A 144179-nucleotide genomic window follows, 5' to 3' on the forward strand; every position below is an offset into this window, starting at 1 on the left:
GGCACAATAATTTTACTAGGTGGAGACACTAAAAATCTTCTAGAAGTTGCTCATTTGACACCTACCTCTCTGAATTCGCCCAAGGATGAGTAGGAGATCATGAAATCTCCAAGTGGAACCAAGAACTATCAGAGAGATAACACTAATCAAAATCCCAGAAGCTGACTCACCCCCCTGCAAACATCTATATATGGATCCCTCATCCCAGAGATCCAAAGGCCGGAATTTTGTAATTTGCAAGGAAGTGTTGTTGGTTTCTCTTTGAAGACATTGTTGGGTGATCTTGCTTTATATGAGGTGAAGAGGGCTTTCATGCTAGGAGGATGGCGCTGGGTCAGACCAAGTGGTTTTAATCCTCTCTTCTACTACTTCTATCAATAAAGCTATTTGAGTTTTCTTCCATATTCTTGTATATATCTGAATCTTGTATTGATATATGCATTTGTATGGTCAATATATATCTGATCCTATATTTTTTATGGTGATAGATCTCTATGCTTTGATGGTATTATGTTGCTTTGACTCTACAGGTGCTCTTTGAAGTGGGACAAGTAAGGAAGGAGTGGTGAGATTCAGTCAAAGGGGAAAGGAAATGAGCAAGGAGCTAAGCGAAAGACTGAAGTTGGTGTTGGGTTGTGTTATATTCTTTCCATGACTAACCCACGTAGTGAACTGGGGGGTTAAAGGGGGGGTGGAGCCCCCCCTTCATTGTGTCGATTGCATAGCGGGGGGGTTATAGGGGGAGCGACAACCCCACTTGTTTGGGGGGTTTGAGGAGAGTGGGTAGCCCCTCTCTATGGGGTCCGGGGCAGCGCCCCGGGAAAAATTTTTTTGGACCCTATATTAGGTTGGGCGAACCTACCTATGGTTTTTTGGTCCATGGTTTTGGACGTGATGGTTTTTGGTCCATGGTATTGGATGCTTCGGCATGTATAAATATGTATTGTAACATTGAAAGGAATATTACGAAAAATCAAGCTGGTAGTCCTGGTTTTGGGATCCAGGGGAAAATCTCTGTGTATATGTGTTTTATGTGTTATGCTCTGGCATTGTTTATTTTCTGTGTTTTAGAATTCGTATGCAGGTAATTTCTATACGGGGTTAAAACCTACATTTGGTATCAGAGTTGTTTTGGCTTCAAGGGGATGCCTTTGTTGCCGAGGGGTTTCGCTCGGGCCTGTGGTAGACCCTGTTTAGTGGGAGATCTGCGAGATCGATTCTGGTGGTGAAAGAAGATGGCGAGCAGTGGAAAGATAGAGATTGAGAAGTTCAATGGTCAGAGTTTTGAGTTGTGGAAACTCAAGATGGAGGATCTGTTGGTTGATAAAGATCAGTGGATTGTGGTAGATCTGGGTACTAAACCAATGGGAGTGACCGATGAAGAATGGAAGAAGTTGGATCGGAAGGCAAAGAGCACAATACGATTGTGTGTCTCAGATTCAGTATTGCTTAATGTATTAGGGGAAGCTATGACGAAGGCTTTGTGGGACAAGTTAGGGACTTTGTACCAATCTAAGTCTCTGGTGAATAAAATGTTCCTGCAGAAAAAGCTGTATAGCCTGAGGATGAAAGATGGAGACTCGGTGACAGAGAATCTGAATGCGTATAATACTATGGTAAGTCAGTTATCATCTGTTGATATGAAAATTTCAGATGAAGATAAGTGCATCAGTTTGTTGTGTTCTCTACCATATTCATGGGATAGTCTGGTTATTGCAATAGGTAGCAATGCAACTGCTTTGCAGTTTGATGAAATAGTCTCAGCCTTGCTGACGGAGGAGATGAGACGTAAAAATATGGAGATCCAAAATGGTGATGCCTTGTCTGTACGAGGACGGTCCCTGAATAGAAACAAAAATAAGTCATCGAGTGGGAGATCTAAATCTCTAGGAAAACCTGTAAAGGTAGTGTGCTGGAAATGTGGAAAGGAAGGGCACTTCAAAAGGGACTGTAAATCTAAAGCTCCTGATAAAGGAAAGGGATCTGATGATGCTCCTTCTATAGAAGCGAAAACCACCTCAGATGAAGGTGGGAATGTGTACTTGGCTTCTTCAAGTACACATGTAGATCATGAGGCATGGTTGATTGACTCAGGTGCATCCTTTCACTTCACTCCCCATAGAGAGTGGTACTGCGAGTATGAGAAATACAATGGTGGTGATGTCTTCTTAGGAGATGATAGGAAGGCTAGAATCATTGGTCACGGAAAAGTAAAGTTGAAGTTGCAAGGTGGAAGGGTTAGAACACTTCCGGGTGTTCTGCATATTCTTGCATTGGCCAGAAATCAGATTTCTATAAGCAAGTTGGATGATGCAGGTGTAAAAACAGTGTTCGAGAAGGATACCTGCAAGATGATTTGGGGAGCACTAGTATTGATGCGGGGAGTTCGGACTGGAACTTTGTACAAGCTACAAGGTAGTACTGTTGTTGATGGGTGCAATAGTTCTATGGTTCCTGAAAATGGAGCAGAAAATCTAGTGGTCTCTGGAGAGAAGACCATGCAGTGGCATCAAAGGCTTGGACATATTGGAGAGAAGGGCCTTAGAATACTTCATGGTAAAGGTATGCTAGAAGGTATGAGTAATAGCTCTCTGGATTTTGATTTCTGTGAAAATTGTGTATATGGGAAGCAAAATCGGGTGAGTTTCCCCTCTGGTGGTAAGAGGACGAAACAGATATTAGAGCTTGTGCACAGTGATGTGTTTGGACCTGTGATGGTTCCATCACTGGGTAAGTTTGTGTACTATGTATCATTTGTAGATGAATTCTCAAGGAATACAAGGAGATTTTCCTTAAGAAGAAATCTGAAGTCTTTGACAGGTTTAAAGAATTTAAGGCTCTGGTGGAAAGTTAGACAGAGAAGAAGATAAAGGTGCTGAGGACAGATAATGGTGGAGAGTTTTGCAGCAAGGAATTTGAAAAATTTTGTAAGAAGTGTGGTATAGCACAACAGAAGACTACTCCATATACACCTCAGCAAAATGGAGTCACAGAAAGAATGAACAAGACGTTGATGGAAAGGGAAAGAAGCATGCTCAGTGGTGCCGAGTTAGGACAGGAATTCTGGGCAGAGGCGGTGGATACTACATGTTACCTGGTCAACAGGTCACCTTCATCAGCGTTGGAGGATAAGACTCCACAGGAAGTATGGACTGGTAAGAAACCCTCTCTTTCACATCTGAGGGTATTTGGATGTGATGCATATGTACATGTTCCAAAGGAGAAACGAACCAAGTTGGATAATAAATCTGAAAAGTGCATCTTTATTGGGTATAAGGATGGTTTAAAGGGTTATAAGCTTTGGAACCGAGTCACACGGAAGGTTGTGCACAGCCAAGATGTGGTGTTTAGAGAGGTAAAATATGTTATTAAACAAGAAGTTCAACCAAAGGAACCTGAGAAGATAGAGTTTTAGCTAAAGGAGGAAGAATCAGATTCTGCAGCAGAGGAGGAATCAGAAGATGAAGAGCCACAAACTCTGGCTGTGAGAAGATTAGTTCGAGAAAGAAGGCAGCCAGAAAGGTATATTCCATCTGCTTTCTGTTCAAATTTTGCTTTGTCTGTTACTGATGATGATCCCAGTACTGTGAAGGAAGCTGTGGATTCAGAGGATGGAAAACTCTGGAAAGAGGCCATGGTTGACGAAATGGCATCTTTGCACAAAAATGAGGCTTGGGATCTGGTGGAGTTGTTGGCTGGAAGGAAACCCATTGGCAGCAAAATGGGTGTTTAAAAGGAAGACAAATGCAGAAGGGAAGGTGGATAAATACAAAGCTCGATTGGTAGAAAAAGGTTATTCCCAGGTGCTGGGAATTGATTTTGGTGATATTTTTTCTCCTGTTGCCAAGGTAACTTCTATTAGATTACTTTTATCTGTTGCTACTACTTTTGATTTTGAGGTAGAATAGATGGATGTGAAGAAAGCATTTCTTCACGGGGATTTTGAAGAGGAAATCTACATGAAGCAACCTGAAGGCTTTGCGGTGAAGGGTAAGAAAGAGCTGGTATGCAAGTTAAAGAAGTCTTTGTATGGGTTAAAATAGTCACCAAGGATGTGGTATCAGAAATTTGATACATTTATACGGGGACTTGGCTTCACCAGAAGAAAAGTAGATCACTGGGTGTATTTTAAATTAATTGGTGACCGTGTTATTTATCTGGTCTTATATGTGGATGATATGTTGCTGGTTGGAAATGACAAAGAAATTATCCCGGATTTGAAGACCCAATTGTCCTCCAAATTCGACATGAAAGATCTTGGTGCTGCAAACTATATTTTGGGCATGGAAATTAAAAGAGATCGGGTAAAGAGGAAGCTTTGGTTAAACCAAAGGAAGTATGTCGAGACAATACTGCAGAGGTTTAATATGCAGGATAGTAAACCGGTGAAGGTTCCTATTCCTGTAGGTGTGAGGTTATCTGCTGAACAGTGTCCCAAGACACAAGAAGAGGAAGAGGACATGTCCCGTGTTCCATATGCAAGTGTAGTCAGTAGCCTGATGTATGCAATGGTCTGTACTAGACCAGACATTGCACATGTAGTGGGAGTATTCAGCAGGTTTATGTCAAAACCAGTGAAGGAGCACTGGACAACAGTGAAGTGGGTTTTCAGGTATTTGCATGGCACTAGTGATTATGGTTTGTGCTACCAAGGAAGACCAGGATTGGACAGAGTGTTGGATATTCGTGGCGTTGTTGATGCAGACTGGGCTGGAGATTTGGACTAGAGAAGATCTACAAGTGGGTATGTGTTTAACCTATTTGGAGGTGCAGTTAGTTGGATGAGTAAGAAACAATCTGTAGTGGCACTATCAACTACAGAGGCAGAATACATGGCAGCCACTCATGCAAGCAAGGAAGTAGTTTGGTTACAGAGACTGTGTTCAAATATGGGGTTGGTACAGGGAGCTATAAGGATAGACTGTGACAGCCAAAGTGAATTTTTCTTGGCAAAGAACCATGCTTACCATTCAAAGACAAAGCACATTGATGTTCAATATCACTTTGTGAGGGATATGATAGAAGAAAAAAAGGTGTTGCTGGTAAAGGTGGACACTTTGAAGAATACTGCAGATGCATTGACAAAATCTGTGAGCTCTGAGAAGTTCTATTGGTGTAGAGAAACTATGGGCGTTTCAGGGCTAGAAAAATGACTAAGCTCTCATGTGGCCCCCTATGGAAAGAAAACAACAAGTGGGAGATTGTTGGGTTGTGTTATTGTGTTATATGCATTTGTATGGTCAATATATATCTGATCCTATATTGTTTATGGTGATAGATCTCTATGCTTTGAAGGTATTATGTTGCTTTGAATCTACAGGTGCTCTTTGAAGTGGGACAAGTAAGGAAGGAGTGGCGAGATTCAGTCAAAGGGGAAAGGAAATGAGCAAGGAGCCAAGCGAAAGACTGAGGTTGGTGTTGGGTTGTGTTATACTCTTTCCACGACTAACCCATGTAGTGAACCGGGGGGTTAGAGGGGGGGTGGAGCCCCCCCTTAGTTGTGCCGATTGTGCAGCGGGGGTGTCACAAGGGGGGCGGCAGGCCCCCCTGTCCAGGGGGTTTGACGGGGGCGGGTAGCCGCCCTCTACGGGGTCCAGGGCAGTGCCCGGGATAAAAAAATTTGGACCCTATATTAGGTTCGGCGAACCTACCTATGGGTTTTTGGTCCATGGTTTTGGACGCGATGGTTTTTGGTCCATGGTATTGGATGCTTCGGCATGTATAAATATGTATTGTAACATTGAAAGGAATATTATGGAAAATCAAGTTGGTATTCCCAGTTTTGGGATCCAGGGGAAAATCTCTGTGTATATGTGTTTTATGTGTTATGCTCTCGCATTGTTTATTTCCTATGTTTTAGAATTCGTATGCAGGTAATTTTTGTACGGGGTTAAAACCTACAGTTGGTACTCTCTGCTTCTTTCTCATCTATCTCTCGTAAAGGAAAACATAAGTGACTTTAGTTTGTTTGTTTCTAAGATAGCTACCTATCTTAGTGGGACTAGCAGCTCTAAATAGACACTAGTTTTCTCGATAACACCTAGTACTATCATATTTTCCAAAAAGATGAGATTGTCAACAAAGTGATGTTATGACTCAATCAAGGAATACTCCATTTGTTTCTTTGTTGACTAGTATCAAAAACAAAATGTACAAGGAATTATGTATAGATATAAGATGTTTCAATGTCTTCCATAAAATTCTTCGAAGAGTACTTACTACATCAACCTAGGAAAATAAACAATATTCAATTAAATATTCCATCACCATGTCAAATGTATGTATGTGCTAATGCTTCACATCACATCATATGTTATACTTTAATTACCTAAGTTGTAAACTATCTTATATTCTTGTAAGAAAATAGTAAACATAAGTTTTGACTCCAGATCGATTTTAGGTCTATTCTTAAATTGATTAAAGGAGTTTTGGACTTTTTTGTCATCTTAGAATGTGCATCACAAAAATTTCACGGTCTTGTTTGAAAGCAGGCCTAATCAAATCCACTTTAATCTATAAATTCAGTCTTTCTTCCAACCAATCCTCAAGAAATAAAATTCATTAATATATTATAATGATATATGTGTCTCATTCATAGTATCTGTAGATTTTCCATAGGCCTAAGGCAACTTTGGATTGATTGAGGTACTTCAGACTAAGGCATATCGGATAGAGGCATTTCAGACTCTTCTATGGCCTAGTCCTAAGGCCTTTCGACCCTTTAAGGAATGGAATGAGGCCTCCCATTCCTTTCTAGGTCTAACACCTATCCTCTTAATAGATCATGGAATTCCTTCTTGTTATCTTGGTTGCTTCAAAACAAGCTAACTTGGCAAGACTATTGTTTCACCCATCCTCTGATACCATGTTGATTTTTAGGATCTTCTAATATGGTAATTACTTCTTGATTTCTTCACTAATTCATCTTGTTTCACATTCATCATTAGGAAATCATATATAGAAATTCTTTAGAAATAAATAAATAATGATAGTAGGATCATGAAGAGAAAATCGAACACAAGAAAAAAAAATTACATTGGGAAAACCCTCCTCTAGGGAAAAACCCAACAACCTTTTCTTAGAGAAATTGTGCAATTCAACAAGAGATGTAATCTAATTTTTCTATCCAAATAAATTCAAACTTCCTAGCAAACAAGCCTAGGTCAAACCTAGTAAAACTTAGACATTTCAACCTCCTACAATTTCATCCTCCTAAAATTTCAGGTTGCTTAAGAGAACTTGGTCTTCCTCAGAGAAATTTGATCTACCTTAAAAGAAAATTTGGTCTTCCCATAAACTTAGTGTGTAATATCTCTATTTCCTTCAAATAAACATAAGAATATGTATATGATATGAGTGACCTGAATTGGTGTCAAAAGAAGAATATAAGTTTCCTTTATATAATAAATCAATGAGCCCAAATATGTTTGTTAAATGGTTAGGCCGACTTAAACCTTTGGGACTAGCCAACTTTCTCTTAGAGGCAAGAATAATTTGAACTTCAAAAATTCAATTTTCCTCTTTTTAAAGAGAACTTGAAGTGTACACTTATATTTATTTTTCATTCATAGTTTGAGGGATAAATCATTTATGAAGACCAACAATAACTATAGAAAAAAATCAGCAACAAACACTTATTTCACCATGGTCTCAACAATTGGGACTACACACATTAGATATGAAATGTAAAAGATAGATCGATCCACCCAAATCCACAATCACATCAACATAGAGTAATATCACAATACAACTTAATCTCATATACCTTTTCAAGAACAAAATAAACAATTCAAACTATAATTACACCATTATCCTGATTAGTCAAGTCCCTTTCTTCAAGAAATTGTCACCTTGTACTAGAACAAACAACAACAAAAAATCAAGCAATGGATAACTAGCACATAGTCACTCAGTTGGATGCCCTTTTCATGTGTGATGGGGTTATTTATATATACCCTTTATTTCCTATATTAAACAAACCCAATGATTTACCACATGAGAAAAACAAAGTAAAATTTGATGATATTATGAGCCAACACAGAACCATTGAGAGGAGGACAAAATAAAAAAAATATTAATTGAATTCCATTATGTTCTTGAATGCCAAATAAATTTCTTCGTTGCTACCAATTACCCCAGGAAATTTCCATGGGAAGGCACATTATTTTCTTTTTGCATGTTACGAGATGTGGGCGTGAACTACCCTTGGTCATCTGGGCTGAAAATCTTTATTTCCCATTGGAAATTTTGGCTATGAAATCTTATTACTAGTGAGAAACCAAAGTATATTAACTAACTTTTGGAAAACTCAAAATTTTTCCTCCCATATCAACAACAATTGCTTCAAACCATCTACAAACATCCTTCCAAGCACCTTTAGCACCAAAAACACCTCGGTCATACATCAAAATCATGTACAAGAATCCACAACTATTGACATCAATTTCCATCACACAACTAACTCAACTATTGACATCAATTCCAACACCATGCTTCCAAAATTAACTAAGTGCCAAAGCGCACCTATAAATATATGGCTTCCGAAAATAAATTTTAGAGAGACCAAAACACACTACTATTGATCCAATCCAAAATTGACACTTTTCTAGGTGCATTTGGGCAGCCAAAACTTAGTATAATCACTTAGAACACTTGAGAAAACTTTCCACACATGCATAACAACATTTAACTCATGAATTTTCTACCCTGGGAACTCTTGCACCTCAAATCCGTCTGTGTATTACTAAATTATCTCCTTAGATGTTTGATACACATGCTTTCCTCCATTTTCCTAGACCATTTGTGGGTCAAATCTCAAATTGTAAGATGGATGCTTTCCCATGATACACATTGAAGTCTAAAAGCACTCCAAAACCACCACTCAACCCCCATAAATTTTATACGTGCTTACTTCAGGAGCCTAATCCTTCATTCAATCATCGATGTCGATATTCGTGGCCACCTGCCCATTCTACATGGAACCCTGACACTATCTCTTTCACTTTTTCAATTTCCTTAATTGTAGCACAATTTACTATTTTGTTAGTTTTTTGGGTCCTAAACTTTCGGAGCCATTTTGAGGCAATAAATGGATTTTTTAGGGAAAGCAGAGAGACCATATGATATGAATATGGGCTTGTTGATTTTCTTTTGTCCTCCTCTTTGAGATCTTCAACATGAGGTATTATGATAGGAAAACAGAGATCGCATGCCAAAGTTACAACTCTGGGAAGTTGATGTACCAATTTACCCAAAAGGGGCCCACAATTTTTGTGCTTCATCTCCTAGGGTTAGGTTTTTGGAGTTTTAGGGTTTTCCATTGTTTCCCAATAATAAATAGGCCTTTGAGCCTCATTACAACACAATTCAGAGGCATGTAGCCACCACATCTCTTCTCAGAGGTAAGCTACCATCACTGAAGCTAATTTATTCCATTATGTTTGTAAGCATATTTTAGTATTTTGATAATAATGAAATGAAGTGTTATTTATGTTGCATCTCTATATTTATGGTTATATCTGTAATTTGTTGCATTCCTATTTAAGTTCGGATAATTCAATGATCCGTGGGTTGGTTGAAAAAGCAAAGAAAATTTCAAAATGAAAGTTTGGAATAAAATTTTGAGTGATGTTCTTCTAATTCAATAGCAAGGAAGATTAATTTCATGTAACCTCCTCACTAGTTCCCACTCATGGTATCATAGTTTGTAATGGTGTTCACATTCCCAAGCAATTGTCTAGCATTTCTAATTATCATGGAAATATTTACATACACATCATTTATAAATTTTTCAATTTGGTCCATCATAACAATGAAATTTAAATGTCAGTATAATAAATGACTACATAATTTTTTATAATACTCCTAGGTTCATAATAGGTTTGTTACAAGTTGTTATAATAAAAATTAATATAATATTCAGAATATTAGATCTTTTGGAGTAGAAAGTGAAATAATAAAGGAGATAATGAAATTTAGGATAGTGAATATGATTGAAGTGAAAAAAGTGAGTATGATATTGACAGTGAAATTATGTGGCATGCCTTATAAGAAGGAGAGTTTTTGGAGGATGTTCCATGGGAAATAAATATTTTATTTGATAATTTGTTTGATAATGAAGAATTTGTATGCAAAGATGTTGGTGAAGAGGATATTTTTAAAATGATATTATTTTAGATTTAAGGAAAGGAGATTGAAGGATATCAACACAACATCAGGAACAACAAGTTGAAGGAACATTCTATGTGGAAGGCAAGGAAATATATATTGAGGAAGTCGATATGAGAACAAATGAAGAACAACACTCGGGAACATCATCTTCCTTGGATTATAATGATGATATTGTGAAGCCTTATGAAAATTTGAAGGATGAACAACATATGCTTGAGTTCTCGCAATGGTAAGTAAGACATGGTGATGAAATTCTGATGTTAAAAAGGGAGATGCCTTGGAGGACCTACCCATGAGGGTGCCAGAGTTGTAGAAATATTCAATAATATAACACTTATTCACAGAGATTATCCTGATTATACACTATTTGCAGAATTCATGCATAATACATAACCTCCTCTATGTTGATCATCAATTTTGCAGAATTAAGAAACAATCGCATGCGCACATTGAAACATCAATCACACATATCAACACAGTATGTAACGGGGAAAGCATACAGCTGAAAACCCCCAATTATTTGTATATTATAATGATAGAGAACATGTAACAATACATAGTACAATACTCCTCACAAGTACTCAATACTATCTCCACCTGCTACACACAAACTAGCTCAGATCTGAACAAGTCACAGGTTCAAATCTCCTCCACTGTTTGCCTGCCTCTATTGCGCAATCCAAAGTTGAGAATAGATCTAATCCAAGCTCATTTTCCCTTGGTTTGTACTGTGCAATCCTCATTGGCAATCTCAATCAATGATTGTGCAAATCTCATGCATAGCTATAGTCACAACTGATAGTAGTCTCTCTTTCACCCACCTCTAACACTTGTCTCCACTGAAATGTCCATGCACTGAGTTAACTGATGTATTCTTTAGTTGATTTATGAGTTAATAATTAGTGAATTAATTAATAATTAATTCACATCACTAATCACTAGTGTATTTGGCAGTTAGACTAAATACAACTAGTTCAACTAAGTCAAACTGAACACAACTCCATCAACTCCTTAATCGACTCCACCAAACTCAATCACTTCAGTTCTAATTGAAGTCCATCATGCAATAGATCAACTAACCCATAGCAAAAGCATATTTCCTTCTGGCAGTTGCATGTGCCACATCCGTAGCTCGAACTGAAGTGCTGCAAGAGGATAAGATAATGTTTATAGTCCAAATATTATTAAGAGCTAATAATATTCGACTGTTCTATTTTTAGACTTGCAGTCTAAAAATAGACTCCGCCCATATGTCTACAAATAAAAGTCCATCTATTTTCACCAACATGACCAATCATCTATAAATGGCATCTTGAAACTCATAGACCATGATCCATATGTCTAAAAATAGACTCTGCGCCAAAAATAGCCTGTGGGCCCACTTAGTGAAGGCAACTTCTTTCCACTAAGCTCCATCATCTTGTTGCATTTTCAACACTCCCTCTCAACAAGATATGGATTATCTGCAACCCCTATCTTGCCTCTGTGGTATTTGAATTTTCTCCTGGTGAGCGCCTTCGTCAAGATATCAGCATCCTGATCCTCCGTGGGAATGTATGAAAGTAACATGATTCTCCGCTGCACACAATCTCTGATATGATGGTACCTGATGTCGATGTGCTTGGATCTATCATGAAATACTGGATTATCCGAGAGTTTAATGCAACTCTGGTTATCACAATAAATCACAGTAGGCTCCAAGTGTGACCCGAACAACCCGACCAGGATCTTCCTCATCCATATAGCCTCACATGCAGCCAAACTTGCTGCCATATACTCGGCCTCTGCTGAACTGAGTGCCATGGATCTCTGCTTCCTGCTGTACCAAGAAACTACTATCGACCCAATACTGAAGATCCCTCCAGATGTGCTCTTTCTATCCGTTGGGCTCCCTGCCCAATCTACATCCGTGAAGCCACATAGCTTCACCTCATCCTCCTATCTGTACAACAATCCATATCTTGATGTGCCTCTGAGATAACGCAATACATGCTTTCCTGCCTTCCAGAAGAGCTTGGTTGGCTTAACCATAGCTTGTGAAAGCTGGTTAATAGCATAGCATATATCGGGTCATGTATTGACCAAATACATAAGAGACCCCTCCAATTGTCGATAAACAGTGGCATCCACTACCTCCATTGAAGTAGCATCCTCCTTCCTCCAACCTCCAGGAAGAGGAGTATCAACAGGCTTGCAACCATACATGTTGAACTTCTCCAGTATCTCCTGGGCATACTTACCCTGAGAAACAAATAGTCCATCACTGCGCTGCCAAATTTCCAATTCCAGAAAATAATGAAGGAGGCCCAAGTCCTTCATCTCAAACTCTCTAGCAAGATCCTCCTTGCACGAAAGTATCAACAACTCATCTCCCATCAAAATCAAATCATCTACATAAAGTACAATGATCAGCAACTTACCCTCCACCACAATCTGGTATAGGTTAGGATCTGCCTCACTCTTGGAGAATCCAAGTCTGGTGAAATAACTGTCTATCCATGTGTACCAAGCACAAGGTGCTTGTTTCAACCCATACAGCGCTCTCTTGAGCCTACACACATGTGACTCGCTGTTGAAGATATCGAAACCTTCGGGCTGCTCTATGTACACCTCCTCCTCAATGACTCCGTTGAGGAACGCAGTCTTCACATCCATCTGATGGATGTGCCACCCCATCTGCGCTGAGAGAGCAAGAATCGTCTGTATGGAAGAAAACCTTGCGACAGGTGCAAAAGTCTCCTCATAATTGATCCCCTCTATCTGTGAGAAGCCTTAGGCAACAAATATTTCCTTGTACTTCTCCCATCAGCTGCCTGCTTCACTTTGTAGATCCATCTCGAACTCACCACTGATTTCCCCTCCGATATTGGGACAATCTCCCATGCACTATTTCTGACAATCGAATCATACTCTTCCACCATGGCATCTACGCATGCGGGATCCTCCACAGCTTCCTCGAAAGAGGATGGCTCAGTCACGACACATTTGCTCACAAGAGCCATGTATCCAGTGTACCGATCAAGTGATTGTCTCTGTCTGCATTGTGCTGTAGGTGGTCCTACAACCTTCTCTGGATCTTGAGCCAGTCACTCAGCTTCTGTAGTGCGCTTTCGCCCTCTGATGGTTGGCGCTGCATGAGTGGTCTCTTCCACTACATGAACTTCATCTTGTGGTTGATCCATGTCCTGAAGCTCATCCTTAGGAACTAATAGCTCCTCATCTGCATGCAAGTGTGGCTCCCTCTCAAGCGAACACTTCATGGCTTTTTCCTCCTGAAATTTGATATCCCGTTGCACAACAGTCTTGCGACTGTCTGGAAAATACACACGATAGTTGTGGGGTGTATCAGTGTACCCCACAAATACCCCAACCTCTGCGGTCGGCTCCTACTTCTTCCCGGCATCCTTCATCACATGCATGTAACAGGGAGAACCAAAAATCCTCAAATGGGAAATATCAGGCCTCTTACCAGAATAAGCCTCCTCGGGTGTACTCATGCCAAGTATCTTGTGATGACAACGGTTCTGCACATATACTGCAGTATTGCATGCCTCTGCCCACAAGTGAAGGGGTAGGCCCTGATCATGCAACATCGCCCGTGCAGCACCCACGATCGTTCTGTTCTTCTGCTCAGTAACCCCGTTCTGTTGTGGGTTATGGGGAGCTATGAGCTCTCTTCGAATTCCTTCTATGTTGCAGAAGTTCTTGAACTCGCCAGAGATGAATTCAACACCATTGTCACTCCTAAGAGCCTTCACCTTCTTGACCAGTGCTTTGAACTCACAGAACTTTGAGTATGTCTTGCTCTTCTTCTGCATGAAGAAGATCCAGCACTTTCGAGAGAAATCATCAACAAAGATCACATAGTACTTGTGCTTTGTTGTCGAAGCTACTGAGAAAGGTCCACACACGTCTTTGTGAATTCTCTCAAGGATCATCATGGCACGACTATCCTTCTTGTGAAAGGTGGCTTTCACAAATTTTCCCAAAGTACACCCCTTGCACTGATCTGACTGCGCAAGAGTGCCTTTAGGAAGCCCAGTAGAAATCTGCTACAGTATCTTCAAGGCTCCATGGTGAAGGTGGCCCAATCTCCAGTGCCACAGCTTGCCATCATCCCGGCTCACCAATCCTTCTGCCTTGCATGCCATTGCTGCGCAACCATCTACATGCAATTGATAAAGGTTCTTGACTCAAACCCCTATCTTCCGAGTTTCTCTAGTTGTCTTACTGCACAGGAAAGCCTTTCCCTCGCTGAAGACAAGATCATATCCCTTGTCTTCTAACATCGCGACAGAGATAAGATTCTTCTTCAATCCTGGAACATGCATCACTTCCTTCAATACAAAGGGTATACCAGACTCCATCTCAAAGGAAATGGTACCGATACCGGTCGCACTGTATCTACCATCATTGCCCATCTCGATGTGCACTCCAAGATCTTTCTCATCCAGATCAGAAAACAAATCTCGATCTCTTGTCATGTGAAAAGATGCACCACTATCCAAGAAACATACCGATCCCATCACACTTGATACCAAGCATGTGATCAGCGAAAAATCCAGCTCAAACTGCGAGGCTAAGGCCTCTCCCGCTGCAGATCTAGCATCTTGCTTATTTTTCTTCTTTTGCGGACAATTTGTGGCATAATGTCCGTGCTGGTGACAGTGAAAGCACTTCACCTTGAACATGTCCTGCTTCTTGCCTTTCACACCGGAATGAGAAGCTTTCTTGTTCTTCCCCTTCTTTTCTTTGGCAGCCAAAGCACAATTTTCTTCATCAGATGCCTTTGATGAAGATCCCTCCCTGGTATTTCGTGTGATCTTCTGTTGCACAAGATCAGACCAAAGTCTCTCCCATCCTGGCAATTTCTCCCGACCATTAACAGAGTCCTAATAGGAATGCCAACTCTTTAGAAGACCAAGGAGAGCCAAGATCACCAAGTCCTCATCATCGACAGTCACCCCCACACTTCCCAACTCATCCCGACATTGGGTGAACTTCGTGAGATACTTGGGCATACTGTCTCCTTTCTCACACTTAATGTTTCTGAGTTTATCCTTGAGCGCCAACTTCCTCTGGTCACTCTTGCTTTGGAATAAATCTATCAATGCTTTCCACATCAAGTATGGAGAATCCTTTCCATACAGGCTGGATACAATGTGATCCTTCACGCCCGTCAACAGAATCCTTCAACACTTTGTTGTCTTCTTTTGCCAAGCCCCAACGTGAGCAGCATCAGTAGGCTTTGGGACCTCAGCCTCTATGAACTCCTTCAACCCATTGTCATCTAACACCGCCTCCATCCTGTCTTTCCATGCAATATAATTCGAGCTACCTTCAAGGGCATACTCCAATCGCAATCCGTTGAAAGACATTTCAACTTCGACACCAAGAAAACACTGCTGCAAATTTGAATTCCACCAGCTCAAAACTCAACCGCTTCTGATCTAAAATTTGTGAGAACAAAGTATTTCTCGTACAGAGATTGACTGTATGGGCATTTATCGGATATCTCACCTTCCAAAATAAGGATGGATCCAAAGGCTACCTGGCATGATTACAGACTCTGCCTGAAGAAATAAAATGTAATCACTTTCTGAATAATAGATTTGATGATCAACCTCACTCTGATACCATCTAGAAATTTTGAATAATATAACACTTATTCACAGAGATTATCTTGATTATACACTATTTGCAGAATGCATGCATAATACATAACCTCCTCTACGTTGATCATCAATTTTGCAGAATTAAGAAACAATCGCATCTGCACATTGAAACATCAATCACACATATCAACACAATATGTAACGGGGAAAGCATACAGCTGAAAACCCCCAACTATCTATATATTATAATGATAGAGAACATGTAACAATACATAGTACAATACTCCTCACAAATACTCAGTACTATCTCCACCTGCTACACACAAACTAGCTTAGATATGAACAAGTCACAGGTTCAAATCCCCTCCACTGTTTGCTTGCCTCTACTATGCAATCCAAAGTTGAGAATAGATCTGATCCAAGCTCATTTTCCCTTGTCTTGTACTGCACAATCCTCATTGGAAATCTCAATCAATGATTGTGCAAATCTCATGCACAACTATAGTCACAACTGATAGTAGTCTCACTCTTTCACCCACCTCTAACACTTGTCTCCACTGAACTGTCCATGCATTGAGTTAACTGATGTATTCTTTAATTGATTTATGAGTTAATAATTAGTGAATTAATTAATAATTAATTCACATCACTCATCACTAGTGTATTTGGCAGTTAGACTAAATGCAACTAGTTCAACTATGTCAAACTGAACACAACTCCATCAACTCCTCAATCAACTCCACCAAACTCAATCACTTGAGTTCTAACTGAAGTCCATCATGCAATAGCTCAAATAACCCATAGGAAAAGCGTATTTCCTTCTTGCAGTTGCATGTGCCACATCTGTAGCTCGAACTGAAGTGCTGCAAGAGGATAAGATAATGTTTATAGTCCAAATATTATTAAGAGCTAATAATATTCCACTGTTCTATTTTTAGACTGGCAGTCTAAAAATAGACTCTGCCCATATGTCTGAAAATAGAAGTCTATCTATTTTTACAAACATGACCAATCATCCATAAATAGCATCCTGCAACTCATAGACCATGATCCATATGTCTAAAAATAGACATAGTCTAAAAATAGACTTTGCGCCAAAAATAGCCTGTGGGCCCAATTAGTGAAGGTGACTTCTTTCCACTAAGCTCCATCATCTTGTTGCATTTTCAACAAGAATTAAATTACCATGTTTATCTCAATACATGTTTTGATATGACAGATGAAGGATGTAGCATTGTTTATGATACAAATGAAGAAAAGGATATCCGTCATTTAGTTATAAAAATGAGAAGACTTCAAAGAATAAGGCACCGTCTCTAATATATTACAATACACATTTCCACAGTTCAAATTCATGTTGGAGACAATTTTTTCTGCAAAAAATGTGTGTGGAGAAATTACATTTTTTTACATTTTAAGTGAAAACCTCACCCATTTTTAGGGGCTGTAAGCTTGAAATTTTTTGTCTATAGTGTTTGACTTGAAATAAGTATTTTAGAGAAGTTGTGGAAGATGAAGAAATGGAATATATTATGATCTATATGGATGTTTTTAAAAATGGAATGGATGAAGCAATTATGAAATGTGTAGGAATTAAAGATACATATGGATGAAAAAAAAAGGAGAAGGAAACTATACATGCTATTGCAAAATAAATTAACGACATAAATAAAGAAATGGTTTAGCACATAGAATACTTTGTTAGAGTTGAAATAGAATATGATGAAGAAGAGCTTGTCGAGGAATAAATGCTCCAAGTTGACAATGGAATGAAGCTTACTAAAAGGATGAGGACTAGAGAAAATGAACACCTAATTGTGTGCATGAGGAATGTAAAGTCAACACGCAACATGCCAAAATAAGAGGAAAATGGAGCCTAATGCTCAAATGATTTGTTGACTAATGATAATGTGTGTATTTGTGTACAAAATGAGCATAAAGCAGTCAAGTTTCCCATATCGATAAACTAAAATGAAACTAAGGGATGTCATTCTCATCCATTTAATATTGAAGAAAGTATGTTTTCTCAATTTTATAATGGAAATAGAGGGTCATAGGAAAGTAGGAAAACCTCTAATGTTGATACATGATCATGAACTTTCCCAAGAAGAAAAGTTTATGAGTGAAAATGAATTTGAGGAGAACACTGCTATTACAATAATCACAATGGTGGAAGAAAATAAATGCTATGGAAAAAGAGTAGAGAAAGAGGAGGGCATGAAGGAAACCTTTTTTTTATTTAATAATTTATTTTTTTGTGAATATCTAAGAATTTACAACATTATTGAATTTACAAAAGCTAAGAAGAGCATTATGATGATGTGTCAAAATCATTGAGTAGCAAAAGTAAAAGGAAAATAATTGAAGACAAAAGTAAATTAAGATTTGAATTAGTATAAATAAATAATATGGAGAAGAAATTATGTGTTAATAGAAAGACCCTTGAGGAGGATGGAAAGTATGGGGATTACATATTTAAATAAAGGAAATTAATAATGGTAAGGATTATAAATAAGGCAGAGAGGATAAAAGTGATGGTGAGGGAGATGGCAGAGATAGAAATAATGGTGATGCAAGTGTCAATCATACATTGAAATTTTCTGATAAGAAGACGTTTATGACGAGTATTATAAGGATCATACATTGAAATTTTCTGATATGAAGATGTTTATGACGAGTATTATAAGGAAATTCAAAGGCTATAGAGAATCAGAAGCACAAATAAGGAAACATGAGAAGATGATGAAAGTAAGAGAACTATAAAATTTTCAAAATAAAGCTAAAATTTTATATAAATATTTAATTTATCACAGAAAATAATGAATAAATTATTAAGTACATTCCAAAAAGAAAGGAGGAGGAGGAGGAGGAGAATGAAATGGACAAATATTTTCTCATGCCTTTGAGCAAGGGGATTTTAGAGAAATGTATATTAAATGGAATCTTGTGCTATGGAGGACTCTAGAAACAAAGTATTATTAACGGTTAATGAGATTACATAAATCCATCGGTTAGATCAATGAACAATGAGGAGGATAACGAAGATATTTGGTGGGATCTTATTATGCCCACACAACAATAAGGAGGAATGGTGATAGTTGAGATAGCAACCTATGAAGTAATTAACATTGCATTTTTGACTGATAGTGTGATAAAGGAAGAATAACTTATTATTAGTGATGATTGCAGCCAACCTAAGAGGCTTAATTCAATATTGAGACTTATGAATAGGTTGAAGATGAAGGAATGAAAGTATGCATGGTTCAAAGTATAGAGTTAAAGGAAGAAGAAGAAGGGGCTTGAATTTTCCTTCATTCCTGATGAAAGGGCATATACATCATGGGAATGATCACATATTTTAGTATAAACATTTGTTTTCATCACAAAAACATGCTTTTTAATTACCAAGAGAAACTAATGTGGGAGCATCCAATCAAGTTCTAAAATCTATGGCATGGAGAATAAATGTGATTGAATGTAAGATGTTATATCAACCTTTAATCAATGGACCTTATTGCATTATGGAATTTTAATGATGAAAAGGATTTCAATAACGAAATTTGTTTCAATCACAAAGAAATGATTTTTAACTACATGGAGAGTTTGATGTTGGAGCATCCAATCAATTGCTAAAATGGAGTTATGCCACTGGAATAAAGGGAAATATTTTTCAATCATTCGATCAACATTCAATTAATGAACCTTGTTGCATAATTACATTTTAAAGATGGAGAGGAGGAGAGAGATCAAAATAATATTTTAACCATCCCTTAATTCATTATGAATGATCAATACTACATCACACATGCTGAATTTGGGAGCAAAGTGGGCATAAGAGATGGTTGATATCCAAGCATAAGCAATGGTGTTATGGCCCTAAGGGGGTCCTATATTGGGTTAAATGTATATAGTATAACCCAAATGTGGGGCTTATATTTGGTAAATGTACATGTAACATATAAATGTATATGTAATAAGGTCATACCAATAATGAAGGAATAACATGTGCAAGGTGTGGATAGTTACATATAGAGATAATGTATTTAGTATATAGGACATGGACATATGATTCAAATATATGAAATACTTAGATATTTGGAAGAGTTTATTATTATTTGTATTAGATTTGTGCTCCATGCTCATATTGATGTACATAGTGTGTATTCATGATTTTTATATCCATGGATAATAACATTTGGTAATAGAGCCTATGATACAAGGGTTTTACTACTTCAAATAATTTATCTTGGAATTTCATTATAATAGTTTTTCTCAAGTGATTCAAATGGTGAAATATCTAGCATATTGAGGAGAAATATTGCAGAACATATGGTTAAAATTTTAGATAATTTTAACTATACTTTCAAAGATATGCTCTAAGGAATTTATGGTTTTTAATGTTCCTGAAATCACTTTCAAACATGACATTTTGGAATTTTTGCTATAAATATTTTCAAGGATGTTTGAGACTATGAAATTTGGATAATATTAAGAAGAAACATTTAGGAACAGGTAATTAAAATTTTAGAATTCTATTCACTATACTTTCTGAGATATATTCTATGGAAATTATGATTTGTGAAGGGTCCCGAAACCAATTCTAAACAGGTCATCTTGGAATTTTCGTTATAATTTTTTTTGGGAATTTTTAGATGGTAAAATTTGGACCATATTCATGCGATATTGGGGACATCTAGTTAAAATTTCAGATTTTGGATCACTATACTTTTCGAGATATGCATTCTAGAAGTTAGGGTTTGTGAAGGGTCATGAAATTAGATTTGTAGCAAGTGAGATTGTTATTTTGTCTTTAACCTTTTTCTCTTATACCTCAATCTATGAAATTTTTACCTTAGGTACAATTTTTAGAATTATATTTGAAGAATTAGACATGTGACAAGCTATGCACGTTTTCTCATAGGAAGAGGCCAAAAATTATCAAGTTTTTGGAAAGTCATTAGAGAAATTTTGAGGTTTAAGATGGGAATCCTAAGGAATATTATAAAATAATAGTGGAAATAATGAAATGAGAATAGATTACATCATCAAATTTTAGAGGGGAAAAAAGTGTTTTTTCAACTTATCTCCCAACGATTTTACTCAAATTTCGCGTGGGAGCACTCATTGAATGCATAATTCAATTGTTGTATATTTTTTATGGGCCATGCTATAGAAAAAATGAAAAATGCATAATAACATGTGATTGCAATCACAGTTTTCTTGTATTAGGGACCATTGAAAGTATGCAATGTCGGTACTCCTTGGATGAAGAATTACATTTTGCATGAAACGAGTTCACTCTGTTGAAATTTGAGTAAAATTTTAGGGATTTAAATTGAAAAGGTGATTTTCTTATTTTTTAATTTTGTAATCTTTTTACCTTTTTTCTCCAAAAATGGTGAATCATCCCCCATGGTTGACATCATCATCTTGAATCCTATTGGTTCTTATAAGTTGGATTTTGGTTGTACATTTTTGTTTTGAGACCCAGTTTAGACCTAAAAAGTTCTCTAATGTTACCATAACTTTCACTGAGTACATCACGTTTTTGGTCATACATATGGAATTGCAAATAATACATATCAGAGTATTATATGATGAAATTTAATACTCATAATAGTTCAAATTTCATAAATACACTAGAATCAAGGTCATACAAACTAGAAAACACTCCAAATTAGTGTTTTAAAATATATGTTAACTTCAAACTACAAAAACTTTTGACTCAGATGTTGATTGAGGTGATTCAAAAACAATTGGAAAGAGAAAAAATAGAAGAATATATGTGATGAGGGATGATAATTGTTTTATGTCATTATTGTTAAGATATTAAAGTTAAAAAGGACTGCAGAGATTGAGGGTGGTGAAGAATGCTCTGCAACTAGGGTTTGAGCAAACCCCGTGATGGCACAGAGTCTTCTGTCTCAGTGGCACTACAACAGTAGTTTAGCGCAGACCCACAACACTCTTCTGGTATAGTGAGGACGAGAATGGGTAAATCTCAGGGGGGGCCTCAAAGCCCTCCCCAGAAGTTGAAAAAGAGACGTCGGCGCAAACAGGGTCGATGCACTTAGGATCGGTACATGAGGAAGGGGTTAACAGAGAACCCCCTTAGCAAGACAAAACAAACACGCCCCTCAACTAGGTAGGAAGAAATAATGAGTTACCAGAAAGAGATACAATGCACACAGAGGTACCAAAGGTAACCTCGAACACGTGCAAACCCATAGAAACTGAAAGGCCTAGAATAGAACTACCCAGTCACAGAATCAATGGGAGAATCCAGTATATGAGGGATCATGCACTCATTGGAAAACTTATCAGATTTTGGCCAACAGAAAGAGCATTGCAGGGATGGATCTCGGCCAAATGGAAACCCAAGGGCCATGTCACTCTACAGCTAGGGCCAAAAGGGTTCTTTACGATGACTTTTTTCTGCATCGAGGATAGGAACCAAGTAATGGATGAAGGGCCATATTTTTTCAACTCAGATGGCCTCTATCTAAGGGAATGGGCGGCAAGATTCAACCCGGACAACGAGGATCTCAGCTGGGCACCAGTATGGATTAGAATGTACTCACTGCCAGAGGAATATCGGGATGAAGAATCGCTAAGAGACATAGGAAATGTGCTGGGGGAATACATAAAAGCAGCAGAAGAAATGAAACTGTGCAAATACACATCCTACGCTCGCATCTGCGTCTTCATGTGCTTGGACAAGGCCTTACCAGACTCAGTAAGTCTCTCTCACGATGATTATGAATGGACTCAACCATTGGATTATGAACATGTCCCCTTTCGTTGTCACAAATGTCATGCGCTTGGACATCTCTTCAGGGATTGCCCTCTGAATGCCAAACCCCAATCCCCCAATCCCTCTGACTTGCAAAACCAAGATGGGTTCACCAAGGTTACCAATCGTAAAAGATCGCATAGAAAACCCTCGAATGGGAAGAAACCCCAGCCAGAAGCTTCATCCCTCCCTTCAACTAGCAACAGCTTCGAGATCTTGGCCAATTCCACTGAAGATCCCCTGCATACAATCTCAAAGCTCCAGCCTCTCTCAGCCTCTGCTATCCCTCCTCCCCCTAGATCCTCTTCCCCTCCCAGTCAACCGAAAAAAAAACCTTGGGCCTCCTAAAGAAATCAAAAAGTTCTTGAGTGGAAAGACAAAGGACATGGAGGTGGATGCCCCCTCCATCCATACTATGAGTACAGCCACTGCCCCAGAAGATATGGATCAGCCACAAGTGATGGATGAAGAGCTGGAACGTTTCGACCTAGGAGGACTCGATATCCTGGAGCTCAAAGCAGCATGTAAAAGGAAGGAGTTTGACAGGATAGGGGAGCACCAACTCAACACGCTGGATGTCATCCTAGCCAGGGTGTACCAGCAACATCAGTTAGGCATCCAACCGAGCAGCCACTGGGACGGGAGCCTCACTCCAAAAGATTCCAAGAAAAGAGGGAGAAGAACCGACCTTCAATGAACAATTGCATTAGTGAAAATCCTGGTTGACTAAGGAAGATATGCGAAGCTGACCAAGTATTACAAACCCACCATTAATAGTGAAAGATGAAGCTCACATCATGGAATGTAAGGGGGCTCAATAGCCCAGGAAAACACAGAATGATTAAGAACATGATAAAGCAGGAAAGGCCACTAATTTGTTTCCTTTAGGAAACGAAATGTAACAGTGATACTCTGGGAAACATACTCTCCAGAGCATGGGTAGGTAGCAGATCAATGGTAGTGGATGCCTCTGGGGCTTCTGGCGGGCTTGTTCTAGCATGGAACTCGCAAGTGATAGCGCTCTCAGATATACACGCATCCCACCACATCATCCAAGCAAGCTTTCATATTCTAGGTACCAACATTCACAGGCATCTTACGAATGTCTACTTCCCTCAAGAAGCGGGCAGTAAAATGGCTTTATTGGACACGATAGAAGCACTGAGTCTACACAGAGTTCACCCCCTGTGGATTATTGGAGGAGACTTCAACATGATAACTAAATTAGAGGAAAAGCAAGGAGGTCGAACAAGGATGGAGCAAGAAAATGAGCACTTCAAGGAGTTCATTCAAAACAATGCGCTTATCGATACCCAGTTTTGTAATGGAATGCACACATGGAGCAATCGAAGGATTGGAAGGCATCAAATTTCCTCCAAGCTAGACCGATTCCTTCTGACTGACAACGCAGTCCACTTAGGAGGGGACATAATAGCAGCAATTCTCCCTTACGCAGGCTCTGACCACTGGCCCATCCCCCTTCAGTGGTAAAGACCGGTTAATGCCAATAAGAGACCATTCCAGTTTGAGGCGTTCTGGCTCACTCATCCCGCAATCAAAGACTTCATCAAAAATACCTGGAATATTTTTCAGCCGCCTGAAGGCTCCAAAATGTATCAGTTTCAACAAAAACTCAAGTATCTCAAAACTCATATCAAGCTCTGGAATCAAGAAACCTTTGGAAACATTTTTCAAGCGCAACAGAATCTAAATAAGGAAATGGAACAGCTCCAATAGAAAATAATCATAGAATGACACAATGAAGAAACTTTGGAACAAGAGAAACGCATTCATTACCAACTGGAGGAGAGGAGAAAGCAGGAGGAAATATTATGGAAGCAAAAAATCAAGGATAAGATGGCTGAAGGACGGGGAGAGAAACACCAAGTTCTTCCACAGAACAACTGTACAGTGAATATGCACAACTCTATCCCTTTCATACAGAAGCAGGGGGGGAAAGAGTAGAAGTGCATGATGCGATTGAGCAAGAATTCATAAGGCATTTTCGGCAGGTTCCCCAAGAGCCCCAAAAAGACAGAAGGCCGGCCATTGAGAAAATCACTCAAAACGTGCCAAAAATCATCACCGAAGATCACAACAAGCTCCTTCTTCGCCCTGTTCAACAACAGGAAGTAGACATAGCAATGCATCAGCTCAAGGAAGGAAAAGCCCTCGGCCCGGATGGATTAACAACCACCTTCCTCCATGCCTTCTAGGAATTAATCAGAGATGAGGTTTGGCAAGTAGTTGAGGAGTCGCGCACCTTGAACTAGCTTCTAGCCTCTCTCAATTCTACTTTTATTCCGCTCAATCCAAAGGAAGAAGGCAGTTTCACCCCAGACAAGTTCTGGCCAATTTCTCTATGCAATGTAATCTACAAGGTGATTTCAAAGGTCATAGCCAATATATTAAAGCCGCTACTGCCCCTGCTCATCTCACCTGAACAATCAGGCTACGTGGAAGGATGACAGATCCTGGACAGAATCATCCTCTCGCACAAAGTTATACACTCTCTCAAGCACACCAGGAAAGCAGGTATGATACTCAAGTTGGACTTGTGAAAAGCTCTTGATAAGTTAAATTGGATGTACATACAAAAAATGTTGTTAGCTTTTGGTTTCTCTCCTATATGGGTTCGATGGATTCATAGTCTCATTTCCTCGACTTTCTTCTCCATCCTTGTCAATGGCATTCCATCCCGCCCCTTTAGTCCCTCAAGAGGTATCCGGCAGGGCGATCCTCTGTCGCCTTTCCTCTTTGTTCTCATGGCTGAAGGATTAGGTCGCCACATTACTCAAGATCGCCTTGACCAGCATATGAAAGGACTTTCCATCCACAACTCTCCTGCTATTACCCATCAGCAGTTTGTCGATGACCACATTTTGTTCAGGTACCCCTCTGTCCAAGAAGCTTCTATGTACAAATCCCTGCTGAATGATTTCTCTGAGGCCTCAGGAACCAGTATTAATAACTCCAAATCTCATATCTTTTTCTTTCACACCCCTCCTGTCGTTCAAAGGGCCATCGCTTGTATTCTGGGCTTCTCCATTGACTCCCTCCCTTCCAAATACCTTGGAGCCCCTCTCATTGACTCCGCTATCAAGCATTCCTCTTGGCGCTTGCTTCTTGAGAAAATTGACCATCGGCTCAATTCATGGACCCATAGATCTCTGAATATCACCAGCAGACTAGTACTAATCAAGGTTGTTCTATAGGCAATGCCGCTTTACCTTTTTTCAATCCTTGCAGCTCCTAAATGGGTAATAAAAAGAATAAGAAATATACAATGCAACTTTCTCTGGGGAGTGATGGGCACAAACCGCAAATGGGCTTTGGTTAAATGGATCTCCGTATGCAAGCCTAAGGAGCAAGGAGGCATTGGTCTGAGAGACCCCAGCCACAGTAATGCTATAATGTGCGCAAAGATCTGGTGGCAATGGTTAACCATCCCCAACAAACCATGGGCGGCCATCTGGACAACTAAATACGCCAATCACAGGCCACAGGAGGAGCTCATCAGGCTAACACCCAATGCAAAAGGCTCACTCATCTGGAACGCAACCAAACAACACTTTCAAATGATTCAACAACACAGCTTTTGGGAGGTTTGAAGTGGCAGGACAACACGTTTCTAGATGGATGCCTAGAACCAATTGCCAAAACTCAGTAGTCTCCTCAGTCGACATTCAAGCCACTCAAAGGATGAGTGACATCAAGAAGAAATATCGCAGCATTGGACTCAGGAAACTGATCAAGGATACAGGAAATGGAAGCAAAGCGAATTGATAATCAATAGAGCTGATCAAAGGAAAATTAAGGAACTGGAAGGGGAACTCCAAAAGCACCAAGTGAGATACTCTGAGGACAAATACATCGTTCGTTGGGGCTACCGGCCAAAAGGAACCTTCACCACTGCAGAAGCCCACAAGATCATAAGTGCGACCACATCACCTCTAGATCCAATATGGGGGAGAATTTGGTTAGCTGGTAACTGGCCCAAAGTATCACTTTTCCTATGGTTGGTGGGGCATCGAAGAATATTGACATGGGACAAACTCAGGTGTAGAAATTACCATGGGCCATCAATATGTGTTAATTGTAAATCGCAGGAGGAAACTCTTCAGCACCTTCTGGACTCTTGTCCCCTGGCAAACCAAATGTGGGAAAAAGCTAGTTTTCGTTGCCAAAGAAAATGCAGAGTATCAGAAGATATCATCGATTCAATTCGCCAATGGCATCAGAGTCCATACAAAAGTGAAGTACTCAATCACCTTTGGAGATTAATACCAGGGCTCCTCACTTGGTGCATTTGGAAGGAAAGGAATAAGCGTATATTCAAAGATCAAACAACCCCCATAGAGATCATCTGGAGCAACTTTTGCTTGAACCTTAAGGAGACATTAGCGCTTCGCACTTGGACGCGAGATGATTTTCCTACTTTGGCAAATGAGAAGGCCATTTGGACAAATTGGAATTTACCACTCCAACAAGAAAACCCACCTCAAGCCCACTCAGAAAGCAACAAAGGAAAAAAGGATACCTGGACTCTACCACCAAAGCAAACTATCAAGCTCAATTTTGATGGAACATCAAAAGGCAATCCCGAAAATGCTGGATATGGGGGAATATTCAGAAATCATGCAGGCTCTCCCCTCCGCATCTATCATGGCAACATAGGATGGGACACCAATAACTCAGCAGAACTGGAGGGACTATGGCAAGGACTCCTCCTCTCCAGAATCCACAACATTCAATCCCTGGAAGTTGAAGGCGACTCCCTTGTCCTCATCAACATGGCCAAGCAAATTCTCAATGGGACTCATGCCAGGAAAATTGCCAAGAGCTCGAGACTTGAAGCTAGATTGGAGGCCTTAGAACAATGGCTTCACAATAATCGAGCTATCATCTTCACTCATGTAAAACGGGAAGGAAATAAGGTAGCAGACCTCTTAGCCAACTTGGGAGTGGATTTTAAGCACACACTCACTACAGGGACGCTTGACATAATCCAAAACCATGATCATGCACAGGAATGCAAACTTCAGATCCAAAAGGAAGCTGCTCCCTCGGATGCGGGTGTTAGCGTTGAGAGTTAACATGATAAGACAGTGGATGGGCAGGGAGGAATGCCACTTGCCCTACCTGCAGAGGATACGTGGAAGGGAAATATTACCAAGCACGTGGCACACCTGCATGATCGTCACTCAGGGTACATTATATCACTGGTTCGGCTAGAACGCCAGGCTCACAGCAATGGAATTAAGTTTCACACACATTAGCGTGCAGTGGAGGGCTCAAGCCATCAAGGGAGAAGTAATGGGAGGTGACTCCCAAGACAAGGCCTGTAACCCTAAAACCGGAGAAGGGTCGAGGGAGATGGTAAATTAGTTGGCTCTGCTGCTCGGCTGACACTCCTCTGCGTATGATAAGAAACTCAGAGAGAAGGCAAGGAATTGGACCCAGGTGTTGATTATCTTGGTCCTCTCTGCGAGGCTGGTCATTCCCCTCCCCGGATATTGCTCAGGTATCGCAAGTTTCCCCTCCCGCTCCTTTCTCTTAGCAACTGATATCTGTGTTTGTTTTTGGTTAGTGCACAAGCGTAGGGATTAGACAAACCCAAAGAACACGTTCATTCAAGGCAGAGGAGGCTCAATTGGGAGGCATCACCGCATCCAAGCTATTGCCCCACAACAAAATCTCTGGATCTGGGCCACTATCATCCGCAGGATGCCTTGATTGAGACCTAGAGTAGGCAGTCGTAGAGGGCAGCCGAGAAGAGCCCCAACGGATTCGTCATACAACGACTTGAACCATCCTCCAAGGAGAGGGCTTTCCTCTCGCAATAGAAGAGCAAGGTCTCGAGCCTCTGACTCTCGACCCGATCCGATTCCTGCCACAGGCTCCGCCATTTTCACCTTTGATAGTTCTCTCAACAGGCCCAGGATCACAGCCTATTTTACAGTGGTGTTTCAGGAGGAAGGTTTAGTTGTTGATTTAAAGACACAAGCCGAAAATTCGAGGGCTATCCAGGACCCCTCTTCATCTTTTCAGCAGGCTACGGATAACACGCCTCAGCGGGAAATAAATGAGCAAAGAAGCAGCGCGCGGGAGCAGATGATGGTAGATCTAGGCACTGATGCTCAGAATGTGACACAGTTAGAGGAACCACCTGATATGGGCTGGTGTCGAATTACTGAAGAGCCCATTGATGAATAGGAAGGCCATCCATGCCTCTCTTTTTGTAGAATGCCCCTGTCCACAGAGCAAGGTTGTAAGGCAGCTCAGTCATCGGTTTCTGGTATTGTCTTGTGTTTCAGTGATCATTCTCCTCTGGTCTTTTTTTGAGTTTTTGTTTTGTCTCATGCTTCAGAGATTACTCCCCTACGTGGGAAACAATATCAGACATTTTTCAAACATGCATGTTTTGGATAGAACTACCTCCCGCAGGAGCAGGGTGCTTAACTACGGTCATGATGTAAATTTACCACCTCGTTGTTAATATAATAGATTTAGCATTACGTAGAAAAAAAAATAAGATATTAAAGTTGTGATATAAATGTTTGGGATAGACCTCAATCAAGAAGCAATGGTGATAGATAAATTTAGTGGAGATGAAGATAGAGATGCAATCAAGTCGTAAAATGGTTGAGGATGGTAAATGAATATGTTAATTATCCTTTACGGGAAAGTCAATAATTTATGAATGAAGTGCATGAGTGGTGGTGGCGTTTTGACATGGATACTTGATGGAACATAACATGAGAAACATTTAAAAATATATATAAATTCCAATAAATGGATAAAGGATAAAAAAGTGACTCATTGTATAAAATGCAAGATGAATTAAAAGAAGACAAAGTAGAAATGAAGAAGAAAGGTGATAAGCTAACTATAATAATGAATCACTTATTTATGAGCTTGAACAATTAAAATAGGGAAGGGGTAACAAGGGGAATTAAAAAAAAAAAGGATGAATCAAGGAAAGAATTGAAAAAGAAAGATGAAGAAATATATAAATTACAAAATCATAATAGAAAACTACTAGATGATGTTAAGAGATTGAAAGAAGAAACAAAGCATTATCAAAGTGAAGATGAGACAAATATCATAGATGAAGAGACTACTGGAAGGCTTCAAGAGGAAATTTGTAAGAATATTAAAGAATCCCTAGACACAAATATGGTAAAATGTGAAATTCATTCTAAAATTGAACAAGGACACCAAAATTCGATAGATGTTGTGACATTGAAACTTCAAAGAGAGAAAGAATATTATAAGATTCAAGAGGGTCTCTAGAATATAGTTGAAGATGTTGAAATCTACCTAGAGGATATGCATGTTAAATATAATGGTATTATCTCGAGGGTTAGAGTAATCAAGATCATGAACATGGGATATAAGAGGTCATTATGTTTGAAAACGGGATAGAGAAAATGGGTATATTGTTGGGTAAAGGAAAATCATGACATGTGAAACCATATTGACATCCTCATTACTAGGAAAACATTCAAGGTAGACAAGAAGATCAATATCAACATTATTAAGGAAGAAAAAAAAATGATATCATCCTTCAGAGGGAAGAGGATGAAATACTCATCAATATTCATGGAATAGGGCATCACCAAATCATTATTCAATAGGATGTTATCGAGCACCAACAACTACTACGAATTGTGGAAGCCACAACAATAAGACATGGAATCAAACGAAAGAAAATTATTCAACACTCAACCATCAAGGATTAATAATGGAAAGAATTGAGTCTGGATGGATGGATGATCATCAATAGCAAAAATAATGTAAGATTCTTAATAAATCCTATTATTTGGTTTCATCACACGTAACAGCCTTAACAACAAATCTTTGAGGACAAAGCGTTTCGAAGGAGGATACTATGTTATAACCTAAAGGGGGGTTGTATTGGGTTAAATATATGTGGCATAACTGAAAATGGGGGTATATATGGGGTAAATGTGCATGTATTATGCAAATGTATATGTAATAAGATCATCCCAGTAATGAAGGGACCACAAATGCAAGGTATGGATAGATATATATAAAGGCAAGTATTCCTTACAGAGGACATCAACATATGATTTGGATGTATGAATGTATTTGGATATTTGGAGGTCCTTCTCCTATAATTATGTGTATTATAGTTGTCCTCTATACTCACATTATTATACGTTGTATATGTTTCTAATTTGTATGTTTCCAGATCATAACAATTCAGTTATCTTAACATCTCATAATTAAAAGTTTTATAAAATTTAATTGTGTTGTTGATTGTTGATTTAATACTCTATCATTTAATCTCAATCGTGTGATGCTATGGTCTACAATTTTGGGGTCATGCATCAAAGATATTAAACTTAATTTTTGATGGCCTATGTTCTTATTGAATGAATTTTACTAGATACACTTATCAATTTGACTACTCTCAAAATGTATGCATGGTAATGAGTAAATGAGTAAGGAATGAAAAATTTTCTCAAACAGCCACCTTATTTTATTAATGAAAAATTACTTTTTATGTGAGGTGGGAAGTACTAAGAGACTATGGTATTATCTTTTAGGGTAGAATAGGTTTAAAAAAGAAAAGATGAGCTCATGTTGAAGGGGGATGGAGTAGCTCAGCACATGTAATCATGACAAGATCATGACAAGAGGAATAAGAATAGAGATGAGGAAGAGATACTTGGATTGGACGGAGAAAGAAACATAAAAAGAAAAGGAGGAATATAAAGAGGAAGATAAAATAGAGGAGAAGGATAATGTAGAGGGAGGAGAAGGATAATGTAGAGGGTGGAATAAGAAGATTGATGAGTAAGAGATAATAGGGTTGGATTGAGAAAAACCATAATAAAGAAGAGTAATATAGAAAATAAAAGAACATAGAGGAGAATGATAATATAGAGGGTAGAAAGAGGAATAGAACCAGGAGAAGAATAAAACTAGATGAAAAGAAGGTAAATTTATCTATGTAGATTTGAAGAAAAGATGGATAATAGAGGTTTAGTGAAGAAGATGAAATTCTAGTAATCTTAGTTGGGTAAATTGAGAAAAGAACAAACTTGAACAACAAAATAGTGTGTAAAATAGTATGTATTAAGTTGTTTAATTTTCGTAAAAAATGTCAGCGTAGCTAAGGCTTATACCAACCAGCTTTGTAAATAAAAAAAATGAGTAGAATTTGAACTCATTTCTATATTCCAAAAGTTGCCATATAGGATTATAAATGATGATTTCATGAAAATATTATGTTGTTTAGTAGAAAGGCATATGGACCTAATTCTATGAAGGAAATTTCTCATTTTATGTGTATTTGATGTTTAATTTTACGAGATAATATAAGTTTGGTCGTGCGAAAGAGAGGCAAAAACTGCAGATTCTACCTTCGTTCCGCCGACGGGTTACTCGCCTCTCCGAGATGGATAATTTCAATTTCCTCCACTTGGCAAACAAACACACCATGAACGCTGGAAGCACGCCACCGGCAATCCAGATATCATGGGTCATGTTTTGGAAGAGGAACCTTCTGTAGAATAAGATCATGGAATACATGATATTATTATATACAACAGTTGAAATTACAAACAAATTGTATAATCTGGAAATCATAAAATTGAATGCAGCAGCGACAGATTACTTGCTTGGTGGGTGAAGTGCCATTCGCCAGAGGGAGATGTGGGAGGGTTTGTGCCCGAGGAGATGGGGGATGCAGGTGGACTAGTATTAGTGGCAAAAAAGGGATATACAGTGAGCAGCTCAACCTCATGCAACCGTAAAACTGATAGCAGCCGCAGTGCAGTTTACCTCGCCCGCAACAATGGGATCAATTCAGACGAAAGAAGGACTGGGCCTTTTGCCTTCAGATCTACCACAAACCATTCTGCTTGTGAGGCTTCGTTGGTAGAATATAACATATATTTCTGACTCTGACTATGTTTTTATTGTCTCTCCATGCATTTGTGTCGGTTTTTGGGTTTTCGTGGCTTCTTTCTGTTATGGATTTTGGCTGAGTCATGCTACTATTTCTCATGGGTTCTCCTGCCTGAGAATCTGTGCCACCAGTGAATATGGATATAAAGGGTCGTTGTGCTTAGGTGAACTATTTATCTATTGTAATGGTATTCATGAATACTGGATTCATTTGCAACTAAGATTGCAAAAGTTTGGAATAATTTCATATTTTATATAGATGTTGCCTTGCATTCGCCTTTGAAAGAAAATGGGAAAGCTTTGTATCAATTAGTTGGGTTTCGGATTTTCTATGTTACTATAAATGGAGCTCGACAGTAGTAGCCATATTTTTTCAGGTTGTGTCTTTGTTTGAAAATGGCAGGATTGAAGTCAAGCGCCAACCATTCCGAAATGCAACAAGGAATTTAAAGCATTTAATGTATTTTGGTAAATAGATATGGGAAAGTATTTATTGCAATAATATTGAGCACAGTACACAAATGCTCAATTTCACACTCAATAACAACATTATATTAATTATTTTTTCTATGTCATCAATTAAATGTAAAATTGTATGTTGAGTTAAATATGAATGTAAAATTCATTTTGACATGTTAGAGAGTAAGAGGGTAAGAGAGAAAAATAGCCAAAGTCTCTGGGGAGAAAATGGTGGAGCAAATTTTGGTGAGCCCCTCAAAACAACAGTTACTATGTTTTACGTGTGTGTTATTCCTGAATGTAAATCAATATAAACCTTAGTTTTTTACTTAGGTGAATGTATTTGCAAGATTTAAAAATCAATATTAAGTTTTATTTGTGATGCTCCAAGCTTTTACTTTGTTTCTTTAATAGCTCCGTGAAATTCAAGTCAGTTCCGCAGTGCGCGAAACTAACTGCGTGAGAGTCATAGACCTCTACCCCTCAGTGAAAATTCTCTCCCCGTAAATTTTGTAAATTTTCTAATATTGTTAGTGTAAAAACAAGTGTTTTTACTAACAGTAAAAATTGTTTTGAAGGCAAATATTATTAGTGTAAAAACAAGTGTTTTTACTAACAGTAAGAATTGTTTTGAGGGTAGATTGTTTTTAGCATATTTACCAGTAGGTAGAGAGTTTTCTTTTTACGCTCAGAAATGGCAACATCAAGCACAAGCTTACAGTAAGAATTGTTTTGAGGGCAGATTGTTTTTATCATATTTACCAATAAGTAGAGAGTTTTTTTTTTATGGGACCAGCCCTATTGTACCGCGTCAAGTAGCCGAGCGTTCTAGTTATCTGTTAGCTCTGGTTGTAGTCCTCTGTTTGTCGGTTCTCTCAGGGGTTTTGAAGCTTGGCTCTATGGATGCCAAGTCTCAGGGTTCTGTAAGTTGCTTTCTCCATTCGGATGGTGGCGTTGGCTACCTCTTTGATGGCTCTGTGGGCATTGTTTCACTTCATGGTCACTTTGATTTTAACATTGTGCTTGTGGTTATAGTTCTATTGAAGCTTTCGATTTTCTGTGCAATTCTTTCACTGTATAACTATCAATTTGTCAATTGTTTCAGGCCACGGTCACGGGGTGACCCAGCGCTCAGCTTCTGCTCGATAAGTTTGCACAGGTAAGCCCTCTATCTTTGATTCACGACACTGCTCTAATTTTCTATTAGTACTAAGGTTTTTCGCTCCTTGTAAGCAGGGTACACTCTGGTGGCTGTGACCAGGTCGAAAGCTCTCCTTCTCCTATACGAGCTTGGCTCTTATAGTAAGTTCTAACTCTGTAAACCCTTCCCCCTATCTTTCTGTTTTAGTTTCGGAATGTAACTTCTGTCTGCTGATGGTTGGCTCTTGGTGGTTGCAGGTGGACATTTAGCTGTCTTGGTTGCTGGTCTTAGTTCTTGTTGCCCACACGTTGGAACGGGTAGGGTCATTTCATGTTGCTTTGTTTGTTTTCTTGTCTCGGGACTCTTGCTTCCTGTTGGTTGTCTTTGGTCTGTGGTCGAGGGCTATGGCCTCTTTGTTACTGGCTTTATGTCTGAATTCATTCGGGCCTTAAAGAATGTTGTAACTTATGTCCGAACACTGTTTAAGTTGTTAGTTGGGGTTTTGAACCACGGTCTCACTGTTTGGTCTTTACAGTTTACAATCTCATCCTTAACTTGGACTGTAAATATTTTTGATACTTCTGTGTATATGTTTATGCAAAGATTTTGAAAGAAAAAGAAAATATATTTATATATTGTGGTACCTATAGATGTATGTGGCGTCCTTGCTGTGACTGTGTTTATTAGTTCTATTAAACCCTCCGTCGATATGTGACTGTATTCTTTGCCAGGTTCTTTGTATACTCAGGAACTGTAAATGTTGGTTGTAACTGTATTTGATTCCTCCGCTGGTTATTTCACCCTCGTATTTGTGGTTGATTCTTCCTTGAGGCCCTCTGTTGTTTCACTGAATTTGACTTTCTTGGTGGCTGTTAAGAAAAACTAAATTGCTAGTTCTCTATGGTTATTATGGAACACACTCAGTTCTTAATTAGGAAGAAATTAATCTGTTGCTGCAATGGAAAAGGATTGAGATTCTCTCTTAAAAAATGCTTGTATGTTTCTATTCTTTTCAGCTATGTTGGAATCGTTACAGTTTTTTATTTTTTCCTTTTCTAAAGGATTATTGTACAGTTACTTAAAACTGTCAACAATTACATATGCTAATTCATGATAACTGTTCATTTAATTTTATCTAGATTCTGAAATTAACCTACAACAATAAATTTAAAAGAAAACGTAATGAAAATAAAAATAGTAGGCTGAGACAGCCTTAAACTTGCCACAACATCCTAAATGCTATTAACTAAAAGAATTAAATGAGACTTAGAAAACTAGCTGTGAACCTTTCGAGTCTTCTAAGACAAATACTCCAACCTTGATCTCCCTTAGCTGGATGCTCCTGCATCCGGGTCCTGGGGTAATAAAAATTCATGGCTCCGGTCCATGAGTTCCTCGACTGAATACCCTGCATGTTGTATCTGTCTTGCGTCAAGCCATGAACTGTCCTCAATGGGATGGTTCTTCCACTTGACAAGGTACTGTAGGTACTCTTTTCTTCGAGTCTTCCTGGCCACCTATGTATCGAGGATTCTCTCGATCTCAAGGCGCTGAGCCGAAGGAATTTGCCTCATCCAAGAACAACTTCCTTTCTAGGTATCCTGATTTGGCTATGCTGAACTATCATCTTCAGGACTGGCAGTGTATGGAAATAGATCTGCCACATTAAAGATAGGCGATATGCCTATTCCTGGAGGTAGTGGTAATTCATAGGAATTTGCAGAAAATTTACATAAAATTCTGCAAGGTCTAATTTTCTTAAATTTGAATTTATTGTATTCACCCTTAGGGAACCTTTCCATGCACAAATGTGTTAGAACTTGGTCCCCTACATTAAATTTTACTTCCCATCATTTCAGATCTACCTGCTGTTTATACCTCTGACTGTTGTCCTGTAACTTTGAGTTTACCTTTTCATGCAGGTCATTAATTGCTCTTGCGAAATCTTTCCCATCAGCTCTCCTTCTTTCGAACTGTCCCAAATCTCATAACTCATGCACTCCTCGAGGATGCATTCCATACAATATCTGGAAAGGACTACTTCATGTGCTTCGACTTAGTGAATTGTTGTAAGAAAATTCTTCTTGAGCAAGTACATGATCCCACATTCGTGTATTTTCTCCAACCAGACTCCGTAGTAGGTTTCCTGAGCTCCTGTTCACTACCTCCGTCTGCCCATCAGTCTCTGGGTGATAAGCGAAGCTGAAATTTAACTTGTGTCCAACTTTTTCCACAAGGTACACCAGAAATGTCCTGTGAATTTCACATCCCTATCGGAAATAATGGACTTGGGTAAGCCATGCAGTCTGACGACTTCAGTGAAAAACAAGTGTGCTACATGGGTGGTGTCACTAGTTTTCCTGTAAGGGATGAAATGTGCCGTCTTCGAGAAATGGTCCACCACCACCATGATGGAATCAAAACCCCGTTGTGTTTTTGGCAGACCCAGGACAACGTCTAGACTGACTGAATCCCACGGTCTGTTTGGAATAGGCAAGGGTGTATACAACCCCGTGTTCTGACTGTGCCCTTTCGCCAGCTAACATATCTTACACCTGCTCACATATCTGACTGAACTGATCCAAGGTCTTATCAATGCCAAAATGTCCAGCTAGTCCTCCATTATGTTTTTCCCGGATAATGTTCTCCCTCATTGAACACTTTGGAATACATAGTTGTCCTCCTTTAAATAGTAGTTCCTCTTGTAAGTTATAGTCCAGCCATGGACTATTATTCCTAAACAAGGGATTTTGGCAAGCTTCATAAGCCTCCTTGAAATCTGCATCTATCTGATACAAGTCCTTAAGATGTTTGAAACCCAACACTTGTATCGTGCTCTCCTGTAAGAGTAAAACTCTTCTTCTTAACGCATCTGCTACCTTGTTGGCCTGTCCACTGATATGCTTCAATACAAACGTAAAACTCTACAAGTACTCAACCCATTTCGCATGTTTGTGGTTCAGCTTATGCTGCTGCATAACATACTGCAATGCAAAATTATCAGAAAACAAGACAAACTCATTACCCAACAATTAGTGTCTCCAATTCTTCAATTCTTGGACGACAACATAAAACTCCTTGTCGTAAGACGTGTATTTCTGCCTACTTTCATTTAATTTTTCACTAAAGTAAGCCACTGGTTTGTCTTCCTGGCTGAGTACGACTCCAATGGCTGTACCACTGGCATCACAACGAACTTGGAAAAGTTTGTTAAAATCAGGCAATCTCAAGATTGGCCTTTCAGTGATCTTCTTCTTCAATATCTGGAAGCTTTTCTCTGTCGCTTTAGTCGAATGGAAAGGCTGACTTGCCTTTTTAATGGTGTCCAACATAAGTGCATAGATCCCACTAAAATTCTTTGTAAACTTACAATAGAAACTCGCCAATTCATGAAAACTCTGAACTTCGAACAGACTCTTAGGGGATGGCCAGTTGATTATAGCTGCAACTTTTTCTGGGTCCATTTTTAGGTCATTTTCTGAAATCACAAAACCCAAATAGACTAATTCCTTCTAAAAAAAAGAACATTTTTTCAAATTTATCAGCAACTTATTTTTCTGTAATTTCTCCAGCACATATCTAACATGTCGAAAATGTTCTTCTCTGGTCTTACTAAAAATCAGTATATCATCAAGATATACAATCATGAATTTCCCAATGAACTCTTTCAACATCTCGTTCATTAGGCACATGAAAGTGTTAGGGGCATTACTTAACCCAAATGGCATCACCAGCCACTTATACAGACCTTCATTACTTTCAAAAGTTGTTTTCCATTCATCCCCTTCTTTTATTCTGATCTGGTGGTATCCACTTTTTAGATCTATTTTCGAAAAATATGCTGCTCCACTCAAGGATTCCATCATGTCATCCATTCGTGGCAATGGGAACTTGTACCTGATGGTAATCTTATTGATGGCCCTTGAATCAATGCACATTCGCCACTCTCCTCCTTTCTTGGGAGCTAAAACTGTCGGAATTGCACAGGGACTTAAACTTTCCCGTGTCAATCCTTTGTTCAGCAATTCCTATACCTGCTTCCTGATCTCTTTTTTGTCCCTAGGACTCATCCAGTAAGCAGCTTTGTTTGGTAAACTAGATCCAGGGATGAAATCTAAGTGGTGACTGATACTTTGCTTAGGTGGTAATTTATCCAGTAAATCATCCACCACAATGTTGCTGAATTCCTGCAACAAATCCTGGATTTCTTCAGGTAAGTCAGAAATTTCAGTATGTAACATCATTGTTCTCGGCCTCCTTATAATAGCATACTTTATCTCATTATCTTCAATCTGCTTCAAAAATTCTTTTCTTCCCAACAATAGCGCTTTAGCTCCACTAGCTTTTGATGTCTCTTCTTCCTTGATGGGTACAAGTGTATGCTTAATCCCATCCTTGACAAACTTATAGCATTTTGTCTTTCCATCATGAACCACTTTTCGATCACACTACCATGGTCTACCTAGCAGGATATGACACACGTCCATAGACATAATATCACAAGTTACCTTGTCCTTATATTTTCCAATATGGAACTCAACCTCATAATGTTCATCAACTAGCAGTTGATGCCCTTTCTGTAACCAAGACACCTTATAAGGAGTGGGGTGCTTCAACCTTTTCAAACCCAACTTCTCCACCATCTCTGTGGCAACTAGATTATCAGTGCTTCCACCATCTATAATCAGTTTGCAGCATTTCCCCTGTGACTTACACATAGTCCGGAATGATGCCTTTCTTTGGGTTTGGTCAGCTGTCTCCTTTGCTGGTTTTAGCACTACCTTATTCAAGACTAAGGCCTCTCCTGTCTCTAGTACATTCTCTACCTCCTACGGTGGTGCCTCTGCTTCCTCTGTTTGAGCAACATATGCTCCTCTTGGTCTAGCCTCTTCACCTTCAGGACACTCATAGGACTTGTGCCCCCACTTGTGTCACTTGTAACACCAGATGGCATCTCCTCTGCCTCTACCACTACCCCTTCTACACTATTATGGCCTTCCTCCCCTAGTGCTACTTTCCTTTTTTGTTGTTCCTGAAGTCTTTGAACTACTGCCTTCTTCACTATTGTTGGAAGTCCTTCCTCTGCCAAAGGATTGTCCTTTCCCTTTGCCAGTTCCACGTCCTCTTCTGGCATTCTGTCTCCTAGTAATCTTCTCTTCTGCCTTTAGGGCACTCTGATAGGCTTCATCTATAGTTTTTGGGAAAAGAATACTTATCTAGTCCAATATCTCCAACCTTATGCCATTTACAAACCTCGTTGTTTTTTCTAGGGTGTCCTCCACATAACCTGGTCTCAGTTTCACCCGATAAAATTCTTCAGTGCATTCTTTTACAATCATTCCCTTCTGCTTTAGATTCCGCACCTGTTGGTACATAGAAATCTGATAATCTTTGGGCAAAAACTTACCCTTTAGTTTGGCTTCCATCCTGGTCCACCTTTTAATAGGTTCCTTATTTAATCTCCTCCTCTCTGCTTGTACACTATCCCACCATAAGGCTGCATGCCCTTTCAACTTGGTGGCAGCGAATTTAACTCTTCTATCTTCGTTGATCTCCTCGTATTCAAAGTACTTGTTTAACTCACTGATCCAGTCCAATAGTACTTCTACGGACAAACTACCATCATAGGATGAAATCTCAAGCTTTGGCTTTCTACTAGCTAACAAAACTGGCTTTAAAAACCTACTTTCAAGTCCTTCCTCATCTGATCCATCTGTCGTAGCCATAGCTTCTTCCTCACTGTCATCTCCTCCATCTGGATCCCTTCTCCTTCCTATTTCTACTGCCGCCAAATGGGCATTCAGGATCCTAATCTCCTCTCTCAATCCTTCATCTGCTACTCTTCGAATAGCTCTTCCATGACCTCGTCTTCCAACTTCCATTTAAAAAAAGAATCAATCCTACTCAGATACCAAAATGATAGGACCAATCCTATTGTACCCTGTCAATTAAAAAATGTGTGATTTGTGGAAATATCCGGTGGTTGATTCACGTTATTGTGTGATTAATTGTTTGGTACCATCTCTTAATTGTGAGGGGGACACATGTCCTGACCTTGGGCACTGCTCTCCCACCTTTACACTACACTCACGAAAAACCCTAGTCCCTCATTTGGTCACTGTGCCCGACATTTCTCTGTTCTGCCGAGAGGGTTTGCTGCTCTGGTTTCATTTGCAATTAGTCAGGGTTCGATGGCTCTCTATCTGCACACCTTTGTCACGAATCACGTTCTTATATCTGAGGGTTCTGGTTATGTGTTAGCTCTAGTTGCAGTCCTTTGTTCACCGGTTGTCTTAGGGGTTTTGAAGGTCGACTCTATGGATGCCAAGTCTCAGGGTTCTGCAAGTTGCTTTCTATGTTCGGATGGTGGTGTTGGCTACCTCTTTGATGGCTCTATGGGTGTTGTTTCACTTCATGGTCGCTTTGATTTTAAGATTGTGCTTGTGGTTATAGTTCTATTGAAGCTTTCGGTTTTCTATGCAATTGTTTCACTGTATAACTATCAATTTGTCAATTGTTTCAAGCCACGGTCACCGGGTGACCCAGAGCTTAGCTTTTTCTCGACAAGTTTGCACATGTAAGCCCTCTATCTTTGATTCATGACACTACTCTGATTTTCTATTAGTACTGAGGGTTTTCGCTCCTTGTGAGCAGGGTCCACTCTGGTGGTTGTGACCTGGTCGAAAGCTCTCCTTCTCTTGCGCGAGCTCAGCTCCTTTGGTAAGTTCCAACTCTGTAAACCCTTACCCCTATCTTTCTGCTTCAGTTTTGGAATGTAACTTCTATTTGCTGATGGTTGGCTCTTGGTGGTTGCAGGTGGACGTTGAGTCGTCCTGGTTGCTGGTCTCGGTTCCTGTTGCCCACATGTTTGAATGGGTAGGGTCATTCCATGTTGCTTTGTTTTTTTTCTTGTCTCGGCACTCTTTCTGCCTATTGGTTGTCTCTGGTTTGTGGTCGAGGGCTTCGGCCTCTCTGTTACTGGCTTTATGTCTGAATGCCTTTGTGCCTTAAAGAATTTTGTAACTTATGTCCGAACGATGTTTAATTTATTAGTTAGGGTTTTGAACCATGGTCTCATCTTCACGACTGGCAGTGTATGGAAACATATTTTCCACGTTAAAGATAGGTGATATGCCTATTCCTGGAGGTAGTTGAAATTCATAGGCATTTGCAAAAAATTTACGTAAAATTTTGCAAGGTCAAATTTTCTTAAATTTCAATTTATTGTATTAACCATTAGGGAACCTTTCTCTGCGCAAATTTGCTAGAACTTGGTCCCCTACATTAAATTGTACCTCCCACCATTTCAAATCTTCCTGCTATTTATACCTCTGACTGTTATCCTATAACTTTGAGTTTACCTACTCATGTAGGTCATTAATTGCTCTTGCGAAATATTCCCTGTCAGCACTCCTTCTTTCCAACTATCCCAAATCTTGTAACTCATGCACTCCTCGGGGATGCATTCCATACAAGATCTGGAAAAGACTACTTCCTATGCTTTGATTTGGTGAATTGTTGTAAGCAAATTCCGCTTGAGCAAGTACACGATCCCACATTCATGAATTTTCTCCAACCAGACTCTGTAACAGGTTTCCTAAGCTCCTGTTCACTACCTTCGTCTCCCCATCAGTCCGTGGGTGATAAGCGGAGCTGAAATTTAACTTGTGTCCATCTTTTTCTACAAGGTACGCCAGAAATGTCCTGTGAATTTCACATCCCTATTGGAAATAATGGACTTGGGTAAGCCGCGCAGTCTGACGACTTCAGTGAAAAACAAGTGTGCTACATGGGTAGCGTCACTGGTTTCCCTGCAAGGTATGAAATGTGCCATCTTCGAGAAACAGTCCACCACCACCATGATGGAATCTAAACCGTGATGTGTTTTGGGCGGACCCAGGACAACATCCAGACTGACTAAATCCCATGGTCTATTTGGAATAGGCAAGGGTGTATACAACCCCGTGTTCTGACTGTGCCCTTTCGCCAACTGACGTATCTTACACCTGGTCACATATCGTCGTACGTCCCTTTGCATCCTTATCCAGTAATAGAAATGACTAAGCTGATCCAAGGTCTTATCAATGCCGAAATGTCCAGCTTGTCCTCCACTATGTTTTTCTCGGATGATGTTCTCCCCCATCGAACACTGTGGAATACATAGTTGTCCTCCTTTAAATAGCAGCTCCTGCTGTAGGTTATAGTCTAACCATGGACTATTATTCCTCAACAAGGGGTTTTGGCAAGCTTCATAAGCCTCCTTGAAATCTGCATCTATCTGATACAAGTCCTTTAGAGGTTCGAAACCCAACACTTGTATCGTGCTCTCCTATAAGAGTAAAACTCTTCTGCTTAATGCATCTGCTACCTTGTTGGCCTATCCACTGATATGCTTCAATACAAATGTAAAACTCTGCAAGTACTCAACCCATTTCGCGTTCTTGTGGTTCAGCTTATGCTACTGCATAACATACTGCAATGCAGAATTATCAGAAAACAAGACAAACTCATTACCCAACAAATAGTGTCTCCAATGCTTCAATGCTTGGACGACAACATAAAACTCCTTGTCATAAGATGTGTATTTTTGCCTACTTTCATTTAATTTTTCACTAAAATAAGCCATTGGTTTGTCTTCCTGGCTGAGTATGGCTCTAATGGCTATACCATTGGCATCACAATGAACTTGGAAAAGTCTGTTAAAATCATGCAATCTCAAGATTGGCCTTTCAGTGATCTTCTTCTTCAATATCTGGAACCTTTTATCTACCGCTTCACTCCAATGGAAAGGCTGACTTGCCTTTTTGATGGTGTCCAACATAGGTGTGCAAATCCCACTAAAATCCTTTATAAACTTATGATAGAAACTCGCCAACCCGTGAAAACTCCAAACTTCGAACAGAGTCTTAGGGGATGGCCATCTGATTATAGCTGCAACTTTTTCTATGTCCATTTTCAACTCATTTTCTGAAATCACAAAACCCAAATAGACTAATTCCTTCTGAAAAAAAAGAACATTTTTTCAAATCTATCAGCAACTTATTTTTCTATAATTTATCCAGCACATATCTAACATCTCGAAAATGTTCTTCTCTGGTCTTATTGAAAATCAATATATCATCAAGATATACAATCAAGAATTTCCCAATGAATTCTTTCAACATCTCATTCATTAGGCGCATGAAAGTGAAAGGGGTGTTACTTAACCCAAATGGCATCACCAGCCACTCATACAGACCTTCATTGGTTTTGAAAGTTGTTTTCGATTCGTCCACTTCTCTTATTCTGATATGGTGGTATCCACTTTTTAGATCTATTTTCGAAAAATATGCTGCTCCACTCAACCAAACCGTCATGTCATCCATTCATGGCAATGGGAACCTGTACTTGATGGTAATCTTAATGGTGGCCCTTGAATCAATGCACATTCGCCAGTCTCCTCCTTTCTTGGGAGCTAAAACTGTCGGAACTTCACAGGGACTTAAACTTTCCATATCAATCCTTTGTCTAGCAATTATTGTACCTACTTCTGATCTCTTCACTGTCCTTAGGGCTCATCTAGTAAGCATCTTTGTTTGGTAAACTAGCTCCAGGGATGAAATCTATGTGATGACTGATACTCCGCTTAGGTGGTAATTTATCTGGTAAATCATCCACCACAACGTCGCAAAATTCCTGCGACAAATCCTAGATTTCTTCAGGTAAGTCAGAAATTTCAGTATGTAACAACACTGTTCTCGACCTCCTTACAACACCATACTTTATCTCATTATCTTCAATCTGCTTCAAAAATTCTTTTCCTCCCACCAGTAGTGCTTTGCTCCACCAGCTTCTGTGGTTTCTTCTTCCTTGATGGGTACAAGCATATGCTTAATCCCATCCTTGACAAACTTATAGCAGTTTGTCTTTCCATCATGAACCACTTTCGATCATACTGCCATGGTCTATCTACCAGAATATGACACATGTCCATAGGCATAATATCACAAGTTACCTTGTCCTTATATTTGCCAATATGGAACTCAACCTCACACTGTTCATCAACTAGTAGTTCATGCCCTTTTTGTAACCAAGACACCTTATAGGGAGTGGGGTGCTTCAACCTTTTCAAACCCAACTTCTCCACCATCTCTGTGGCAACTAGATTATTAGTGCTTCCACTGTCTATAATCAGTTTGCAACATTTCCCATGTGACTTACACATAGTATGGAATAATGCCTTTCTTTGGGTTTGGTCAACTGTCTCCTTTGCCGGTTTCAGCAGTACCTTATTCAAGACTAAGGCCTCTCCTGTCTCCGGTACATTCTCTACCTCCTGGGGTGGTGCCTCTACTTCCTCCGTTTGAGCAACATATGCTCCTCTTGGTCCAGCCTGTTCACCTTCAGGACACTCATAGGACTTGTGCCCCCACTTGTGTCACTTGTAACACTAGATGGCAGCTCCTCTACCTCTGCCACTACCCATTCTGCGTTGGTATGGCCTTCCTCCCGTAGTGATACTTTCCTTTTCTGTTGTTCCTGAAGTCTTTGAACTGCTACCTTCTTCACTATTGTTGGAAGTCCTTCCTCTGCCAAAGGATTGTCCTTTCCCATTGCCAGTTCCACGTCGTCTTCTGGCATTCTATCTCCTAGTAATCTTCTCTTTTGCCTTCAAGGCACTCTGATAGGTTTCATCTATAGTTTTTGGGGAAATAATACTTATCTCATCCAATATCACCAGCCTTAGGCCATTTACAAACCTCGTTGTTTTTTCTGGGGTACCCTCCACGTAACCTGCTCTCAGGTTCACCCGATAAAATTCTTCGGTGTATTCTTTTATAGCCATTCCCTTCTGCTTCAAATTTTGCACCTGTTGGTACATAACAATCTGATCATCTTTGGGCAAAAACTTACCCAATCATTGTGTCTTCCATCCTGGTCCACTTTTTAGTAGGTTGCTTATTTAATCTCTTCCTCTCTGCTTGTACACCATCCCACCATAAGGCTGCATGCCCTTTCAACTTGGTGGCAGTGAAATTAACTCTTCTATCTTCGATCATCTCCTCATATTCAAAGTACTTGTTTAACTCACTGATCCAGGGCAACAGTACTTCTGGGGACAAACTACCATCATAGGTTGAAATCTCAGGCTTTGGCTTACTACTAGCCAACAAAACTAACTTTAACAACCTGATTTTAGGTCCTTCCTCATCTAATCCATTTGTCGTAGCTGCAGCTTCTTCCTCATTGTCGTCTCCTCTGTCTGGATCCCTTCTCCTTCCTAATTCTACTACTGCCAAATGGGCATTCAAGATCTTAATCTCCTCTCTCAATCCTTCATCTGCTACTCTTTGAATAGCTCTTCCACAACCTCGTCTTCCAACTTCCATTTAAAAAAAAAACATAATCCTACTCTGATACCAAAATGATGGGACCAACCCTACTATACCCCGTTAATTAAACGTGTGATTTGTGATAATATCGAGCGGTTAATTTGTGTTATTGTGTGATTAATTTTTTGGTACCGACTCTTAATTGTGAGGGGGACACCTGTGCTGACCTCAGGCTCTGCTCTCCTGCCTTTACACTACACTCCCGAAAAACCCTAATCCCTCATTTGGTCACTGTGCCTAACATTTCTGTGTTCTACCGAGAGGGTTTGCCGCTCTGGTTTCATTTGCAGTTGGTAAGGGTTTGATGGTTCTCTGTCTACACACCTTGGTCACAAATCCCGCTCTTGTAGCGGAGGGTTCTGGTTATGTGTTAGCTCTAGTTGAAGTCCTCTATTTGCCAGTTCTCTCAGGGGTTTTGAAGGTTAGCTCTGTGGATGCCAAGTCTCAGGGTTCTTCAAGTTGCTTTCTCCGTTCGGATGGTGGCATTGGCTACCTCTTTGACGGCTCGATGGACATTGTTTCACTTCATGGTCACTTTGATTTTAAGATTGTTCTTATGGTTATAGTTCTGTTGAAGCTTTCGATTTTTTGTGTAATTGTTTCACTGTATAACTATCAATTTGTCAATTGTTTCAGGCCACGATCATGGGGTGACCCAACGCTCAGCTTCTGCTCGACAAGTTTTCATAGGTAAGCCCTCTATATTTGATTCACGACACTGCTCTGATTTTCTATTAGTACTGAGGGTTTTCACTCCTTGTGAGCAGGGTCCACTCTGGTGGCTATGACCTGGTCGAAAGCTCTCCTTCTCTTGCGCGAGCTTGGGTCCTCTAGTAAGTTCCAACTCTGTAAACCCTTACACCTATCTTTATGCTTCAATTTCAGAATGTAACTTTTGTTCACTGATGGTTGGCTCTTGGTGGTTGCAAGTGGATGTTGAGCCATCCTAGTTGCTGGTCTCGGTTCTTGTTTCCCACATGTTGGAATGGATAGGGTCATTCCATGTTGCTTTGTTTTTTTTCTTGTCTCGGCACTCTTGCTTCCTATTGGTTGTCTTCGGTCTGTGGTAGTGGGCTTCAGATCTCTGTTACTGGCTTTATGTCTGAATGCCTTTGGGCCTTAAAGAATTTTGTAACTTATGTCTGAACGTTGTTTAAGTTATTAGTTGGGGTTTCAAACCGCAGTCTCACCTTTTGGTCTTTACAGTTTACAATCTCGTCCTTGTCTTGGACTGTAAATATTTTTTATACTTCTATGTATATGTTTATGCAAAGATTTTGAAAGGAAAAAGAAAATATATTTATATATTCTGGTACCTGTAGATGTATGCGGCGTCCTTGTTGTGACTGTGTTTATTGGTTCTATGAAACCCTCCATCGATGTATGACTGTAGTCTTTGCCAGGTTCTTTGTATACTCAGGAACTATAGATGTTGCTTGTAACTGTATTTGATTCCTCCGCTGGTTATTTCACCCTCTTATCTGTGGTTGATTCTTCCACGAGGCCCTCTGTTGTTTCAATGAATTTTGACTTTCTCGGTCGCTGTTAAGAAAAACTAAATTGCTAGTTCTTTGTGGTTATTATGGAACACACTCACTTCTTAATTAGGAAGAAATTAATCTGTTGCTGCAATGGAAATGGATTCAGATTCTCTCTTAAAAAATTCTTGTATGTTTCTATTATTTTCAGCTATGATGGAATCGTTACAGTTTTTTATTTTTTCCTTTTTTAAAGGACTACTGTATAGTTACTTAAAACTGTCAAAAGTTACATATGGTTATTCATGATAATTGTTCATTTCTTTTTATCTAGATTCTAAAATTAACCTACAACAATAAATTTAAAAGAAAACGTAATGAAAATTAAAACAGTAGGCTGAGACAACCTTAAAATTGCCACAACATCCTAAATGCTATTAACTAAAAGAATTAAATGAGACTTATAAAACTCGCTATGAACCTTTCTAGTTTTCTGAGAAAATACTCCAGCCTTGATCTCACCTAGTTGGATGCTCCTGCATAATTTTATTTTTACGCTCATAAATGACAACATCAAGCACAAGCTTGAATAATCCTCAAACACCTCAGTTTAATGGAAAAAATTATGATTATTGGGCTATAACAATGAAGGCCCTATTTTCTTCTCAACACATTTGGGATTTACTGGAGAATGGTTTTCAAGAACCGGAAGATGCACCAGCATACAATGCCTTATCTCAACAAGAAAGAGATTTGTTAAGGGACAACGGGAAGAAGGATTCAAAAGCCCTATTTTATATTTTTCAAGCAATTCATGAAAGTATTTTCCAACAGCAACAAAGTCCAAGCAAGCATGGGACACTCTCCAAAAAGCCTACCAAGGCATGGCAAAAGCCAAGAAAACAAAGTTGTAAATGTTGAGGAGAGATTTTGAAACACTTTGTATAAAAGAGTATAAGAATATAAACTCGTTTCTTACACATGTAATTTCGCTGGTTACTCAAATCAGGTTTCATGGTGAGACACTTGAGGAAATAAGAATAGTTGAGAAAGTTTTGAGAAGTTTGCCAGCAAGGTTTGAGACCATTTTTGTGGCCATAGAAGAGACAAAGGATCTTTCACAGTTCTCAGTAGATGAGCTTAATGCATCATTGATTTCTCATGAACATATATTAAATAGAGCAGCGAGCTCCTCATTGGAGCATGCCTTCAAGACACAAGTATAATTTGGTCAAGGTCGAGGAAGAGGAAGATCATATGCTAGAGGAAGAGGAAGAAGCCCACACAAAGGTGGAAGAAGTAGCCTTTAAAGCTCAAGTGGAAGAGGTAGCAATTAAAATCCAAGTCAATGCCCAAGCAAGACTCTAGCACAAAGTCAGAGGTATGATAAATCTCAAGTTCAATGTCATTACTGTAAGAAGTATGGTCATTATGCAAATGAATGTAGAAAGAATCAATATGACATTAGTAACAAACCAAGTGTAAATTTCACAAAAGAAAATCAGAACCAGGATAGCATGTTTTTAGCTTGTAATGAGCACAAGAAAAACAGAGTGATATATGGTATCTAGATTCAGGGTGTAGCAACCACATGTCATGAAACATAGAAATGTTTTCCAATCTAGATGAAAGTGTGAAATCTAAAGTTACATTAGGGACTGATAGCAAAGTCTGTCTCATGGGAAAAGGAAGGGTTAATATCCTAACAAAGAAGGAGGAGAATAAGTACTCAGATTTTTACTTTGTCCCCAGTGTGAAACATAACCTCATGAGCATTGGACAACTCATGCAAAAGGGCTACAATGTCTTCTTTAAGAATGATGTATGCACAATTTTGGATAGGCCTCCAAGTAGACAACTGATTACAAAGGTTTAGATGACAAACAATAGAATGTTTCCCTTAAAAATAATATCAGATTTGGAGAAAGAAGGTGCACAAGCACAACTCTCAATGAACTCACAAGAAGTTGCACGAAAAGAGGCAGCTATCATGCAAGTAAACTCTCAAGCAGAAGTAAAACATGAAAAATAGCTATGGAATTTGAGATTTGGACATCTCAACTTTGGAGGTTTGAATTTGCTACATAGGAAAGGCATGGTGAAGGTTTACCACTCATAGAAAAGCTAGACAACATATGTGAAGGATGTATATTGGGAAAGCAACATAGAGAGACACTTCCAGTAGGAAAATTAGTAAGGGCAAAGGCACCTTTAGAGATTGTCCACTAAGATTTATGTGGACCAATGCAAACACCATCAATTGGTGGCAGCCACTATGTATTTACCTTCATAGATGACTACACAAAGAATACATGGGTCTTTCTCCTAAAACAGAAAAGTGAAGTGTTTGAGTGCTTTCGACAATATAAGGCTCTTGTTGAGAAGAAAAGCGAACATTAAATCAAAGTCCTTAGGACTGACAGAGGTGGAGAATACATCTCAGATGAATTCCTTCAATTTTGCAGGGAGCATGGAATTCACAAGCAATTTACAACAAGATATACACCGTAGCAAAATGGTGTGGTAGAAAGGAAGAATAGGACCATTATGGAGATAGCAAGGAGTATGTTGAAGGAAATATCATTTTCCAAATGACTATTGGGCTGAATCTGTCACTTGTGCAACATATCTCTTGAATAGATGTCCAACCAAAAGCATCTAGAACAAAGTTCCTGAAGACGCATGGAGTGGAAGAAAGCATAGTTTCACTCACATGAGAGTTTTTGGATGTGTGCCTTGTGCACATGTCCCGGATGAGTTGAGGAAGAAGTTGGACAGCAAGGGGGAGAAATGTATATTTGTTGGATACAGTGATGAATCCGAGGCATACAAACTCTACAATCCATTAACCAAGAAGGTCATAATCAACAGAGTTGTGCAGCTCCTAGAAGTGGAAGCATGGGATGGATGTTTAGAAAATACAGTCAATGTCAAAGCATGAATGCCACATGAGGACAAAGAGGAATTAATAGCAGCAAGTAATTCCTCAACAATGACTCCCTCTACACTTATTCAAGCGCAACAAAGCAGGCAACAAGCAACACCATCAACAAATAATAGGATAGTTTTGTGCAACCAAGAAAGTGCTTCTTCAAGCACACCGCGAAGTGCGACACCATGTGACATGTCAAGCCCATATTCAACAAGCACAAGAAGGGCAAAATTCATAAATTTAAATGAAATTTATGAGCAAGATGAAGTTGATAGTAGCTCAAGTATGAATTCCTTAATTGCATTATTTTGTCATGTAGATGATCCAATCCATTTTGAGGATGCAGTTAAAGAAGAAAAATTGGTTGCAGGAATGGAGGAAGGGATAGAAGAAATAGAAAGGAATGACACATGGGAGTTAGTGAACCTTCCGAAAGGAAAACATGTCATTGGAGTGAGGTGGGTCTATAAGACCAAAAGCAACATCGAGGGAAATATTGAAAGGCACAAACGAAGACTAGTTGTTAAAGGATACAAGCAGCAACATGGAAGAGATTACGCGGAGACGTTCGCACCGGTCGCGCAGATGGAGACAGTGTGAGCAGTTGTCATGATCGTCGCGTAGCATAAATGTACAATGTATCAAATGGACATAAAATCAACGTTCTTGAATGGAATGCTGAAAGAGGAAGTGTATGTCGCGCAACCGCCTGGTTATGAGATTGAAAGCCAAGAAGACAAAGTATATCAATTGAGGAAGTCTCTTTATGGGTTTAAACAAGCACCGCGCATGGTACATTAGGATAGACGCTTACTTGTTGGACAATTTTCAACAAATATGATGGTGAGCCTACTCTCTACATCAAAGAGAGCAAAGGTAAGATTCTCATTGTCATCTTATATGTAGACAATTTGATTTTTACAAGAAGCGATGATTTCCTCATTGCTGATTTCAAACAAGTCATGAAGAGTGAAATTGAAATCACTGACTTGGGATTGTTAAGATACTTTTTGAGCATAGAAGTGAAGCAAACAAAAAATGGAATTTTTATCTCTCAAGAAAAGTATGTGGAAGAAATTTTAGAGAGGTTTAAAATGTAGAACAACAAGTCCGTACCAACTCCAACTATCATAGGGTTGAAGGTGAGAAAAGAAGATTGTAGCAACAAATGTCAATCCAACATTATACAAAAGCATGATAGGCAACTTGATGTATTTGACCACCACTAGGTTGGATATAACTTATGCAGTAATTTTGGTGTCAAGGTTCATGGAGACACCCAAGGAGACGCATTGGCAAGCAGCTAAAAGGATTCTAAGGTATGTCAATGGGACAAAACAGTTAGGCGTTTTGTACACAGAAAAAAGTGATTTCAGGCTGGTTGGTTACATTGACAGTGATTGGGCAGGCAGTGTCGATGACAGAAAGAGCACGTCAGGATATGTTTTTCATTTGGATTCCGAAGCCATTTCATGGGCCTCCAAGAAGCAGCCAATAATGTCACTGTTAATAACAAAAGCTGAATATGTCGCAGCAATAACAACAACGTGTCACATAGTTTGGATGAGAAGGATGTTGAGGGATCTTCATCATGACCAAGAGGGAGCGACAACTATTTTCTGTGACAACACCTCAGCAATTGCATTGTCAAAAAAATTTGTCTTCCACAAAAGGATGAGGCATATTGATGCTAAATATCATTTTATCAGAGAGTCAATTAACAATGATGAAATTTTGTTGCGGTATTGCAGGTCATAGGAACAATTTGTTGATATTTTTATAAAACCATTGGCAAGTGAAAGTTTTTTTCTTTTTTTTTTTAACTCAGAAACTATTTTGGAATTGTCAATGGCGGCAATTGCGATTAAGGGGGAGTGTTGGAAATAATAATCCCAACCACCGCAATAAAAACCTGATAGCAGCCATACTTGTCAGATGTATTTTTGCAGGTTGCATTTCTTTTTGAAGATGGAAGGACGTATTTTTGCAAGTTGCATCTCTGTTTGAAGATGGAAGGACTGAAGCTAGGCGCGAACCATTCTGAAATGCAAGGAATTTAATGTATTTTGGTAAATAGATATGGGCAAGTATTTACTGCGCGAATATTGCCCACACTCCGCAAATGCGCGATTCTGATCACACTCAAGAACAACATCATATTAATTATTTTTTCTCTCTCAACAATTAAATGTAAAATTGTATGTTGAGTTAAATATGAATGTAAAATTCATTTTGATAGGGTATTAAATGTAAAATTGTATGTTGAGTTAAATATGAATGTAAAACTCATTTTGACAGGGTAGAGAGTAAGAGGGTAAGAGAGAAAAAAGCCCAAGTCTCTCGGGCGAAAATGGTGGAGAAAATTTTGGTGGGTGCGTGAAAACCACTCTGTGTTATTCGCGTTATTGTAAATCACTATAAACCTTAGTTTTTTACTTGGTGAATGAGTCGCAGTCTCATGTGAATGTATTTGCAAGATTTAGAAATCAATCCTAAGTTTTATTTGTGATGCTCCAAGCTTTTACTTGGGTTTTTGCCATAAGTGAATTTTGTGTATTGATTAAGTCTCTGAAATAACTCCTTGGTGCACTAAAGCAAGTGTGTGAAATAGCTTTGCGGTGTGCGAAGGTAGCTACGTGAAATCAGCTCCGTGCTGCGCGAAGATACCTGCGCGAAAGTAGCTTTGCGAGAGTCATAGAACTCTGCCCCTCCGCGTAAATTTTGTAAATTTTCTAACATTTGTGTCAGTTTTCGAGTTTTCATGGCTTCTTTCTATTATGGATTTTGGCTGAGTTATGCTACTATTTCTCATGGGTTCTCCTGCCTGAGAATCTGTGCCACCAGTGAATATAGACATAAAAGGTTGTTATGCTTAGGAGAACTATTTATCTATTCTGATTGGTATTCATGAACACCTGGATTCATTTGCAGCTAAGATTGCAAAAGTTCGGAATAATTTCATATTCTATATATATGTTTCCTTGCATTTTCCTTTGACATAAAATGTGAAAGCTTTGTCTCAATTAGTTGGGTTTCGGATTTTCTATGTTACTATAAAGATAAATGAATGGAAGACAATGAAAGAAATTGGCATGTTATGAGATGGATATATAAAAAAAAACTCTCATCCTTTAAAACTCCATCTATCATATCAACAAATGTAATAAGATGAATATGGTAATTTAATTCCAACAGGCTCATGGGTAGGTCGTCCAATGCCTCTCCATTTTCAATATCACAATTACATAATCATCTTGAGTGACAACCTTGCTGGAATTGAGACCTATGTTGTTCATCCTTCACATTTTCACAAGGCTCAACAATCTCATCATCATAATCCAAGGAAGATGATGTTCCCATTGTAGTTTTTCATTTGTTTTCATCTACAGTGCTTGAAAATCTATTTCCATGTCCTTCACATAGAATTTCCTTCAACTTGTTTCTCCTCTTGCTATGTTGGTAGCCTTCAATCTCCTTTACTTGAAAATAAAATGCTATGACTTCAACACTCTCTTCTTCACCGACATCTATGCATACACATTCTTTAGTATCAACCAAATCATCAAATGTAATATCTATTTCTCTTGCTATGTTGGTAGGCTTGAATCTCCTTTACTTAAAGATAAAATGCTATCACTTCAACACTCTCCTATTCACCGACGTCTATTCATACACATTCATTAGTATCAACCAAATCATCAAATATAATATCTATTTCCCATGGAACATCCTCCAAAGCTCTCCTCCTTGTAATGTATATATCCAAAACTCTCATCCTCTCTACAGTTTGCAAAGTAGTAAATAGAAATGCATACTACATATATCCATCTCATAAAATGCCAACTACTTGCATTGTTTTCCATTCATTTGTCTTTATCGTACCATAGAAAATCCAAAACCCAACTAATAGAGACAAAGCTTTCACATTTACTGTCAAAGGCAAAGACAATGCAACAAATATATAGAATATGAAACTATTCCAGACTTTTGCAGTCTTAGCCACAATTGAATCCAGGTATTCATAAACACCATCACAATAGCTAAATAGTCCACCTAAGCACTACAGCGTTTCATATCTATATTCACTGGTGGCACAGATTCTCAGGTAGGAGAACCCATGAGAAATAGTAGCAAAATCCATAACAGAAAGAATCCATGAAAATCCGAAAACCGACACAAATGCATGGAATGGGAATAAAAACCTGAAGTGTTGAACTCTGTTTGAGGATCCCCCATTACCCTATTCCATCAGCGTCGGTAGAAGCATTATTGCATGTATACGGTGGCAGCCAATCAGATAAAACCGAAGTAAAACTGCTCATGAATAATAAGGCAATCAAATGAAAGAGAATAGTTGCATGTTTACAAGAATTAGCGAAGTATAAACAAGTATACTTGTCGACGTTCCTCATGATCATCAGATTGACAAGAGAGTTGCAAAACCAAAAACATATGCGAAACTTCAAATACAGAAAACCTAAACTAAGAATTCAAACGCTGAGAGCATACGACATTCCCAAAAGATAAACTTCCACGGGTCATTCCTCAAGTTGAATTGACTGCCTGCAAAGCTTGCTTGCGTCTTCCAGCATAAGTTAATGCGAACTCAACCTCGAGCATACGTCCAGACCAGAGCCGTGCAAGGAACTTGTTCTCAGCTTCTCAGGATTGTCTCTCGTTGTTTCGTTCAATCGTGACTGGAAGGCTAGCTGTAAGCTATTCAATGTAATTTCATGTACATCTCTATCCCAATTCCACGAGTAAAGTTTATGGAGGTGCAAGGTAAAGAAGGATGGATTTTAACGGACTTTTACGAGGAAATATAAGCTTTTAATCATTGAGTTTATTAAGTTATACTTACTTTTGTATATATTATAATGAATAAATAAAATTAGTAGTTTTTATAATTGATTAGTATTGACGCAAGCTTATAGCTTGCGATCACCAGGATCTTTTCTAGAACATTCATATGCCAGCATGCGCCTCAACTTTTCTTCATTACACGGCAATTTCATCACTGTAGATCGATCCTGCTCATGGCATTTTCATATCGACTTCTTGTTGATTTTCTGCATTAAAACTTAGCGCCATAATTTCACCACATACTCAAGTTAATAATGAAATTCTCTGCGCCGTCAATTCATTAACATAAAAAACTTCTACAGATGCATGAATGACCCGGCAGTTCAACATACATGCTTCCGCTGCGTTCCAATCTCTTTACTAATAATCTGCTCCTCAACCGCCTCTCTAATAATCGGCCAATCTCCTATGGCTTCGATGGATACCCCGCCCCTGCACTCTTAACTTACAATTCTCCACGCGGATGGCAAACAAATAAATGTTAATATCGTTTAATCAAAGGTAAACATCCGCAACTGCGGCGCCGGCTGTATGCTGGATTCCATTATAAACACAGTCGTATATATAAGCAGCGCTTATTTGCTCCAATCGACGATTATGTAACACTTCTTACTGCAAGCAAAGTTATATATGTATATATCTCTGCATACAAACTCGTCAGCATATATAGATAATCCGCCTTCAACAACAAACGGACCTGCAATCTCAGATTTCCAATAAACCACACAGCAAGTATAAAATAAAGGACTTCCAACACGCAGACACTATACCAATATCCACTTACGCAAACCGCTGTAGGTTTTCACACTCCATTTAATATCGCCGCTTGCTCTTATTCTACACAACCATTCATGTGTATAACGCAGGTATATTGCACATGTAACCGGCTAAATACAATTGGAACCCGCCTTCAAAAATGGTACCAGTTCCGCTGTTTGGGATCTCAGTCCACGGCTGTCGTTGCAAGCGCTCAAACAAACACCGGCCAACATAATTTTGAAACTACAGCTATTAAGAACGCCCGGTTATGTTCCCTACAGTTAATTAATGAAATCTCATTCGTCCTTGTCATAACCAGCATATGAGTGCGTGTTCAACATTATGAGACTTTGTATATGGGCGCCATACAATTTCATACTATACAATACTGCATTCACATAAATTGCGCACTAGAAACACCAATCGGCTTCCGCTTCCGCTTAGAGCTCTCGCTCTCAAACTAATACGCTGACTGTGTATTTCTGTCGGTGTATATTCATTTGTAACGTTTCCCATCAAAATGACACGACTATTCGTTCCTCCTCAGGTATCCGGATGCCAGGTCGCCTGCTCCAAAGTTTCAACTACGCTGATCCTGTTGGAATATTAATTCCAACTGCTGTGCAGCAGCAACAGCTGTTTTACTTTATTCATTTGTCTTTATCCGGCGTCCCACATTTTTCCCCCGATCTGTTAAATCACCGCTATTACCATCTTTTCACCGTTTGCTTGTTTGTGTTCCCAAAGGAGGAGGAAGATCAGATCTGGGCTCTGCGCCATAACAGCTCACCAAACAGCATTAAAGAAGAAGCATGGCCGAGAAGGAAAGTACCAGCCGCAACATTTATCAGTCTTGGGTTTCAGCACAACCGACTCAAGAAATACAGCAAAAGAACAGATTTGTTCATTATGTGCAGCAAAGATTCTGTCAGAGAGTTGAGGCGGTTGATGGATAAGTTATGACCGCTTCCTGCACTATATATATATGTGTAGAGCCACAGCAGTGTAAGAGATGAGAGAAAGATAGAGAGCAGAGGAGAGCACGCAGCAGCGTGAGTATAGTTTTCTGTTAGTGAATATGGAAACGCAGCACACAACAGTGTTAAGAGTTTAGCAATATAGCGCAGCAGCGCTGGAATGTAATTTCTGTGTTTTTAAGAAAGAATGTGCAGCAGCATGAGCTCACATGAATGAAGCCATTTTGCACAGCAGTGCTGAAATTTTATGAGATAGTTGTTGTGTGGAACTGAAGCGTTCCTGATGTAATCCCTCTGTCAAGAGGAAGATGCTTTTCAGCATAGTTTGGTGAATCCCTCTGTTGAGAGGAAGATGCTCTTTAGCATAGATTGTAAATCCCTCTGTTAAGAGGAAGATGTTTTATAACAGCAGTTGTGGAAATCCCTCTATGTGAGGAAGACTTAGTTTTATCAGTTAGTTTACTTTCATAAATAGAAATTCCTTTCTGTGCGTTTCTGTTTCACCAAAAGTTATTTCGTCAAAATTTTTAGTTGCTGAAACAGCTCGTAACTCAAAAATACTTGACGTCAAAATTTTTACGTTGCTGAAACACCGTTGCTGAAACACCTGTTTCAGCAACTGAAAAAAAACTGTGTTGCTGAAACACCGTTTCCAGCAAACGAATTTTTCTGTTTTTCTGAGTTAAAAACAGAGTATTTTCCTGTGTCAAAACCAGAATGTTATTTTGATCAGTTTGTGATCCTGAGGCAAAGTAGAGCATTATTTTATGCTCGGTTTTGTGTTTTTGAATTATCAGAAAACAGAGTATTTCTCTCTGTTCATATTTTTGTTGTTTCGGAATTTATCAGAAAATTCTGAACAGTGGAAACAGAGGATTTTTCCACTGTATTCTGTTTGGAATAACCAGAAATTCCCGACATGGTATCAGAGCTTGACCAGGCTCTTTGAAGGCGTCAAAGAAGCTGAAGGAAGATTTCTTGCAGCAGCAACTTCTCCAGCAGCGTGAAGACTCAGCCAAGAAAAATATAAGGTATTTCTCAAGAATTTCTTTTGTGTTGCTGTTGAAGAAACAATCAGTTATTTTAAAATACTCAGTCAAATGGCAAGGTCAAAGAAGAAAGTCACCAATCCTGCTAAGAATGTGTCTCCCTCTACTCCCAAAATAGAAGACAATCAACTTGAAAGCATTCTATTTGAGGCTTCAAGACTTAATGGAAATTTTGATATGTGGGAAATAAAAATGAGGACTGTCTTACAGTCTCAAGGGATTGAAATTTGGGAATCAGTGATTGATGATAGCAAGATGGATAGAGAATCCAAGGAGTGCAATGCAAAAGCAGCAAAGACAATTTTGGATGGGCTGCCTGATTCTTTAAAGAAGAATATAGGAAAATATTCATCAGCAAAGGATATATGGGACAGACTTCATGACCTTCATGCAAAGGGAGCACTGACCACGACAATCAGTCAAGAAGGAAATTCTGAACCCATCATAGAAGCTGAAAATGAGAAGGTTGACCTCATCAAACTTCAAGTACAAGAAAGAGATGAAGAGCTCGCCAAGCTTAAGAAGGAACTTGATCAAAGCAAAAGGAAGCATCATGAAGAAGTCATATCCATGACAAATCAGTTGAATAAAGCAAGGAAGCAGGAAGATATCTTGTCAAATCAACTTGAACAAAGGCACAAGAGAGTGAACAAACTTGTAGAAGAGATTGGACAGTACAAGGTAGAGGTCTCCTCCCTTAAGTCTGAATTACAAGAAGCCAGGAAGCAGGCACAAGAAGCTGAGAAGAGAATGGAGAGCAGTCAAGCAAAAGATGAAGAAATCTCCAAAATGAAGACAGATATTATCTCTCTTAAAATAGTATCAGCTGAAGCTACTTGTAGCAAGGAAGAAACTGAGGGACAACTAGCAAAGAAAAATAATGAATGTGAAAAGTTAGAAGAAGAGATTGTCCTCCTCAGGAAGAAGGTTGAAGGGATGAACAAAATCATGAAGAGCTCTCAAGCCTTGGATGATATGCTCAGCTATCACAGATCTCCATATGATAAATCAGGACTTGGGTATGTAGGTGAACCCTCAAACAAGTATGAGGATGCCTTAAGCAAAGGAGATGTGAAGAAGCCAGAAAGAGATGGTGATGCTCCTAGTTCCAGCAAAGGCAAGGAGAAAAATGAAGGCTGCAATAGAAGAAATCCTGCTCCAAGCATAAAACCAGCTCCAAGAAGAAATGTAGCTGATGGCAAAGAGGCAAGATGCAATGGTCATCAACAAAGGATCTCAAGGCAGCAAGGCTTCAGAAGTACATCAAGGAAACCTCCATCTCCCAGGTACCAAAGTTCATTTTTTGGTTATTGTTATGCTTGTTCAAACTTTGGTCATATGGCAAAAGACTGTAGAGCATTTCATGGAGATAGATGTTGTGGTCCCCGACAATCTCCAAGAAATAATTTCACAAGAAGAAATCATGAATTCTTATTCATGAATAAAGTTGAATGCTTCAAGTGTCATAACATTGGGCATATGGCACGTGACTGTAACTTGACATGGGCCTTTACACAAGCTAAACCCATGCAAAAGAAGAAAGTTACACAAGTATGGAGGAGGAAGAAAACACAGTCCGAAAGTCCCTTGAGCTCTCCAGCCGATCTAAGTTTCTTTTGAGAAGATTCTGCCAAAAGAAGATAATGCATACACTAAAGGGGAGCCTGTAATTTTTTTTTTTTTTTTTTTTTTTATCATTATTGCTGAACTGTATTGACAGTCATTCTTTGATGAAGATCTTCTTATAAGGAAGAGATATGGAATTAAATCTCCCATGACAACAGAGAAGGAGCAGGTTGCTGATATTCTGACCAAACCATTGGATCAGAAAAGTTTTGAGTTTTTATTGAAATGTCTGGGTATGATTGAACGCCCAGCAGTTGAAATTAAAAGGGGAGTGTTGGAATATTAATTCCAACTGCTGTGCAGCAGCAACAGCTGTTTTACTTTATTCATTTGTCTTTATCCGGCGCCCCACATTTTTCCCCCGATCTGTTAAATCACCGCTATTACCATCTTTTCACCGTTTGCTTGTTTGTGTTCCCAAAGGAGGAGGAAGATCAGATCTGGGCTCTGCGCCATAACAGCTCACCAAACAGCATTAAAGAAGAAGCATGGCCGAGAAGGAAAGTACCAGCCGCAACATTTATCAGTCTTGGGTTTCAGCACAATCGACTCAAGAAATACGGTAAAAGAACAGATTTGTTCATTATGTGCAGCAGAGATTCTGTCAGAGAGTTGAGGCGGTTGATGGATAAGTTATGACCGCTTCCTGCACTATATATATATGTGTAGAGCCACAGCAATGTAAGAGATGAGAGAAAGATAGAGAGCAGAGGAGAGCACGCAGCAGCGTGAGTATAGTTTTCTGTTAGTGAATATGGAAACGCAGCACACAGCAGTGTTAAGAGTTTAGCAATATAGCGCAGCAGCGCTGGAATGTAATTTCTGTGTTTTTAAGAAAGAATGTGCAACAGCATGAGCTCACATGAATGAAGCCATTTTGCACAGCAGTGCTGAAATTTTATGAGATAGTTGTTGTGTGGAACTGAAGCGTTCCTGATGTAATCCCTCTGTCAAGAGGAAGATGCTTTTCAGCATAGTTTGGTGAATCCCTCTGTTGAGAGGAAGATGCTCTTTAGCATAGATTGTAAATCCCTCTGTTAAGAGGAAGATTTTTTATAACAGCAGTTGTGGAAATCCCTCTATGTGAGGAAGACTTAGTTTTATCAATTAGTTTACTTTCATAAATAGAAATTCTTTTCTGTGCGTTTCTGTTTCACCAAAAGTTATTTCGTCAAAATTTTTAGTTGCTGAAACAGTTCGTAACTCAAAAATACTTGACGTCAAAATTTTTACGTTGCTGAAACACCGTTGCTGAAACACCTGTTTCAGCAACTGAAAAAAAACTGTGTTGCTGAAACACCGTTCCCAGCAAACGAATTTTTCTGTTTTTCTGAGTTAAAAATAGAGTATTTTCCTGTGTCAAAACCAGAATGTTATTTTGATCAGTTTGTGATCCTGAGGCAAAGTAGAGCATTATTTTATGCTCGGTTTTGTGTTTTTGAATTATCAGAAAACAAAGTATTTCTCTCTGTTCATATTTTTGTTGTTTCGGAATTTATCAGAAAATTCTGAACAGTGGAAACAGAGGATTTTTCCACTGTATTCTGTTTGGAATAACCAGAAATTCCCGACAGATCCTTCTCGGACAATAAGGTTTCAACCTCAAATGCGCCAATACGTCCAGAATAAACCTCTGCAATTACATGGATAGAAACTCCCAAGACAGTCCCGCTGGCTCAACCCGTGACTCACCATATATTCGATACGCTGGACGGGAGTATCATTACAGTTCGGTCCACTTAATAATAACTCGCAGTCACCAACCAAAGAATTGCAGGTTCCGCTTGGCTGCAGTCTAAATCGAACAGCAGGTCCTCATACTTGCACGATTCCACAGTTCTGTGAACCAACACTCACGGCATCCCCTGCGCTAACACTGATGAATATAAATATATACGCCCTCATTACAGTCCGCCAGTGAATATACGATCCCAGACCTGTCTATACATCAACTGAAAAGAAAACCATCATCACCGTGCCATTCAACAATTTATAACTGTATATATGTGCGGTTTCAACATTATATAACCGCACAACATTATATAACAGCATATATGAGTGCCATATAAAATCAACCCTGTTTATATATCAATTGAAAAAGAAACATCATTATTCCACAGCAGAGAGCGCATGGGAAAATAAGGCCATTATCCCTTTACGCAAATTATATCCATACAAATAGAATTGCACATAAACATATTCATATTTACATAAACAAGCATACACACAGTGATATTCATGGCCAGATATGCAGAACCATGGCCCTTTTACAAACTGCCCGAAGGCTTCCAAGGAGAAACCTTGCTCCTTCTCACACTCACCCCTCACACTTCTTTTTTTTTCTCTCAAAAACCCATTCCTATTTACACACTGAACTAATTAAATGCTCAATCCCTTCAATTCCTCAACAAACCCCTAAATCTCTCAACATCCCTAAAGGATAGCTCTTTATCCCTAAAATCCTTCCACTAATTAAATTCCCTCATATCCTTTTATTAAATAAAAAGATATTTACAATAGATCCTCACATTTTCCTATTTTAATCAAATTAATTTAATAAAATATTAAAAATCAACACACCCCCTTTTAACATATTTACAAAATAAAAAAACCCTTGATGCTACTGCATCAAGTATTTATCTATTTTAATTATTGATTTAACAAGATTGATTTAACAAGAGATCAAATTTTTTCATGTGTAAATTTAATTAGAGTGCAAAATACAATGTGTTAGTTTTCTTTTTTTAAATTGTATTTATAGGGTATATACTATCAAATAAACATTTTAACCACAAAATCTTATTTGTTTCTTGATATATACCTATTTTTTTAAATGATATATAATATATATGTAATTGCCATTAAAATATTTTACAGAGCATGTACATCCAGACATTTTAATATCCAAATTAAAATGGTTTTTTATTATTAATATATTTTTAATTAGTATTATAATATTTTATTGATAACTACATTGAATATTTTTTTATATACAACATTAGAATTCTAACAAATTTTTTTCCTATATATATGAAGTTGATATTAAGATAGATTAGATAACATATATTTCCAAATAATTTATTTAAATATTTTGTTGAAATATTTTTTTTAAAGTATAAGATTTAAACATCTTACACATTTTTTTTACTTGTATTCATTTTTTTTATTATAGCTTACATTATTTTTCTATTTAGAACATAATTTTTAATTAAAGGGGTGAAGCCACATTATTTAAATGTTTTGTATAGTTATTTAATTTTTTATTATTATTATTTTTATTTTATTTTTTATTTTGGCCTACATGAGCAAAATTACAAATTTGATTTAGGGAGAGGGTTACACATCATACTTGGTTGTAGAATGAGGCTCAATAATTGACATCAATTTATGATATCAATTATGGTTTTTTGGCCATGTAAAATTAGTAACTGATGATATTTTAACAAGATATATGTGTGTGTGTGTGTGTGTCTTAATTTTTATCATAGTTTTTATTTTAGTAATGTGAAATGTATCATGACATAAATATTTTGATGCCTATCAATATTTATTAGCCATTTAATTTCTATAATTGAGCTATTATATGAGTTAAACATATATACATTAAAAAAAAACATATAACAATATTTTTAACCATGGAGATTCATCTCCACATTATCATGAATAGGGTATCAATAAGGCATGCTCTAAAACCATATCTTATTACTATATATATATATATATATATATATATATATATATATAATTTGATAAAAAAAAATAATTAAATAGAAAAGAAAAAATGATGTGCTTTGAGATAAATCTCACCCTTCTACTACTAAAAATATCCATGGCTATTCCAATCTCAACCTTCTACTACTGAAAATATTACATGGTTATTCCATACATCTTAACTCCCTACCATCCATTTATTAATTATTGATAATTAAATTAAAATACTAAAAACCATATTCCAAAATAAACACTTCTTATTGATCTCCCATTAATTTTAACATTTATAAATATACATATACTTCTAGAGTTGTAAAATAAATTCAACACTCACTTAATTGGAGTGACAATCAAAGAAGGATAGGAGTTTGAAATCAATTTCATTTCAATTCAAGGTTTCAATATATGTAAATTATTTCAACATTATTGTGAGGAAGGTGAAACTAAGGAGGTAACATTCCGTGATATAGCATAAGAAGAATGATAAAGGAGAAGGATTGATAATTAGGATATTGTTTCAATATTTAAGTTGGTAGACACAAAATTCATTGGAGTTATTATTATATTATTATTGTACATAATATGAAGCTAGATGAAATGAAATTTTTTGAGAGGGAACAAAAGTCCCTCATGAAATATGAAATGATTACTCACTTTCTCTTGTATATATGCATAATTGAACAGGTTAGGACCTAACTCCATGATTCCTACCCAAAAACACATCTCTATCATTTTGACTATAGATCTTCTTCTCTACTAGTCTCAACTTTGCTTGTGAGCCGATCATACCTTCCTCCAACATTTGGTGTACATGAAGTAACATTCATTTATTTATTCTCATGCACTATAACATTCTTTGTGTCACATTTGACTTAGCACATCACCCCTCTCTCTCTCTCTCTCTCTCTCTCTCCATAATGCCCATTCTTTCTCTGCATACATATCAACTTGTTGCACACCCATTTGTAACTCCTATCCTTTGCTTAGGTCTTCTCATCCTCATGCATGAAAGCCTCACATTAAGGCTCTTCAATGTGAACAACCCAACTTGTCACTGCTTAAGATCTAAAAAAAAATAGGAAACCCCTTCATCTCCCACCTAGTATATAATTCCAAGTTTTCTCTTCCTACCAAGGGAGGAATTCGCTTCACTCTTGCATATTTGGGATTGTCTTCATTATGTTATTCATCATCATGATCATTTCCTGGTCAATGGTTAGGAATGCTTTTCTATCTGATATTTTCTATCTGATCTCATCACTATGCATTCTCATTTTCAGAGTTTGCATGTCATCAAATCAATTCTTTGAAGATGTTGGATTCTATGGTCACTATCATCAACAAAATTTGGATAATTATTTCAATCAATAGAATCCATTATCAACCTATATACATTTGTGCATTTTAAAGAAATCTATGAAAAAATTTTATAGAGAAAAGTTCCCTTCATGATGTTTCAAATAAGCTTTTATTATGGTGTAATCTTCTCAAATGCTTGGAAGTTCCAACTACTTCTAAAACGTATTGCAAACCATCAGTTTTATTCCCTAGTTGATATTATGAATAAAGACTAAATGTTGGCTCCAATGTGTACGTAGTAGCCATTGAATTGGTGCAAAATCCTTCTTTTCAATAAAAAAATTAAAGACAAGAATTCTGAGTTTAAATCTACTCTATGTTCTAGTAGTAACTTCATTCACTTTTTGTTGTTTCTGTAAATTGAAAATTCATTCTCTCATCTCTATTTTTGGTGTGGTGTTGATTGGCAAGAACAACTACCAAGACTGGTCTAAAAATATCAAGCACAATCTAATCTTTAATGATTTTTTGGATGACGTCTATGAAGGAGAAACTGACACTAGTAATGAAAAGGAGGACAATGGGCCTAACAAGCCTATATTACAGAATGAGCTAGCCATATGGAAGAAGAAAAAAAAAATCATATGCCCTTATGATTGCAATAGTAAGTGAAGAGGCGATTCATCATATCTTTTCCCATGAATATTCTTATGGTGCTCTCAAGAAATTAAAGGATTTGTATCACTCACACTTAGAACTAGAACTTGTACAAATTAAGGTAAAGCTCTTCAACCTCGATTTGAAGGTTGTTGATCCCATGGCTTTAGCCTCTAATATCAAAGCCATTACACATGACATAGATTCCATTAGAGTAAGCATAGACCTTCTTCTCAGTGCCTTCATCAAGGCCCTCTACCCTACATATTCTCACTACCTGGAATGCTTGTAAGCTACTAACCAACAAAAGTCCATTACATTTGACTCTTCTGTGGAGAAAGTTGTACAAAATGAGAATGCCTTTGCAAAAAAGAAGACAAATTACTGCATTAAAGAGACTAATTACCTTGATCATAAATTGAAGAATTAATTAGATGATTCTTTTAGAGTAGATCTCAATAAAACAGGACTTGGAAAAAATAATTCTAGAGATGGGGCGTAGACATAATCATGGTGACATATATGATCTTCAAAGTGTCAATTACAATAGAAATGGACATTGATGCAAAGACATGCAAATTTCACTAGGATAAAATCAAAGACAAACAAGATTAGAAATAAGACAAAGGTAAAATATTATATTCAGTTAAACGTACGTGAATATGTTCATTACATTATTTCCCACTACAATATTCAAGTAGATAAATATTTATTTCACACTTCATTTGCAAAGAGATTCATGGCTACTTGATACAAGTGCACATGCCACATGACCTTCGAGAAAGACTTAATTGAAGATTTTTAAAGTTTATTTCGTAGATAAATCATATCTGAAACCTTAAAAAATTGTCACCATCAGGCTTTAATGGATTGGATTCCATGATGTTCCTATGCATGACGTGCTCTACCTTTTCCCTTGTGCACATTTGATATCAAGGTCACTTTATTCATATCTTTGATGGAAAATTTGAAATGAGAAAGGTTTCTAACAGGATGGTTCTCATGATTGGAGTAGAGAATGAAAGATTGCCCAACATGGGAAGTACAGATACTCATGCATAGAATTCAGAATACCACTCTCACAACAATGAAGGTACAATTATCTAGTACTTATTTTTTTGAGGTAGCAAAAATCACCCGATTTTGAAATGTGGTGATTCAGAATAGACTTTTTTTTCGGAGCATATTTTTGGCACTTTAATTTTTCTTATGTATCAAGTATGAACATAGTTTTTAAAATGTTAGTGATTTTCATGCTTATTTTTAAAAGTGTTGATGGAGCATCAACACATATTTTTAGGGTTTATTGTTGACACTTTAAATTTTTTTATGTATCAAGTATGAACATTTTTTTTTAAATGTTAGTGATTTTCATCCTGATTTTGAAAAGTGTTGATGCAACATCAACCATTTTTGTTTAGAGGGCTTATTTTTCACAACTTAAATTTTCTAATTTATTAAGTGTGGATATATTTTTCTAAATATTGAAAATTATTTTTTACACATTAAATTTTCTAATCTATTAATTGTAGATATATTTTTTAAACGTTGTTGATTTTCATGTTGGTAATAAAACATAAAAATACAAATAAAAAACATAACAAAAAACAAATATATATATATATGGAAAAAAAAACCAAATTAACATATAAAAATAAAAAATTTAAACAAAAAATAAAGCTAAGAAACATCGAAAAAAAAAATAAAAATGGAGAAATAATTTAAAAAAAAACTCATAATTTGAAGAGTATATATATATATAATGGTAATAAAATTAATTTTTTTTAAATAATTAAAAAATTAAATTAGATTAAAAAAAATAATTAAAAAATAAAATAAAAACAAAAACTAATGGAAATTAATTTAAAAAAATCAAAAGAAAAAAAAAAAAAAAAAAAAAAAAATTAAATAAATAAATAGTAAGCAAAGTCTTTTGGTAGAAATTACATAAGAGAAATTTTTGGCCATCATCAACTCGTCCTGATGATGAACCACACTTGTTGGTTTGAAACGCGTAGGCCAAAATTTTCTCTTATGTGATTTCTACTGAAAGGCTTTCCTTAATTCATTTTGGATCATAGAAGCTTGAATACAAGAATTAAAAACATTTACCAATACAAAAAAAAAATTAGAAAAAAAATCAATCAATAAAGTAAACTAAAAAAAATTATTTAAAAAAAATAATTGAAAAAAAATTGAATTTGGCCTCCCCCAAGGCCACCTGGGCGGGCAGGCTAATTCCGGAATCGGCTTGCTCACCTAAGTGGCCACTATGCCTAGCCCTTGGGTAGGCGAGAGGTTGTGTGCAACCTCTCGCACGCCCAGGGGCCAGTGCCTACGGCTGCCTCAGTGGCGAGATTGATTCCAGGAATCAGCCTCCCCTCCCAAGTGGTCGCCGAGCATGGCCCTTGGGTGGTTGAGGAGTTGCCCATAACCTCTCGCTCGCCTAGGGGCCAGGCCCGGTGACCTTCTGGGCATGGATGATGATTTCGAGAATCGACCTGTCTGCCGAGGTGGCCGCGGGACCTGGCCTCGAGACGGGCGGGAGTCTATGCGCAGCTCTACACCCACCCATGTGCCAAGCCACGCAGTCACCTTAGCGCGGAGGTCATTTCCAGGAATCGACCTCCCCGCCCAGGTGGTCACACAGCCTCACCCCGTGGCGGGACAAGAGCTGCGCCCAACTCCTTGCCCGCCAGGGGCCAAGCCCCCTGGCCACCTAGGCGGGTAGGTCGATTCTCAAAATCGACCTCCCCACCCAGGTGGCTGAAAGACCCACCCAAAGTCAATAATTTCTTTTTAATTTTAATTTTAATTTATAAAGTTTCTAATTTTTTATTTTTATTTTGTTTAATAAATTTTGATTTTTTTTAACATTTTTTTTAAATGAATTTGTTTTTTGTTTTTAGTTTTTAGTTTTTTTAGTTTTTTTTTTTATTATTGCTTTTTTCAATGATTATTTTTCATTTAATTTTTAATAAAGTGTAAGTTTTTTTTGGAGTCATCTTTAGTGCGACTTTTTGGAAGCTTTTATGGTGGGCTTTTCCGGTCAAATTTCTCTAAAATCTGGTAGGAATTTACTGAAATCACAAGCTTGATGGGTAAGCCTACACAATCGAAGTGCCCTTGGGGTTTTCCAGGGTGTTGAATCCACATATACAATCAAAAACCTAGTTTAAATAACAGAAATCAAGATTTCACCTCAAATTTTTCCATCGGATTCCAGCAACAGAAAGTTTAAAAAGTCGTACTAAACACAACTCTTTTTTTTTTCTCTTCATATTTTTATTTTTATTTTATTTTATTTTTAGTTTCTATTTAAAAAAAAGCATTTTAATATTTTTTTTGGTTTTTAATTATTATTGTTAACGTTTTTAATTAATATTTTGAATATTTATAATTAATATTTTTAGTTTTTTAAGGTTCTTTAAAATAAATTTTAATTTGTTATTTTTTCACTTTTTATCTTTTTTCAATTTTTTTTTTTTCCAATTGTTTTTATTTATTTTATTTTTTTTCACCGTTTTTTAAATTATTTATTTTAAAGTTTTTCTTTAATTATTTTTAATTGTGTATATTTTTTTTAATGGTTTTTTTTTTTAATTTATCCCATTAATATTATTTATTTATTTTAGAATATTTTGTTGGTGTATTTTTTAAATCTTTTTCTTAAATAATGTCTTTTTTGAATTTTTTATGTTATTTATTTATTTATATATTTTGTAATTTTGATTTGTTATAAGTTTAATTTATTTTTTTACCATTTTTTTTGTTTGATTTGTTTTTTGTTTTTATATAATTCTTGTATTGTATTATTTTGGATCTTTTTTTAATCTTCTTTTATGTTTATATATATATATATATATATATATATATATATATATTTTCCCTTAAGAAAAAATCGTAATTTTATTTATGTTGATAAAATTACATTTTGTAGATGCTTGAAGCATATGCATATGGCTGTTCCTGTAATGACAGGCAGCAAATAGAAATAAAAACACAAGGGGGCAAAAGACAGTTCCTGTAATGACAGAATTACAGTAGGAATACAGCAGTAATAATAGAAAAAGTTTGTCCACAGGCCTATATTTTCCTTCCTTTTTTCTTCTCTACTTTACGCGAGACTCCAGCGTTGGGAGTGGGGATAATTATGGCAAGTTGGTTTTCCTTTGTGTACACTGGTTGTTCTTTATCCGAGTCCGATCCTTTGGAGCTATGTGCTCGTTTGGCTCCGCTTATTTCCAGCTGTAATTCTTGCTGTCGTACCAAACTATTTGGCTCCAATTTGGGCCCTTCGGTGTTCTCCTCCTGCGTTTTTTCCTATCTCCTTTGTACGTCTGTGGGATCTATGTTTAGTGCTTCCTCCTCCAATGGTTCGGTGTGCTGCCAACCTTTTGGTTTTTTCTGTTGTTTCTTGTTCCCTTTAGGCTCCTTACTAGACAGTGGACATGCATATTGAAGGTGTCCTGTCTGCAGGCAGTCGCGGCATCTGAAAGCCGTGTTCTCGTAATCAAGTTTTTGCGTCCACAGTGAATTATTAAAATTCAATGTGATGTGATCTAGGAGTCCTTGACTGAGATCCACCTCTACACATATTCTGGCATATGTGAAGATTCCCCGGTTAGCTCTGTCCTCATCTATTTTAAGATGTTTTCCTAAGGAATTCCCAATGGCTGTTAATGCTTTTTGATGCCAAAAATGCAGTGGGAGGTTATGTAGCCTTACCCAAACTGGCATCATCGAAACTACCATGGTATTGGCATCAAAGTCCGGGAACCAGGGGGTGATAAAGAGACCAGCATTGCCCCAAAACCAAGGCCCCTGATTAATGATATTGTCTCGTTCCAGTTCTGTGCTAAATCTGACTATGAAGAATCCTTTAGGGCATAGATATATTTCACATTTGGGTGTCCATGAAGTATAAACCCATTGATGCAGTGCATCAGCTTTGGGCCAATAACCGTTAAATCTGCATATAACAGCATTGTGAATTAAATCTGTGTATAGATCTGTTACCTCTGGCAATGATACAGTAAGCATAGGTGATTCTGGCCTCTGTTCCACAATGTAGGGCCCTGGAAGCTCTGATGTGGGTGCTGGTCTGTGTTGCTGTGGTTCCTTTCCTTTGACTGCATCGCAGAAAGAGCCTGTATTCTTTGAGCTAGTTCCCTTGCATCCGCCTCGAAGTCTCAGATTGAGGATGATGGTTGAATCTTTAACAACTCCATAGTGCTGGAGAGTGTGTTGGTCCTGCATGCAGAGTCCTGAGAATAAAAGATTTTGGTATGTTGCCGGAGTTCCCAGTTTGATCTGGATCTGCTTTTTTAACTCCAGAACATCCATCCCTTCCTTGATTTGTACACAATAGTGTCTGCCTTCTACCGATCTGATAAATATTTGTTTCAGATTTGACGGATCTGCCTTGACCAAGCCCCGATTTGCATGATTGTTCTCCAGATCTGGCGGATCGATGGTGGTTCTAGGGTTTGTATGCCTTCCTTCCGCGTTAAAGGGCTTTCTTTCTTTTACCAGATGCAGCCATAGTGGTTCCAGATGCAGCCGTAGTGGTTCTGGTGCACCCGCGGTCACTACCAGCTAGATCGCCTCTTCCTTGCCTTTAACCTCAGTTAAAAGCTCAAAATCGAGTTGATCATGTGTTTTTGTTAGCAGATCTGGGCGATGGTGGTCCGCATCGTCCATGCCATGCCCTGTTGCATGAAGGTCAAACGGCGCACTGTGTGAGAACCCCTGGTACTCGTAAAGGGAGCTCGTCCGTGACTTGGAGGAGGATTGATCTGCCACCGAGGACCGATCTGTCGAGGAGAGAAGCCAGATCCATGGTGATGTAATCAATTCGGTTGATCTAACCCGCAGTTTCGAGCAGAGACTCTCTGCGTTCGCTGCCCCTTCGGTGATATGCATTGTGTAGGCGGCGCTAAGGAATGCAGTAGCCCTATATATATATATATATATATATATATATATATATTATTTACTTTTTATTATGTTTTTTTTTTAGTTTTTATTTTTTCAATGTTTTCATATTCTCAATATATTTGATTGGATATATGTGTGTGTGTGTGTCAAAAAAATATGTAGAAGTAATAAGTCAAGGACAATATTTCTCTGTTGGTGGTGCACTTCCATAGTGATCTCTTTAGTGACGACTAACGTCCACTAAGACCAATGTGGTCTATCAGACCTCGAGAAAAGAGAGCCTAATTGGCATTCTTCAAAATCTTGTTTCTGTGATCAAAGACAAGGGAAAGAAGTGTTTCGAGTTCGCTATAGTTGGGTTGGCTTAATAAATCAAGAAGATTGGAGGTGTGGCTAATGGTAGGGAACTGATAATGAATGTGGCCAAGAGTCAGGAAATCTAAAAGAAGTTATTTTCATCTTCCACTTTCTTAGGATCATAAATAGGACAAATCCTATTGCCACAAGGAGTCCTGGGAGTAGATCACCACCCAGTCTCACTCCGAAGCTCATGAGAGTTAGTTCTAATCATAGAGATGTTCATTTTCTTCTAAGTGCTAGTCAACATAGAGTGATAATTCTAGTTATTAAGGGTGGTGCTGATCACCTCCTTATAGTACCTTAGCTTCCTTTTACCATCTAGCTCCATAGCATCCCACATCTTGTCCTTAAAACTAGAGGTAATAGTATCTTTGATACTGTCATTGGTTCCCATGATGATCTCCTCCTTAATTCCCCAAAGGATTTTCATAGAGGTGATATTTTATCTTTAGTGTCATCCTTGGAATTTTAGGGCTTTTCAGAGACATGATATTTTATCTTTAATAGCATGCCTAAAAATCCTTAGAATTTTAAGACTTTTGATATTTTATATTTAATGTCATGTCTATCGTTGGAATTTTAACATTTTTCAGAGTCGTGATATTTTATCTTTAACATCATTATTAAAAAATGTTGACAGTTTACCCTCGAAAAAAAAAAGACATTATTCCAGCATCAACACTTTTCATTTTCAAGATTTTTTTTGCACAAGAACAATTGCCTTTTACTTCTGTTTTTAAAAAATGTTGAAAATTTACCCCCAAAAAAAAATGTTATTCCAGCGTCAACACTTTTCATTTTCAAACTGATTTTTCATGTTTTTTTGGGGTTTTGGGGTAGAGTACCTGTTTTGAGGTAATAGTTCTCGTTTGATCGGTAACTATGTTGGATGTGAAGATTACTTTTTTGAATGGAGGCTTAAAAGTGAATGCCTTCATGTCTCAACTGGAAGGCTTTATTATGAAGGGACATGAATAGACAGTATGTAAATGCATCAAATTATGACATGGTGTGAAACAAACATCACGAACCTAGTATAAACAATTCCCCGAGCATCTTCTAAAATTGAAATTCAAGTAATTTCATATTGGTGATGTAAATTTGTTTCTCAATAATGTTAGTAAAAATGTGTACCTTTTTAGTGTAGGTATTGTTGGATACCTATACCAATAGGTTTCATATTTCATGATGGGCAAGGGAAAGTCCAAATATGCTCTGCTTTGAGTTCACAAAGATCCCATATTTCCTAGAGAACAAGAAGGTGTGTAAAGTGTTTCAATGTTGATGACCTTATTTTCAAATTTTGATGGATGACCCAACAGTTTAACCTGGATCATGCCATGTTTCAATTTTGAGTTATAGAATAGAGAAAGAAGTCTGTCCAAACAGCTGAATCTTGGCAGACAACTAGTTTAGGTAGAGAAGAAAAGGCTCCCAACAGCCTAATCTGGGACCTTGGAAGAGATAAGGGTAGAAGTAGATAGAGAAAGCAAAAGAAAAAGCCAAAGAAAAGAAAAGGCAAGTAAGGGTCTGCAAGTCCAAGTGCACCCTCCAAGAAGAAATAAAAATGCTAGGTAAGTAGCTGGGTAGGTAGATGGGGTTGCAGAAAGGTTATCCCCATCATTGCAAGAACGGTGATGGTGGGCATCAAAGCAAAAGATTACAGCAGGAAGCATGACTAATTTCCCTCATTCCCCTCCAATTTCATTTCTAACATTCCCCCATCAGCCTAGATTCATGGAAAAGACTAAGGTTTCATGGTGGTTCTTAACCTTTAAGAAGCCACATTTCTTGTCTAAAGATCTTTTCATTTTGATCTACTCTTAAAACCAAGTTTGTTTCATATAAACTTAATGGTTTCTCCCTCTACTTACCCCCTCCTCCATACTAACACTAACCCTACTATATAAATCCCTTATATCACCTTTTTCCCTAATATTACTAACACCAAGGTGTATAAATCCCAAAATCTTATAAATACCCCCCCCTTGGCATTATAGCCAATAAAGTCTCGAGTCAGGAATCAAATGACACCAGGTCATGTTGATGAACCTATGCCAACTACCCCTTCCCCTTCATGAGCTGATTCCTCTATTTTTACCCCTTTTGCACATAAAAAACCCCTAAAGGGCTTAAATTCCACCTTTACCCGCTTCAAAGGGCAAAAAACATGAAAAAACCCACTTTCCGCCGTATAACCAAGGTTAAGCGCATGCAAATCGTTTTTTCGAAATACATTGAAAACCCGTTCAAAACATGTTTTATTGCCTCCGCCCGCTTCCGTATACACTGCCCATGTCACCTCCCCGATGACCGTTGGATCAGGCCCTCCAGATCCGACGGCCCTGATCGCGTCGGAGTCCTTCCGACGTCCGACAGTTATGCGTACTATCCCCCTGTCATATCAGCCATCCGACCACCGTCCGATCAACCTCCGTAGATCTAACGATCACCATGACGTCGGAGCCCATCCGATGCCCGAAAATTATCTCCCGACGTCCGTATTTTGAGGACGTCACTCCGCTGCCACGCGCCCTCACCACAATGCGTCGGAGGTACAACCAACGGATACCGCCCCCGTACAGGAAACGGTGCGATACAAAACCACTGTTGGTTTCCGGGTTCCCCATCCCGCCTGCTCACGTCATCGCCGTGTCATCAACATGTCATCGCTCCGTCACCCAGGTACGCTGTCCCGTCAGTCTCTTGCCCTGCCATTGGTCCACCTGTCCTGCCATCTCACTGCCCCTGTGGACCAACCAGACCCCGCCACGTCACCCGATGACGTCAGCATGACGTCATCCGACCTTGACCCCACCAATGACATCATGCTGACATCAGCACGGATTCACGCCAAAAGCACCAAAAGGTCTATTTTAGCCAAAAATTCGTGTTTTTTACCATTTTTGTGCATTCGTCGTTGTTGTGTTCTGCATGCAAAACTACGTCTAAACCTGCACCAGCCGCGGAAAAGAGTTTCCTGACCACCGGAACGTCAATTTCCTCAGCGCCAACAAGCTCTGACCGATCCAAATCTACAGGTATTCCTCATTTGAGCTCTGAAACTCCATTTTCACTGCATTTCGCATGTCAATGAGTAACAGACCTTAAGACTCCAATTTCACCGTTAAATACCATCAAGTTGACATTTAAATTGAACCAGAGCCGTCACTAAGCTACTGTCAAGCCAATTGTAGGCAATTCGAAAGAAAACTGTCACTGGTTCGTGCAATCGTGAACCTGTCACCTGCAGGAGACAAATACACCGCAAAAGAGTATCCTCTGAACATTTCCGCCACCCACCTAATCACATAGAGGCAGTATTTCAACTGCTGCAGCCTTACTTCCACCTTTCACTTGCAAAACCAACATTCTCTGCAAAGAAACCTTGTTGGTGTTACTCTGCATAGTAACACAGTCCTTGAGCAAGCAGAAATCCTAAAGAAGAGCCATGGACCCCCCTGTAGCCCCTATAGCCCTCAATGTGGCTCCCCTGAATGTCCCTAATAGAACATTGGACACCAGAGCATTAGCAGACTTGGACTACAAGATAACAGAGGAGATGTTGAGCAGAAGCAGGTTCCATTTGCAAATCCTAAATGAGATAAAGATCAAACATGAGAGGGGGACAGACATCCTGGGAATTTGGGATTCATTCCTCCCAATATTCAAGCTTCCTCAGGTTAATCAATTCCCTGAGCTTGTACACTTAGTTGCTGACCACTATGATGCATCCCAGAGGGCAGTGCTGGACTCTTCAGGCTCAATTCTATTCCTCATTACCCCTGAAGCCATCAGGGAGATGTTGCAGTTCCAGACAGAGCAAAATTTGGTCCCTCTGTCATTAGCTGATTTAATAGTACAGGGAGCCAGAACCACAGAGGCCCAAATTACTAAGATCAACCAGTTGTTCATCAAGGCTGACACTCTACAAATTCCTCCTATCAACTGTGTCTACCTCAACCAATTGGGCCTAGACCTGGTTGACATGATCAGTCCCATCCTGGGATATGATTCAATAGAACATGTGGATGAAACAGTTATACAAATGATGCTTATGTTTTCCCCAGGGAAGAAGCCAATCCACTATGATTATGCCACATACATATCAGATAAGATGCATGATCAATTGATGAATTTATCAAGAGAAAGGGTATTTAGATACACCTCGTACCTATATCATCTGCTCCTATACTTCCAGCATGATAAGTTCTCCTTCCCAAAGAAGAGAGTAGATGCACAGGGCAATCTGAGATCAGTTGTGTATTGGACATCCGTTTTTCACATAGTAAGCTGCTCTCCATACACCTACTGCGAATTTATTGATCTTTTCATCCATCCAGCCTTGACTCTACTGTTGGGTTCACCTCCTCCCAGATTGACAGATGAAATGCAAAGACTCCTGCATTTATCAAAAGCATACAGTATTGGGGATTGGTATTTCTACCAACACCACACCGTTATCAGACTATATGGGTGTGAGTTGCCCCCATTTAAACTACCTAGATTTGTGCCTATGAGGTTACTTGCCTTGGAATACTTCAGGCAGTTTGGTTATGTGGATATGCTCCACTTTTCAGGAAAAGGTAAGAAGGCACAGTTAAAAATCAGAAATCAACTTGGCCATTTACTTCTCAATGAGAGGGATGAAGGGTGGAGAGAGGCAGATAGAATACTTGGGTGCCTGGGTCTCAAATACAGCTTCATATGGAAACCCTATGACCCCAACAACTTCATTACAATGAGGAGGCTCAAATACAAATTATCTGCTTATGGTCATTATAGCCTTCCTAACTTAGAAAAATATGCTAACCAAAGCAAGTGGAGGAGAGGAACTTTAGAAGAAAATGTGACCCAAGAAGAGCTTAATCAAAGAGCTCTAAGAAACCTTAAGAAGTTGGCTGACCTTGAGTTTTATTCACAGGTCCCTTCACTGCCAGGCACACAAATTGGAGCAGCAGCGTCTTCTTCAACTGCCCAACATCAAGCTACAAGAACTGGTGAAAACATCTCAGAAAAGGGCAAAGGCAAAGAGATGGAGCAGGAACAGCAACAAAAACAACAGCAGCAAGCAGAAGGGCTGCAGCAAGGGCAGCAAGAAGAACCAGAACAGCAAGAGCAACAACATCAAGAAGAACAAAGGCAGGAGCAGTCTGCCCAGCAAAAGGAAACAGTGGAGACTCCTCAGACCACTGAAAAAACGGGGCCTACAAGACAAGACACTACCTTTGATGCCTCGGTCCTCCAAACCCCTCAAAAGGAGGATACATTTGTCTTTAGAAAAAGAGACAGAGAGACTCCCCTGACATCCTCTATAGACCAGGGAGAGAAAAGGCAGAGACTCAATGATTTTCCAGAGGAGGATATAGCAATAAGAGAGGCATTGGGCATGGGCCCACCCAGCAGAGAAACTTCAGCAAGTTCCTTCCAGCAGGAACAAGACAGGACCATGGGAGGGGAGGTCAGCTCCTCCAGCCAGCAGAAAGAGGGACAAGTAAGCATCAAGCAGCAGTTTATAGACATCAAGAGGAGGAGTGACCCTATCAAGGTACAATTGTACAATCACCTGCTAAACATGGCTCCTTCCAATCAGCAGAGACTTATGTCTGCTTTTGATGTAAGTGAAGGCAAATTGACAATGAGTCACTTTATGCCTACAGCACTCCGGCCACAATCCACTGCTGACTACCTTAGGACCAACCTAGAGGTACTTGCCAAAGACATACACCCTATGGACAAAATTGAGCTGCATAAGCAAACTGGAGAAATGGTGTATGCTTCATTGGCCGACAAGACTTTGGATAATTACAAACTAACCAGCAGTCTGAATGCCACAGCTTCCCAGCTAGAACTGGAGAGGGCCTCTTCTCAGGCCAAAGACAACAGGATAAGAGCCCTGGAGGAAATCATTGTAGAAATTGGGCACAATCCCAATGACATCAAAGGGATACAAGAGATCCTGAAACTTAGAGATGCTGACATGGCTGCACTAAGAAAGAAGATCAAAATTCCAGCCACTATCCATCCACAGACTGATGAGGTAGCAAAGCAAAGGTATGAGCAGGATTCCACTGCCCTACTAGTTTCCATTTACAAAGAGCTTGTGAAGGCACAAGAAAAATTGGGGCAATATGAAGCTACACAAGCACCTCCACAAGCACCTCTACAAGCATCATCAAAACAAGCACAAGAAGGGCAGACATCTCAGCCCCCTCCTCAAGTCATCAATCTTGAGGAGACTGTTCCTACTACTGTGCCTCCACCTCAGCAGGCTGAACAAACAGCCACATCTACTTCAGCAGCACCCATCAGCACAGATCAGAGCCTAGATATGCAGAAGCTAAAGAATGAAATACAAATTTTGGAAGCCCAGATGACAGAGCTGAACGAAACTAAGGAAAAGTTGGCCAAGGTAAATGAAAGGCATGATAAGACAAAAAGAGAGGTGGGAGAAAAGGCCAAGGAAATCAAAGCTCTTAAAGACAGGATCAAGGAGCTTGAGAATGAGCTCAAGCTAGATAAAATCATATCTGAGATCAGAGCAATGATATGGTCCAATATTGGTAAATCCATCAACAACCAATGGCCATATATCGAGACAATCCATGAGCAACTAGAGCTCATCCCAAAGGCACAGAGGGAAATCCGAACATCAAGGGCCTTATTAGGAAATATGCCTGAAGTTGCTACAAGAATGATCAATGTGCTCAATCACAAAACAAGTTCTCAGTTGGCCACCATGGGAATTGCAAATAGAACTGAGACTATTCAAATGATCAAGAGGGTTCTTACTCTTAGAAGTCTAGTGCAGACATTGGACAGGAGAACCCAGGATATGCAGACAGAGGTAAATAAGTTCATGGAGAAATTTCAGGTGTTGCAGAGTAGAGGACTCCCTAGCTTACTGAACAGCGGAGGGAAATTATTCACCCATGAACAGTATGCTAAAAGAGTAAATGTTTTTGCCTCAGCACAGGTCAATGAGAAGGCCAGCACTTCAGAAGACACAGGGCCTATTACAGGACAGATTTTCTATAGTAAGATAGAAAATCTACTTTTTATAATGAATGAAATTAATCATTTGTTTGATGTAGCCCCAACTTTTTTCAAATACACAGAAGCTGAAGAGACAATGGAGGCCATCCTCAAGCATCAGCTCCCTACACAGGAATGGTGGACAGATGCAATTCAGAGAATTTTGTAAACAGTAAGTCATTCACCAACTTCTGTTTTTTTTTTCTACAAATTTTGATGAAAAGAACAGTCAACAAAGTCAGCAGGCATCATAAAATCAAAGCTGAGCCAACTCAGCGGATGTAGCGGCCAACAAAGCAGAAAAGGGAACCACAGCTGGCAAACCCGAGAATGCACTGCGCAGCCAAAAGTAAATGCGTACCTCCAGAATTAATACAGAGTAATGCAACCGACTCAGTGACTCTTAAAAGTCAAGACAATCCTCTGACAGACATAAAGGGCATTTACGCTGCATTTAACATTGTAATAACTTCTTGCCTACTTTCTGAACACTACTGAAGATATTTTCTCTCTCTCAGATGACTCAATACCTGAGATATTTTGTATACATATTTCTATATAAACCCCTTCGCATGAGATAGCAAGGGTTGTTGTGAATTTCTCCTGAAGAGTCTCTTATGCTATAATCGTTTTCTGAAAGTCAATAAAGGAAAGCAATGGAATTTCATGGATGCTTGATGTGTTGAAGATGTTCTGTTCCTGTTCATGACTGCTGGATCCCTGCGTATCTTACCATGCAATAAGTCTCTGTAACTTTCTCCATGTTTAGTTTGTTTTGTTATAAATCCATATACGCTATCTGATTTCCGATATTAAGCAACAGAGAAAAAGAATAACTCCCAGGATTTGCTCACTGAGCACCCTGAGTTCAGTCTGTGTTGTTTATAAATGTTTTCTTCAGATGTAATCTATATAAAGTGTGATTCTTAAGCTGCTGCACTTTCAGAATACATCTTTCATATTGGCCACTGACACAGGAATTCATACTTTGCTCCTGTGCTCTGCGTTCATTTTCATTTCACCAACATAACAGAAAATTCTTAACAGATTTCTGCTGGTTGACACATATCATCACTCAAGTTTAAATTTGTCTGTTAAATACACAACAGGCCTTGCAGTTAGAACAGTACTCAACATATAAGATTATCTCACAGCATCTAGACTCCATTGCCCAATGGAAACTCACCATCAAAGTATTACATCATAAGACCTGAAAGAGATCCCTCAACCAAAACATAAACAAAACCTGAGCATCATAGCTAGCCTAAAACACAACTATAACAAAGATAAATCATAAAGAGAGAGCCCTCTCTGGTTGCAATTGGGCTAGGAACTGTAACCCAAAGATTGGTTAGTGGTTACCCCGGCCATATTCCCTTGGGAGTCATAGGGAACAACCTGGGTGTTAACAGGTATATGATGTATTTATAATTAGGAACATTGAAATCTATATTGCATATATAAAGAAAGATTTAAAGAAAGGCTTTAAGCTCGTAGATTTCACACATCTTCAATACTATTTGGGTATTGAACCAACTTAAAATCTAAAATACATATCAATTTCCCAAAACAAGTACAATGGAAAAATTTTAAACATGATTGCCACGATTGAATATAATTCCCTCTCTACTCTAATGGAATAGAATTTGAGGTTCACATCAAAATAAATGAATGAATTTGATGATGTGACCAAGTGCACATAGTTTGTGGGAATTATTATCTACATTACCAATAATAGACCAAATATTTCAATTTTTTGTTGATACTGATTCTACGATTATGCAAAAACCTTGTGAAGGATATTGTTTTGTTGCAAAAATAGTATTAAAATACTTGAAGGGAATTAGAGATTTTGGCTCAAGTATTCTAAGGTGGATGACTTCATCTAATTGGATATTTTTATTCAAACTTTGACAAGCATAAAGAAAATAGAGTGTTGAATTCAGGCTATCTCATGAGTATTGGTTTAGTTGCTATCTCCTTGAGGTCGTAGAAATATTCAATTATAGAAAATTCCACAACAAAAGAAAAATATGTAGTAGTTGCAAAAGAAACAAAGGAGATTTCATAGCTTAGGAAAATACTCAAATATTTGCAAAAGAAACAAGTGAACTATACTCCGTTTAGTTGAAAACACTTATCCAATCAAGTTGGTTAAGGATCGCAATTTCCATTATTGAAACAAGCATATTAACACAAATTACCATATGATTTGATATCATGTAGAGGCCAATACTATTTAGTTGAGACATTGATCCATAAATGAGTAGATTGTATACATCTTAACAAAACACTTGAAGAGAAAAGTTTGAAAATTTTAGATGATACTTGGACTCATGAACACCCCTTTGGCTTAAGGTGGGGAATGTTAGACATACACTCCTAAGTGGTAGGAGGGGCTCTATGGCTAGCTACATGGGTGTCAAGGTGGATTTCATAGATTGCGCTAATGGGGAAATTTATGTCATTTTTTATTAAGGTTATCTAGTTGTTTACCCAACATTGTGCTTAGCAATTTGTTTCATCTATTAATGTTATTAATGAAGTAGCTCATTCTTTATAGTAGTTGGTTCTCCTTTCTAATCCTATCAATTCAATGGTTAGTAATTAGGCTATTGACTTACCAATTAAAGCAATATAATATATAAAAACCCATGACAAACAAAATGTACCTTTCACTAATATATTTAATGCTTTTCTTTTCCATTCAATATTAAACGTAACTCAAACCTAAATTCAACTTAATTATAAAAATAATATTTAAATTTTTATGTGTTAAAATATATATTAACCTAGGAGAACTGAGGCTCTTGTGAAGGAAGAAGGATTGTTAATAAACCAGCTGGAGGAAAGAAGAAAGCAAGAAGAAATCCTTTGGAAATATAAATCAAGGGTAAATTGGTTACGGGAAGGTGAACACAACACCCATTTCTTCCATAAATCTATGGTCCAACACAGGCATCGCAATAGAATACACTCTTTGAAAGATGAGGAGGGGAATCGTAGGGTTCAACATGAGGAAATGGAGGAGCTTCTTGTGAACCATTTCAGATCTCCTCACTGAACCACACAGGAACAGAGTGTAAGCCATACAAAGAATCACGAACAATATTCCTCATCTAGTATCTAGGGATTAGAATCTAGCCTTGATGTGAGAAGTGACGTTGGAAGAGGTGGGAGAGATAGTCAAAGGAATGAAAAAAATAAGGCCCCATACCCTGATGGATTCCTAGTGGAATTCTTTCAAGCAACTTGGAGCTTCATGGGACAAGACATTCTTTAGGTAGTGGAGGAACCACGTCGAAATCAAAAGGTATGCCCTAGTTTGAATGCTACATTTACTTCTCTTATTCAAAAAACTTCAAAATCTAAAGATCGCAAGGGTTTCGACCTGTAAGGTCCCCTCTTAGGGTCCTTTACCATACCTATATTTTCTAATTTTAAATGCAATAAAAGGGAAATTATTTATTTTCTGACAAGACATTCAACGATGATAATTTACCATTTAAAATTTAATTCCTACATTTTCAATAGCGAACACTTTAATTCCATCACTTACATGAGTAATCTATGCATAGAGGAATACATGTACTCATAGCACGATGGAGATGCCCTTGAGTTGTTGCTCCTGCTGGAATGCTCCTTTTGACTACTGACTGGATTTACCTCCTAGCCAACTAGGAATTATTTCCTAGCCGAGGAAACCTCCACAGGTTCCCTAGCCCTCCGAGCCCAAGTCCAAGCAGATGTAGTGTGTCTAAGATGAATAATACTCCCCTCCTCTCTCTCAAACAATTCCTCCCAAACCACAACCAAATCAAAACCAAAATCAAGACCAAGCATCCCATTCCTTCCCTCATCTTTCCCCTTTTATGGCCCCTTCTCTTCTCCACCTCAACCACCTCTCATTAATGCCATAAGTTCTCCCTCATCCTTACATTTGACTTCTCTTCTCCCAGGTAAACATGATAGGACATTTGGGAATGTGATATGAATATAAAATTGGGTAATTAATTGGAGAGGACCATGTCTTCTCCCAAGTAAATTTGGGGATGAGAAATGAATATATAAATTGGTAATTAATTGGAGAGGACCATGTCTTCTCCTAAGTAAATGTGAGAGGACATTTTGGGGATGAGATATGAATATATAAATTGGTAATTAATTGAAGAGGACCATGTCTTCTCCCAAGTAAATCTGAGAGGAAATTTTGGAAATGAGGTATGAATATATATATAATTTGGTAATGAATTCGAGAGGACTATGTCTTCCCAAAATTTAAAAATTTGGGGAGGTAAATAACAAAATTTATATCAGTACCAAATTTATAGTTTCACCAATGTAGGTATGTACCAATATTTCTTGATAATTATAAGTCCATTTTTTAAGGAAATTTAAACACTTAGTAAAATTTGTAGGATAATATTAAATAGGGAATTACATACACTCCTCCTTCAGAAAACTTCGTCCCGACGTTAGAGTGTAAAAGATACAAGAGTTCGAAGCAGTTTGGCAATAAGGCATAACAAACGGAGAGAGATTTATAATAGTCAAATTTGATAGGTTAGATAATGACATTCCTTCCCATTAAAAGTCTCCAATGGATATATATCCTCCTATCCCTCCCAACCTACTTCCGTTCCCACCCTATCCATCCTCTACCGTTATATACTATGGCATCGACTATACCAATCTAACCACTGATAAAACCAATATGGCAGAAGCATCAACTATATCAACCTAACATCCCTAGCAGGCAACTGGAAATTGTCATCACACGTCTAGGGGAGCATGTCCACCACTGCCCTACCCCGATTCCAGGTTTGGAGGTTACAAAGTGGGAAATACCTCCACCCCTCCTTACAAATAGGGTCAACACCAATTAGTAATTGTCATCACACGTCTAGGAGAGTGTTTCCATCACTTCCCTCCCACGATTCCAGGTTTGGAGGTTACATAGTGGGAAGTACCTCCACCGCTCCTTACAACTAGGGTTAAAACCTTAGTATGGACCACACTATAGTGTTGGTTGGACTTGTCATCAAATAATCCAGTTAGGTAGTCTTGCCACCTTTCCTCATTAGATGTCTTGATCTTCCCCAATGGAATATTAGATCTTGGTTATCATGCTTTTCTTTCCAATTTGTAGGTTAGTTCTCGTTCATGCATATATGTAACAACAAAATATATATAGATAAGTGATCTTAAACATCATGTTATTAAGTCTAGTACCCATGTGTCAATTTTGTATTCCATACTGAAAATGAATGTTACATAAGATAAATCATAATTTCACTAAGTCATTCATTAGATAAATCATATCCACTTAAGCCATATATGAAACACAATAACTCTAATAAGTTATGCATTGTATAATCATAACCAGGAAAGTCATACAATAGGTCATACATCAAACATTTCCATCATCAATACCTAATCCATCTAATGATTTATATAAGTGGTTTCACCTGTCCAACTAAATGAATCAATATTACATATCGTTCATAAGTAAATGACATGGAACTGCAAAATAGAGCCTTAGCATAAGTATTTATCTAAAAAATGGACATCATAAACCGTCAAAAGTGAGGGGTAATTGTGACATATAGTCTATGCATCCTCCCAGGTAGCAGATCTTGGGTTATAATTGCCCCATTGTATCTTAACTTGGTCCACCAAGTGATGCCTGAGCTATCAAACCCTATGGTATAATATGCATATTGGTTTAACCCTTATGGTTCCCACATCTGAGGCTTATAATTTCCTCCAATCGAGTTTGTGGGATTCATCAAAAACATAATGTTATAGGATAGATACATAAAAACATCATGAGTTTTATGCAAGTGGGGTGGTAGTACAAGACAATAGGAAACTTGTCCAATTTTCTCTTTGATTCTAGAAGGTCTTATAAACTGATGTGGTAACTTCACACATTTCTCAAATTGAAGAGGAATAGAATAGATGCTTGCATAGTCTGCCATCGCATAATGGTTGACATTTGTACAAATTGCTTTCCATTTTACTCTAAATCTTTGTTTGTGGGTCACACAATAAGGAAAGAGATTGTGTCGTCACTGATGCCCTTGGCTCTGTTCTGGGTATAGGAAAAGAGGTATTCCTTTGCAGGAAGGAATGGATAATTTGATCTTATCTTCAAATAATATTTTTGTTCTACTTTTTGATGTCTTCAGAAAGTTGGGACGTACACATCCGTTGTAACAATGTCAAAAATGTTAGGCACAATCCAAGGTTTGAAATACTTCACTCAAAATCCACCTAGAAACTTGTCAACAAGTTGAATTTGATCACATACACTTCTTACCACTCTTTCAACCCTTCAACTCTTCAAAGGCAGTGTTGGATTTTCCTTTTTTTTTTTGTCTGTTGTTTTTGTTTTTCTTTTTTGTATTTTCTAATCTATTATCGTTAAAATGCTAAAATTAACAATCTAATAAAAAAAATGCCATTATCTTCCAACTTCATACGTTTAAGAGCTAAAACATAAATTGAATATTTGTGAAAACTTGAAGAAAATACTAAAAAAAATAAAGCAAACCCAAGGGGTGGGTTCTTCTGTCATGATAGGGGACAGTCCAATTAACAATCAACCCAAATGCATCTACAAAAGACAACTTTATCCACACTCAGATTGTTTTAAGCCATAAAAATATGTATCTAGCATTTTCCTTCCTTTCCTTCTATGGTGAAAGGTAGCGTTAAACAATACAGAATGTTCAAAAGAAAATAAATAAAATCCTTCAATTCTATAGGCCAAACACACATTTTTAGATGCAAATCTGCCTTTACAAACTCATACTACGAAAGAAAATAAACAAACTCTAGAATCAAGCAATGGCACCCTAATACGAGCAACATACCTCAGCCAATATAATCATGATCACAACAGTACAATGCAAGACATTATTTACATTCTTGACAAGAACCTGTATTCAGTTGTGCAAGATATTTCCGCAACAGTAAAAGTTTCATAATATATATGGTATCTAAAAGTTTATATCTCTGTAACCTCAACACATACTCTGCAATATAATGAGTATTTCTAAGGGAAGCATCCCTCTTGAAATACGGCTTGCATGCTTCTTTTAGGTCTCGTAAGACAATTAAGGTCATCAAATCAGTCATGTGCAAGAGAAAATGGGATAGTTTATTCAAAGCATAATAGGACAAGAATGTTCTGTGTGGTCCCATGCTTCTGTAAATATGATGAAGTTGTTATCAATTAATCAAGGAATTCTTCATCTACATCTTTGTTGACTAGTATCATGTCAACAAAATATGTTTCAATGACTTCCTCAAAAGTGTTTCAAGAGAATTTGTTTCATCAACCGAGGGAAACAAACAATCTTCAAATGGTCCTTCACAGATTTCGAAGATACTTAATGTTATGAAATTTGTTATATCAATTTAAAAGCTCCTTGTCTAGTATGGTTGCTAATGGACTTCATATGAATACTTTTCTCTGCAATCCACCCACACCTACTTAAATAGACTTTTAAGGTTGCCCAAATAGGACTAAACGTGAGCCTTTGTCTGGGCCCTGAAGCTTGAATCAATACTGCACATTTCTTAATGAGACCTGACCCATGTAACAGAATTGTTAATGAGATTCCTTGAATCATTTTTGACCCTATTATTAGAATCTCCAAGAACTACTACAAGATTTTGAATGAGAGAGCGACTTCGTGACTTCATTTTTCCATAAGGTTCATTTGTGTAATCACAGGATTAAGGCAAGCTTTACTCCAAAAATCATACCTTGAGATTGCATGCCAAATCACTGCACCACTCTCGCATTCACATCATAAGGTATCAAACCCAGGTCTCGATAGCTTAGAAGAATTGGGTATCCTCTTTTCTGTGTAGAGCATTAAGAAGCCCTTGCATCGATTAGTTCGCCAGAGTCAGGCATAACGATCCATCCATATTACGTTTGCAAACCAAAATGTCTTTCAAGCTACACTTGTCTCATTTTCCTTCTCATACGAGATTGGAAGTCATATTAAGTGGGAACTTCATACATCCGATCAACAGAAGAATTATGTTGTTGGATATGGTAGATCCATCAAATATGGTATTTAGACAAGGCAATAGCTTTGCAAAACATGGATGGTACTCTCAGATAATAGTCATGGAACACTTCATATATTTGCAAATTGAATTTGCTTTTGCATTGTCACATTTATAGATGCCAGGATGTTTGATTAACTTGTCTTTAAATTTTTTTTCTTTGATCTCAAACTTATACAAATATATCAGTCTTTAGAATGACTACAAGGCCCCTGATATTTCAAGTTTGTAACGCTTTGAGGATAAGCTTTTTTTTTTAACCTTTCAACTAGGCTATATTTGGTCTTACAACTCAGCTTTTACACAGAACACAACTTGTTGGCTTCTTCATTGATTTGAGGTGTCAGGACCTGCTTCTTAGTCTTTCAAATGTTGGGTTTTTGATTGAGGGATTTTGTATCCCCTTTTTGGCCACCTCTAAGGCTTCCCTCGGCCTCTATGATATCACCCTTGAGGCCTTTCAAACTTCCACTGACAGAGGCACATATTCTATCTTTTATGCAGCCTAGTTTTGAGGATTTTTGGCTTATAAGAGACAACCCAAGGCCTTTTTGGCCTTCCTCCTATAATCTAAAACTTTGCTGGCATATTATGAGCTTCATCTTGCTATTAGACATCAGATACTCGGTGGACTTTTTCGTTATCGTAAATGGACTTAGATACTTGGTGGACTTTGTCATTATGATTTGGTTTTAGGCTATCTGATTGGTGGCATTGCCAGGCTTTGTCATTGCAGAAATGGGATTGTAGATCGCTTCTAAGTGCATTGATCCAAGACTATCCTGACAGTTGCATTACTTTTGTAACTATGGAACCAGTGTTTCAGATCATCCTTGATATGAAACCTGTAATCATTGACGGTTATAGGTTATAAACTGGTGTCTCATCTTTTTTTTGTAGGTCAAAAGCATCTATATAGACCAACTGCTTGCATATAGATGCTATTTACATTCTCCCCCTCACCTCTTACTAAAAAAAAATGAACAAGTCTGTCTTGGAGGGCATCTATCAATAATGTCTCTACTGTAGGATTACTTCACCTAGGACCTTCAGCCTCAAAATATTCTTTTAAACTAGATACTTCCTACATCAAAATGGATCTAACCATCTTCCAAGGGTATCTCTATTGGCTTTAGTGACTTAGTCTCATGAACTATGAATTCCTCTCTGACAGAACAAGTCAATGCTCATCATCTTCACCTTACGATAGATCGTCATATTCCAAGAGACTAGCATATCTATAGGAGCTACTTTAATCCTTATGAAAGAGGAGTCCACAAGATGTTCTGTCCTGATAAGATAAATCATTACTACCTAAATATCACCATGCATATCCATATAATTTACTCCTCAAAAGCCAAATTTGGAGACATTTTGTCTTCTGGTGTCCAGTTTACTATGAAATCGAAGGTTATGTCGGGACTTAGACAAGTCGGCCTGCATCTTTTCATTGTGTTTAGATTTATTCATTTGGAAGTTGTGCATTCACTGGTGTTACTTGCTCAATATAAGCATCCTATATAGATCCTCTCTTATTTACTCACTACCCGCTGATCCACATCTACAATTGGCCAAAAAAAAAACATAGCTTGGGTTGACTCTCAGTTACTAGACATTGTCATTAAGCTCAAAACTTTTAACAGAATATACAATATATGTATCCTCTTCAACTTTCCAGAATTTTCATCACACATAATGAGATTTCTACACAAGCATTAAAATTAAAATCTACCTTGAATATAGGAAAAATACATCTTTATTGTCAAGAGAGTATGCACAAATAGTATTGTCCATACCAACAAACATACAACCATGGAATGTTGGAGGTTAACCCCATAGTTCACGAAGGAAAGAGGAAAAATGAAATGTTTACCCCCATATTTGATAATGTAGCATAGAAACACACAATATTACTTTGTATCTTTGTAGAATAAAACATGATGGTCTGCCCATCACTTTGGGTCAAGTATGTTGGAGATTAAGACCATAGTTGTTGAACGAAACCAATAAAGGCTAATTTCTTTTCCGACTAGCCTACAAAAAACTTCAGATCAAGGGTACATTTTTTGAGACGTGTATCTTCATAGATTTGTCAAGACAAATAAAAAAAAAACTCGAAATGGCAATCTAGTAGAGGTGGAACATTGCTTATGTCGATTTTGTGGAATTTTTCCTTCATACTAAGGCATAGTACAGTCTAATATAGCACAAACAATATTTCAGGATCTGAAGATGAAGTGACACAAATGATTGATGTACTCATGTCACTTTCTTAAAAACCAAAGGGCACTACTGCTGGTTATCCATGTGCCTCGGTATCTTACTTTATGAGCCAATTTTACGCCAGCCAAATAAATTTGAATAATTTGAACAACAAAGTATTTCAATTAGTAAGACCATTTTGTACAATTTTGAGCTAGTAATTCTACATTGGGGTAGTAAATTCTAGTTGTGGCATGGAGTGTCTAGGAGGTTCTATATGACTAGAAAATCACTTACAATGCAGCGCACTGGTGCATGTGGTATGAAATCATCACATAAATTTACAAACAAAAATCACACTGATCACCATGTTGAACCAAAAAAAAAAATATTGAATAAACCAAAAGAATCAAAGCCCATATCTGCCTCTATCACTGTAAAAAAAAATGGTGAAGTTATATGCCTCAATCAATCCTTACCTCTAGTTTTAGGAAACCCAAAATAATGTGTGGTGCCATTTAACAAGTGAGGATCAATGCAGTAAACAGGTAACATTCACGAGGAACATAATGGTGTTTATTCAATTGAACAGTGTCTGGTTAGAAAATTTTCAAATTACTTACTAGTAGCAAGATCTGAGATTTATGTATCTCTATCTTGTTTCCAGCTCACTGATGATAATGGATTTCTTCATAGATCTGTGGAAGGATGTATTTCAGTTGATAAAAAAATAGATATTGAGTCACAAGAAAAGTATTGTGGGTTTCCAACTAACAAAATATGTTCTTATGGGAGATCTTCTTCTCGGGCTGAAGCTAAGCTGCCTGTTTCCCACATATTGTGTAAATAACGGTGTGATCACAGGTTATTTGAACAAGCTTTCGATGTCTCTGCAGGATCTTTTTAGGATAAGCAAGTCCAAAATTCAGACATAAGTTCTAGAATCCAGCCTATGATAGTACCTAGCTTCAGTGATTTGGAATTGGCTTCACATATAGCTATTGCAATAACTAATCACCATGGAATGTCTAATATTCCCAATGCAATTACAAGAAAGGAAAACCTAAAGCAGGATAAAATTGTTAATGTTGGATCATATTGCAAGATTGCATTCACAGAGACACTGAACAAAGAATCAAAGGGTATTTCCCCAGTTTTGACTTTTCCAGATGTGCCTCCTTTTACCCTAAAGGCTGAAGTTGTTGAAAACAATAATTTGAGCACTGGTTCTCTGTTTAAGAAATTAAAGACAGAATGCCCTAGTCAGGATGATATTATAATAAATATAAATGATTATACTGATGGAAATAAAAGAGCAATGGAGTTTATGGAACTTGTAGGTTGCTATGAGTATCCTATTCCGATTATTTCCTTATTGTTGAGTGTTCAGGGAAAACATGTTCAAATTTATGTCGTATGTGGTCTTCTACAAGAATCACTCCATTGGTCTCAGAAAGGAAGAAACTATTTAATGAATTAGTAACTATAAAAGGAAATATAAGGGTATTTTTCCGTGTTCGCCCTCTATTTGAGGATGAGGGTGTACCAGCATTAGAATTTCCTGATGATTTTATGATATGTATAAATCTTGGTGGTGATCCTATTACAAGTTCTAAAAAGGATTTTGAATTTGACAAAGTTTATGGACCTCATGTTGGCCAAGGGGATTTCTTTCAAGATGTTCATCCTTTAGCATGGTTTGCTTTTGATGGATACAACGTCTCTATATTTTCTTATGGCCAAATGGGCTCTGGGAAAAAATATACAATGCAAGGTTCAGGCCATGACCACGGACTGTATTTTAGGGCGTTTGAGGAGCTATTCAATTTTTCTAATGCTAATGCATATTCTTCTAAATTCGACTTCCATGTTACAATGTTTGAGCTCCATAATGAGGAGGTTCATGATTTGCTTTTCAACACCAGTGGAAATCCCTACAAAATATGTATGGGTCTGACCAAGTTTTCTGTTGAACTTTTATAGGAAAAAAGTTGAAAATCCAACTGGCTTTTTGAGTGTGCTAAAATTGGGAATACAAAACCAAGGAATGGATGCCATGAATGTTTGAATAATGCAACTATTCTCATTCGGTTGTTACAATTTATATACAATTGTCTGGCAACCTCACTGGGGAGTGACAGTATAGAAAGCTTTCACTGGTTGATTTAGCTAGAATTGGGTGTCTGCCTAAGGAGGAAGCTAATGGGGACTACCTCAAAGAGTTGCTACATGCACATAAATCGTTATCTACGTTGGGGGATGTTTTATTTGTTTTGACATTAAAGAAGGACCGTGTCCCTTACGACAACTCAAGTCTCACTCAAACGCTCTCAGAATCTCTAAGTGATGATTCCAAGACTTTGATTATTGTTAACGTGAGTCCCAGCCATGCAGAAGTACAAGAGACAATATTGCCTCTAAATTTTGCTGCAGGAGCTCGAAATGTTGAAGTAAGTCTCCGAAATCATGATACCATGAAGAAGTGGAGAGATGTGGAAAATGAAGCTCACAAGGAGATATATGAAAGAAAAGGAAGTTGCAGAGGCAAGGCAAGAGGTTATGCATTTAGAGAAAGCGCTGAAAGAGGCAGATGATCAATCTCTTCTCTTATTCAATGAAGTACAAAAAAATTGGAAAGTTGCATTGCAGGCAGATCTAAAAACAGAGAGTGTAATGCTACAAGAGAAACAGAAATATGAAGAAGAAAAAAATACACAACTAAGAATCAAGCAGCACATATTATGAAGGTTGAACAAGAACATAAGATCCAGTTGCCAGAACACACAACTGTGATTCAAATTCTCAAGACCAAAGTTAAAGAACTGGAAAATAAGCTTGTTGAAGCTCAGGCTACTAAAACATTTGGAGGTATTGACAGTCGCTGAAAGGGTGATTCAGCAAAAAAAGGCAAATGGTAATTCGAAGACTGAAAATTTTGAAATTGGCAATGTTTGTTACAGAACCAAACACAAGTCATGTTGGAGTTGTTCGAAATGGGTCCATTTGGCCATTGGAACAAGTGGTAAACCTATCGGCTAATGTCGATACATCTCACATTAACGATATGATAGATGTTATCAATCACTGGGACTTTATTCACAGTTGTATAAAGCTTGAAGGGCCAAGTATCCCAATGGAAGATGTGAAATTGCTTGCTCCTATGCCTATGCTTTCTTGAGTGATAACGTGAAATGGTAAAAATTATGCTGACCAAGTTAAAGAAATTGATACATGGAAAACAACTCCTTCTCCTAATATACCAATGTATCCCATCGTCTTCAAAAGGGAACCACAGTCAGTTATTGGACCGGAAGCTGCAATAAGATATCCTCACTCCATAACAACCCACGTGGACTATGAAACTGAGCTTGCAGTGCCATATGTGCTAGTTGAATATCCAGATTGAATGTTATAGGCAATCAACATTGTAACTATTGTCGTTTAAAATGGAACAAGCCTTTTCTAAATAATTGATTTTGTTTGAATTGGTAGTTAAGGATAGCAGACCGTGAGAAGCCAATGCATTGAATATATTGAAACAATGACTTATTGAGATAATGACTTCTTGAGAGTAACGTGGAGAAATCATTTCCACATACCTTTTTTTTTTTTAATTAGAAGAGATTCGTGTCTAGTGGGTCTTGGGTCCAGATATCAAACCTGCTCTGGTACCACGTGTAAGGTCCCCTCTTAGGGTCCTTCATCAGATCTATATTTTCTAATTTTAAATGCAATAAAAGGGAAATTATTTATTTTCTGACAACACATTTAACGATGATAATTTACCATTTAAAATTTAATTCCTACAATTTAAATAGTTAACATTTTAATTCGATCACTTACATGAGTAATCTATACATAGACGAATACCTGTACCGATAGCCTGGTGGAGATACTCTTGAGCTGCTGCTCCTTGTGAAACGCTCCTCTTGACTACCGACTGGATTTACCTCCCAGCCAACTAGGAAGTATTTCCTGGCCCAGGAAACCTCCACAGATTCCCTAGCCCTCTAAGCCCAAGTCCAACTAGATGTAGTGTGTCTGAGATGAATAATACTCCCCTCCTCTCTCTCAAACAATTCCTCCAAAACCACAGCCAAACCAAAACCAAAAGAAAGACCAAGAATCCCCCTTCCTTCCCTCATCTTTCCCCTTTTATGCCCCTTCTATTCTCCACCTCAACCACCTCTCATTAATGCCATAACTTCTCCCTCATCCTTACATTTGACTTCTCTTCTCCCAAGTAAGCATGAGAGGAAATTTGGGAATGTGATATGAATATAAGATTGGGTAATTAATTGGACAAGACCATGTCTTCTCCCAAGTAAATATTTTGGGGATGAGAGATGAATATATAAATTGGTAATTAATTAGAGAGGACCATGTATTCTCCCAAGAAAATGTGAGAGGACATTTTGGGGATGAGAGATGAATATATAAATTGGTAATTAACTGGAGAGAACCATGTCTTCTCCAAAGTAAATCTGAGAGGACATTTTGGGAATGAGGTGTGTGTGTGTGTATATATATATATATATATATATATATATATATATATATAATTTGCTAATGAAATGGAGAGGACTATGTCTTCTCAAAATTTAAAAATTTGGGGAGGTAAATAAAAAAAAATTATATCAGTACCAAATTTACAGTTTCACCAATGTAGGTATGTAACAATATTTCTTAATAATTATAAGTCCATATTTAAGGAAATTTAAACACTTAGTAAAATTTGCAAGATAAGATTAAATATGGCATTACATGACCTACTCATTTGTGTAATGTCATTTATAAAGTTATTGCTACGCTCATTGTAAAATGTCTTAAATCTATTCTTCCCAACCTCATTTCCACGGAGCAAATTAGATTTGTAGAAGGAAGCCAAATCTTGGATGGGTTTGTATCCTCACAAGAAATGATGCACTCACTAAAAACAAGAAAGCTTCCAGGGATGATGATTAAGTTAGACCTCTCTAAGGCTTGCAATCGGTTAAGCTCATCTTATCTAAATGGCATCCTTAAAGCTTATGGTTTTGATCATAGATGGATAAATTGGATATATGCCATGATCTCCTCCACAATTATCTCTACTCTACTGAATGGGTCTCCTACCCTCACCTTCAACCCAACCCATGGCTTAAGACAGGGAGATTCAACATCTCCTTTTCTCTTTATTATCACAGTGGAACGTTGCGACAATTTATCACAAATGAAGTCATGGAATCTAGGCTTCGGGGCTTGAGGATCTGGGGCAATGACTTAGCCATTACCCACCAACAATTTGTGGATGACATCAGTCTCCTTCGTCAGGTTTCCCTACAAGAAGCATGTAAAATAAAAGAAGTCTTGAGCACCTTCATGGAGGCCTCGGGGACAAGGATAAACAATGAAAATCTTGTATATATTTTTTTTAATACTCATGGGAATGATCGGACCTACCTAGCCAGGATCTTGGTGTTTGGAATGGGGAATCTCTCATCTAAATACCTAGGAATGCCCCTATCTAAAATTTCCTTGAAGACATCTTGCTGGCAATCGATTTTTCAAAATCTTCAAGGAAAGCTAAGCAGTTGGGCCTTCAGATTCCTTAACTTAGTAAGCAGGACAATTCTCCTCAAAGTTGTGCTTCAGTTTATACACATTTATCAACTATTTGCCATGGCCGCCCCGAGAGTGGCTTGCTCCAAAATGTTTGACATGTAAAAAAAATCCTTTCAGTAGGTGCACAACAAGGTAGAAAATTGGCCTTGGTATCTTGGTATGGCCTAGTGAAAAGGAAAATGGAAGGATGGCTAGGCCTCAGAGACCGCTATACCCTGAACTAAGTTATGGGAGGAAAACTTTGGTGGAGATAGATAGGCGGAGGATGGATCTCTGGAAACAAATATGGATAAGAAAGTGTAGCATGAAAAAGAGAACTGAGGATATTCTCCAATATAGAGACCCTCCTAAAGGATCGGCGGTGTGGAACCTGGCATCCCAAAACATGAACCTCATTAACCAACATGCTTTTTGGGAAACCCGCAATGGTAAAACATCAAGATTCTGGCATGACTCATGGCAATGAAGAGAATGACTAATAGAAAGGCAAGATTTTAGGGACATATTTATATACATCAGAGATAGGAATATACACCTAGTAGAGAAGTTATGGAAAGAAGAATAAGTAGTGGGGGCCTGGAGATGATGGAAACAGAAGGAAGATTGGCATCAGGCCCTAAAGACCGAGCAATGGATAGAGTTAGACAGAGAATTGACATCAAGACAAATAACGATATTAAATGATCTTGATATTCTAAGATGGGTGAATAACACAAAATGAACCTTTACCATAAGAGAAGCATATGACCTACAAACAGGACAAGCCCAGGAAGAAGAGAATATAATATGGAAAAAAATATGGAAGGGAAGATGGTAGCAAAAGGTAACCCACTTCTTATGGATGGCTAGTAAAAGATGTATCCTAACTTGGGATCAGAGACAAAAAAGGGGATTCCATGGTCCTTCATTTTGTTGGCTTTGCCACTAGCACAAGGAAGATCTAGAGCATATGCTTAACACGTGCCCGTTTGCATAAAAGAATGGAGGCAGATGCAAGGAGTCTTTGGAAGAATGGATTGAGATCACCACAATATCAAGGAAACAAGTATCCTTTGGAGAAGTCACATCTTCTCTAGTCCGGTGATAAATAGAGCTTGGGGACTGGCCTTAGGGCTAAACTTATGGGCCATATGGAAGGAACATAATAGTTGGATCTTTAAGAATCAATCCTCAACGCAAGAATAGTTCTGGGAAGGAATAATTTAGAACATCAGGGAAACCATCTTAGCAAAGCAATGGCACCAAGAGGATTGGCAGGTCCCCCATAGGAAGCTCAAATTTTGAAAATCTCAACTTATCTCTAGAAATGATAGCCCCCACAGCTTGGAAAAAATGTAGGGTGGGAATGACATCCTTGGCTCACTTCACTACCCCAGGGGATGAATTAATAAAACTCAGTTTTGATGGGGCCTCAAAAGGTAACCCTAGACCGGTAGGCCTAGGTGGCCTCTTCTGGGATCACCAGGCAAACACTCGGTTAATATATGTTGATTCTTGCGGGTTCACCAGTAATAACGAGGAAAAATTTGTCACAACCAAGAAAGGTCTGCGAATAGTTGTCCGCATGGGATATTGAAACTTAGTGGTTGAGGGTGACTTAAGTTGGTCATAAACACATTAATAAGGTTGAACCATGGAACTAAATGGGATAACCTCAGCTACAATTGGAGAAAAACCAGACTAATCCAAGAGATCAGTGAACTGATACACAAGTTTAACTACATTATGGTCAATCCCGTTAGGAGAGAAGGGAATAAAGGGGCAAACTTTCTAGCCAACTAGGGATGTAACCATCAAAATGACCCGATGGAAAAACTTTGGCTAGTTCAGTCCTGGGATGACAGATATCGAACTCTAGCTGAAATCATGGGTCAAGATCAGAGGCAAAGTCTCCACTATGGCCTTTGAGAAGGCCATGACCCTGACCGAGGCACGAGCCAGTGGTTGGAAAATCAAATAAAGGTTAATGCAGGGCACCTTTGAGTATTGTACCACTGCCCCCCACATGTGCGAGGCAATGGGTGCAGTAGCCATTTTCATGATTGCATGCAGGGAAGGTGGGAAAGGTGGCAGGAGGGTTATGATGGTGAAGGCTTAAACAAGAGATATGGGAGATAGTTGGACATTGTAGTTGGGTTTAATGGGGAGGATTTGGATAAGAGAACCTCTTTTGTCATGTCTGTCTAAATTCATCCACTAAACAGACACTAAACGCTGAATATCAATGCCAATCACAGAATCAAAATCTTCCGAAAAGGGCTCCGTAGTGCTCGCTGAATCCCACAACTTCTAAAGCGAATCCGTATATTCGTATTAATATTAATATGTAGTTTTGATATTGAATATTAATATGAAAATATTCGTGTTAGCTGTAAGCCTTACCGAGATTATTATTGCAATTTATTATGTTCTCACGTGTTGACTATACTCACGCGGGCCACACTGGAATGAAATAAATACAAACAACACAATGGGAAACACTAATTCTAAAACAAATACGATTCTTCAATTTAGTGAATTTTTTATTAAGTTATAAAATAGATAAGGAATTAGTAAAATGAAAAAGAAATGGGAAGATCCAACACAATGAGCCACATTCATTCTAAAACAAATATGACTCTACAATTCAGCGAATTTTTGTATGAAGTTGTAAAATACGTAAAGAATTAGTGAAAAGAAAAAGAAATTTGAAAGGTCCTTTTCCTAAATAACATTGGACATCACTGCAATCTAAATATAAATTAATCTTAAAAAATTAAAGGAATATTAACTTATAAAGAGCCACATAAAAATATACAATCCTTATAGTATCAAAGCATCACACATTATCAACATAATATTACAATAATAATAGGTAACCTTGCGTTTAAATGGGATGAGATGTGCTCAAGTATCTATGATATAATTGACGTATTTATAATATATCGTTGACATTGCATTTGAAACATTTGAATTTTTTTAAAGGGGTTCAGACGTGTTCAAGTTTCTATGATATAGTTGATGTATTTATAATATATTATAAATCTATAAAAGATAACGAGGAAAATGAAAGATTTCAAATAGTTACATTATATATATAAAGATAAATTAACATTTTTAATATATCTATTTTTGAATTTTGTTAAATAAATATTTTCTTAAGCATAATTAAGTTAAAGATTAAAATAAGTTTATATATTATTGTCACGGAATTTAATAATAATTTACTGAATTTTTTTCTTTCAATTTTTTTTAAGATTCATTTTAGAAATGTGAGTTCATTAACTAGTAGGTGTTTACAATTGCAAAGTTATATTATGTTTAGGATAATAAATTTGTATATATGATTTCTTAATTGACATTTTAATGAATAATGAATTGTGTAACTGTCTGCATATATTCATTTGTTATAGGTTATTATCAAGAAAGAATTACTAGAATAATCTCCTTCTAGTGAGACAACGGGTTTGACTTCTATTTTGTTATTCTTGTCAATTATCTAGTAGAAAATTTTCACATTAAGTATTTCTAGATAGACAAAACATATTGCTAACACTTGTCCTTAACTAGCACAATTGTAGCAACAATGCCTCCCATCAAATATCAACTCGACATCAATATAATCAACCAATTCTCATCCTTTGCTTCAAATATAAAACATCATGTGCTAGTCGGAAACAATTTGTCATAATTAGTTTTTTTCTTCTTTATGGATCCTCTGTAGTTGGTTCTCATTAGTTCACATAGCCTAGTCACTTTTCCTTAATCAATCCTTACTTCAATCCAATTTCATATTATGTATGCTTTTGGGGTAGCTTTTGGTCCCCAAAAAGCTTATTACTTCTAAAGAATATGGAAAAATCTATCCTCTACCTCCTTTAGCATATACCTATGGGAAAAAGAGTTAAAAAACAAATGAATAAGATTCAAAAATGGGAAATATGGGGCAAAAAAGGAGATCATTAAATATTTTTTGTGAAGGAATTTGATCCAAAATTCATGACTTGATTTGTATTAATTATAGGTGCGAGTTAGCTTAATGAGTGAATGGAAAGATTAAACCAATGTAATAAATAGCGGAAAAGAGAGACAAGGAAAACTTAGATTGTTAACTAAGTTCAACCACTACGAGTTATGTCTACGGTCCAAATTCCAATGAGTGGCCACTCTATTATCTGATGCAAAAGAGATTTTCACATTCACTAGGTCTCCAATGTAGAATAAGACTCATCACCAACTTTTTCACAGAGGTCATAGTATCTAGAAAACCACTTTCCTTCTCTCCAAACAACCAAAAATAGGGCTTAAAACATCTTCTTCCTCAAATTACAGAGAAACATAACAACATAAATGGAATTAGTGTTTGACAATTTCTCACACACCAATTCCCTGATGTAGTGGAAAAAATACATGGTTGATATATGACAAGTTGTGAGTTCAAAACCAAACAGCATTTTGGTCTTTAAGATCTTGGTTGAAACACATTTCAAGTACTATATTCTTTGTTTCACCATACAAGGCATATTGTTGGCTTATTCGTTAAGTTGTTGGACTGATAGAAAGGATGTTGCAGGGTCAAGCTCATGGGCCACCCATTAATTAAACAAAATGACTTTAAATACAACTTTATCCATCATCATTACAACATCCATCTAGTGGAATAACAATAAATCTCTCCTTTGGAAACGATGTTGTTGGGAGTTTGATCCACCCACTAGATTCTTCAGTTATCTATAAATCATTTTAGGTAATATAGGTTGTCACATGGTAGTAAATGATTGGGCCATGTATTAGTCCTCAAATGGACCACATTCCAACCACATAATTTTCCTAATCACTCGACACATCCCTTTTCCATGTTAGTGTCACACCACTGCCATGTTAGTGCTATATTTGCACCATATCAATTTCTTTCCATGTTAGTAGTGCCACATCTCATATTCTGGTGTTGCAACTTGTTGGCCTTGTCCACATTCCTTTCCATTTGTCATGCCACAACAACATCCATACGATCTAGTTAGCATTCCACATCAAGATTTGTGCTTCCACGTCAACATTTGTACAACCATATGTCCCACCTGCACATTTTTTCTCTATTTGGCCATAAATTCAAAACACCATAACTTTCTCATGCAATTTTCATTTCATCTCGTTCAAGTGTCATTGGAAAGCTGTCGATGAGCTCCTTGTCATTGAGTCCTTTTCATTAGCATTTGAGAACATTATTTTTTATCTATTATACAGATCCACCCTAGGTGAGGGTTATAAAGCATAAATCCTTGGAAAAAGAGAAAATCTAGAAACATATATGGAACTTTGAGATGTGGCAAAAATAGCTACCTCCCTTTGCCTTTTAGCTAAGAGTAAGGTATTAAAATGGGACATATTTAAAAAAAGAAGACTTAAGGGACCATCGTTCTCCCACTCGCGTAATTAGAACATGAATGATTAGAGCATCTATTTAATTAATAATGTTTAATGTTGATTTTTTATGAGATAGAATAGCAACTACCTTCAAGCAACAAAATATTAGGAGGAATGACATCTTAGAAACCATAAAAAATGGAGGTGTTATCCTTTTGAGAGCATGATCTTAAATGATGTTTGGCACCTATTACCTTGATTCCACCTTTGGGTAAATTGAAAAGAAAAGTATAGACACATATTTGAAGATGGATGGAGAGGAATGATGGAAGGATATACACCAACATATCAAATAATTAGTTCAATCCTCTTCCTAGGAGAATACAACAAGAAATCTAAACCTCAAGAGAAAAAAATTATATCCAATTGGAAAATAGAATTAAGAAACATTATAGGAACAACACCATCTCCCTCCCTTTATGTATGATCACCAAAATATTTTCTCTTCTCCCTCAAGGCATTATGAAACTCAATTTTGATGGAGTGTCAAAGGGAAATCCTAGGCTAATAGAAGTAGGAGGACTATTCAAATATTACTTAGGAAAAATTCTAAAAATACATGTGTAATTCCTTGGGATTAACTGATTTGTAAGATATTGTGGAAATTCCATTAGACAATCTGACACAAGAAATTTGATAAAAGTAGACTAAAAATATTAAATATGAAATATGAGGCTTAATTTTCCTTCTATTTTTAAATTTACTAATTACTATTTTTTCTACTTATGCATGAAATAGGTAAAATGTCGAAAATAGACAAAAGTGAAATAAAAACACACACAAAACACCATCAACACTAATATATGATCTAGGAAATGGATTCAGGATAAAACCCAACTAGAAGATGAGCTTTCCCTCCTCTCCTTTGACTAGAATGGAAATGATGTAGATAAAGAGGAGAAGACACTCTCTATGGCCTGCATGAGACCTGCGGTCAATGAGATGATACATATAAAAAAAATCCTCTGTTATTTTCTCTCTTTATCCACACTTAGCTAATTTTCTCTACTATGGAACAAAATACACTCAAATAGAATGGGACCCATTTTCCCCTTACTGGCCCAGCTATGACATATTATGATATCTAATTAGGGGTTAATTTTGAGCCATTCAAACCTCAATATGAGTTACAATATGGGCCTTCTAGATTCTTCTTCATAGTCCCCACATGGGTAGCCCCTTTGAAACGAGTAACAAGGGTTGACATGATATCCTCTCAAACTATGGTGGTTAATCATGATAGGTCGAATTTTGAGAGGCATACATTCCTCACACGAGTTTTGATTGAGATAATTCTTGTGTTGTTGGAAATTTATTGTCATGTAAATTATGGAATACATGATTGATGTGATTATTGTGTCACTGAAAATATATCAGTGTGACAGTTATGGAATATATGTCAATATAAGTTTTGGACAACAAAAAGTTATGATTTAAGGCCTCAAAATGGTTCCTAAATTTTCTTTCCCTAAATTTTCCAAACTAGGATGCCCTATGAAAATGACCTTGCAAGTTGATTTTTTCCATTCTCCCACACGAAAAGTATTGAAATGGATGAAAAATAATATAATGATTCAATATAGATCATATCTCTCCCTTTTGGAAGGATTTTGGTGCCAAAAATATTTTACTTAATTAGGTTAATATGTTTTTCCTTTATCTTTTCCCTAAAGTACTATTTGGCCTTGCCTAGAAGTTTTCCTTTAAATCTAATCCACGAAAGTTCATGTTTCCCTCGCCCTGTAGTTTTGTATTTATTTTTCAAAACTGTATCCTCTGTCAACTCTACCTAAGAAACTGGTGATAAATCCTCAACAGAAAGTAGGACCTTCTCCTCTTCCTGATCCAATGTGGAAAGCTCATAGCGTTTGAGATTTTCCACATTCACCTCTAGATAAATGTATCTTAATGAGTCTAGATTGATTATGTAGGCATTATCCCCCACCGTTTCTAACATATCCAAGAGACCATATCACAAAACCTTTGTTTTCTTACCAGGACCATATAGCCTCTATTTGTTCAATTATAACCATAATTTATCTGACACTCTGAATAAATTATCTGTAATGTTTTGATCATACTTGGCCTTATATTTTTCGTATTACTTCTTCAATATCTCTTATACTTGTACATGGATCTTCATGATAGTATTAAAAAAAATTATTCCCTTAATGCATCCCCTATGAGATCTTCCCTCACTCATCATTATTGTCCATATACTACGTCTAGAGGTGAAGGTGGAAAATATCCAAAACAAACCTAAAATTGTGACTTACCAATTGAAGTGTGGAGCATTGAATATAGACTAGATTTTCATCCCAATTCTTTAGATGCTTCTAATTGTAACCCATCAAAGGCTATACCAAATTCCTATTGACTACTTTTGTTTTCCCATCTTTTTGTGGATGAAATGTTGTAGACCTCTTCAACTTTGTTCCCATCTTGTTCCAATGTAATCCCAAATGCACTGAGAAATCTTGTGTCCTTGTCTAGAACAATGCACCTTGGTATCCTAGGGTGCACCCAAACCTATCTAAAGAACAAGTTTGGTGCTTCTTGTCCACTAATGGTACTTCTATAGGGCATGAGAATGCACATCTTTCTGAACTTTTCAACTACCATGAGAAAGTAGTCATGTCCCTTCCTAGTTGTTGGTAAACCTCCCACAATGTCTGTGGAAATTGTTTCCCAAGGATGAGTGGGTAGAGGTAATGGATGGTTGAGACCGAGTTTCCTACTACTAATCTTGTTTGTACAACAAGTTATACATCCTATTATGAACCTAGATACATCTTATTTCAATATGGACTAGTACACATACATCTATATGTTGGCCACTATTTTCCCTACACTAAAATATCATGCAACCTTAGAGCTATGAGGCTATCTAATTAGTTGCAATCACTCAGCTTTAAGAACACGTAGTTTGTCAAAGTTGTAAGTAACCCATTTTGGATATGATATCAATTTGTACTATCTCCATTGTTTGCACAACTCTAACTCCACAAATGTTGAAAAAGCTTCTGGAAGTCCTCTCTTTATATGCATCATGGGAGAAAGTCTCCATGTGAATCAAAGTTGCGAAAGCTATGATTTTTGATGTGGGTAACCCTGAAAGCATGTTATAAAACTTGTTTTCTCTTCCCCCCTTGTAAATTATTACTAAATGAAATTTTATAAAAACCAAACCCACTTCTAATGTCTAGTATATCATGGCTTACTCTAGATATAGAAGTACTTTATTGGTTGATGATCTATGTGGATGACTATCTCCTTTACCATAAGATAGTGTTTCCACATTTTCACATCTTTTATTAGGGCATAGAGATCTTTGTAAAAGGTAGGGAATTTTGGATTTGTCCCATGAAACACTTTATAATGGCATCACATAGTCCTTCCTTCCTTCATCAAGAACACTAGCATAGCATAACCACTTGCATATCTATCCACTTCAAAGGGTTGTTGCAGTTTGATAATGCAAGAACTGGTGCTTAACTAATTTTCTTCTTCAAATCCTCAAAGTTCTTTAGATGGCCCTTCACTGATTAGAAACTATTTCCACTCAATATTTTGGCACGTAGTGATGTGTCCACTACTAAAAATGAGGATATGAATTTCCTTGGGTACTATGCTGCCCAAAAAAACCTCTTGACCTTAAAAACATTAGTAGGAATTGGCCACTTTATGAAGGAACCCATATTGGTAGGTTCTATCGTGAGCTCCCTCTCCACCAATCACATAGCCGAAATACACCAAAGGCTGCTCTGAAAACTCATTTTTCTTGATATTTTCGAGTAGTTGGTTCTTCTTCAATGTCTCTAGAAGCTGCATTAAATGTGATATGTGCTCCTCCAAAGTATAATTTTATACTAGTATATCATCTAAATAAACAATAACATATTAATCTAGATATGGGTGTGGTATATGATTCATTGATCTCATGAAAATAACTAGTACATTGCATAAAGCAATTAGCATCGGTAACCACTCATAACAACCTTGTATATTTTTCAAGGTGGTCTTCCAAGTACATTATACTTTGACACACACCCGGTGATACCCAAATTTTAAATATAGTTTGGTGAAGTATTTTTCTTATTGCAATTGGTCCATTAGATCATCAATCCTAGGTAGAGGGTACTTTTTCTTAAGTGTAATTTTGTTCAATGCCCTGTAATAAATGCACATTTTCCAAGTACCATCCTTCTTAGGTATAAATATGATAGGTGAACCACATGGTGACATATTTGGTTGAATAATACCCTACTTTGGTAGTCATTGAGAACTACTTCTTCACCTCATTTTCTTATAAAATGAGGTACCTATATAACCCAATATTTGGCAATGGAGAGTTCAAAAATAGTTGGATCTCATGCTCCACTCCTCTATTGGATGGTAGCCCTTTAGGCTCTTAGAAGAATCCCTTGTGTGCTTGTAGAAACTCTTCTATTTGTTGTCTCTATCCCTTAGTGCACCCATCTAAGGATGCTCTTGATATCATTGATTTTTCTACATACTAATTTTCTTTTAAGAATAATAAAACATACTTCTTACTATAACTTATCAATTTGTTAGCTTGGCTGGTACTTACTAGTGAAGTCTTAGACTTTCTGTTATGCGTTTTTACGATGAAGGATATTTTTTTCTTTATGAGGTGATGCTAGTTAGCTCTCTACATTAATATTGGATCTCATGTGTACAAATAGGGACTCCCAAACATGACACCACATTCATAAAGTGGAACTACATCTAATTATACATCATAAATAAAATCAACATTGGTAGAAAATTTGATTTTCTATTGTCTGGTTACCTTTATATTTTTCTCCTTGTTGACTTATTCCAATGAATATGGGATAGCATGTGCGGTGAAGTAAAATTCTAAGTGTGGAGACAAACAATTCCTCTAGCCTGAGAGTGGGTCTAGCCACAAACAAGACATTCTATGGAAGATTTCCTTATGTTAGAACCAATTAAGAGGGCCTACCTCTTAGTACACTTATTCCTTTTGGTGATGACCTTGCTTTCTCGCTCCAACTATATCCTGTTTCCTTCTTCAGACACCTGAAACAAGTAAATGAAAACAAACAACAACCGTGATAATAGACAAATTGTTATTCAATCTACTTAACAAGTCAAGAAGCATTAAGCCATAAACATGTGAGATGACACATTATGAAAGAATTCAATCGATAGATGCATATATATTAAATCAAGAAGAGATTACAACCATTGTCTTGATGTTATTGTTCTTCTCCGAAAAAACCAGGTCCCCACACACTTCCGTTAACATTCCATGTTGGCCTCAACAATGATAGTTTTAAGGCATTTCCCTTTAGTCTTCACATTAAACCAAATTCACACTTCTCCCTCACACATAGCTAGAGAGCTACAACTATGAATAACTTTTTGATTACACCAAACTTAATTAGCACTAGCACACCAAAAATAACACTAGCTTGTGCTTGGGAAAAAGGGAGGTTTATATAGCATGAATGGATGGGAGATGGTTCCTCTTCTCATGGGAGAAGGCCTTATCTCTTGAGGTAGTTCCATACTTATAGGGGAAAGGAGCCCAAACTAATATCCTTGACTCCATCCAGCCCAACCATTTACCAGACTTCTATTACGAAGCTTCTAAAGCTGGAAGCTTCAGCTCCTTATTTAAAAATCTTTCCAAAAGAGGATTGGTGTGACTAGAACAAGGCTCAGTCACTCTGGTTGGTGCTAGGGAAAATGTTAATCCCTGAATATTGGTGCAAGGAGGACACTGGTCATTAGAGTCGGTCTTGTAAACTGGGAAAAACAGAAGTTTTTTGGGAAATGATGCAAAAGGGAATTGTTCTTCTCATGAAGAGGGACACAATGGGAGTTTCTTCATGTAGGGGAAGCATGTAGGGTTCACTACAGAGGTCCTCCAGGATCATGGAATGAGGAGTATAGGGACAGTGACAAAATGATGTGTAACAAATGCCCCCTAAAGTGTGAAGGCCAAACTAGAGTGAGGGATGGAAAGCTTTATGAATTAGTGCGGGGAACCAGAGTCTGTCATTGGAAAACTTGCAAGCAGGTACAGATACATATACATAACCGAAAAATCTGTCAAATGATACATGAATCGTGGTATGGATGAAACCATCTAGAGAATGATCATGTAAATGGATCCAGGCATGGGCAGAGCCATCCGATAAAGAGGATCAGATCGAAATCAAGGTATGGTCACAGCCATTCAATAATGAGAATAACATGTAAATCAACATAATCATGTCACATTGCCTTGCAACCTCGACTTGTGTAATCTGAGCTCGGGTTCTTGCACTCCAACACAACCCAATCAAAGTACAAATCTTGACATGTGAATAGATGTGTTGACGTTGAATGTGCTAGAAAACTGCTTGATTACTAGCCGATGATGTAAATTGTTAACAAGCATGAAAGAAATCCCCAATAATGACAATGGTCCTCAAGGTAATATCAACACAATTCATGAAATTTGAATAAAGGGAATGTAGTCAAACACTCGTGAAATCACTCAATTGAAAGCCAGTGATGTGAACTTGTCATTGAGTGCGAGGAACTTGCCGTTAGGACATGCAAACTCTAAGGTACTAGAAGGGAGTCTCTTGGTAAAATTCCTGGATAATGAGCTGAAGTCGACAGGAAGCAACCGTGTCAAAGGAGGGCCATAATGTATCCCACATCATCGACATGAGACAAAGGGATGTAAAATGGTTTTGGATGATACAAAGAATCAGGGATAAGTGTAACTGTAGAAGGACAACTCTTGAACATATCGGCAACACAACTAGAAGTTTGGAAGCTTTTGGATCCATAGGATCGGTGGTCATGATGATGTGGTAAAGACCAAATGGAATGAAAAAATGAATGGCCCAACCCAGGAAGGTCAACAATAAAAAGGAGGATATCCCATCTCGACATGAAGCAAAAAGTGTCACGTTCAAGAGTGAGCTTCCGACATAACTTATTAGATTTCCAAATTTCGCCCCACCATCTCTTGCAGGTATCCCAATTATTTTTTAATCACAAGCTTGAAGGGGATAGCATATGCTTGCACTGTAAGTTCATCCTTCAGACGAATCTGGCCTAGTAAGTTTAACGAGCCCTAGGAAGGAGAAGCTCATGTTCATCATGGTGATGAATCCAATGTCGTTTAATATTTTAACAAGTCTAACAAAGGTGCAACTCGGTATTTGTTCCATATTTACAGAGTTTGAGAAAGACATGGAAAAGAAAACTACACATGGTCCCTTTTCATACATTTGTGTCTCTCGAGCCCAAAAATGTAGAAAATGATACTTGAGAGAACCGCTTGACCATTTCAGCCAAGGAGTACCTTTTTGTAAATAGTGCATCCTAGCCCGAAAGAGGGGTAAATATATACTGGGTGCATGACATTTCGAATCCGTTAATGAGTTCGAAACGACAAGGGCTCGACTATATTTTCTTGTTTAAAGGGTCGGAAAAGAGCTTGAAAGCAGACCCCCCATTTTATTTTCTTTTACGAGTCAAAAGGGAAAAAATACTCAGCAAACTTTTCATTTGAGTTTTACGAGTCGAGAAAAGAGCTAAAATGTGACTCAACATTGTTGATCCCCCATTTTGTTCCTATCACTACCATTTTCCATCCCTATTTAGACCTTTTTAGCACCCATAAACCTACTTACTTGCTATTCTACTACCCTAATCACTATCCTAATCTCCATTTTGAGGCAAAGAACTTTATGATTACATTTTGCTAGTTGTTGGTGAAATTAAGTAAATATAAGTAGCTAATCCCTAAACTAACTAATTATTATGATCGAAGTGTAAACCTTCCAACAGATGTGCAGGATGATAGTAGAAAGAAGCAGGCAGTGAACCAAGAGCTATCTTGAGTTTGGTACCTAGCCGAATAGGAGATCAATGGCCACATGTTTCTAGATGGAAACACTTCCTCTAGCCATACTTGAATGCATTTGATTCCAGCTACACCAAGGATCCATGATTATCCTCTCTGATTGGAGCAAACACTAAGATTAGAATCGGTTGGAGATTGTTGAACCAATTTGGACCAGTGGTTCAAACCATCTGATTTGAAGGAGTAGATTAGTTGGGTTGTTATGATTTACCATCTCTAGTTTAGTCGTGTAAACTTAATTAAACGCCTATAAAAGGTTGGATGTAATATGTTAAAGTTAGCAAGCAAACATTGAAGTGGTTACTGTGTATTGCATGCCTTATTTTTAATAAGAATGTTTACACTCGTTTGTCCTTGAATTTGAATTAATCGTTTGGTGATTTGCTGGTGATGACAAGTTGATCACAATCGAAATCTCTCCCTTACTATAAGTTAGTCAGCTCCTAGGTGTGGCTGGGTCCACCCATATGAGTTAGCTTTGTACATTGCATAAGAAGTAGCTCTGTGTTTCATTTGATTATAATATGCTGATGTGCTAGTGCACTTATTCATTTGACAGTGCCGAAATCTGCTACATGAAGAATTATCTTAGTTTCGTTTGATTATAATATGCTGATGTGCTGATGCACTTACAACCCTTTGTTTAAACAATCCAAAACAAAAATCTCTGGGGTGATTCTCATTTTTCATCTCGGGACAAAGTCATACTCTGCTAATAAACCTCGCCATCGCATTGATTTGCAATTTGACATAGATGTGCATGAACTACATCGTCATTTAATGATTAAGAAGATTTGTTTATCCATTTGACAGTGTCGAAATCACTTTTAAATACTTAAATCAAATAACCTATTTCGAGATCAGGGATGAATGGGATTTGAGTTAGTTTAGAGTGAGATCAGTCCATTCCCAAATCATCTCATCATTTCCTCTAATAACTTGATCGGTTGACTCTCTGTTGGATTGTTTTGCAGGTGATGCGACATAAGGAAATACTTGTTAAATTGAGACTTCTGTGATCCATAATAGTTGTAAGAAGAGCTTCGGCGTAAATCACATATAGAAAGAGATCTTTGTCGACGCGTTTCGAGCCAGCAAGTGTGGCTCATCGTCAGGACAAGTTGAAGAAACAGATCCAACTTTGCAAGTTAAATAGTCTAAGCACGGCCTCCAACAGCTATCTAGATCAACGGCTAGATTTGACCAAGAGATAGTCAAAAAGTCAAATTGATTATTTAGAGGAAGACAGTTAATGACCATACCCATAAATATAGAAGAAATGATATTAGAATGGGGTTACATTATTAATTTAATAATTACAATTTTTTATTAAATGGGAAATAGTTATAATGGAGACCTAACATTTATATACCTAAGGTACATGTAAGTTAATAGTTAAATAAAATAAAAAATCAAAATAAGCAATTAAATAAATAATAATAATAAATGTTCGTTAGTAGATAAATAAATAGATTAAAGAAATACTAAAAATAAAATGAAAATAATATATATTCGTTAATATATAAATTGTAAAATAACACTATATAAAAGTTAGTTACGAAAAACAATAATTAAATAAATTAAGATATAAAATAATATAAATTAGTTATGAAAGAAATAGTAAAATATATATTCATTAATAACTATATAAAATAATAATAATATATAAAGGCTAGTTACAGAAAAAAAATAAAATAAATTAAAATAAATAAAAAAATAAAAATAAATAAAAATAAATAAATAAATGAATGAATAAATAAATGAATAAATAAATAATAATAATAATAATAATAATAATAATAATAATAATAATATGTATTCGTTAACAGATAAATAAAATAAATAGAATATATATATATATATATATATATTTAAAAAAAAAAAAAAAAAAAAAAAAAAAAAAAAAACTTAAAAATCATATAAAATAGATAAAAAATAAAAATAATAATGAGTAAATAAAAAATTGTTAAGATTATGAATACCAATATCAACTCGGCAAAGGTGGGAAAGGAACGATATAGCTTAGAAGGAGAAGGACCGGAAAGAGTCCAGAGCAAGAAGGATAAACCAAAGGAGACAGGAAGGCTCCAGGGGAACGACGAAAGCGAAAAAGATGAAGGGGGGGGGGAGGCGAACTAAGATGAAAGGGCCGGGATCCAACACCTACTGATCTTCCAACCGTCATCTCTATTGAGATTGTTAGGTCTTCTTTCAATCTCAATAGCTTCCCTGAGTTTACGATGATGGAACTGGGCAACCTTGGCAACAACCTTAGCCTCCTCAATACAAACATGATGCTTGGTCTTCACCACATGCTCTGCTAACGCTGAAGACTTGGTTCTCCCATGTCTTATTTAATTATTAAATTAATAATGTAACCCCATTCTAATATCATTTCTTCTATATTTATAGGTATGGTCATTAACTGTCTTCCTCTAAATAATCAATTTGACTTTTTGACTGTCTCTTGGTCAAATCTAGCCATTGATCTAGATAGCTATTGGAGGCTCTGCTCGGACTATTTAACTTGCAAAGCTGGATCTGTTTCTTCAACTTGTCCTGACAATGAGCCACACTTGATGGCTCGAAACGCGTCGACAAAGATCTCTTTCTATATGTGATTTACGCCGAAGCTCTTCTTACAAAAGGAAATACTTGTCAATTGTTTTAACACTGTGATTGGCATGAACTTGGTTTGATTTTTAGTTGATTGGATTGATGTTAGGTTGTCTGCATAAATGTATATACAAATAGAACACTGCTTTTAGGATATCAGTTTGAATGATTTGTTGTAGTTAAGTTTGCGTGGTATATAGATTTCTCGATTGACACATGTGTGAATCAAACTCAAAATGAAAAAGGTTGTTTACTGTGATTAGTGTTAAAGCAGTTTCATTAGCTTTGTTTTGATTATTGATTTCCTTATTTTGTTTATTAGTGTTAAAGCAATTTCTTTAGTTTTCTTGGATTATTGATTCCCTTGTCTCAAGTGATAGTTGATTTCAGCAGTTTCATTTGGATTATTTCCTTCTTTTGTGCTTGATTATATTTCTCATAATTTAGATGCTTGATTGAATGTCAACAACAGTGCCTTGATTTTAAATAGGGTTACATATAATTGAGGATTGGTTTGATTGTAGGGTGATTCAAAGTACAATTTCTCATAATTGTTTGTTGGATTGTCATGTATTGAGTAGACTTAATGTTTGAAGTCATTCTCATCACTATGATTAATTTGAACCTGTATGCAGTTGATTGAGAACACAGAATTAAGTTGGATAATCAAAGAGTGAAACAAAGTGTTCAGTTCCGTACTTAACTTCAAACTATTTGGTAGCGAACGAGTCAATTAAGTATAGATTGCTTGTTTAAGCTAGAATTGGAAGTGCTATAAAAAATAGTGAATCTGTGTTCCTTTTTTAGTGTGGATTGTAAGAATTAAAACCAGAACTCGAGTGTTTTTGATTGATTAAGTCTGGTGTGACTAAGTATTCACTTGAATCAGTAGCAAAGAATTTAGTAGATTGTTAAGTTTGGATTTCAATCCTAGGTTAAGTTTGTAAAGGTTTTTGAAGTCTTTAGATTAAATTTGATTTTTGGGTCTTCTCATATCAGCTAGATGTTTGATTTCTTTTAAGTTTGAAAAAATTTGTGTGTTTATTACTGTTAGCTCTGCTACAAAATTCAGTGCTTAAAGGTCAGATTCAGGTCTGATGGTGGGCTTGTGCTGAAAGGCTGCTTGGAGCAAGCTTCTCCTCCTTCCTTCTTCCCCTTTTCCTTCATCCTCCTTACATTTCCTTAACCCCTCTACCTTTGTTTTTCCTCTTTGCGATGCGATCATATCGCATATCGCACATCACATTTATACCCACTGCCTCCATTTGTTCCCTTGACTTCCTCCGACGTGATATTGCGATGCGATCATATCGCATATCGCAATATAACGCCGCTGCTCCTTTCGACCCTTTGTCTTCCACCGATGCGATTCTGCGATGCGATATCATCGCATATCGCATTTCGCATCCTATGTGTTAACTCTCCGCCTTTTGTTGTTCCCCGAAGCGATATTGTGATGCGATATGATCGCTATCGCATATCGCCTCTCCCTCAAATAAATCTCCGCCGTCCGTTCATTCCATCCGACAGTCCTCATCCTTCGTGCGTCTATGACTCCTGATGGCTTCATCCTGTGCAATCTCTACCGTTGATTTAAACGATCCGACGGCTGAGATTCATTCCTCTGAACCAAGTCTGTTTTAGCAATTCTGTTCCCGCCTATAGCCTGTGTTATTTTCCCAAAGCATAAAAAGAGAAGGCTGCCTGCTCCATGCACAATTAAAAAGCTCCACCAACTGCAATAAATTAACATAAGGGCTGAAGGACAAAGAGGATGATCTCGAGCAGTGAGAGGCGTTTATCAGGCATGGAGAGTTATTCATAATTTACTTCAGCTGCTAGGAAAGGACTTCAGATAATCTGAATGGCCGATTTGTCCATTAAAGATCTGAGAAATTCTACAGAGACCCATATCTCATTGTAGATGTGGTTGGTGATCATTTATGATCCCTCCACGCATAGTTTAGCAGAGAAATTTTGTAAACATATTCTATATATACCCAGACACACGATATAAACAGGTGATGAGTGTTAGATGAAGAGAACCCTGTTTTAAGGTTCTACTTCTGGAGATTGTAACTACTTTGTAACCTGCAGCGTCTGTGTTATATACCTAGGGGGGATAATATGGGGTACCAAGGGAGGTACCCAAGGTAATAATGTAATAATGGGATGGGCCATAGTAATAAATAAGGTGGTTAACCCATATCATGTAAGGGACCACAAGTAGCTAATAATAATGTAATGGGCCCATGGTATTAGTTGATGGTATGAGGGAACCATGGTAATGACCCATGGTATTGTATGTATGAGGCTTATATAGAGGCTAGAGACTCCACATGGGAGAGTGAAGGATTATTGTATGAACATGCATATGGCTTGTGGAGTGTTCTCCTTCCTTAAGGAGTGAATGTATGGTGTTGCCCTACCTTAAGGGTTTGATCAATAAAGAATCATTTCATATTATTTCTGGGTTTATTTACATTGTCATATTAGATCTATAATATTTTGGGGTTAGATCTATAACAAGTGGTATCAGAGCACTTTCTTGGGCACAAAAGTGGAGAAATTTTTTTTCATTTTTTGCAGGATTTCACGCGCAACGAGTATGCAGATCAGATCTGTATGTTTTGGTGAAATATTTGCAAAATCTAATTGTAGATCTCTATTCTTTGTGAAAAAATAGCCGATTTCAAAAAAAAATCTGTTGAATCGGAGTTCGGATGAAGGAGATATCGCTGATCTAAAAATCAATGGGGTTACAGACAATTTTTCAGGGCAGCGAGTTTTCAGCGTAGATCTGGATGTTCTGGTGCAAGATCTGCAAGATATAATTATATATCTGGAATCTTTGTGAAAAAAAACCTAATTTTAAAAAAAAAATTAGTCGAATCGGAGTCCGGATGAGGGAGATATCGCTGATTTAAAATCAGCTCTTTTTTAAGAAATTTTGGGTGACGGCGGGAGAGTAGCAGCGCAGATCTGGAATTCTAGTGCCTGGATCAGGATTTCTATCACATGGGCAGATGCAGAATGATTGTTCCATTTCTGAAAACAGGTCATAATAAGGATTCTGAGCAATATTGACGAAACTGTGACAATTTTAAATTTTCGCCAAGTCAGCGAATTTTTTCTCAAAACCCTCTTCATGATGACTCTATATTTTACAGGAAAAGATGATGGTCCTACTATTGAAGAATTCATACAAAGATACAAGTCCACATATGGGACATATTGGAAGCTTCCAATGCTGTTTAATATGAGAGATGAGGCTCAAAAATGGAATTCATCACTTGAATACCAGCAGTTGATCAAACTTTCAGATGCAGAATTTGAAAAAATCTTTTTGGACAAATGGTCTCAGGCTAGAAAAAAGGAGAATGAGACACATAACGGGTTAATTTCTACGGGTGTCTCCTTAATACAGGTTCATGGATTGATTCAGAAAGAGAAAATCATTGTGTCTATAAATCCGAGTTGCAAGAAAAATCTCATAAATGTCAACTTGGCAAAAAAATTGCAAGTCCCAGCAAAACAAATTGAAAATACACAGGTTGATGATAAGGATGTTCAAATTTATAAGGATTTGAAGCTTTCTATGGATAAGTATGTGTTTCATGGTGATTTTTATGCTTCAGGTATGGATAACATGGATGTTGTTTTGGGATATCCTTGGATGGAATCCGTGGGTACTATCAATATTAATGTACAGAAGAAATTCTTGAAGCTCTGGTATAAAAAGAAGAAAATTACATTACAGGATATTTCCATCAATAAACAGGTAGATCACATGGAGGCTGAAGTAGAAGATGTTACAGGGACTGACATATCAGATGATGAGCCTTTGATGATCAACAATCAAACACAAACAGAGGCCGAAGAAGAAAAGGTTATAGGTGATGATACATCAGAGGAGGGCTCAGTGGTTGAAGTCATATTGGAAAATAAGGCACCACAACAAGCACCACAACAGGAAGAATTAAAGAAAAAGACATCGTGGGTTAAAACTTCAAAATATCATCACCCACATCACCCCGCAAGAAAACAACCACCAAGATGGCAACCAATTAGCCACAAGGACAACAACCCCTGTATGATGGATAGCAAGGAGCGAAGATCCACCTACTACACATCAACACAGAAGAGTTGCCATGGTCAACTTCCTTCTCAAGTGAGCGAGGCACCAACGAGATCGAGGGTTCACCTTTCTCTTGGATGGCTAGATGCACGTGCATGGTACCAGTGGACTACTCTTTTGAGTAGATCTTATTATTTATGTTCTTCCCATGTTTCGGGGACGAAACATGCTTAGGGGAGTGGAATGTTATATACCTAGGGGGGATAGGGGTACCAAGGGAGGTACCCAAGGTATTAATGTAATAATGGGATGGGCCATAGTAATAAATAAGGTGGTTAACCCATATCATGTAAGGGACCACAAGTAGTTAATAATAATGTAATGGGCCCATGGTATTAGTTGATGGTATGAGGGAACCATGGTAATGACCCATGGTATTGTATGTATGAGGCCTATATAGAGGCTAGAGACTCCACATGGGAGAGTGAAGGATTATTGTATGAATAGGCATATGGCTTGTGCAGTGTTCTCCTTCCTTAAGGAGTGAATGTATGGTGTTGCCCTACCTTAAGGGTTTTGATAATAAAGAAGCATTTCTATCTATTTCTATCTTATTTTTGGGTATATTGTGTTCTCTTATATTTTTAGATCATATCTATAACAGGTGGTATCAGAGCTACAACAGTCTGGTCTTCATTTCCAGCTAATACAAGCTTCTTTTGCTGTTTATTGCTCACTTTCCACTTCTCTTTCTTGTTCCAAGCTGTGCCTGTTTGCATTTGTTCTATTGCTGTGAATGTTTAGCATCAGAGGGGTTGTCATCCCACCTCTGTGTTAGGATTTAGCATGTATCATAGAACATGTGTGCAGGTTTCTGTTGTTTAATGCATAGAGAGCTGTCATCCTGTCTGTGCATTAGAAACTAGATTTACAGACCTCTTAACTGGTTGCAGCCGGCCATCACAGGGTCCTGTGCATCTGCTGGTGTGGTCAGTCTTCTCCATTATCACCTTATCCTCAAACTGTGAGTAATAGGTGGTTAAAAGCCTTGTAGTCTGGGGGTGTTCACCCATGTCTGGGGTCAATCATAGTAGAAGTGGTTATCTGGCTTGAATATGCAGCATTTGTTCCATTCATCCAACTATATTTGGTTGAATTTGTAATGTTCCCGAGCATCACCGATATGCAACCTAGGTGAGTTTCTTGGGGTGATAACATTAAATGGCGTCGTTGTCGGGGAGAGGAGAATCGAAGCTCAGCTTCCCTGGGAGACGACACAGCTTCAAGCTTTGATGACAGACAAGGTTTGAACACAGACGTTGGTTGTAATCATTTGTCTGGCGACTCCACTGGAGGAAGGCCATCATTTGGCGACTCCACATTGAAGTTCTGGTCTAGTTCGTGAAGCATGCTCGGAGAAATCTTCAGAAATCACTAGCTGGCCAGTGCCTGATCCTGAGAGGATTGATAAGCAAAAGAAACTTTGCGGAAGGGAGCATCAGGATCAGGTAAGCCGAAAAAGTCTCATGTATCTCTATTAGTGAAGTATTTCCTTCAGAGATTCATCCCGATCCCATTCATTCATTTCCCTTTCGGATATCAGTCAATACAAAAGCGTCCCACGTTGTCCATCGTATTCCTATGTTTTTGTCATTCTTTTCATTGATTCACTCCACTCAGTCCACTAGTATCCTTTTCATATACCTCAGTCATGGAAAGAATCATTGCCGTTAGGTATGGACCCCTAGTCTTGCCTGTCCCATTACGTGCCATGCCTGCTGGAGATTATCAAGAATTTATGCCAAATTTTACTAGTAAAGGAGGAGAATCAACTAAAGAGCATTTAGAGGCTTTTTATAGCTATGCTGATAACCTGGACATCAATGAAGAGGATGTCTGGATGAGGCTTTTTTTCCAAAGCCTAGATGGGGAAGCTAGAACATGGTTTAGAAATTTACCCCTAGGTCCATTGCAGACATTGATGCTTTATATGATGTATTTTTAAAGCACTCGGGAAATAATAAAGATCTGCTCTTTTATCATGATGAATTTGGGAACTTGCAGAGGGAAGATGGTGAGCTGCTGTCCGATTTTAATATCAGATTCAATCATTTGTACAACAGAATGCCAGCAGAAATAAAACCCACCCCTACTTCTGCTATGCTTACTTATGCCAATGCCTTCAGTTCTCATTTCTTCCTGCTGTTAAGAGAAAGACGATGCACTTCTTTGGCTGAAATGCAAGCTGCAGCCTTTGAAGTAGAATCGAACATTCTGGCTGCAGAAAGACTTGAAGGTGATGCTGATAGGAGAAGTCAGGGATGTGAATCCTCATCATCCTATGAGCCCGAGATTGATAAATTAGCTAGGATGATTGAGCTTTTGTCCTCTAAAGTTTCCAAATTAGTGGCTGAGCAGTACTCTGAGGAAGCAGATGCGCCTTTGCAGATTTTGCAGAGAAGTAGAGATGCAAACGAAGATCAAAGGGTGAAGACCCTTTGTCAAAGTACAGTCATGAAAGAAAAGCTGTATAAAGAGGAGGAGAAGGTCCATGTTTTGGAAGGTGCTCCTTTCCTAACAAAAGCTGCATACGAAGAAGCAGTATCCAAGAGCACTGCTTATCAGTTTTTTGTACCTGCAGAACAACAAGCTTATGACTAGCAGCAGTCAACAGATGATCCTTTCTTCTTCCAAGAATTTGTGCCCGAAGACAACCCAACTTCTCATGACTATGTAGATCTGCCAATTTGCTAGCCTGCTTTTGTCCTCAGTCCAGTGATTGAAAAGGAAGAGGAAAGATCTCCATCATCATATTTTGCTTCCTTGCCTGCTCAAGAGGAAAGCCCTCATTGCTGCCCCTTGAACACTGAAGCAGAACATAATTCAATGCTCCAGGCTAAGGCTCATCACCTCAGTCTTGATATTCAGAAACCTGCTCAGTTGGCCCCCACACAGCCTGAAAGGGCAGCTTACCAGATGATAGAGGGAGAGGCTGTACAGTTTTGGAAATCCTCCTTGGATGAGGGCTGTTCAAACAAAGATTCAGGAGGAAATGTTATCTTTGTGTCCCCTGCACAAGAAAACAATGATGTATCTTTCATATTTATTTTGCAGGCCACAAAAGATAAAAATAAGTACACAACATTCATTGTTATTCAGCAGGTGTACAGAGGCTCCTGTCAAGAACATCCAAGGAGGAAAATACACAGAGGGGAAATGAAATTTGATCCATTTCTGCCTATGGAGCTCAAATGTCCTAAACTCTTTGAGGTGGAGGATCAAATAAATCCTGTCCTGCTAATCTATGATGAACGGGGCCGAGAGCAGGAGGAACAGTTTTGGTGGCCCAGCAAATGGGCAAATTTTGAAGTTTAAGTTTTCAGGCTTTAATGTTTCTAATTAAGTTCTTTTACAGTTTTTTATGCTTAGTTGACTCCATGCCCAATGGACACTAGGAAAGTGTTTTTATAGCTGTTTTGCATGAAGGCATTGGTCTGCAGGTTCTTGAGACCTCACAGGGAGGATCTCATCCCCAGAAGGAGCCAGTGTTAGCTCTGCTACAAAATTCAGTGCTTAAAGGTCAGATTCAGGTCTGATGGTGGGCTTGTGCTGAAAGGCTGCTTGGAGCAAGCTTCTCCTCCTTCCTTCTTCCCCTTTTCCTTCATCCTCCTTACATTTCCTTAACCCCTCTACCTTTGTTTTTCCTCTTTGCGATGCGATCATATCGCATATCGCACATCGCATTTATACCCGCTGCCTCCATTTGTTCCCTTGACTTCCTCCGACGCGATATTGCGATGCGATCATATCGCATATCGCAATATAACGCCGCTGCTCCTTTCGACCCTTTGTCTTCCGCCGATGCGATTCTGCGATGCGATATCATCGCATATCGCATTTCGCATCCTATGTGTTAACTCTCTGCCTTTTGTTGTTCCCCGAAGCGATATTGCGATGCGATATGATCGCTATCGCATATCGCCTCTCCCTCAAATAAATCTCCGCCGTCCGTTCATTCCATCTGACGGTCCTCGTCCTTCCCGCGTCTATGACTCCCGATGGCTTCCTCCTGTGCAATCTCTGCCATTGATTTAAACGATCCGACGGCTGAGATTCATTCCTCTGAACCAAGTCTGTTTTAGCCATTCTGTTCCCACCCGTAGCCTGTGTTATTCGCCCGAAGCATAAAAAGAGAAGGCTGCCTGCTCCATGCACAATTAAAAAGCTCCACCAACTGCAATAAATTAACAGAAGGGCCGAAGGACAAAGAGGATGATCTCGAGCAGTGAGAGGCGTTTATCAGGCATGGAGAGTTATTCATAATTTACTTCAGCTGCCAGGAAAGGACTTCAGATAATCTGAATGGCCGATTTGTCCATTAAAGCTCTGAGAAATTCTGCAGAGACCCATATCTCATTGTAGATGTGGTTGGTGATCATTTATGATCCCTCCACGCATAGTTTAGCAGAGCAATTTTGTAAACAGATTCTATATATACCCAGACACACGATGTAAACGGGTGATGAGTGTTAGATGAAGAGAACCTTGTTGTAAGGTTCAACTTCTGGAGACTGTAACTACTTTGTAACCTGCAGTGTTTGGTCTTCATTTCCAGCTAATACAAGCTTCTTTTGTTGTTTATTGCTCACTTTCCACTTCTCTTTCTTGTTCCAGGCTGTGCCTGTTTGCATTTGTGCTATTGCTGTGAATGCTTAGCATCAGAGGGGCTGTCATCCCACCTCTGTGTTAGGATTTAGCATGTATCATAGAACATGTGTGTAGGTTTCTATTGTTTAATGCATAGAGAGCTGTCATACTGTCTGTGCATTAGAAACTAGATTTACAGACCTCTCACGTGGTTGCGGCCGGCCATCACAGGTTCCTATGCATCTGCTGGTGTGGTCAGTATTCTCCATTATCACCTTATCCTCAAACTGTGAGTAATAGGTGGTTAAAAGCATTGTAGTCTGGGGGTGTTCACCTATGTCTGGGGTCAATCATAGTAGAAGTGGTTATCTGGCTTGAATATGCAGCATTTGTTCCATTCATCCACCATTTATCCAACTATATTTGGTTGAATTTGTAATGTTCCCGACCATCACCGATATGCAACCTAGGTGAGTTTCTTGGGGTGATAACAATTACCCCACTAATTAATATAAGGAATTATTAAAACTCTAATTGAGCAACTGAACAAAGAAAGTGCAAGGCAACTCGTGCTTACGAACCTGGATTGACAATTAATATTAAGAGGTTTAATTCTCCAATTTAATCTCTCAAAATTTTGGCATCGTTGCCAGGGAAGTTGTCATTTCTTATTCAGGTAACCATTACCATTTTAGTTTTTGGATCTTGCAGGACTGTCAAAGGGTGGAGAGTGTACAGTAAGACGTAAGTGAAGAGCCACACATCCACTTTTGTGGGGTTGCTCCAAAGTTTGACTGATCATTGCTTGTTCTTGAATTTCTATTTCCTTTATGTTTATGCGTAGGAGTACAAGTAGACTTAGAGATAACAAGGGTAGATTTATTTCTAGTTCTAAATTTCCTACAAGTTTTGGATCAGTTAATATACCCATTCTTACCACTGCTAATCGATATGTAGGAGTGAGACAAGAAGGATTTTTTTGGGAAGTTTTAGTGTCTACAGATAAATGCTTAAACCCCTAGAATAGTAGCTAAGTCTAGAAAAATAGTGCAAAGCATTCTCTACTTTTTCTATAACCAATAGATTAAGTAAGATATTAAAGAAGCCTACCTATAGCTTTTTCTTACTCCTTATCTCCCTCGACCAATTTTGTCGCTCCTTTGCATACTTAATCTGCTTGAAAAGTACCTGCACACAGACAGAAGACAAAAACTGATCAAATCATATGATAATGATCTATTGATTAAAAATAGAATGGAATCAAGTTCATAATACACATATGAAAGTATCAATGGACAATACAACATATGGAAAAATATTTGAACACTTTATTAGTAAAAGGAAGAGTTACAACCAAATTTTCTTGATTCAGTATCACTCCTCCAGTTCAATCCCATCCTCTCCTCATAACAAGCAAGACATTTTGACATCATTACAATACTTGAAAGTAACTCAAGTCTCATACTAACATCATCTCCCTATAATTCAATGATTTCCAGCCCCTGATCACTTAGATAAGTGGTTTTTTTATAGGTGAATGAAGGAATTTATGCCATAAATGGTGATAATGAATGCCCTCCCAAACTTAGAATTTAGTTCCATGGAGGAAGGGATAAAAGGATTGATGTTACTTAACTCCCTACCTCATCCAAATTCGAGCTCAAAGGAGTAGATAAACTTGGGAAGCTTCTAGATGCACCCAATGGATAAGAATATTCCCAAACCCCGATGAAATTTTGCTCAAATTCACCCAACGCAGGCCAAAGAGGGCTTAAGTGTGTTGCATAACACCTAGACAGTCTACTGGACTGCACTGTAGTGCACCCTGATGAAGGATTGCCTGTGGTAATCTTCTTAGAGGAAGTTTTTGGATGATCTCAGTCATGGAGTCCCTTGGGAAGGAGGCATTCTGGTGGTTGACTTCATTTAGGGCATGTAATAATTGAATTAGGGTTTGATGAGCCCTAATAGTACTGATCTGTAAGTTGGGGTTGATGTGCCCAAATGGATCTGTAACAGTTTCCCCCTAAAGCATGAAGACGTAAATATGTATGTCGAGTGAAATGCTTTATGATGCGGAGAGGAGGTTTCAAAGCGAAAGGTGACCTACATCAATTACAATACATATATCATGATAATTTGATTTTTTCTCATGAACTTGCTAAGGGAAGGCATACCCATGCTCAACTTATAAACTTTCATTACATGAACAAATATAGTCATCTACAGATATAGACCCATGAATGGATGACCACGATTGTACATTTGATTTAGTACTCCTAAAAATATCGCAGCCTGGATGGATGAAACTAGATCTAGGGTCTTTAATCTCATTCAATATTTCACTCAAGCACAAGTCTAACCATGTGAATAGATGATCTATGGTCAAACATGGGATGACATCGTCTGATTACCAACCGATGATGTAAGATGTTAACAGATGCGAGAGAAATCATCGATAATGATAATGATCCTCAAGGTACTATAGTACATTCTGCATGTTGCAAATGGATGATTTGATGTCGAACACCATACAAAGTCTTTCGGTCGAAGGCCATTGATGTATCCCTATCGCCGGAAGTGAGAAACCTGCCATTGATGTATGCAAGCCTCAAGGTACTGAATGGGTGTTTCTAAGTCAACTTCTTGGATAATGAGTTGATGTCGACAAGAAGTGACTCATTGCAGGAGGGCCTTGATGTATCCCACATCAACAACACAAAACTATTGTAGTGATATTAGAGATGGAAAAAATTGATTGACAACAAAAGGTTCAGGAATGGCTGTCATGAAAATGAAGGTTTACGGTATTGCAAAAGATGGATTTTGACTGGATGACTTCTCTTGAACATGTCGACGACACTAAAATGAATTGGTAGCATTGACCCAAAACAATGTAATGGATGGTATGATAGACCAACAGTGTGATAACCATCAAGCTGAATGACCCAACCCACATAGTCACGGTATCGAGGTGAAAGTGTCATGTTCAAGAGCAACTTGCTACCATAAAGTGTTTTCCCCCTTTTCCAATTTCCCCAGAATGGTTTCCAATTTGTTTTAGGAAGTTTTAGTGTCTACGGATAAAACCCCTAGACTAGTAGCTAAGTCTTGAACAACAGTGCAAAGAATTCTCTAATTTTTCTATAACAAATAGATTAAATAAGACAGTAAAGAAGCCTATCTGTAGCTTTCGCTTACTCCTTATCTCCCTCGACCAATTCTGTCGCTCCTTTCCATACCTAATCCACTTGAAGAGTACCTGCACACAGATAGAAGAAAAAAACCAATCAAAGCATATGATAGAGATCTATTGATTAAACATAGAATGGAATAATGTTCATAATACACATATGAAAGCATCAATGGACAATACAAACATATGGAAAAAGATTTGAACACTTTATTAGAAAAAGGAATAGTTACAACCCAATTTGCTTGATTCTGTATCACTCCTCCAGTTCAATCCCATCCTCTCCTCATAACAAGCAAGACATTTTGACATCATGACAATACTTGAAAGCAACTCAAGTCTCATACTAACAACATCTCCCTATAATTCAATGATTTCCAGCCCCTAATCACTTAGATGACTGGTCGTTTTATAGGTGAATGAAGGAAGTTATGCCATAAATGGTGATAATGAATGCCCTCCCAAACATAGAATTTAGTTCCATGGAGGAAGGGATAAAGGGATTTATGTTCCTTAACTCCCTACCTCATCCAAATTCGAGCTCAAAGGAGTAGATAAACTTGGGAAGCTTCTAGATGCACCCAATAGATAAGAATATTGCAAAACCCTAACGAGAGTTCACTCAAATTCTCCTAACATAGGCCAAAGAGGGCTTAAGTGCACTGCATAGCACTAAGATAGTGTACTGGAATGCACTGAGTGCACCTTGATGAAGGCCTGCCTGTGCTGATCTTCTTAGAGGACGTTTTTGGATGATTTTAGTCATGGAATCTCTTGGGAAGGAGGCATTCTAGTGGTTGACTTAATTTAGGGCATGTAACAACTAAATTATGGTTTGAAGGGCCTAATAGTATTGATCTGTAAGTTGTGGTTGATGTGCCCAAATGGATTTGTAACAATTGCCCCCAAAAGCATGAAGTTGTAAATATGTATGTCGAGTGAAATGCTTTATCATGTGGAGAGGAGGTTTCAAAGTGGAAGGTGACTTGCATCAATTACAATACATATATCATGATAATATGATTTTTTCTCATGAGCTTGCTGAGGGAAGGCATACCCATGCTCAACTTATAAACTTTCATTACATGTAAAAATACAGTCATCTATAGATATAGACCCATGAATGGATGACCACGAATGTAAGGCCATTGTACATTTGATTGAGTACTCCTGAAAATATCGCAACCTGGATGGATGAAATTAGATCCATGGTCTTCAATCTCATTCAATCTTTTGCTCAAGTACAGTTCTAACCATATGAATAGATGATTTGAGGTCAAACATGGGAAGACAGCATCTGATTACCAGCCGATGATGTAAGTTGTTAACAGATGTAAGAGAAATAATTGATAATGATAATGATCCTCAAGGTACTACTGTAAATTTTGCATGGTGTGAATGGATGATTTGATGTCGAACACCATACCAAGTCTTTCGGTCAAAGGCCATTGATGTATGCAAGCCTCAAGGTACTGAATGGGTGTTTCTAAGTCAAATTCTTGGATAATGAGTTGATGTCGACAAGAAGCGACTCGTCACAAGAGGGATTTGATGTATCTCAAATCAATGACACGAAATGAGTGTAGTGATTTTAGATATGGAAAAAATCGACTGACGACAGAAGGTTCAGGAATGGTGGTCATGAAAATGAACATTTATGGTATTGCAAAAGATGGATTTTGACTGGATGACTTCTCTTGAACATGTCGGCAACACTAAAATGAATTGGTAGCGTTGGCCCAAAACAAAATAATGGATGGTATGACAGACCAACAGTGTGATAACCACTAAGTTGAATGACCCAACCCACATAGTCACGGTGATGAGGTGTAAGTGTCATGTTCAAGAGCGACATGCTACAATAAAGTGCTTTCCCCTTTTTCCAATTTCCCCAGTATGGTCACCAATTTGTTTTAGGAATTTTTAGTGTCTACAGATAAATTCTTAAACCCCTAGACTAGTATCTAAGTCTAGAACAACAATGCAAAGCATTCTCTACTTTTTCTATAACCAATAGATTAAATAAGATAGTAAAGAAGCCTACCTATAGCTTTTGCTTACTCCTTATCTCCCTCAACCAAAACATATCCTTAATCCGCTTGAAAAGTACCTGCACACATACAGAAGACAAAAACCGACCAAAGCATATGATAGTGATCTATTGATTAAACATAGAATGGAATCAAGTTCATAATACACATATGAAAGCATCAATGGATAATACAAACTTATGGAAAAAGCTTTGAACACTTTATTAGTGAAAGGAAGAGTTACAACCCAATTTTCTTGATTCGGTATCACTCCTCCAGTTCAATCACATCCTCATCTCATAACAAACAAGACATTTTGGCATCATTACAATACTTGAAAGAAACTCAAGTCTCATACTAACACCATCTCCCTATAATTCAATGACTTCTAGCCCTTGATCACTTAGATGAGTGGTCTTTTTATAGGTGAACGAAGGAATTTATGCCATAAATGGTGATAATGGATGCCCTCCCAAACTTAGAATTTAGTTCCATGGAGGAAGGGATGAAGGGATTAATGTTCCTTAACTCCCTAGCTCATCCAAATTCGAGCTCAAAGGAGTAGATAAACTTGGGAAGCTTCTAGATGCACCCATTGGATAAGAATATTCCCAAACCCCAGTGAAATTTCGCTCAAATTCACCTAGCGCAGGCCAAAGAGGGCTTAAGTGCACTGCATAACACCCAGATAGTGTACTGGACTGCACTGTAGTGTACCCTGATGAAGGCTTGCATGCGCTAACCTTCTTAGAGGAAGTTTTTGGATGATTTTAGTCATGGAATCTCTTGGGAAGGTGGCATTCTGGTGGTTGGCTTCATTTAGGGCATGTAACAACTCTATTAGGGTTTGATGGGCCCTAATAGTACTGATCTGTAAATTGGGGTTGATGTGCCCAAATGGATATGTAACAAGGAGGAAGTGTTGATGCCAACATGGTTTCGGATCAGGAATTCTTAGATCAAGGGGAAAGGATCATTCAACAGATAGTCTTTGATAACCTTGTAGAAGAACCAGTGGAACATCAACACAACTGGGACGAGAAATAAACCAACATCAATCATGTCCCACTGCCCCCAATTCATACCATAATTAGAAAACCCTAGTGGGTGGCAGTTGCAGAAATGGATCATGAAGATGGGGAGGACAGACAAAACGAAGAATGCCAGGAAGAGGGATAAGGTCCTCGATGCAACAGGAACCTCTTTAGTCGAGGAAACCAGGGAGATGAAGAGGAGGTTACCTTCAAATTCCATATCCTAGATGTGATTCGTGACATCACAATGAAAAGAATTCCAATGTCATCTCTCCCATTGTTCTACGGTAAATCATCTGAAGATCTCGATGCCTTTATTTTTGAATTCGATATTTTATGTCGCAGTTATAATTATTATGACGATGCTCATAAACTTAAATTGTTTCCCACCACATTAAAAGATGTAGCCCTTAGGTGGTTCATGAGTCTAGGGAAACACACTATATACACATGGTATGACATGAGTTCAATTTTTCTTAAAAAGTATCAAGATTTTTGTAAAAGTAGGGACATCAATGATATCCTTATGATGCAGCAAAATGAAGATGAAAACCTAGAAGAGTATCTTGAACCGTTACAACTTCCACAAATCTCGTGGGTCCAACCTAGATGAAGATATTATCAGAACTGTGTTCATGAAAGGGCTGAGAGATGACTGCATTGAAACATTAAACCTGATCAGTGTGGAGACATTTATAAAAAGCAATTTTCTGAATTCATTGAGCTATTTCATGCCTATTGTAGAAGCCAAGTCCAAGTAGCTAAAAAGCTTCGGGAACTTAGAGACAATTCTAGAGACTATGTGCAAAAGAAAACTGCAGCTAATGTTGTTACAAGAGTCGAGTTGGGGAACCTATTAGAAAACTTTAACACTGATATCTTGAACACAATCAGTGGCCAACTAGACACCATGAAAATTAAACAAAAGCAGGAAGCCGAGAAGGTAGACATGGTAGTCTTTTGTTGCAAGTGTAGGCATAAACACGTAGAAAGGGAATTTTCTTTAAACACCATTGAGGTCTATGGAATCTGTACCCTAGAACAACTGACCGAGAAGTTCCCATCACTTCCTAACTTACAAGCCATCTACAAGGGGAACGCTGAAACCATTGACCAATCTCAAGCAACCAAAAGAACCATCTGGAGAGGCCAAAGTTAGAATGTGTTTCCAGATCCAAATCCTCAAGGTTATAGCCAGACTTAACCATGGACCTTTCCTGTATCCTACCCTCCTTCGGTTGCTCAGCAACCACAAAATACTTCCTGGGGCCAGAATTGGAGGTCAAACCCCTATGGCAACAACTTTCAACCTCAGCCCCAATTCTACATGCCTTATCCAAATATGCCAAGTACTTCATATAATCCGACCGTGCAAACCTATCAACAAGAGTATAATGCTAATATGTATCAACAACCTACGTTGCCACCCCATCCTTTGCATCAATTATTACCTACACCTACCAACCCATCATCTTCGCAGGCACGTACTACCATAAACCCACCCTGTCCTACATTGTTTCCTACGTAACCCGTACCTAACCCAAGTCATAATAGGTTACCTAAACTAGTGCAAAACATTGATATTCAGCCTTTTGCTACATACATGATCATTGCCATTTCTATGAAAAAAATCCAATTATGATCAGGAAAGGCAATCAACAAAGGAAAATCAATTGTTGTCATCCAAGAAGAGGTACCCTCCACGTCATCCGAAAATCATTCACAAAACGAAAAAGAACAACCACAAAAGGAAGAAGAATCACTTGAACCACCGTACCTGGAAAGACTAACAGAAAAGAAAGAAGAGGACTTTCTTGAATATGACCTGGAAAATGAAATTAGGAATGTCTGTATTAAAATCCCACTTTTACAAGAAATTAGAGACATCCCCATATAAACCAAAATTGTTAAGGATATCTGCATTAAGAAACTGGGAAGGAAGGGGCGTAAGAAACAAAATGTCAAAACCACGAGCCAAATGTCCACTATGATCTCTGACATGCCTCACAAATACAATGACCCCGGGGATCCCATTGTCACTATTGAGATAAACGGGGTACTTCTTCTAAACAATCTTGTAGATCTAGGGGTAGCAATAAATGAAATGACTTATGAAACAATGATGTCATTACAGCTGTCGAGACTTAAAATCACCCCTATCCTTTTAGAAACGACAAATAAATCCATCCTTAGACTGATAGGATCCCTAGAGGACACAATAGTTAGTATTGCCTCTTGGCAATACCCCATATATTTCATAGTCATTTCTCCAAAAACCTCTATGCCTGGACGGCAAGTAGTCCTAGGGTGGCCATGGCTGGCAACGACTGATGCCGTCATAGGATGCACAAATGGGGAAATGATCATTTCTAATGGCCCTCAAAATCAAACATTGTCTATTTTTCCACCTGCTTAGACAGCTGTCGAGGTACCATTATGGCTCAAAAACCCATATGGAGACAAAGACTGCATGTTCCCCTTGTTAACGTTAGATCAATCTAGAGGTCTCCAAGAGCATTATGATGAGCATCTTTTGCAGCAGTTTTTAGCGAATAGCTCCTGTATCAATTATCCCATCTCTTTTAATGGTTATCAACATGTGTTTAGTGATGAGTTTTAGGAAACCTGCCACCCAGCTGTATTCGCTTCATTTGCAGCAATGGAGGGAAGCCATGAACTCACCACAGAACTGGTGGAAATATTTGAAGGGAATATTTTACATATTGGTATAGGATTAACCGTAGAACAAAAGCAACAGTTGATAAGTATGGTTCATGAAAAAACTAGAGCATTCGCATGGGATTACCTGGATATGAGGGGTATACATCTGGACACTTGCATCCACCATATTTATATGAATGAAGAAATAAGACTTTTTCGACAACTACAAAGGTGTATGAACCCAACATTAAAAGACATTTGGCCATAGATTTCATCTACCCCATTTCTGATAGTAAGTGGGTGTCACCTTTGGTAGTAGTTCCAAAGAAGAATGGCAAGTGGCAGATTTGCATTGACTACAGAGAACTAAACAAGGCCACATTACACGACTATTTTCCATTGTCCTTCATCTATCAAGTTCTCGACACGCTTTCAAGTAAGAAATATTTTTCTCTTCTAGATGGTTACGACGGGTACAATCAAATACAAATAGCCGAAGAAGACCAGGAGAAGACTACCTTCACATGCCCATGGGGTACTTATGCATATAAAGTCCTTCCCTTTGGTCTTTGTAACACCCCTGCCACTTTCCAAATGGTTGTACTTGCCATTTTCTCTGATGTAATCCATGATTGTGTGGAAGTCTATGTGGATGACTTCACAGTCTATGGATATGACTTCCCACAGGCTTTGGAGAATCTAGAGAAGGTATTGATCCGTTGTCAAGAAGCTGATCTAGCCCTTAGTAGCGATAAATGTAGAATGATGCAAACTAAGGGAATTGTTTTAGGCCATCATGTGTCATTTGAAGGGATTCAAGTTGACCCAACAAAAATCGAGGTAATTTCGCGTATCCCTATTCCAAGATCACAAAATAGGTAAGAAGTTTCTAGGGCATGTAGGATATTATTGACGATTTATTGAGAATTTCACTAGAATTGCACCACCATTATTTAAATTGTTAACTAAGGATGTTGACTTTGTATGGAATGTTGACTCTCAACAGGCTTTTCAGGTACCGAAAGAAATATTGTCTACAACGCCAGTGCTAAGAGGGCCAAATTGGTCCTTGCCTTTTCATATTTGTATAGATGCTTCGGATACTACACTGGGAGAAGTTTTGGGACAAAAGGAGGATAACTTTCCCTATACCATTTAATTTTTAGAAAAAATCTCTCTCCCACTAAATTAAATTATACGCTTACTGAAAAAGAGTTGTTAGTAGTTGTGCATTCTATAGGAAAGTTTAGACATTATATTACCGGTTATGAGACATTTGTCCATACCGACCATTCTGTTGTTAGATTTTTAATGAATAAACCTATTACTAACGATAGGATAACTAGATGGTTGTTGCTTCTACAAGAATTCATTATAACTATAATTGATAGGCCTGGGAAAAATAAATTGGCAACTAATTCCTTATCTTGTTTGAATCTTACATAGGGAAGCATGCCAACACTAGTGCTCGATGAATTCATAGATGAAGCTCTATTTTCCATTTCTACTGTTATTCCTTGGTTTGTTGATGTCGCCAATTATCTGGTATCAGGAAAACTACCTCAAAACATGTTAGCACAAGAGAGGCACAATATAGTGCAGCATAGTGCTAGTTTCTCGTGGATCGAGAGAGATCTATTTTATATGGGGCCAAACATGATTATGAGGCGGTGTGTGCGGGAAGATGAAATGCATGATATATTAAGTGCTAGTCACAATGAGCCTTGTGGTGGCCATTTTTCTGATAAAAGAATGGCCTATAAAATTCTTCGTACCGGATACTATTGGCCTACCCTATTTAAAGACAACAAGAAGTTTTTTTGAGTTGTGACACTTGCGAACGAATGGGGAGACCAGTTACCTCTAATGAAATGCCTCTTCAACCACAAATTTCCATTGAACCCTTTGAGAAGTGGGCATTGGACTTCATAGGGCCCATCTCCCCATTGTCAAATAAGAAGAAATGTATTTTGGTGTGCACTGATTACGTCACCAAGTTGGTGGAGGCTAAAGCATTGTATGCTGCCACTGAAAAGGCAGTAGTAGATTTTTTGTTCGTGGACATCTTTACAATATTTGGGGTGCCTCATGAAATCGTCACGAATCAAGGAACCCAATTTACATCAAAGTTGGTCAAGGCACTCACTACTCAATATCAAGTTAAGCACCACAAATTTACTCCTTACCACCCCCAGGCTAATGGGCAAGTGGAGTCTACAAGCAAAGTTTTGGAATCCATCCTTACAAAAACAATTCAACTGTATCACAAAGATTGGGTGGAAAAGTTTCCAGAAGCACTATGGGATTACCAAATCACTTGGAGGAATGTGACTAGACACACACCTTATGAATTATACTATGGTAAACATGTACTATTTGTATAAATTCCCACCTGTAGATCACCTGATAATGCAATAGGCTAAAGCAAAATACTTGACCTACTTCTACAACCAATTTAGCGGAAGCTTAATCGAACATGAGCAACATCAATAAGAACATATATAACTAATATGGAGAAATCAATCACACATACACAGAAGATATAACCAGGGGAAAGCCTCGACCTAAAACCCCAACTCTGTATTATCATACAAGTGGAAATATAGCTAGTATTACAAAAAGAATCAACTCAAAAGCTATCATGCTCTCTCTGCAATCAAACAATATTGCTCATAAATAGTCAAAGGCTCTCACAACCTTCACCTCTACCCTCCAAGCCTCCTATTTCCTTGCGCAGTTTTTCCTGGGGTCTAGTGCTTCCACTTGTGTAAATTCCCACCTCACATTGCTCACTTGGCTTAGAAATAAATGCACAAACCTGAAGGATATAATTCCTTCTGCATGGATGAGTTTACTTTATAGGAAAAATCCTCTGATTGATAGTACATTGTCCCTTCCTCAGATCTCAATTGGGTCTCTGACTGAACTAACATGCATGAGTTGTCTCTGAGAGAATATTCAGTTATCTGGAGAGCAGCAGTTACATGCATGAAAGCATTAACTAACTGAACTCACAGTTAATTCAACAAACTGTTTGAACTAATCTAACTAGACTTGACTCAGTTAACTGAGCCAAATAATTACAAATCAATATTACAACTCATCCTTATCTCTTTCACTGATGGATAAATTTCTCAACCAATGGAGAAACTGTTGCATGTCCCCACATAGACTTCATGTTTGATTTTCTCAAACTAATTAACTCAAGATGAATTAATTAATTATTTCACAAGCAACTGCTAAGATCAAATTCGAATTTTACTTCTCAATTTTGGTTTAGGGACTAACTAAAATTGGAATCCATCTCGAAATACTATTTATAGCAATGCTATTTTTAGCACTTCCATTTTTCATTCCTTGTTGCTATGTCCAACATCGGTACCCGAACTACTATTTATAGCAATGCTATTTTTAGCATTTCTTATTTCCATTTTCAACAATCTCTCTCAACAAGAAAGGCATTCAACTCAAACCTGATCCTGAACCTTTTGAATGTTTTGCATGCAACACTTCTCCCAAGTATTATTGCTCTAGCAACTCTAGAAACAAAAAAAATCTCCTAATTGACCTCCCTGTTGGGCTAGAAACACCCTCTGATGCTGAAGCTCCCTCTGTCGCTGACAAGTGCTCCCTCTCTATGACCTCTGAGTTGCTGTAACACTCCATGAATCTTGCACCGTTGCACACCTCTCTTTGCCATCCTGCACTGGTGCAACACTCCCCTGCCTCTCGCATTGTTGCAGCCTGGTAGCTCTGCATTGTCTTGGGATTCCTGCACTGTAGCTCTCTCTTCTGCTCCATCCGCATTTGTCTCTACCCACTTAGCGAGTCCTGCTACTCCTCATCGGGGCTCCCGTAGCAAGGTCTAATTAAAGAGGTTGGGTACCTCAATGATCCTGCCCCCCATTCCAGCCTTCTTGGGACTGTCACTCCACATCACCCCACCTTCGACCTGGAGGTATGGATGCATGTGATCCCTCTGCCCACTTGGCTTGAAATTTCCCCCTACTGGAGGTCTTTGCATGAGTGGATTCCTCCACTCAGTCTCCTCTCAGCTTCTCCAGTTGTGGTTGCTCCACAACCTCCTGAAGCTGCTTCACCAATTGTGGCTCCTCCACAATTGTCTGAGACTTCTTCTAGCACTACGTGTTGAGAGGTAATTTACTCTCCCTCTCAACCACCAAGTATCTAACCTTTGCCTTGCTCCTTAAGGCTTTGCATGCATCTTGTACCTCAAGTGCATACAAGTTCTTGGCAAGCACACCAATTTGTTTCATCTTTCCCGTTGTCACAAAATTTTATGGAAAAAGAGTTGATTTTAAATCAGCGATATTTCCCTCCTCCAAACTCTGATTCAACGGTTTTTTTTTTTTTGGGGGGGGGGGGGGTATTTTTTCACAAGGAATCTAGATCTGCTATTTGGTTCTAAGAATTTTGCACAAAAAGTTTCAGATCCACCCTGCAAACTCGCGACTGGCTTTTTTTTTTACTTCGATTTCTCTTCTTCATATACCGTTCACAGCTCTCATCACCTTTGCTATGATACCATGTAGAAATTGCCACCTGTAGATCACCTGATAATGCAATAGACTAAAGAAAAATACTTGATCTACTTCTACAACCAATTTAGCGGAAGCTTAATTGAACATGATCAACATCAATAAGAACACATATAACTGATATGGAGAAATCAATCACGCATAACACAGAAGATATAACCAGGGGAAGCCTAAGCCTAAAACTCCAACTCTGTATTATCATACAAGTGGAAATATAGCTAGTATTACAAAAAGAGTCAGCTCAAAAGCTATCATGCTCTCTCTACAATCAAACAATTTTGCTCATAGATAGTCAAAGGCTCTCACAACCTTCTCCTATACCCCCCAAGCCTCCTATTTTCTTGCACAGTTTTTCCTGGGGTCCAATGCTTCCACTTGTGTGAATTCCCACCTCACACTGCTCACTTGGCTCAGAAATAACTGCACAAACTTGAAGGAGATAATTCCTTCTGCATGGATGAGTTTCCTCTATAGGAGAAATCCTCCAACTAATAGTACATTGTCCCTTCAAGCATTAACTAACTGAGCTCACAATTAATTCAACAAACTGTTTGAACTAATATAACTGGACTTGACTTAGTTAACTGAGCCAAATAATTACAAATCAATATTACAACTCATCCTTACCTCTTTCACTGATGGATAAATTTCTCAACCAATGGAGAAACTGTTGCATGTCCCCACATAGACTTCATGTTTGATTTTCTCAAACTAATTAACTCAAGATGAATTAATTAATTATTTCACAAACAACTGCTAAGATCAAATTCGAATTTTACTTCTTAATTTTAGTTTAGGGACTAACTAAAATTGGAATCCATCCCGAAATACTATTTATAGCAATGCTATTTTTAGCATTTCCATTTTTCATTCCTTGTTTCTATATCCAACACTGGTACCCGGACTGCTATTTATAGCAATGCTATTTTTAGCATTTCTTGTTGCCATTTTCAACACTCTTTCCCATCGAATTCCAAGTAAAAACATTCAGAACTGCCACTCAGTTGGGCATGAATTTAAATGAGGCTCAAGAATAGAGATTGATGCAATTGAACGAGCTTGATGAGATCCGACAAGATGCCTACCACAGAACTACATTAGTATAGAACCAAAGAGCCCGATGGCATGACAAATTTATTAAGAAGAAAGTCTTCCGTCCAGGTGACTGGGCCTTGTTATACGATAGTAAGTTTAAGCATTTCAAAGGTAAATTTTCTACTAGATGGTTAGGACCATATGAGGTAACTGAAGTTTTTGATAACGGTTTAGTTCATATTTGTACTGTCGATGATGACAAGACTTATTTTGTAGTAAATGGTCATTGGCTTAAAGTTCATCATAAACCACTTTCACGTGACTAGTTTTTGTAGGATGTTCGAAGGGATCCAGGTTTGGAGCTGATTCATGCAAATGATCATCCCCTTACTGGTTCAGTTGATTAATTATTTTTATATTTACATATGTGTGTGTGTATATATATATATATAAACTAGTGGGCTGACACTTTTCATATCTGTAGGAGGTCCTCCCCACAACCCATGTAGAATAAAGAAGGAAATCACTAGGAGCATGTTTATTTCTTTATCCAGGTCTGGTGGATTATTTATGGAAAAGGAATTGGTGGAGTCTTCTTTGGAAGCCTTCAGACTCTCTAAACATGAAGCTCCCAAGCATTGACTGATTCAGGCTCGTAAATAATATGGACCAGTATTATTTTAGGGATTCCTTGAGTATAGAATTTTTCTTTTCCGAGCTTAAGGAAATGTTTATGGAAAGGAAACCCCCTGGAGTCTACTATGGGCAATTCAGACTCTCTAAAAATGAATGCCTCGAGCACTAACTACTTTAGGCTCATTAAAATAATAAGGTAGTAGTAGTTTAGGGATCCTTTGGGCATTGAATTATTCTTTTTTGATCCCAAAGGAATAACTATGGAAAAGAAGCCCCTATGGAGCTCTCTTTATGGTCATTTCCAACTCCCTAAAGAAGAAATGCCCCAGGAAGTCATCATTCCACACTTGGTTAGGATCCATGGATTGATAAGCAACTTCCTTTTTTTGAAAATATGAGCAGCCTCTCTGAAGGTATTGAATCATGTTCAAACAGCCTATGCCTTATAATGTGTCTAAATTCAATTGGTTTTTATGAATGAGGATCCCATAATTATGATTCAAACAACGTATGTCTTATATTATGTCCGAATTCAATTGGTTTATGTATGAGGATCCTAGAATCATGTCAAATAGCCTATATTCTATGCTCTATCCAAGATGCAACTTGTATTAAATATGAGGGTCCTGAGATTTTGTCTAAATTTGTGTCCTATAATTACACATTTTCTATTACAATGTGTGCAAAACTTCCTCCTGCACTATGAAAGAGATCATTTTTGTATATGCTGACATGTCTTCTGAGTCAAGACCTATTTTCACTAGCAATCGATGAATGATCATGGTTAGCAATTCCCTCTGTGTAAGTACAGATTCATGGAATCAATACTCAATTTTCTAAAGTTAACACATGGAAATTGAGTTCCATTTCCATGATCAGGGTTGTAACACACAAATTGCAGTAGGTGTTACTTAGATGAAAGTTTCGATAAGCACATCCAATTACACACTTGACACAAAATCATTAAAGTAGTTATGGTACACACTTGTATTCTGCTTGAATTTAACTGATAGGTGGTTAAAATGTAAATCATAGAAGTATGCCTCTGAATCTATCCTAATATCTCCATAATCATATATCCTACTCCCTTACTTGTCTATTCCCAGTCCCATAAGCGGTTACCCTCCAGCACATTGATAGGACACGAACCATAACTACCACCACTCATGGTCTATCCCTACTATGTGATGATGTATGCTTGCCCGCTTGGCCATTTTTTCATGGCACCCCTCAGTCATCATGAGGTGGATGCACTACCTCTCAGCTTAGATACTCACACGCTCCCTCAGGGTGATCACACATTGAAATCAAGTTTCCATGATCCAAACCAATTGAGGATGGGATGATCACCATAATGGCAATCAATCTCACATATCTAGTCTATCGTCACGATGATCATTCATTTGCAATTAAAATAGGGGGTTTCTACAATCATGGGTAAAGAATCAATAAGGTACCAACGGTGAAGCAATTGGGAGAAAGGGAAGTTACAACTGAATGCAGGCACTTTTAGTGTCAACGTCTTCACACTACCATCAGTGATCAAAATTTACTCTTTTGCATTTCATACTAGGAGTCCCATTCTGATGAGTTGCATTCCATTAGGTCATGGATCTACTAATGGTACTGTTCATTTCAGTTTTTCCCTCATGATATGTACTTGTTGACCTCCTTTCATACCTTTTTGTCATGATTCATTCTCATTTTCAGTTCATTTCATCAGTTACATAGGGTTTCAGTCTCATTAGGTCTTAGGGTATTCAAAATGGTAAAATTTCAGTGATTATTATTAATAATGGTCAGCAGAGAACATGAGGAGGTCAAATAATCATCAGAAGGTCATAATTTCTTAATTTGTAAGCTTAATGAAATTCTCACCTCAAAACTAGTTTTGAGGTGAAAACAGAGCATTTGTATATTATTTTTAAATTTCATGTAATTTTATTGTTCTCATATGTAATAAATGGTTCCATGCTGCTTCTGGTCACCCGGTGATGTTGCCAAAGTACTGCCACTGCAAAAAGTCAAAGAGTTTGAGCATCAGTCCACCTATCAAAGCAAGAAGACCAAGCATAAAAACAAGGTATTTGGAAAAAGCAAATAGACATTATGAAAGTGGGTTTTCTACATCAAAAATCAAAAAGTTGAAAAGCTATATAAAGACCATCCCTCTATTAATCATTTCATTGTTAGAGTTGAAGTTCAAGTGCTAAAAGGAGAGCCAAGAAGTGATTTTTAAGTGTCATTGAGCAAAGGAGTGCAGTTGCTGCGTTTTTGAAGAAATTCTGACCAGCGTTGTGCATCTGAGGTTGGCGCTGCGCATCTGGGAGGCGATGCGCACCTGGAAAGGTTTTCTAATGTAAAATTGCATGGGCTTTGCACATCTGGGAGGCGGTGCGCACCTGTGTGAGGTGCTACGCATCTATCTAGCCAAGCCCAACACTCTCCCAAGTTGCTAATTCACCTCAAAATCTGCAGTTCCTCTCTCTAAACAAGTAAGTAAATTACTCCTATGTTATGATCTAGGGTTTTCATTGTTAAGGTTGGTATTTATCATTTTTAAAATTCAAACCCTAGCTTCTAGGGTGAAACCCTAGTTTTCATCATCTCTCCATTGTTTTACTTACCCTATCCTTGCCATTATTCCCTAGACCAAACCCCATTCCCATTTACATATTTCCTAAATCATACATTTCCCACATTCCCACTTACACTTTCCCCAAACCCTACAATCCCTATTCTCATCAACAAACCCTACCCATTCTCCCTAAAACCTTACTCATCCCTAAAAAATCTCTTCATACTCATCTTTATTCCATTCACCCTTCCCATCATTGACCACAAGTGTTCACAGCTACAAAAATAAATGGAAAGAGACAGTGAGTATGAGTTTGAAGAAGACACCCTTAGTGATAGTTCTAGGGAGAGAAACATACAACAAAGGAAGCCTCATAAAGGAGGAAGAATTATCAGAGAGGAGCCCACTAGTTTGAGGGAGTTGCAAGCCTGTCCACTTGCCATTTCTTGCTTTAAACACTAGTCATGCTTTGATTTTTGTGAAATGATAGAAAGAGTCAAATTTCATCATGAGTTGGCAAGGTTGTTTGTGACACATTTGCACAATAATGAAGTAACCCTTGCTGGAATAACATTCACCATATCACTAGCTATCATCTCAGAGGCTACAGGTATTCCAGATGTGGGTGAAAAATGGAACAAAGGTCAGGATATTGATAGGGAGTACTATGAGCCTTACATCAAGGCTAGATACAAAGACAAAATGAAGAGAGTATTCCCCTTCAAGTTTTTGGAAGATAGGTTTGCTCCATTGATGAAAATCATTATCAAGTACTTCACTTGTGAAGGTAGGTTCTCCTGGTTGTATTCCTACCACATTAGACTGTTGATGCATTTCACTGGAGCAAGAATGATGAATATCCCTTACTTCATGTTCAAAAACATTGAGAAGATGGCACATATTGTAAAGAGGAAGCCATACCCCTAGCAATTGAATAGCATTTTCCATTACTCTTTGATTACAATCATTGTTCTACATCAGCTGAACCTTCTTAACATGCCATGGGAGACTTTCATTTGTCATGAGATGTTCAAAGGCCCACAAATCTTTTCATCAGTACATCATGAAGAAGGTGGACCTTCAGGACATGAAAAGGTCAAAGAGATTGAAACTACTGGAGTGGCAGTGTTTGTGACATATAAGAGGGGCACTAGGAAAAATTTTGCAGCTGCTAGGAAAGTATTGTCTTCACCAGGTGTGGAAGGGGTCTCACCTTCATCATCAACCCACAGGCAAATGCTACCTCCACAAGGTGTGGAAGGGGCTTTGCCTTCATCTTCAACAAAACAGGCAGAGTTTGAGCAGCAAAGCAAGGGCAAAGGTAAGGGCAAGAAAAAGATGAAAAATAAGGATCTTAGTGATGAGAAGGAAAGATATTTTAACCTTGTTGATCATGAAGAGCCACAACAGCATTTCACTCATCGTGGAGTTGACATTATTGATTTGAAAACCCAAGATCCAGAAACTGTTAAAGACAATATCATAAAGGAACAAGAAGTTGAAATACAATCCTTGTCAGATAACTTAGAGAGAGCTATGTTCATCATTAGGTATTTAGAGCAAGAAAACAAACAATTGAGTGACAAGCAAGTCCTCATGGAGCTGCAAATGATAAAAGAAAACAGGCAAAAGGCCAAGGAGGCTAGTGTCCCATTGACCCCTATTGAGCAAGAGATTGAGAATGATAGGGAAACTTGGTTTGAGAGGGTTAATATACACCTTGAGGGGCTGATTGAGAATGCCAACAAAGACAAGAAGATGCTTCGCCACATGGCCCACCACTACATGACTCACAACAAAATCTGCAACATAAGGATGAGGAAGCTTAAGGCTAGGTTGAGGAAGGCCTTAAAGAGTAAAAAGGAGGAAGATAAGTTGAAAATCTTGGCGGAAGCCTCACTAGCCCATCAAAGCAGCTATTGGTGGTGTCATATGCCAAACATGGGCAAGTTTTGATGAATTTTTATTGTTTTCAAATTTTCAAAACAGAAAATTGGCCCAGATGCACAGCGCCACCGGCACTGTGCTTTTTCTTGGAGCAGTTGTTGGAGGAAAGGCTTATATATTTGGATTTAGCATTATGAGAGAATCAAACCCAGAAATTTTCAGCAATTTTGGAGCAAAACTGGGTCACCAAAAGGTCAAAAAGCTACCAAAAAATTACCTCTCTGCCTCCTTTTGGACACATAGAAGCAGCCTTGGGAGATTTCACTTTTGAGGGGCAAACTGACCTCCAAACGAAAAAAATCAAGATGTTACGGAAACTAGATAAGAATACATTTCCAATGAGCTATCTTGGGATCAATTGGGCTAAGGGGAAGGCCTCTAGAAGTGGGTGTGAAGCGGTGTTGCACATCTGGCCAATGGCATTGCACATTGAGCCAGTTTGCCGGAAAATCCATTTTTCGCCTATTTTCTCTGCAAGTTGACTTTTTCTCTCTTCATGGATGAATTTATGAAAGTATTTCATGCCTTGGTATGTAAATGTAATAGTGAAAGGATATTAGAGGGTAGATTCATCAGTTTGAGGTGGTTTGGGGGTCAATGAATCAATTTCCATGCTTATAGAGGCAAGTTGTTCCACTCCCTATATTCATGTTACCTATTTGGAAATGGTTGTAACAACTCATTTTCTCTTGGTTTCGATCCCTGATGGCTAGCAAAAGTTGTTTTGATGTCTATATTATGTATTTTTTTTTTCATTGGCAAAGGTTGGACTCTCTTAGATGCTTTGAGCTACATTGTACACCCTTATCAGCAATTTGACAAGGAAATAAATGAGGATTTGCAGCTATTTTTATGGGATACTTGTGCTAAAGTGTTTTTGTATAGTTTCTTCTTATACTATTATTTTTTCTCATGTGTTATGTGTGCCACAATCTAATTCATTTCTTCTAGCTGAATGATATCAAGATAGATAGGTAGAATACATTGTTTACAATGCTCTGCCTTGGGAAACCATTTAGTTTTTAATTTTTCTACTGTTTGAGAAGGATACATGATCTTTTCATGCCCTCCTCAGCTCCTCACTAGTCTTAGACCTCTCATCTTACTCAATTCCAAGGGACAAAACACCTACCTACCTCGCCCCATAGAACACCCTGCATCTTGACTTGATTTCCCGGACCCAAAGCTACCTGCTCCATTTGATCCAACAACAAAAGCAACAAAATCAATCAAAAACCATAGAGCTACTATACCTAGCCAAAAATTCATATCTGATTCAGTCATCTTGGCTGAGATTCGTAAGGAGAGAGCCCTCTCCCAACCTGGTAGGGCTAGCTACTAGGTTAAGCTTGGTTTGTGGTTATCCTAGGATTGCCTTCCTTCAGCCTAAGGTAAATCTAGGCTCTAACAGGCACCATGGGAACGGATAGGCATGAACCTACCTTTGGTTAATTCACCCATAGCATAGAGTATGAGCAATGAAAGGGTATTCTGGAGGAGAAGGGCTAGATGACTTTTCTACAAAGGTTTTAAGGCGATAATGATCAAGTGGCGATGGAATTCACACAAAGCTTCAATGGCGAGCATGCCCAAGTCCGAAATTTAAACTTCAGAGTTATAGAGCAATCTATGAGCAGGGCCATTGGGTTACCGGCCATGGGCGAACAATTTTTCAAAGGTGGCCAACTAGAAATTCCCAATTGCACCTTGTTTCTGAATCCTGCCTACTGGTCGATCAGTTGGGCGAAAGGAGTGCTCCACAACTGTATAGAGGAACGATGGCATCCATTACTAACGATGTTGCATCACTTTGTGATCTGCGAAGGAAGGTTTGTTGTGGTATTCCTATACCATATTCGGCTCATGATACATTTTACTAAAGGTAAAGAGTTGAATATGCCTCATTTTTTGAAGCTAAGCTTGCACAAGATGGCTAGAGGTGTGCAGTCATAGGGCAGGAAGCCCGAGACTGCACTATACCACCATATTTTAATTAAAATATTGTTGGTCGCTGAGCTCAAGAGACAGAAACAGTCACGGGAGGACTTCCTCGTTGAGGAATTCCCTGGGCAAGAAACACAGACTAAGGGTCAGAAATGAACAGTGGGCTGCTCCCTGAAAATTGATGATGCAACACCCCCATCCAAGTGCGAGTCTACCCCTACCCACTCCCCTACTCCTGTTTCCACACTCCCCCATATAGCCGTAGACAGTTTGAAAGATGGTGCAAGAACGATTCCTGTAGAAATCCCGGTGGGATCACACCGAAAAAGGAAGCGTGATCAGGCTAAGCCCAACCTGCTTGAATAGACTCCCATGTCAGAAAGCAATGCATTTGAATCTCCAGCAACACCTCCTCTAAACCCTAAAAGTGCCACTCCAAAGTCTAAATGTCAACGACCCCTATTCCACTTCAACATTCCCTTGGTTTCTATGGCCAAGACCTCAGCTAAAGGGCGCCATTGGACTCAAAGCATGGCCCATACTCTATAGTCCAAGGATGAAGGCACTAGCTATGAACATATCCATATCTCATCCTCCCTTGATGTTGATGTCCAACAATAAAAAATGTCCCTTGGAGAAAAGCCTACTGCCATGACCAAAGTGAAAATCCCTGTGGATATCGCACAGATATGGAGACTTTGTCTCCCACCTGACCTTCAGCAAGTAGGAACACCACAAAGGCCACCCTGCATCAGTCTTCCCCAAAGGAACATAAAGGAAATTTGCCTAGAGGTAGCACCTTACAGCAATGGACTACCCCGACCAAAGCTCCTACATATGATGGCGAAGAAAATTTAAAGATTCAGATTGTCAAATTGGGAAAAACAATCACCAAGCTCAGGGAACAGGAAAATAAATAAAAAGTTTTATTCCATTTCGTAAGGGATGTGAATCGGCAAGTATGGGACTCTAACATGAAGTTGTATGCTAATAATGATGCCTTGGCCAGGAAAAACAAGCACCTTCTGTGGTGGGAAGTGGCAAGGAACAAACTTGCTAAACAGTTGAATGCCAAAGGATTAGCACTTCAATTTCAAAAATGCTCACCACCTATCAAACAAGGGATCGAGGTGTTGATCAAGACTATTGGTATTTGACCACAATCTTCTTTTGGTTAACTACACTTTTCGTTTTTCTGATGCATGAGGGCATGCATCAAAATCGACATGGGAGGATGTTGATCCCCTGTTTAGTTCCTATCACTACCGTTTTCCATCCCTATTTAGATCTTTTTGGCACCCCTAAACCCACTTTCTATTCTACTACCCTAATCACTGTTCTAATCTCCATTTTGAGGTAAAGACTTTTATGATTACATTTTGCTATTTTTTAGTGAAATTAAGTAGATATAAGTAGCTAATCCCTAAAATAACTAATTATTATGATCGAACTGTAAACCTTCCAACAGATGTGCAGGATGACAGTAGGAAGAAGTAGGTAGTGAACCAAGAGCTATCTTGAGTTCGGTACCTAATAGTACAAGAGATTAGCAGTTGCACATTTCTAGATGGCAAGACAGCCTCCAGCCATACTTGAACACATTCAATTCCAGCTACACCAAGGATCCATGATTATCCTCTCTGACTGGAGCAAACAATAAGATTAGAATTGGTTGGAAGTTGTTGAACCAATTTGGATCAGTGGTTCAAACCATCCGATCTGAAGGAGTAGATTAGTTGGGCTGTTACGATTTACCATCTTTAGTTTAGTTGTATAAACTTAATTAAATGCCTATAAGAGGCTGGATGTAATATGTTAAAGCTAGCAAACAAACATTGAAGTGGTTACTATGTATTGCATGACTTATTTTTAATCAAAATGTTTACAATGGTTCTGCCTTGAAATCGAATTAAACATTTGGGGATTTACTGGTGATGTCAAGTTGATCGCGATCAAAATATTTCCCTTACTGTAAGTTAGTCAGCTCCCAGGTGTGGCTGGGCCCACCCATCTAGGTTAGCTTTGAACATTGCGTAAGCAGTATCTCTGTGTGTTAGTTACAGTCAGTTCTTCATTCTCTGTGATTTACTATCAGTTTGGTGTGTTGCATGTAAATTATCTTAGTTTCATTTGATTATAATATGCTAATGTCTTGATGCTCTTACAACCCTTTGTTTAAACAATCCAAAACCAAAATCTCTAGGGTGATTCTCGTTTTTACTCTCGAGACAAAGTCATACTCTGCTCATAAACCTCACCATCGCATTGATTTGCAATTGACATAGATGTGCATGAACTACATGGTCATTTAATGATTGAGAAGAGTTTGTTTATCCATTTGACAATGCCAAAATCACTTTTAAATACTTAAATCAAATAACCTATTCCGAGATCAGGGATGAATGGGATTTGAGTTAGTTTAGAGTGAGATCAGTCCATTCCCAAATCATTTCTTCATTTCCTCTAATAACTGGATCAGTTGACTCTCTGTTGGATTGTTTTGCAGGTGATGCGACATAAGGAAATACTTGTCAATTGTTTGAACACTGTGATTGGCATGAACTTGGTTTGATTTTTAGTTGATTGGATTGATGTTAGGTTGTTTGCATAAATGTATATACAAATAGAACATTGCTTTCAGGATATCGGTTTGAATGATTTGTTATAGTTAAGTTTGTGTGGAAGGTAGATTTCTCGATTGATAAGTGTGCGAATCAAAATAGGAATGCAAAAGGGTGTTTAGTGTGATTAGTGTTAAAGCAGTTTCATTAGCTTTGTTTTGATTATTGCTTTCCTTGTTTTGTTTATTAGTGTTAAAGCAATTTCTTTAGTTTTGTTGGATTATTGATTCCCCTGTCTCGAGTGATATTTGATTTCATCAGTTTCGTTTGGATTATTTATTTCCTTGTTTCGTGCTTGATTATATGTCTCATAATTTAGATGCCTAATTGAATTTCAACAACAGTGCCTTGATTTTAAATAGGGTTAATTATAATTGAGGATTGGTGTGATTGTAGGGTGATTCAAAGTACAGTTTCTCAGAATTGTTTGTTGGATTTCCATGTATTTAGTAGACTTAATGTTTGAAGTAATTCTCATCACTATGATTAATTAGGACCCGTATGCAGTTGATTGAGAACACCGAATTAAGTTGGAGAATCAAAGAGTGAAACAGAGTGTTTAGTTCAGTACTTAACTTCAAACTCTTTGGTAGGGAATGAGTCAATTAAGTATAGATTGTTTGTTTAAGCTAGAATTGGAAGTGCTATCACAAATAATGAATCTTTGTTCTTTTTTTAGTGTGGATTGTAAGAATTAAAACTAGAACTCAAGTGTTTTTGATTGATTAAGTATGGTGTGACTAGGTATTCACTTGAATTAGAAGTAAATAATTCAGTAGTTTGTTAAGTTTGGATTTCAATCCTAGGTTAAGTTCGTAAATATTTTTGAATTCTTTAGATTAAATTTGATTGTTGGGTCTGCTCATATCAGCTAGATGTTTGATTTCGTTTAAGTTTGAAAAAATTCGTGTGTTTATTACCCCGCTAATTATTATAAGTGATCCAAGTCCTGGTGTGAAGAAGGACCCTTCCAAGACATTTTACTTTCATGATGTGTTAAAATTGTTTTTAAAAGAACATTAATGAATACATCTGCATGCAGAAAAGAAGAGGAACATAACAATCCTCAAAACATGAAAACATAAGCCATTGATAACAGAGTTTGTCTAGGAGGGACTACTACTCCAGGCCCCGATGTCAAGATGGTGTAGGCCGCTGCATTAAGTGATGTCAATAAAGATGATGTACACAAGAGATGACGTCTCGA

The 144179-nt window shown here is 38.0% G+C and overlaps 1 pseudogene; it reads left to right on the forward strand.

Annotated features, from left to right (window-relative positions):
* Window positions 1–45796: 45796 nt before the first annotated feature.
* Window positions 45797–91353, forward strand: LOC149222877 (kinesin-like protein KIN-14L; annotated as a pseudogene).
* Window positions 91354–144179: the final 52826 nt, after the last annotated feature.

This window comes from Pinus tabuliformis, chromosome Q, assembly GCF_031772625.1.
Source record: "Pinus tabuliformis cultivar Carrire ecotype Pingquan chromosome Q, CPIR1, whole genome shotgun sequence".
In the NCBI taxonomy this organism is placed as follows: domain Eukaryota; kingdom Viridiplantae; phylum Streptophyta; class Pinopsida; order Pinales; family Pinaceae; genus Pinus; species Pinus tabuliformis.